The sequence below is a fragment of the Crotalus tigris genome, unplaced genomic scaffold, assembly GCF_016545835.1.
Source record: "Crotalus tigris isolate CLP2741 ecotype Arizona unplaced genomic scaffold, ASM1654583v1 scf7180000024420.512544, whole genome shotgun sequence".
Classification (NCBI taxonomy): Eukaryota; Metazoa; Chordata; class Lepidosauria; order Squamata; family Viperidae; genus Crotalus; species Crotalus tigris.
In genome coordinates, this window is record NW_024100586.1 from 217,304 (window position 1) to 345,000 (window position 127,697).

General features: G+C 41.0%; 2 protein-coding genes across 7 annotated transcripts in view; one reads left to right on the forward strand and one right to left on the reverse strand.

Moving 5' to 3' along the window:
* Positions 1-16,604: 16,604 nt before the first annotated feature.
* TBC1D19 (TBC1 domain family member 19) lies at positions 16,605-70,644 on the reverse strand. Of its 6 annotated transcripts, none has more exons than XM_039329867.1 (21): positions 70,416-70,644; positions 65,145-65,217; positions 64,679-64,724; positions 62,133-62,208; positions 60,403-60,477; positions 60,227-60,290; positions 59,735-59,781; positions 59,311-59,421; positions 57,653-57,722; positions 57,489-57,527; positions 54,584-54,696; positions 49,807-49,881; positions 46,626-46,688; positions 37,735-37,819; positions 33,460-33,504; positions 31,576-31,608; positions 28,878-28,987; positions 25,429-25,520; positions 22,904-23,019; positions 20,976-21,046; positions 16,605-17,421 (listed from the first exon to the last, which is right to left on the reverse strand). In XM_039329867.1, exons 1-21 carry the CDS (start codon positions 70,515-70,517, stop codon positions 17,254-17,256), a joined length of 1,674 nt encoding a protein of 557 aa, XP_039185801.1. In that variant the 5' UTR covers positions 70,518-70,644; the 3' UTR covers positions 16,605-17,253. The 6 variants fall into 6 exon arrangements, with proteins under 6 accessions (XP_039185801.1, XP_039185800.1, XP_039185802.1 ...); XM_039329866.1 differs by having other exon boundaries at positions 57,653-57,725; positions 70,416-70,643; XM_039329868.1 differs by having other exon boundaries at positions 57,653-57,725; positions 64,605-64,724; positions 65,145-65,212; positions 70,416-70,478.
* Positions 70,645-103,554: 32,910 nt separating this feature from the next.
* Positions 103,555-127,697, forward strand: part of CCKAR (cholecystokinin A receptor) — a 27,671-nt gene continuing 3,528 nt past the window's right edge. The window contains exons 1-3 of the mRNA XM_039329873.1: positions 103,555-103,939; positions 106,741-106,992; positions 121,734-121,992. Of these exons, the coding sequence (XP_039185807.1) occupies positions 103,819-103,939; positions 106,741-106,992; positions 121,734-121,992 (632 nt within the window). The 5' untranslated portion in view covers positions 103,555-103,818. The remainder of the gene's footprint in view (positions 103,940-106,740; positions 106,993-121,733; positions 121,993-127,697) is intronic.

Here is a 127,697-nt window from a genome sequence, read left to right on the forward strand (position 1 = left end):
CCCTCCTCACCAGCAGCCCTCCTGGAGAAGAGTCACCCCCGAGCGTGGCCCACGTGGAGCAGTGCAGCCAAGGACATGGCAGCCAGGCAGCGTAGACAAGACTCTGCCCTCATGCCCTATCGTGCATAGTTGATGCTGTGGGGCGTGGGCAGAGGACGTGGCTGCCATGGCGCTGCTGGGCAATCTGCAGAGGCCCCTGGAGGCAGTGAGTGGCCCTGCAGGCAGGTGGGGTAGGGGCGGGGTGGGGGTGGGGCAGGAGGTGGAGCAGGGGCAGTTTTTGGACACTCAGTCTCTAAAAGGTTCGCCATCACTGACCTATTTTGTTCAATCCACTTTTGCAGCTTTTAAGGACACTGAGTTCACATACTTTTCTAATTGCTTTTGGAAAATTGCTTGTTAACTTTCAATTGGCAGGGTTTTGCACTTGGCGAGCTTCCTTCAGGCCTTAGCAAAAGAAGTTTGAAATACAACTTTAAGGACTTAATTTTTTTTTTCTGAAACAAACGACCCAAGGGTGATTAAAACCTTGATTTTAGAAAGTCACAAATTAACTTAAGCATCCAGGTAAATCACGTTATCCAATTAGTGTGAAGGTCAAAGGTTTCCTTCCTCTCTCTTTCCCGGGCTTTTCCCTCCACCCTCTTCTGCTCTGCATTAACTCTAAAAATACCAGACAGTTCTGCATATTGTCAAAGCAAGAATTTGCAGCATTGACACTAAGTGTAAAGGTGTCTACCTCTCTAGATAAGGCTTTGTTTAAAATAAGTTTTGGAAGGACACTGAGACTGATCTGAAAGTAAACTTAAAAAATGACAAGCTACAAGAATGATGTGGAAAAAGATGATACACTGGACATAAAAACAGAAATTGGCTGATATCTTAATAATTGACAGGGGTATACCAATAACAAACCAAGAGAGTGAATTGGATAATTTCCCAGATTGGATTTACACAAAGAGGGTTGTTAAACCTTTGAAGAAGTTTGTGAGTGTAGTAATTTACTACTGAAACGAAAACCAACCCAGAGATTGAAAGGAGCAGGAAATTGATCCGCCCTTCTGAATTATTTTCCAATAAAACCAGGTAGAAGGTAACTGAGCTCAGATGACATCAGTCTGGATACTCGTCACAGCTCAAGTATTAGTGGAATGTCCTTACATCTCATAAAATCTAAAGTTCAGGGGAAAAAATATATATAAGGAAACAAGACAACACCAAGCTGGCAGGAATAGCCAACACTCCAGAAGACAGGCTTAAGATATAGAAGGATCTGGACAGACTTGCACACTGGGCGCTATCTAACAAAATGAAATTCAATGGAGAAAAAAGCAAGGTTCTACATTTAGGCAAGAAAAATCAAATGCACAGGTATAGTATAGGGGGTACCTTGCTCAATAGTAGTAACTGTGAGAGGGACCTCGGAGTCCTAGTGGACAATCACCTAAATATGAGCCAGCCGAGTGCTGCAGCTGCCAAAAAGGTCAACACAGTGCTAGGCTGCATTAACAGAGGGATAGAATCAAGATCATGTGAAGTGTTAATACCACTTTACAATGGCTTGGTAAGGCCACACTTGGAATACTGCATCCAGTTTTGGTCACTACGATGTAAAAAAGATGTTGAGACTCTAGAAAGAGTGCAGAGAAGAGCAACAAAGATGATTAGGGGACTGGAAGCTAAAACATACAAGCAACGGTTGCTGGAATTGGGTGTGTCTAGTTTAATGAAGAGAAGGACGAGGGGGGACATGATAGCAGTATTCCAATATCTCAGGGGCTGCCATAAAGAAGAGGGAATTAAGCTATTCTCCAAACCTCCTGAAGGCAGGACAAGAAGCAACGGGTGGAAACTAACCAAGAGAAGCAACCTAGAACTAAGGAGTAATTTCCTGACAGTTAGAACAATTAACCAGTGGAACAACCTGCCTCCAGAAGCGGTGAATGCTCCAACACTGGAAGTTGTTGAGACTGGACAGTCATTTTTGTCCGAAATGGTATAAGGTTTCCTGCCTGAGCAGGGTGTTGGACTAGATGACCTCCAAGGTCCCTTCCAACTTTACTATTATTATTATTACTATTATTATTACTATTATTATTATTATCATCATCTAAGGAATATTGAAAACAGGGGTGTGGCTTGCATCATGTCAAGATTATCTCCTGCATTGAGAAAGACAGGCATACAATATCTTCCAACGCACATCTCCCCATAGGCCAGGGAGATAAATTATGAAGTGAAAGAGCCAGTATTTTGCAGTATGCAGAACTGTGGGATAGAACATAGAATAATAAATAAATAAATAAATAAATAAATAAATAAATAAATAAATAAATAAATAATTGGAGAAGATAGCAAAATACAAAGGCCTACAAATAGAAATAGAAAGACTGAGGCAAAAGCAAGCAAGGGTAGTACCAATAGTAATAGCTCCTTGGGCGCAATCCCAAAACAACTGGAGCACCACTTGAACACCATTGGCATTGACAAATTCACCATTAGTCAATTGCAAAAGGCAGCCTTACTAGGAACTGCTTCCATCCTGCGACGATATCTGTAATACCATCAAACATCCACATCTGCCTATCCCAGGTCCTGGCTAAGGACTCGATAGGTAGACAAAATGCCAAATCCAGTCTGAACATCTGGCTGACTGTGCGATGAACCATAATAATAATAATAATAATAATAATAATAATAATAATAATAATAATAATAAATAGGTGGGCGTGGAATGCTACAAGTACATCAGATGGTTGAAGAAGAAAAAATGACTTTGGAAGAATATCTGAAGAACAATGATGAAGATGCACTGAAATTAGTATATCAGGAAGGCTTACTAACTACTGGAGAGACCAAACTGGCCTACAAGAAAGACCAAATGAAGAACAGAATAGAGGCATGGGAAGACAAAGAACTACATGGCCAATACATGAAAAAAATAGCTGGGAAAGCAGATAATAATAAAACCTGGCAATGGCTAAGAGCAGGAAAATTGAAGAAAGAGACCAAGGGACTAATTCTGGCTGCACAAGACAAAGCCTTAAGGACAAATGCATACAAAGTCAAAATTGAGAAGACAGCAAAAGACAGTAAGTGCCGCCTATGCAAAGAAGCTGAAGAAACAGTGGACCACTTGGTAAGCTGTTGCAAGAAGATTGCACAGACTGATTACAAGCAGCGCATGACAAAGTAGCAACAATGGTGCATTGGAAGATCTGCAAAAAATATCATTTGCCTGTAAGCCAAAACTGGTGGGATCATAAAATAGAGAAAGTCATAGAAAATGATAAAATTAAACTGCTCTGGGACTTCAGAATTCAAACAGACAAGCACCTGCAACATAACACCCCAGACTTAACAATTGTCGGTAAGAAAGACAAAAAAGTCTGGATAGTGGACGTGGTAGTGCCTGGAGATAGCAGAATAGAAGAGAAAGAACTGGAGAAGATAACAAAATACAAAGACCTACAAATAGAAATAGAAAGACTGTGGCAAAAGCAAGCAAGGGTAGTACCAATAGTCATAGGCTCCTTGGGCGCAATACCAAAACAACTGGAGCACCACTTGAACACCATTGGCATTGACAAATTTGCTATTAGTCAATTGCAAAAGGCGGCATTATTAGGAACTGCTTCCATCCTGAGACGATACCTGTAATACCATCAAACATCCACATCTGCCTATCCCAGGTCCTGGGTAAGGACTCGATAGGTAGACAAAATGCCAAATCCAGTCTGAACATCTGGCTGACTGTGCGATGAATGATAATAATATAGTTGGAAGGGACCTTGGAGATCTTCCAATCTAACCCCTTTGCTCAGGCAAGGGACCCTATACCATTTCAGGGAAATGCTTATCCAGATCAATCTTGGGAGGGAAAGGCGTTCTTAAATAAATGCCTGAAGCCTTTGAATCTGCCCCCTCCCCCGCCCTCCAGCACACTATATTCCAGTGATGGTGAGTCTTTTAGAGACCGAGTGGCCAAAACTGCCCCACCCCTGCACTGCCTCTGCTCCACTCCTGCCCCGCCCCCACCCGCAGGGCCACCCACCACTTCCACGGCCCGCCGATCGCCCAGGCGGCCCAGCAGCACCATGGTGGCCACGCCCTCCATCCGTGCCCCGCAGCATCATCTGTTTGCGACTTGGGCACAAGGGCGGAGTCTTGTCCCCACTGCCCGGCTGCCATGTCCTTGGCTGCGCTGCTCCAGGCAGGCCGTGCCTTGGGGCTACTCTCCTCTGGGGGGGCTGCTGGTGTGGAGGGGGCTGTGGGGGGAGGCGGGGTTGGGGCGACGGCATGTATGCCCACAGAGAGGTCTCCGAGTGCCGTCTCTGGCACTCGTGCCATAGGTTCGCCACCACTGCTCTATTCTGTTTTGCAGACTTGACTGCCCCCAAATGAAATGTTTGCAACGTGAGTACAAAACACTGAACGAAGCTAAAACAAAAGATTTTGCACCCTGTACCCTTACTTTTTGTTATAATCTTGTTGTAGGCCAAAATCAGGAATAGTTATGCCCCGATTCCAGCAAAGTTACAATGTTCTTACATTGTTATCCGTCGAATTATTAGACAGCTCTGGAATTTCTTCCCCTTTTTTGGCATTAACAGTCTCCATCATGAGTCTTTTTTTTTTTTTTAAATGCTGGGATACTGAAAGTTTTGTTTCGTCAACAATAGATTTTAATTGTTTTATTTGGCCTAATTCCTGAGATTGCTTTAGTCAGTATTTTCCTTTTTTAAAAATAAGTGCAATATATATACATATCTGTCTCTGGCCCTCTCTCTCTCTTTTTATCTATCTATCTATCTATCTATCTATCTATCTATCTATCTATCTATCTACCTACCTACTCTCTATCATCTATCATCTATCTATGTATCTATCTACCTACCTACCTACTATCATTTATCATTTATCTACATATCTATCATCTATCTACCTACCTACTCTCTATCATCTATCATCTCTATCTACGTCTATCTATATCTACCTACCTACTATCTATCATCTACCTACCTATTCTCTATCATCTATTTACGTATCTATCTATCTACCTACCTACTCTATCTCTATCATCTCTATCATTTACCTACCTACCTACCTACCCTCTTATCTACCTACTTTATCTCTATCTTCTATCATCTATTTACCTACCTACTTACTATTTCTATCATCTATCATCTCTATCTACGTATCTATCACCTCTATCATCTATCATCTACCTACCTACCTATCTCTAGAGAGTATATATGTATGTTATTCAAATCTGGAATTGATTCAAAGATAGGGCTTGTATGCTGTTATTCCTTATTATTTGGTTCTGCCAGCATACTTTACATTCCATCAGCAGCAATGAGAGTTTAAAGTGACAAGTTACTTCCTGCAGTCTTGGATACTATCTGCTCAAATACTAACGGAATGCCCTTACAGAAATCCAGAATCTTAAAAGAAAATATGGAAACAATGCAACCCACTTCATTCCAAGGAACTTACAAAATATGGGAGAACTTGGTGGTTTTGCAAACGTCACCAGGCTGCTGCTTTTACACTTACCAAGTTGAACACAACAGATCATAGAGGGTCATTCCTTGTCAACTTTGCTTTAAAAGATACAGATCCTCGACTTACGATTGCAATTGAGCCCAACGTTTCTGTTGTAAAGTGAAGCCTTTAAGTGAGTTTTGCCCCATGTTACAGCCTTGCCAGTTGTTAAGATAATCTTTACAATCATCATCATCATCATCGGTAGACAAAAATGTCAAATCCAGTCTGAACATCTGGCTGACTGTGCGAAGATTAATAATAATAATAATAATAAAGTTGGAAGGGACTTGGAGGTCATCTAGTCCAATTCCCTGCTCAGGCTGGAAACCCTATACCATTTCAGACAAATGGCTGTCCAGTCTCTTCTTAAAAACTTCCAAGGTTGGACCATTCACCACTTCTGGAGGCAGGTGGTTCCACTGGTTAATTGTTCTGTCAGGAAATTCCTCCTTAGTTCTAGGTTGCTTCTCTCCTTGATTAGTTTCCATCCATTGCTTCTTATCCTGCCTTGAGGCGCTTTGGAGAATAGTTTGATTCCCTCTTCTTTGTGGCAGCCCGAGATATTGGAACACTGCTATCATGTCCCCCCTCGTCCTTCTCTTCATTAAACTATTAGACATACTCAATTCCAGCAACCGTTCCTTATATGTTTTAGCCTCCAGACCTCTAATCATCTTTGTTGCTCTTCTCTGCATCTTTTTTACATCGTGGTGACCAAAACTGGATGCAGTATTCCACGTGTGGCCTTACCAAGGCATTGTAAAGTGGTATTAATACTTCATGTTGATAAAATTAGTAACATGGTTGTTAAGTGAATTTGGCTTCCCCTTGATTTTGCTTATCAAAAGGTTGCAAAGAAGTGACCAACTGATCTTGGGACACAGCAACGGTCACACGTATGGACCAGTTGCCAAGCAATTGAATTTTGATCACATAATCATAGGCATACTACAAAGGTCGTTAAGTGTGAAGTGTGGTTGTAAGTCACTTTTTTCAGTGCCGTTGTAACTTTGAATAATGGTCACTAAATGAACTGTTGTAAGTTGAGCATTACCTGTACACTATCATTGCTTTAGATATTGACTGAAAGGAATTTCATCTGGATTTATAGCAGGTTAACGACACTTAAACACGTGAATCATGTCTTCTTCTATACTTTTCAAGTTTCTCTCATTAAAAAAAAAAAGACTCGTGATGGAGAACGTTGATGCCAAAAAAAGGGGGAAATGTGATTATTAGAAATTAACTTGACTCACTAAAAATGGGAAGGACTATTTGTTCCTTGAATTCTAATGTGATATTTAAAAAAATGGAGAAAGAGAAGAAGGGGAGACGAAGGAAGAGGAGGGAAATGCATTTGTAATCATCCGTTTGTATCTCCAACTGCAAGTACTGATCCAACTGAAAGCTCTTTTATCGTAGATTAAATTTGGAATATAGACAGATCGTCATTATATTTAGGAAACCAAAGATGCCAAATTTGTTCTAAAAATTCCCACATTTGTTTGTGCATAAGTGAGCTAGCTATTGCTTTTATCACCAGCATATTATAGAATCATAGAATTATATGGCTGGAAGGGACCTCGGAGGGCTTCTAGTCCAGGGCTTTTCAACCAGTGGTACAGGTACCACCAGTGGTACATTGGCACCTGGCAGGTGGTACGCGACCATCCTAGAAAAGTGATAGCAGGGGAGGGGAATGAGCTGAACCAAGGGCAGCACCGCACAAGCCTGAGCGAGAGATGACTGGAGCTGCAGGGCTGTCAGGGCTCAGCAGAAGCGCCAGGATCAGTGCTGCTTTCCAGCTGATCGGCGCTTCTTCGGGGCTGTCAGGGCTCAGTGGAAATGCCAGGATCAGTGCCAGGCTCCAGCTGGAGCTCGGCACTGATCCTGGTGCTTCTGCTGAGCCCTGAAGAAGCACCAATCAGCTGGAAAGCAGCACTGATCCTGGTGCTTCCGCTGAGCCCAGAAGAAGCGCCGATCAGGTGGAATGTTGCAGCATCTCCAAGGTCTTGTGATTTACATTCAGATGCTTGGCAACTGATTCATATTTATGATGGTCACAGTGCCCCAGGGTCATGTGAAGTGACCAAAACCTGCTGCAACCACCCAGCAGATGGGGGGAATAAAAACCAAACACCTCCCCACCCACCCCCTGCCAATCCTCAACAGAAATGCTCACAACAATGAAAACCTCAGACAGGAGGAAGAGCCCCGCCGAGTGGGCAGGCAGGTGTCTTGCTCGGCTGTGCCTTGGGGGGCCCTTTTTTCAGTGCCATTGTAACAGTCACTAAGCGAACTGTTGTAAGTCGAGGACTACCTGTACTTTATCACTTTTTTCCTTTTTTTGGGGGGGGGGTCATCAAGTTTTGACACCTTGCTAGGCGATGGTGGTATTCGGATGTTGCCATGCCCTAAAAGTGGTACAATGGGTGAAAAGGTTGAAAAGCCCTGTTCTAGTCCAACCCCGTGCTCAGGCCAGGAGACCTTATACCATCCTGGACACATGGTTGTTCAATCTTTTCTTGAAAACCTCCAGCGATGGAGCACCCACAACTCCAGCAGGCAAGTCGTTCCATTGGATTACTTGTTCTCACTCTTAGGAAATTTCTCCTTAGTTCTTAGTTTCTCCTTAGTTCTAGTTCCACCCATTACTTCTTCTTGTCTTAGCCTCTGATGCTTCAGAGAATAAGGCAATCTTCAAGTATTTCTCAAACACCAGAAGACGGCTATCACGTCACCTTTGATCTACGTGAGGGAAAATGCTTACGAGTACAAACGTTGTTCAACCTTGAAGAGAACAATGTATAAATTGGAACTGACCCAGCTATCTCAGCTTAGAAACAATGTAGGTAAATCAACAAGCTAATTAGATAAACACAAATGCAAAAAATAGTGTTGTCTGTTACTTTTTCCCAGAGTACCAGAGATAGAACTTCCAATAAAGGGGAAAAGGCGATATATTATTTCTTATGACATTGTCCGGTTATAATTATTTAGATGACCAATATGGGCGTGATTTATCCTGCGCAAAAAGCTTAGTTCTTACGAATCAAGGAGCATTTCTCTAAATTATTTATCCGATTAACAAATTTCTGTGCCTTATGGCCAGCATCTTGTAGAGCAGATGACCACAGCCAGAGATTGGACACACGCAAAAAGCTTCGTTAAGCAGAGACACTTGCAAGATATTTTTTTTATGGACTGCGAACAAATGAGTATATAATAGAGGAATGTCTCCAATTGTTTCGGATGGTCACACCGAGGCTAGGAAAACACGGAAAGGATGAAAGGGATAGTATGAATAACAAAAACAAAGTTCAATAGATGAGAACTCGAGATGTCAAGCCTTTTAAAAATATCAATAAACTGTGAGGTAAGGCCTGTCCTAAATGGCTCCCAATGTGAGCTCGTGAACAAGAAGAAACCAATCAAATGGGAGAGGAAGCCAGCATGAGGCCTTTGTCGGCAGATACCAACCTACGGGATGGGCAAAATAAACGAAGAACCACCTCAGAATGTAGTGAAAATAACAAAGACGGTAAAATGTAACAAGGTAGTAAGAATTCGTAACAACTCCTGACACGTCCATCTAACAATGAGGACAGAACACGGTATACCTTCCTAGCAAAGCAACCGAGATAGAAAAAGTCCTTCAAGTGTCCATGTGTATACAAGGCAAAAACCACAAGCATGTGTGAAAGGTGACTAACAAGAAAAGGACGTTGGAGATGCTATCAGAAGGTCCACCACCTTTTCCCTCAAAAGACCATCTTGGGTGCATTTGTCTGTCAAGACCCCGTTGATCTTTTAACAGTAAGCGTGAACAAGGAACATCTGGGTGACATTTCCGTAAATAAATGTTTCATATTAAGCAATTTTCTATTTACCTGGTAACAGTTAAACATATTTGCATTCTACTGGTTTGGCCCAATATTCTCAGAAAACCCAATTTGATCAACCTGCTTTTGTGTGTGTGTGTGTGTGTGTGTGTGTGTGTGTGTGTGTAGAATGAAGTCAGTTGTAGGCTTCTTCTTTGGGTTTATCTGAATCCGAATCATGACATTTGTAATTATCCAGCTGTTTACTCTTTTGTATCTCCAACTGCAAGTACTGCATCCAACTTAAAACTCTTTTATCGTGTTTAACTTGAATCTGGAATATAGACAGATCATCATTATATTTAGGAAACCAAGAAAATTTGTTCCAAAGATTCCCACAACAATTGATTGTACGTAAGTGACAGTCCATACTGAGCAAGTTATTGCTTTCGTATCTTTATAAATTGTGAAATTCGTAGTCATCCAAGTACAATTGCTAGGCATTCTGTGTTCAGATGTATCCAGGAAGTCATCTGTGCATTTCTAAAGAAAGACACGGGAACAAGGAACATGAAAGGATAGATGTGTATAATATACAGTTAGAAACAGACAAGGTTACTTGGGATGCTTGGCAACTGATTCATATTTATGACGGTTGCAGTGTCCCAGTCATATGATCACCGTCTGCGATCTTCTGACAAGCGAAGTCACTTAACAATCATGTTATTACTAACTTAACAATTTCAGTGATTCGTTTGACAACGGCGGCGTGAAATGTCATAAAGTGGGGCAAAAATTCACTTAACAACGGTCTCACTTAAGCAACAGAAATGTAGAAATGGTGGTCATACAGGACTACCTGTAAAGATCTTTTTAAAGAAAAGGGTTATAAAGTGGTTCCGAAATAAGCAGAAGGTTCTGACCCCGAAAATATGGACTAGGACTCAGAGGTAACATGTCAAGTGCTGGGAAAATCCAGAGACTCAGGCAGTTCAAATGAATATAAAGGTTTATTGCAAGATTAAGCTCTCTAGGAGAATCTGACCAATTAATGGTCAAGGGAAATGAGCGGGAAATAAGAAAAGCATTCAACATGGGCTGGATTTAGATCTCTTACAGACACGCAGGGACTTGTGACTTATGACGCATTTGACCCCTCCCTCGGGCTCAGCCTGGTCATCTCCTATACAACACCTTGGTAGAGTTAGAAAAAAATATGCAGAACCATCTTAAGAGACCAGGTTGGGTTCTGATCTGAACGAAGATTCATACATGTCCTGGATGCGCAAAGTGATGGGGGGAAAGAAAAGTATCACTGATGCTTACATTCAACAACAGCACCAGATTTTGGATTAATATAACAACCCTAGATTTTATTTAAGATGAAATTGATTTGGAAATCTATGATCAGATTCTGAGAGTTCTGATTAACACAACTGAATGAAAAGCAAGTAAACAAGGCAAAGCCCAAATAGGAAAGATAAGCAACTATCTCTGCACAAAAAAAAAAGGTTGTAAATTTGCTGATTGGTTCTAGCTGATCCCTAAGGCAAATTAGGAAAACAGCATATTAAGGAATCTTAGCTTAACAAAATCTATCTTTTCTTTTCAGAGCTATGAATAGGACAATTCACCAAGAACAAAGACTGAACGGCACACCATTCTAAAAATTCCACTATGTTGTCCTTCAGAAGTTTTCCCTCTTCATGTTTTTGTGAAACCATTCCCATTAATTTGGTCAGTGGAGTAAGAAATAGGCAGTTCTGTTTTAATATCACTGTTTATGAAATAAAGGAAACAAGCATCAAATGTTACTGCTCTTTATTCACTCAGACTCTCTTTTGACTGTATATATCAGGGGGACCCCCATTAATATTTTTGTTGTTGTTGTTAGTTGTGAAGTCGTGTCTGACCCATCGCGACCCCATGGACAAAGTTCCTCCAGGCCTAGTTATAGTAACACTAATAACATACAGTATTATATAATAGCAACAATACTTTATCATCATCCTTTTTTTTTAATTATACATAACTCAAGACATGATCATGCCTCTGCCTCATATTTTCCCACAACAATTCTGTGAGGTCAGTTGGGCTTGTTGTTGTTATTGTTAGTTGCGAAGTCGTGTCCGACCCATTGCAACCCCATGGACAACGTTCCTCCAGGCCTTCCTGTCCTCTACCATCTTCTGGAGTCCATTGAAGCTCACGCCTGCCGCTTCAGTGACTCCATCCAGCCACCTCATTCTCTGTCGTCCCATTCTTCTATTGCCCTCACTCTTTCCCAGCATTAGGCTCTTCTCCAGTGAGTCCTTCCTTCTCATTAGGTGGCCAAAGTACTTGAGTTTCCACTTCAGGATCTGGCCTTCTAAAGAGCAGTTGGGGTTGATCTCTAGGACTGACCGGTTTGATATATGGTGAAAAAAAATATACAAAACTTCAGAAAAATCTAAAAAGGGGTGACTATTTAAGGATCTACCTAGCCCCACAAAAGTCTCTTAAGTTCAGTGAAATTTGATTTTAAGCAGAAGTTCTACTTATCTACCCTATTCTATTGTTTTCACGGTATTTGCTTTCTCGTTGTTGAATGCTCTTTGATGCTGTCTTCTGCTTTGGTTTTGGCTGCGTGCAGTAATTCAGAGAAAAAAGGGGCAATCCACAAGACAGAAAGCATTTGAGGGTGCATTCCACTGTCCCCCAAAATCCATCTGGTAAGGGAGAACATTTTATGAGCATCCAGGAATCTGGGACCCATGAATTTCATTCCATCACCCCTCCCAAGCACGCACTCTAGAATTTCAGCCTCCATGAGTAAAAAATTGGCAAAATATTACGCACCGATTGCAAGGGGAAACTTAAAACTGCCAGAATCATAGCAAGCAATTAAGAGGATTGTTTCTCAAATTCTTTTCCTAGGAACCACAGCCCCCAGTGGACAAATTAATTCAATGGACAATGGAAAGCATCCAGAAATGAGCACAGTGATTTCACACAAGCAGCTGGGACTTCTTCTGACTACAATCCTTTCCTTCAAGCGGAATCAGTCTCTTCCTTTCCACACCCATGTAGAATGTCAACATTTCTTTGAAAAACTATTTGCAACCCCCCTTTTCTTTCTGGGTGCAACAGCCTCCAGTTTTTACTCTCTCTACCTTGTCTGTTTCAATAGCCTCCTGAGTTATCATCCTTCCAATCTTTTGAATCTTTTCCCCCTTCTAATTATGACTTTCAGATACACCGTTTGACTACGTTTCCCAAACTTGACAATTTTAAGGCATGTGGACTTCAACTCCCAGAATTCCACAGCCAGCAATGGAATTCTGGGAGTTGAAGTCCACATGCCTTAAAATTGTCAAGTTTGGGAAACACTGGACTACAAGATCCTTCTATTGCTACAGTCCTTACAAGATTCTTCTATTGCTACAGTATCGTAGTTGAGGGATCATTTTCACTACTGTAGTTGGTCTCTTCTGCATAGATATTAATACCACAATCCTCCCTTTCATGGATTTGGTCCCTCTAGTGCAGGGTTTCCATACTTGGCAAGTTTAAGACCCAAAGACAGGAGTCATCTACAACAGGGGTCCGTGGACCGGTACAGGGCCACAGCATGCCAGCAACCGGTCCACACAAACAAGCAGCCCCATCCGTGGGATGCAGGCAGCACACAAAACCACGCACTCTCCGGTCCGTGGATAAACATTACCCCACAGAACTGGTCCCTGGGGCCCAAAAGGTTGGGGACCTCTGATCTACAACATACAATGTAAGAACTGCAACAACCACTATGTAGGACAAACAGGCAGAAGACTGGCAGAACGCATCCATGAACATCAACTGGCAGTCAAAAGGCATGACCAAAATTCTTTAATTTCACAACATACAGACAGATTTAACCATAGTTTCAATAGGGAAAATGTGACCATCCCAGACCAGGGCAAATCCCAAAATGCCAGGGAATTTCTAGAAGCCTGGCACTCTGACAAATCAGCCATCGATGGACACATAGACTTTAACAACATCTATAGACTATGCAAAAGAGACAATCAACCAGCCTAAAAGAGGAAAAGACTCGACCAGGAATCAGCACTCAGATCAGCATAGATTAACTCCAAGGTCAATTTCAGACCAACAATCAAGTAAGAGATATCCCAATCAAGAAACCGCTAAAGAGCCATTAGTAAACAACCCAACCAAAGAATCCTTAAGACCATCCTACTCACACAGACAGGCAAGACACCAGAATATAAAGCGACAGCGAACAGCATTCCTCACTAGCACTGGTGATGTTACCTAGTTAGGGTAATGAAACGTCTTCAAGAAAACAAGCAAGCTCAGAGAACATCAAGGACCCCTCCATTTTAAGACTGTCTCCCAAATCCACAACCACCCCAAATCTTCTTTGGGAATTGGGAAAGGCTAGAGATATCTCTATCGAGGCCTTTGAACTCTGGTGCTGGAGAAGACTCCTGCGAGTCCCCTGGACTGCAAGGCGATCAAACCGGTCAGTCCTAGAGGAGATCAACCCTGGCTGCTCTTTAGAAGGACAGATCCTGAAGTGGAAACTCAAGTACTTTGGTCACCTAATGAGAAGGAAGGACTCACTGGAGAAGAACCTAATGCTGAGAAAGATTGAGGGCAATAGAAGAAGGGGACGACAGAGAATGAGGTGGCTGGATGGAGTCACTGAAGCAGTAGGCGTGAGCTTCAATGGACTCCAGAAGATGGTAGAGGACAGGAAGGCCTGGAGGAACATGGTCCATGGGGTCGCGATGGGTCGGACACGACTTCGCAACTAACAGCAACAACACTTCCAATATGATGTACTGAATGTTCACAGCAATGACAGCTATGTAGGTAGATTTCATTTTGCACAAGGTGATGCGAAAGATGTATTCCTATTTTCCTATATAAATCGTCCGCAAAAACAAAACATTAACAAAAATAAATCTTCCCTAACCATCTTTTAATAAAAGGAAAAAGAGTTTTGCTTTCCTTTTCTTACTATACCAGGGGTAGGCCATCTTGGCTCTTTAATTATTATTAATTAATAACTCCAGCTCCCAGTCAGCTTTGAAAGATCCAGTACACCAATGAACAAAGACATGACGCGGCCGGCTTAAATGACAAAATTGAAAAAAAAAATTAGCAAACTTCTATTATTTGTTTTGTCAAAAGATGTCTACCTAGAGCAGCCTACTATGATGAATATGGGAAACTATGAGGAAATGGTTCAGGCAGAGGATTTCTCTGGACGTCCTTCTATATATGCTTGAAATGTATTCTATGAATGACCGACATGGCGCACCTTGGTGTTACCAGGGTTGCCAGACATATGAACACAGAAGGACAATCTTGGCACAAGAGAAGCGAGCACTCCGCAAAGCCAGAGCTGAAAATGCTGAAGTCACAGTGTCTACATTTCTTTGTTCAGTATGTGGCAGAACATTCCGTGCTAACATTGGTCTTATTAGCCACCTACGGACACATCGTTGATGGCCCATAACCCACAAGATGTCAAGGTCTTCATTGAAAAATCGATGGATGAACAACCAAACCAACTCTATGAATGAAAGTTTATTGTGGTATCAAAGGACAGGTGTTTGTTCAGATAAGATTGTCCGTGAAAGGATTGCCAAAAGGATTATAGGTACCGTATATGCCGGCGTATAAGGCGACTTCCGCAAGTGCTAAAATCGGCGCCAAAGACAGGGGTCGTCTTATACACCGAGTCGTCTTATACGCTGGAAATACTGGTAGTTTCCGGCATATAAGACGACGTTCTAGGGATGCAGCCCGGCGACAAAGACGGGGGTCGTCTTATACGTCGGGTCGCCTTGTACGCTGGCATATACGGTAATCGTTTAAATGTAGGGGAAGCAGGGGAAGAACCTGGGGGCGGAGTTAAAAGAGGGATCAGCCTAGAATCCCTACGTGAAACCCAACCTCCCTTGAATTCCATTGACCCTTCTCCAACTCCTAGCAGGTGCGAACCCTTACGTGAGAAGATTCCTGTCCACAGGCACGAGTAGCAATAAATCGGTTTAATTGGACCTTTCACGCCTGACTTTGACAGATTTATAGCCAACAGGTTCACTGATGGTTGTTGACATTTTTATTTGAGATAATAGGAAGACGTAAACTCCAGTGTGAATTGCAAATTTAAACCAGCCATCTTCAGCGCAATAAATAAAACATGTTAAATTCCCCAATTGGATCGTCAGACATCTTTCACAAAACAGCTACTCCAAAGACCAGAATCCCCACTTATCTTCCACGTCGCGGAGAAACAAATAAATAAAGAAATAAATAAGTGATAAGACATTTGGATTCGAAACCATTTTTTGTTTGTTTGTTTGTTTTTTCTGACATCAGATCACCAAGTTATGTGTTGTACACAACAGGATCCTCTACACAAACTGTCGCTGCAAAGCTTGCATAAACGGTGTATTTTAGCGATCCCATCAAGAGCTGTGATTAAACGCTGTTTAATTTACACAACCTGTCCCTGCAAGTCTGTCTTTTAAAGGGCCCAATCAGGAGCTGCAATCAAAGCCTATTTAATTTTAATCGTATTTAATTTAAAAAAAATAAAAATAAAAGCGATTTGAATAGTATATTAAGAGACAAGAGAGAGTGGAAGGTGATTCTCCTCCCATCTTTAAAGCCCTCCGAATTGCTTCGATTCGAGGAATGCCAAGGACACAAAACTGGCTGAAAGTTAACATGCAAATCAATTAGGCATCTTTACCGGAAGCCATGTCTAGATATCCAATCTTGGCTGACAGCTGTTATGTGGTTAAGTCAGAATAATCTAGCCATCGATTTCAGCTTATAGGGAGGCTTACAGGAATCCCCTGAGAAAAGAGGGAAAACGACTCAGCGCCAGTGAAAGGCTATCCACCCCGAGAGCAGCACAACGCACATCGCTCAGGAATATGAGCTCGAACACAGCCAATTGATATACAGGATCTTGGACCGAGGGCCGCGGCAGCACATTCAGCTTCTCAAGACCTGCTTGGGGTGTGTGTGTGTGAGAGAGAAGGGGTGCTGCTGCAGGCAACTGTTTTTCAACAGATACTGGAGAAAGCATTTGCCCGGACACACGTGTCTTTTCCTGAAAGCGTGGGGAGAAAGTGTGAGAGAAGTAGCCTAAATTGCATTTAGTCCAATTGCATTTATGGAACGGAGAATATCTCACGCAGCATTCCCCGCCCCCCCCGCCCCCAAGTCTTTTTGCATTAATTTCATTTCCCAAAATAAAACGGGTTTTGCTGATGTTTTAAGCTTGCCAAAAAAATAATAAAAATCTACAAACCTCTTGATCCGTGATCTTAACTCTGCGCGTCGTGTGTGTGTGTGTGTGTGTGTGTGTGTGTCCCTTTATCACCCAGTTTGAAGTTCTCTATAACGGTATGAGCCTCCACTTGACTACAACGAACAGCTCAGTTTACCGGAAATAATCCAGAGGAGAGAAGTATGGCTACCGTTTTTCACAAATCGTTCAATTTGGAAAAAATTAAAATATTGTAAATACTTTTCTTCCAAGTGCTGCAGGACGAACTATAAGGTGAAATATTCTTTGACTGGATGGCAGGTTATAATTTACGGGGGGGCGGGGGGGGGAGAAAAACCTTTCCACCTTTATGGCAGAAAGGAAGCACTGAGACCTAGAGTTAATGGGTTTTCCCCGTCTTCCTGCACTTAATACTGCATGCATCAAAAGAAAAAGATGCTTTTTTAAAAATTATTTGCACTGCATCCAGGTATCGCAGCTTGGTTAAAATACAACAGCAAACAGCAGTGAAAAGGCGATGCGCGACAGCCTTTGGCGAGGTGGCCAGGTTAAGATCTGCCGGCTCAACTCTCTGCAAAACCATAATTGTTAACTTGTTAACTGGGTGGAAGTGTTGCATAGCTTAGTACTGGCACCGGTTGAGAAACCTAGCAGTGCAGCCCCTGTGCCTTTGGAGAGTGACGAAGAGTCGGTGGCAAAGAGGAATATCTGGAGAAGAGGCATCACTTTCAGAGTTGAAAGATCAGCAAGGACAGCCTGGAAAGAAAAGGGAAAAATGATAATATTTCACAGAAGGGAAGGTCATTGAGTAACGTCTTCATTAGCACAAATGCACGTAGTCATTTTCTGCTTTGACTCTGACTGAAAAGAGTCACTGATGGAGATTCACTTCTCATCCAACAAGCTTAATATAATAGTAGTAAAGTTGGAAGGGACCTTGGAGGTCATCTAGTCCAACCCCCTGCTCAGGCAGGAAACCCTACACCATTTCAGACAAATGGCTGTCCAGTTTCTTCTTAAAAACTTCCAGTGTTGGAGCATTCACTGCTTCTGGAGGCAGGTTGTTCCACTGGTTAATTGTTCTAACTGTCAGGAAGTTTCTCCTTAGTTCTAGGTTGCTTCTCTCCTTGATTAGTTTCCACCCGTTGCTTCTTGTCCTGCCCTCAGGAGCTTTGGAGAATAGCTTGATTCTCTCTTCTTTATGGCAGCCCCTGAGATATTGGAACACTGCTATCATGTCCCCCCTTGTCCTTCTCTTCGTTAAACTAGACATACCCAATTCTAGCAACCTTATATATATACTGCTTCTTCAGTTCTGACTGAATGATGAAGGATGGAAGGATTTATATGCCTTGTAGCCAGGGTCACCTGAATGCCCACACCCTGAGGGCGCAGATGAACTTCCAAGTGGCCTCAACGCCTCGCCGAGAGAGGGGCTGGTGATCAGATGACTGCAAGGGACAGAAATCGTTCCATCCTCAACCGTTCAGTCAGAACTGAAGAAGCTTCTTGGATGAGAAGGCGAAACATTTTCAAGGAAATCAAAGCCCAGTTCCATCTGAGGGGACATCCTTGGGTTTATTGAAAAACCTTTCAGGCCTATTGGAAAAGCATACATATGTGGTTAGAAAAAATATTGGGCGAACGAGTGGATTTTAAACCTGAACTTTTTTTTACTAGGCATTATGCCTGAAAAGACTAAGAAGCAGAAATTATATTTAATTTTACACATCCCCACAGCAGCGAGAATAATTTTTGCACAAGGCTGGAAGAATGAAGGACTGCCACCAGAGGAAGAAATAATCACGAAAAGATTGGAATGTGCCGAGATGGACAGACTAACTAACTATGAGGATGAAAGACAAAGAAGATAACGGACTACTATCAAATTTGGAACTTATTTTATTCTTGCTTAGAGAAAAGAATGAAGGATTAGGAATTGAACATGTACTAGCTTAGCAAACGCCAGACAATTTGTTGATTGGAAAAATTAACATATGTTGATGGGAAAAAAAAATTAATAAAAAAGAGTGACAAAAAGGAAAAGAGAAGCCTTTCACTTTGATCAAGGTTAAACTCTCAAATTCATTGAAAAAAGAGCCAGAGCAGAGCTGGAAGGGACCTTGGAGGTCTTCTAGTCCAACCCCTTGCTCAAACAGGAGACCCTGTATCATTTCAGACAAGTGACTGTTCAGTCTCTTCAAGAGAAGAGGCTGAACACAAGCTGTGAACAAGCTCTTCTTAAAGTGGCTGAACAGAAGCCGGGAGTTAGAAAACCGGGTTTTTATTCTGAGATGTAGATCTCGTTCTAATATGTGTGGCCTCACTGGTGCCGAAGGGAGTCTAAAATTTCATCTTGTCTCTAAAAACAATTGTGTGTTAAGAATCTCTAGCCGGCTTGGGTTAAATTATAAGTCGGATAAATCTGTGATTTTAATTAAGTTATCAACTCATGCCCTTTCATTTTAAAAGTAACCTTTTTATTACTTCTTTTTTTTAAAAAAAAATCTTACTGGAAAATAATACTTTATCCCATCACTTGATGCTCCCAACTTAAGAGAATGCTGCAGTTGGAAGTATCACTGTTTCGGATAGGAAGGCTATGCAGAGAGCGATGAGGACAGCAGGAAAAATATTGGAAATTCACTTCCTTCTATCCAAGCCAGGGCATATAAGGGTTGCTTGAGCAGGGTCTGCAGGATTGAACAATTAACCAGTGGAACAACCTGCCTCCGGAAGCGATGAATGCTCCAAAACTGGAAGTTTTTAAGAAGGGACTGGACAGGCATTTGTCTGAAATGATATATGGTTTCCTGCCTGAGCAGGGGGTTGGACTAGATGACCCCCAAGGTCCCTTCCAACTTGATGATGATGATGATGAAGCTTCTTGGATGAAAAGTGAAATGTTTTCAATAAAAAAAAATGAGAAAGTCCAGTTGCCTTTTAAACAACATCTTCAGGACTACCATGACCTGGATGACTAAGAATCTCCACAGACATCAGGTCTCTTTTAAATTCCAGAAAACCTGGTTAAGACAGAAGCAAAATATATTGTCTGCTCAAATAGAACTTGGGTTTACAGCTGTCATATTCAAATTTCTTAGTCTGTTTTCGTCTATCAGTGGGAAAAGTTAGATTTAACACTCAGGCACGTATTCAGGCTAGTTATCAAAGCCATAAAGTACTCTGAGTTGAAAGGAATATTTTCTGTGTAATGACGGGATGTGAGACGGAAAGATATATTAACCTGCCATCTCTATACAGCAGTGGTTCTCAACCAGTGGGTCAGGACCCCATTTGGGGTCGAACGACCATTTCACGGGGGTCGCCAAACAACGCAGTCCGCCATTTTTTCCCCTTTTCCTTAGCTGTGCTACTCCATTTTATTCTATTGGCTTTTGAAAGCCAATAGAAGAGACTCTCTTGAATAGAGTCTAATTCTATTGGCTTTCAAAAGCCAATAGGAATTGTCCAGGCTGTCTCTGCCCTGCTGAGCCCGCCAAAAGTCCCATTCTGCAAACGGTGTTCCACCAGTTGAGTAGTCCTCGACTCACGACCACTTGAGTAGTCCTCGACTTACAACCGGTTGGGGGGGAGTCGCAGCATTAAAAAGGTTGAGAACCACTGCTATTCAGTGAAACGAACTGCCTGTTCCCATTTTGCTGGCAGAAATGAACATTTATCTCTAAAATGCCCCCCCCCCAAAAGCCATCCATTTCATAGCTGTTGACACTGACCTGCCTAAGAATTGTGCGAAAATTCACATTAAGGATGGAGGTGAAAGACATGTAAAATAAATTTAACTTATAATAAAATCACAATTCTAAGCGCAACGCAGCTGGGAAGACTCCTTGAATGCTTTATATGGAAAGCGACAGGCATTTCAGAAAACAAGACGGAACAAAATATTGCTGAAAACAAAAATAGCCACAGTGCGCTTATTGGTGGCACTCTCTTTTTAGCTACATTTGACTGTTCTCTGCACGACTCGGCAGATTTGATTAAAGGGGACAGCAATCGGAGGAAAACTCCAACCAGAACTGGGGGGGGGGGGAGGAAAACAAAAAAACACTGAAGGTTCACAACCCAAATTATTATTATTATTTCCTTTAAAACAGTTGAAGAGTTCTTACGAATTGCAATACAAATTTTCACAACATCTCCTGAACTTCTTCTAGGGTTAAAAAAAAAAAAAAAAACCAGCCGAGAGCCCGACATTGCAAGCTATGTGCCCATGAAGCTCAAATTACTCGGCTTGGCAACACGTCAAAAATTATTTCCATATTTCTACAACTGAAACTTATCCTTACTTCAGCTGCGGCTAGTGATGTCACCTCCATCAGATTCCCTGCTCGGAAAGCAAACACAGCAGCTGCCAGCACTGAAAAAGAAAAAAAAAAGAATGTGCAGCATTTAGACCGGTGGCTGTACTAATTAGTTGTTAACGATACTTTTGGTCTAGTTATTCTTGAGTTCCGTTTAATATTCTCCTGGCTTGGTAAGGGATCGTCAGTTTGTGAGAGCAACGGGCACGTATTTAAAGAGACCTTCCACATCCACCGGGTGCATATAAATCGAGTTTTCTCTAAAGCGCATTGTAGCATTTGGCTTACAAGTTCGCATCTGCCTACTCGTTTATTTGGTGAGGACCACTCACATGGACTGCCTTGATGACCGATATCCCACTGCCCCTATTTTGAGGCTAAAGAGAATGGGGAGGGGGGGAGATAGCAGCTGCAATCCCACCCCTCACTATAAAAAAGGAGTTTGCAACAGAAGGATTTACTGGCTCACAATTCAATTTAAGTGTGATTTACTCAAAGTAGTATCTACTGGGTTGATAATCAAGGGCTTACTTAACCTTCCTACGGAAGAACAGCAGAATGAAGAATAAATAAGAATCAATTTCTGAATGGATTGTGGTCCTATCTCTCTAAACCAGTGGTTCTCAACCTGTGGGTCGGGACCCCATTTGGGGTCCAATGATCATTTCACGGGGGTCGCCAAACCATGCTGTCCGCCATTTTTTTCCCTTTTCCCTAGCTGTCCTACTCCCTCTTATTGCTGGCCACACCCACTTGGGGGTCACCACAACATGGGGAACTGTATTATGGGGTCACGGCATTAGAAAGGTTGAGAATCACTGCTCTAAACCAGGGGTAGGCAACCTTGGCTCTTTTATGACTCGTGGACTTCAACTCCCAGAATTCCTGAGCCAGCACGGCTCAGCTTGGCAACCTCTCCCTTTCCCCTCAGCATGGCTGGCTCAGGAAATCTGAGAATTGAAGACCACGAGTCATAAAAGAGCCAAAGTTGCCTACCCCTGCTCTAAACGAACAATAAACAAATAAAATGGGAAAGTGAGAACATTTATCTCAATTGTTAATGTACAGAATATTTACCTATCTATTTATCTATCTATCTATACACACATAAACACAGTGGTGGGATTCAGCCAGTTTGCACCACTTGGGTAGAACGGTAGCTAATTTTTTTGTTGCCCAGGCCCAGAACGGACTTCCGGAAGCGGCATCCACACAGAGAACCGGTTGTTCACATATTTGAATCCCACCACTGCATTTCAGACATACACTAAATTAGCAAAAATGAACCACCGACTATGGGAAGGAAGGAAGGAAGGAAGGAAGGAAGGAAGGAAGGAAGGAAGGAAGGAAGGAAGGAAGGAAGGTCAAACCAGTGGTTCATTAATGCTGATTTGGTATGAAGCCGTGCAATAATTTTATCTTTGGCGAAAGCAGCGGAGATAGTGGAAGTACGTTAATCGACAGACGGCTCATTTTGACTCTGCTGAAATTACAGAGTTCCTGCACACCAAGCCATTGTGGTTTTAACTGCAGAAAGTCTGCTTAATCACAACTGATATACTCCCGGATTCAACAAAGCAGTGATTACCAGATTTCTGCGGGGCTAACGAAAATCTGCCCTCTCAATAAAACAACTTCTCACAGGAGAAGACCTTTTGCCTTTTTCTGATGAAAATGGCAGGAAAAAATGTATTCAAAAGGATCTCTCTCTTACTTTTGCTTCCACTTTTCCAGAGAGACAACAGAGTTTTGCTACTGCCTACCAAGGGACCAATGCAGTTTTAATTCTTACAAAGTAATCACTTACTTTCTGCTCATTCTGTACCCACCACAAGCCTCGACAAACTTTTTTTTTTAAAAAAATTGGAATTTCCTTCTACGAGCAGTGAGAACTCCCATCCCCTAAACATTACCAGCCAAAATTTCCAGAGTGTTGTATCCCAAAATTCTGTCCCACAAAAACAGCAGCTGATCGGTAGCCAAGTATCCAGAGAACGCTCGTACCATCCATTTAAATGATATTCTTAGACTGCAAAACAGCGAAAAACACACACAAAAATTATACTCTTCTCAAATGCACTGTCTCTATAGCTTGGCAAGCTTCGGCTTGCATATCTTTATATAGATTTCTCCACCCTACATTGAAATGTTTAACTCTCCCCTAATTGTTATAAAAGGCTCTTCTTCGAACACTAGAGTTAACTTGATGTATTTGAGTTCCAGTTGGCTAATTCACAATGTATCTCATCACAGCTTCTTAAACTGACTGTATTAACTCATGCCAAACTAAAGAATTCTAAGCAAAAAAAAAAAAATCAGTTCTAAAGGTAGAACATGGGCCAGAAATAGAAGTAAACATTGTTGTTGTTAGTTGCGAAGTCGTCTCCCACCCATCGTGACCTCATGGACAATGTTCCTCTAGGCCTTCCTGTCCTCTACCATCTTCTGGAGTCCATTTAAGCTCACGCCTACTGCTTCAGTGACTCCATCCAGCCACCTCATTCTCTGTCGTCCCCTTCTTCTATTGCCCTTCATCTTTCCCAGCATTATTAGGCTCTTCTCCAGTGAGTCCTTCCTTCTCATTAGGTGGCCAAAGTACTTGAGTTTCAACTTCAGGATCTGGCCTTCTAAAGAGCAGTCGGGGTTGATCTCCTCTAGGACTGACCGGTTTGATCGCCTTGCAGTCCAGGAGTCTTTTCCAGCACCATAGTTCAAAGGCTTCAATTCTTTTGCGCTCAGCCTTTCTTTTTTTTTAGGATGTTTTTTTTTTATTGAAAAGTTTTATACAGTATACAATATCAGCCTTTCTTGTGGTCCAACTTTCACAAACATATATGTGGGTATTTGGGACATCACTGAACATAGAATTAGAAGGGACATTGGAGGTCTTTTAGTTCAACCACGCAGATCAAACAGGTTCCAGACAAATGATTGTCCAATGTCTTCTTAAAAACCTCCAGTGTAGGAGCATCCACAACTTTTGGAGCCAACTCATTCCACTGATTGTTTTCACTCTCAAGAAATTTCTCCTTAGTAATTTATTTATTTATTTATGAGACTTATATACCGCTTTAAGTGCAAGCACTCTCTAAGCGGTGTACACCAGTAAGCAATGTATATATATATTTACATTGCCCCCAACAATCTGGGTCCTCATTTTACCTACCTCGGAAGGATGGAAGGCTGAGTCAACCTTGAGCCGGTGAGATTTGAACCGGTGACCTGCTGAATACAGTCAGCTAATTCTAGATTCTTTAATGGTCTTCCACCTATTGCTTCTTGTATTTAGATAAGCTTTATTTTATACCTTTGGACAGATGCCTTAAAGCAGGAATCTTCAGCTTTTTCGGAGGTAAGACCTACCTGGCATTCAAAAATGCATTTTAAAGGCCCCTTCTTGAACAATACATCCCATATAATACTTTTTCTTTTGCAGCCCATCCTTAGACGGGAGAATTTGATCTATCAGCTGAAAGACCAGCACGTTAAAGACCACAAAAACTGCATTGTTTTTGAGCAGGATGATTGTGTTAACACACCACCTCGAAAATGTAAACATTTTGTATTGAATAAATCCAGTATTGGAGCCAGTGATACTCTTATAAAATCATCACTTGGAAAAAAGAGGGTATGCTTGACAGAAATTACAATCCCCCCCCCCCAAAAAAAATCAAAGATTACAATTTTTATATTCTCCTCATATGGATTTCCAGACACACTTCAATCAATATTCAGGTTTCCCCCCCCCCCAGTTGCTTTTTCAATCCATTTCCATTGTTAATATAATAATCAATCTGTTTATTGCCCAAACCAGGGGTAGGCAACCTTGGCCCCTTCATGACTCGTGGACTTCAACTCCCAGAATTCCTGAGCCAGCATGGCTCAGCATGGAAACCTCTCCCTTTTCCCTCAGCATGGCTGGCTCAGGAATTCTGGGAGTTGAAGTCCATGAGTCATAAAAGAGCCAAGGTTGCCTACCCCTGGTCCAAACGGTGTATTTTGGCGCATTATTTAAAGCTGTTTTCTACATGAAAACAACCAGTTATTTATAAGACTGAAAATGGCTAAGGGAGCACCTTCCAATAAGATCAACCAACCGTCACAAATATCCTCCTCATTATGATAAAAATATGTGTTGCGTGCGCCTGTTCCGGAAAAGTGCCCCTATGGGGCAAAATCTAAACTTTTGGGGTGGGGGGTAGGTATTTAGCGACTTCTTTCTTTTAAAATCAAAGGAAATGATATCGTTGCAACTACGTGGCGTGGAGGAAGTTGGCCAACGTGCCTTTACAAAACTAGAACCCAGGTCTTCTTCTGCGTTGGGTGCAAGCAGAACATGGGATCTTTTTAAAGGTTAAAAGGAGGGAAAGAAGTCAAGCCACCTCTGTGTGCCTCAAATGAATCTATTTGTGTTTTCACTTGAAAGAGCAATACTTACGGCTGGGCTCCAATTTCTCGTAGGTGGTAAAACAGCTGTGGGAGGCAGCTCTGAAGAAGATTCTCAAACAGCAGACACAGCGAGACAATCCCCTTTTAAACAAGGATTTAAAAAAAGGAAAAAAAAGCAACTGACCTCCTTGAAAGTCCATCTCTTGCACGGATTTTAAAACACTAAAAATATTCAAATGCAGACAACAGCTTGTTAACGCTTTTCGAGCCATGATAAGCCAAGATTGTATTGGCCTGTAACAAGAAAACCAATTTGCAAGTCTGTAACATTAATAGTTTTGCCTGAAGGCCTAAACCTGTTCTGGCAGGACCTGCTTTAAGGACAGGTAGTCCTAAATCTCATATTTTAAGAAATGCTTTATTACGTGTCTGGAAGAAGTATTATTATAGGTTAAATTATAAAATTCCAATTTGGGGAATTCCTGGACACGCGATAGAGGGGGTATCTAGGGGAGTGAATCTGGATAGGATTTCTTATAAGGAATTACTTAGTTTGGTAGGGCAGGATTGGCAGTTAAAATCTTTAGCTGAGTTGAAGCAAGAAAATATTGTACACTCTTGGTTTCAGTATAATCAATTGTTAGTTAGGTGGAGTGTAGATCAAAAGGTTGGTATTACTGTAGAGCAGTGTTTCCCAAACTTGACAATTTTAAGGCATGAGGACTTCAATTCCCAGAATTCCACAGCCAGCAACGCTGGCTGTGGAATTCTGGGAGTTGAAGTCCACATGCCTTAAAATTGTCAAGTTTGGGAAACACTGCTGTAGAGGATGTGAATTTGGTAAAACAGATTAAAGATCAAACTCGAGCCCATATAACGAGAATTTATAATGTTTTAATAGAATTGGATTCTGAAACGGAGTTAGTTAAAGATTGTATGGTAAAATGGGCTCAAAATATTCATGAGCCGATTTTATTGGACACATGGGAGATAATTTGGGTTAGAAATGTAAAATTTACTTAAGCTCAAAATTTAAGAGAAAATTTTCATAAAATGTTTTATAGGTGGCATTTGGATCCTCAAAAGTTGTCTTGTATGTATCCTAATTTGCAGCCCAAATGTTGGAGATGTGGAAGCTTAGACGCAACTTTTCATATTTGGTGGACTTGTAGAGATATAAAAGCTTTTTGGATTAAGATTTGGTGGAATATTCAAAAGATTTTTTAAGAGAAAGATAAAGTTTACGCCGCAATTATTTTTGTTAGGTATTATTGTAGATTTTGATGTTAAAAAAATTAATTTGATGTTGAATCTTATAACAGCTGCAAGATTATTGGTGGGGCAATATTGGAAGAAAAATTCTTTGCCTACTATGGAAGAATGGATACTAATGTGTCTAATTTAGCAGAAATGGCAAAAATCTCCGCTTATTTGAATGCCTATTCACAAGAAAAATACATTTTGGTTTAGAGAAGATGGATTGATTATATTCAGAATAAATATGAGACTGAAAAGTATTATTTAGCTTATGAGTAAATTTTAGATTATGATTAATAGTTTAATATATTATTTTTAGTATTATGGTTTAATTATATTATTATTGTTGTTTTTAATTTGTTAGTATTTATCTTGAAAAGGAGTTAAAGTATATTATGGATTTGATTGTTAATATAGTTGGGTAATGTTAGTTAGATTATGATTGTTTATTTTGAACCCTGTAATCAGCTTTGGGAAGTAGGGGAGGGGGGGAGGGATTTGGGATATATATTGTGTAAAATCTTTAAAACTTTTAATAATAATATAAAAAGGACAGGTAGTCCTCAGCTCTACTCATTCGGTGACTGAAGTTACAGGAGCACTGAAAAAAGTTGACTTTTGAACCAGTTTTCACATGACCATCGCAGCACCTCAAAACTCAGGGGGGCTCGGTATGCATTTACGACAGTTGCCCTGTTCCAGGGTCACGAGACCACCACTGCTGACCAGCAAGATCAAGGGGAGGAGCTAGATTTTCCTTACAGCCACATGATTCATTTAAGAACAGCATTGATTCACTTAAAAGTAGTGGCAAGAATGGCTGTAAAATAGGGAGGGGGGAGTCACTCAACAACCATCTCACTTAGCAATGGAAATCTCAGGCTTAATTGTAGTCGGAAGGCGAGGACTGCCTCTATTGCTCTGTGTTAGACGCCAAAACTAAAACTCCAGGCTACCCTTGGTTTTTGTTTGTTTTTTTCCCCTTGCATTCCTTCCCAAGCCATATGCTTGGCAAGAGGCAAGAACAGCGAGGAGAAGGTGGCACACCAAAGGCGAACCAAAGGAAGATTCTCCATAAAGCTTTTAGAGGGTTAATAGCCAAGGACACTTCCATCAGGCGAATAGGAATAGGAATAGGAATAGGAATAGGATAGGATAGGATAGGATAGGATAGAATAGAATAATGGAATGTAGAATAGAATAGAATAGAATAGAATAGAATAGAATAGAATAGAATAGAATAGAATAGAATAGAATAGAATAGAATAAGAGCAGAATCAGAATGAACAGAATAGAATAGAATAGAATAGAACAGAATAGAATAAGAGCAGAATTAGAATGGATAGGATAGGATAGGATAGGATAGGATAGGATAGGATAGGATAGGATAGGATAGGATAGGATAGGATAGGATAGGATAGTTGGAAAGGACCTTGGAGGTCTTCTAGTCTACCCCCTGCTTATGGGTCATGAATGCCCAAGGACACTTCCATCAGATGAATGGAATGGGATGAGACGGGACAGGACGGGATGGGATAGGATAGGATAAGATAGGAATAGCAGAGTAGGAAGGGACCTTGGAAGTCATCTAGTCTAACCCCCTGCTCAGGCAGGAAGCCCTGTACCGTTTCAGACAAATGGTTCTCCAATCTCTTCTTTAAAGCTTCCAGTGTTGGAGCATCCACAACCTCTAGAGGCAAGTCATTCCACTGGTTAATTGTTCTGTCAGGAAATTTCTCCTTAGTTCTAGGTTGCTTCTCTCTTTAGTTAGTTTCCCTTCGTTGCTTCCTGTCCTGCCTTGAGATGCTTTGGAGAATAGCTTGACTCCCTCTTCTTTGGGGCAGCCCCTGAGATATTGGAACACTGCTATCATGTCCCCCCTCGTCCTTCTCTTCATTAAACTAGACACACCCAATTCCAGAAGCCTTTTCTTATATGTTTTAGCCTCCAGTCCCCTAATCATCTTTGTTGCTCTTCTCTGTACTCTTTCTAGAGTCTCTACATCTTTTTTTACATCGTGGTGACCAAAACTGGATGCAGTATTCCAAGTGTGGCCTTACCAAGGCATTGTAAAGTGGTATTAACACTTCACTGGATCTTGATTCTATCCCTCTGTTAATGATTCTGTCTCTCTGTTAATGGGGTATTCTAATTTTTACACACACACACACGCACACACACACACACATTATTGGGCCTTATTCAAAGGACATTGCAATTAGGCATTACCAACCAACTTACAGAAGAGTGAGAAGAAATGGAGTGAAGCCTGAAGAAGTAACGCACATATATTTCACGAAATATCTGATACAGCTTGGAAGGCTCGTTGTACAGAAAACAAAGCGGAGCAACTGAAAACATTAAAAAAAAAAATACCAGTTAGCAATGGGAAAATAAAAACGTGTCTTGTATAATAATAATTTTTTTTAAAAAAAATTCAGGAACGATGAATGTTAATAGAAACGATATGCTGATATAGTTGTGGAATAATTCATTTCCTGTTTTCCCTTCATTCGGATATGGGTTACCAACACTTGGAAGAATTAAGCAGCACCACGTATAAAGCCCCTCTGGATTACGGTTACCAATATCAAGAATTGCTGGAAGGCATAATTTGGGTGAACGGAGATCACCACATCGGTTGTGGCGTAAATCATACTGCTTTCAAAAGCAGCTGTGTTTTTTTTTTTTTGTGAGCTGGCAACTACTAATAAAATTGGCAGGTGCATAAACGCTGCTAAGAATAGTGCCTCTATGCAAATGTGGTCTTTTTTTTTTTCCTTCAAGCTGAGTAAAAGCCATCCAAGCAGCACCAGGACTAGAGATTCTGGAGGCTATTATGAGAGGCAAGCGTAATATAGAGGGGGACTTTCTTAACGAGCGTGATAATCTCCAGCCGCTAAACAACCACCACAAACCATCAACTGGACGGTTTAACATCAGAGACCCTTCTTACTGCCCTCAAAACATCCAGGGACACTCATTTTCCTGAAGAAGAAATGCATGGGTCACAAGAGGACCTCAGACTCATGTTTCGTGTAACTGTGCTTTGAATTCTTCAGTGGACATTATTCTGACACTTTGATTCAAGTACCCATTTTGCCCCAAAGCAGCCAAGCAAGCTAGGAACTGCTTCCACCCTGCAACGATATCTGTAATACCATCAAACATCCACATCTGCCTATCCCAGGTCCTGGGTAAGGACTCGATAGGTAGACAAAATGCCAAATCCAGTCTGAACATATGGCTGACTGTGCGATGATCCATAATAATAATAATAATAGTAATAATAATAATACAAAACTTGGAAGGGACCTTGGAGGTCATCTAGTCCAACCTCCTGCTCAGGCAGGAAACCCTATACCATTTTGGACAAATGGCTGTCCAGTCTCTTCTTAAAGACTTCCAGTGTTGGAGCATTCACCGCTTTTGGAGGCAGGTTGTTCCACTGGTTAATTGTTCTCACTGTCAGGAAGTTTCTCCTTAGTTCTAGGTTGCTTCTCTCCTGGATTCGTTTCCATCCGTTGCTTCTTGTCCTGCCTTCAGGCGCTTTGGAGAATAGCTTGACTCCCTCTTCTTTGGGACAGCCCCTGAGATACTGGAACACTGCTATCATGTCCCCCCTCGTCCTTCTCTTCATTAAACTAGACACACCCAATTCCAGCAACCGTTCCTTATATGTTTTAGCCTCCAGTCCCCTAATCATCTTTGTTGCTCTTCTCTGTACTCTTTTTAGAGTCTCAACATCTTGTTTACATCATGGTGACCAAAACTGGATGCAGTATTCCAAGTGTGGCCTTACCAAGGCATTGTAAAGTGGTATTAACACTTCACGTGATCTTGATTCTATCCCTCTGTTAATGCAGCCTAGCACTGTGTTGGCTTTTTTGGCAGCTGCAGCACACGGCTGGCTTATATCTAAGTGATTGTCCACTAGGACAAGTGATTGTCTAGTCTTTTCTTAAAAATCTCCAGTGATGGCGCGCCCATGATTTCTGGGGGTAAACTGTTCCACTGGTTGATTGTCCTCACTGTCAGGAAGTTTCTCCTTAATTCCAGGTTGCTTCTCTCTTTCATCAGTTTCCAACTGTTGTTTCTTGTCCTTTCCTCTGGTGCTCTGATGAACAACTTGACCCTCTCTTCCTTGTGGCAGCCCCTCAGATACTGGAACACTGCTATCATATCTCCCCTTTTTCTTCTTTTCTTTAGACTGGCCAAACCCAAGTCCTGCAGCCGTTCTTCGTATGTTTTAGCCTCCAGCCTTTGATCGTTTTAGTTGCTCTTCTCTTGAATTTTTTTCCAAACTCTCAAGAGATAAGAGATAAATAAGAGATAAAAGTCTTATTCATGCAAAAACCGGGGGCACAAAAATGGACCACCATGCTGCAAGGCACAGGGCACCACAATGTTGATGTGGCCCTGGCACTTTGCAATAAATAAGTGGGTTTGGGGTTGCGGTTTGGGCACTCGGTCTCTAAAAGGTTCGCCATCACTGTCCTAATGTGTGATCCAGTGAAGCAAAAGCACTTTTAAATATCTTGACATTTGCTCTAAATCAGTGTTTCTCAACCTTGACAATTTTAAGGCATGTGGACCAACTCCCAGAATTCCACAGCCAGCAATGCTGGCTGTGGAATTCTGGGAGTTGAAGTCCACATGCCTTAAAATTGTCAAGGTTGAGAAACACTGCTCTAAATCAATTATAGTTAGGCCTCTGTTCAGTCTCCCTTTGTGGATGTTGAACCTGTTCCATTCACACAGCTCTTCTAGTACAAGGTTATTCCTGAAGCTTAACATTTGGGAACTCCTGTTCCGACCGAAACCGCCAAGATACCAAATAAAGGTCAGCTTCCTCTGGAGCTGACCTCCCTCAGTGACCTTCTAGGCAACGGTCACCCACCCTTTTTAATTTTAGGGACAGCAATGACAGGTTACTTACCATACATTGAAAAGCCATGGAAAGGAATGACACCTAAAGGGGAGAGAAAAAAAAACACACATTCCATTTATTGTCAAAATATGTATGCAGTTTTCAGAAATAGGAAACTTGGAAAGAAAATTCCAACTTTCTGCCACAATGAAAGATTAGAAGGACAGGCTCAGACGCTACCTGTGGCGCTTTTGCTATACATGATGGGATAACCTCAGGGCATTTATTGTGAATTATGTTGGTAGCAAATACTGGATGTTTTTAAGAAGAGATTGGACAACCATATTGCTGAAATGGTATAGGGTTTCCTGCCTGAGCAGGGGGTTCGACTAGAAGACCTTCAAGGTCCCTTCTATTCTATTCTATTCTATTCTATTCTATTCTATTCTATTCTATTCTATTCTATTCTATTCCAATCTAATCTAATCTAATCTTCATTCCATTATTCTATTCTATTCTATTCTATTCTATTCTATTCTATTCCATTTTCTATTGTATCCTATTCTATTCTATATTCTATATTCTATTCTATTCTATTCTATTCTATTCTATTCTATTCTATTCTATTCTATTCTACATTCTATTCTATTCTATTCTATTCTATTCTAATTCTATTCTATTTTTCATTCCATTATTCTATTCTATTCTATTCTATTTTTCATTCCATTATTCTATTCTATTCTGTTCTATTCTATTCTATTCTATTCTATTCTATTCTAATTCTATTCTTCATTCCATTATCCTATCCTATCCTATCCTATCCTATTCTAATTCTATTCTATTTTTCATTCCATTATTCTATTCTATTGTAATTATATTCTATTCTTCATTTCATTATTCTATTCTATTCTATTTTCATTCCATTATTCTATTCTATTCTATTCTATTCTATTCTATTCTATTCTATTCTATTCTATTCTATTCTTATTCTATTCTAATTCTATTCTTCATTCCATTATTCTATTCTATTCTTCATTCCATTATTCTATCCTATCCTATCCTATTCTAATTCTATTCTATTTTTCATTCCATTATTCTATTCTATTCTATTCTATTCTATTCTATTCTAATTATATTCTATTCTTCATTCCATTATTCTATTCTATTCTATTCTATTCTATTCTATTCTATTCTATTCTATTCTATTCTATTCTATTCTATTCTATTCTATTCTATTCTTTATAATGTACTTTCCCTGGATGGATTAGAGGGGATTCACTACGCATAGCCTAAAGAACTGACCAAATTCAAGAATGTGTGCACTTGATCCTTGTTCTTCCTTGGCTAATTAAAGTAGCCACAAATTGCCTTATGACAAAATACTTCGTCAACAGGCTGAAGGGTGCAGCATGTGCTGCTTTAGAGGAAGATCTATTTCTAGTCACCCTTTAGGGAGGCTGTACTATGGCAAGATCTTTCTTTCTTGAGACCCCCCCCCACCATAACCAGTGTCAAGTTTGCTATTTCTCAGCAAATTACTTCAACATGTAGTCATCCTAGCAGCAAGAATTTTTGGATGAAAGGGATTATCTAGATCTATTTCAGCTTGGCTTGAAGCCTGGTTTAGAACAGCTTACATAATAATGATAATAATTTTTTTTTAAAAAAAGCAGTTGCTCCTTTGTGACTTACACTTTTTTAAAAAAAACCAAAATGGGGAAGAAAATCAAATAATCCAGCATGGGTTCTTTAATCTTCTGAGCCTGCTTCTGCATGGCCAAAAACCCTTGGAATGCTTCAAAGCAAAAAAAAAAAAAAAGCTCTGCCTACTTTTTGAACGATTATTTCTTTTCACCCAAAGTACAAAAACACGATTCAAAAGAACCCACTTTTAAAAAATGGGTGCAGTTCCCCCTGTTCCCATTAGAGGGGGCAACAGTATAACTTCTTTACCATTTGGCGGATAAAACACAGCATATTGTTCCATTCCAAGTTTTCCTGCAAGAAAAAAAAACAGAAATAACAAACCGAGAATCAGATAAGCAGCAAGAGAACTGCATGGTTTTCCATATGAAAAATGTAGACCTGTCACAATAACCAGAGTGACAAATTGGAATGAAATTCAAAGGGCAGGAAAAGAAGAACAAAAATCACAAATCCTATAAAGCTGTTCAAATGCAAGTAGTCAACCTTTCAAAATTTATGTTATTAAGGGAGAAATTTGTTCAGTGAGTTTTGCCCCATTTTATGACTTGTCTTGCCATGTTTATTAAGTGAATTACTGCAGTTGTTAAATTAGTAACACGGTGGTTAAGTTGAAATCTGGATTCCCCATTGACTTGGCTAGTCAGAAAGTCGCCAAAGGGGATCCCATGAACCCGGGACACTGCGACGGTCATAAATGTGGGTCAGTCACCAAGCGTCTGAATGTAAATCACATGATCATGGAGATTCTACAATGGTCTTAAGTGTGAAAAATGGTCATAAATCACTTTTTAAAGTGCTGCTGTAACATTGAACAGTCATTAAACAAACTAAGTCGAGAACTACCTCAAAGTAATGATCTAAAACAGTGGTTCTCAACCTGTGGGTTGGGACCCCATTTGGAGTCGAACGACCATTTCACGGGGGTTGCCAAACAACGCAGTCTGCCATTTTTTCCCCCCTTTTCCTTAGCTGTGCTTCTCCCTTTTATTCTATTGGCTTTTGAAAGCCAATAGAATAGACTATAGACACCATGGTTTCTATAGACTATAGCCACTAAAGACACTATAGACACCATGGTTTCCTTTTACTGCTCACTCTTCCCTACAGAATTGCATTCTGATTGCCAACAGCCTGAGGTCTGTACCTGGAATGCTCAAAAGGTAGATGCTTGCTGGATAAAATCCTTTTTTATTTTTATTTTTTTCATTTACTTGCAAAACAAAGAAAATCAACTAGAATAAATTGACCAGCCATCCGATTTTGTTAAATCCACAAGTCCAGGGATGTGCGGTATTTGTCCCAATTGCCAAAGTCTAAACCAGTGGTTCTCAACCTGTGGGTCGGGACCCCATTTGGGGTCGAACGACCATTTCACGGGGGTCGCCAAACAACGCAGTCCGCCATTTCTTTCCCCTTTTCCTTAGCTGTGCTTCTCCCTTTTATTCTATTGGCTTTTGAAAGCCAATAGAATAGACTCTCTTGAATAGAGTCTAATTCTATTGGCTTTCAAAAGCCAATAGGAATTGTCCAGGCTGTCTCTGCCCTGCTGAGCCCGCCAAAAGTCCCATTCTGCAAACGGTGCTGCACCAGTTGAATAGTCCTCGACTTATGACCGGTTGAGTAGTCCTCGACTTACGACCGGTTGGGGGGTCACGGCATAAAAAAGGTTGAGAACCACTGATCTAAAACGAGGCGCAATAATTAATCAACTTTATTTCAGCTATCATGCAACGGGCGTTAAACTTTAATAGTAACCAATGCAATATCTTAAAAAGTTTATTTCAAGCAATGATCCTCCCGGAAGAATACGGGAATGTATTCAATTTATTATCCTGCAGACAGATAAATAAAGAACCACATCTATTGCACAGTTCATCGAAGGCACATTTTTGCTCTTGTTTTCCTACTCTGTTTTGAAAGAAACGGACGTTTGTGTATTTTGTTAATTTTAAAATGATAGACACGGTGCTAAATATTGCAGGTAAGTAAAAGAGCTCGTTTCAGGGAAGAACAACTGAAAGCAGGAAAATGAGAAATGCACAGATAAGCTATTGCAGAAAGCGGGCTGAAATATACAGGTCGTCCTCGACTTATCACAGTTAGTTTAGTGACTTGTGATTGTTTTTCACACTTACAATTGTAAGCATTCCCCCCCCCCTGGTCTTATGATCAGAATTGGGATTGCTTGGCAACTGGTTCATATTTCTTTTTTTTTTTAATAATTCTTTATTTTTCCAAACTCTCCCCCATACATACACCGTAATACTTATCAGATGTTAACATACATTCCCTCCACACTCACATACAAGATACTTTTAACAAAATGAAATACCGTAAATGCCGGCGTATAAGGCGACTTCCGCGAGCGCTGAAATCGGCGCCAAAGACGGGGGTCGTCTTATACGCCGAGTCGTCTTATACGCCGGAAATACTGGTAGTTTCCGGCGTATAAGACGACATTCTAGGAATGCGGCCCGGCTATAAAGACGGGGGTCGTCTTATACGCCAGGTCGCCTTGTACGCCGGCATTTACGGTAAATACACACACATGACTTTTGGTGTTGCTCGCCCATTTCCCCTTTCACCGTATCCACACTCCTTCTTCTCTACCTTTCCTCTTTCTCCTTTTCTCTTTCTCCTCCCCTTTCCTCTTCTCCGCCAACCTTCCTACTTCCTTCTCCCCTCCTTTACTCTTTTCTCTCTCCTCTCCTTTCTTCCCTCTCATCCCTCTTCAGATACAATTCAGGGGTAATGTCCGAGCAACTCCTCTCTCCAAATTTCCCTATCTGTATTATATACAATAAGATTAATACTTCTATTTATCTAACCTTCTCGGTATATACTTCTATAAACATTTATACAACCTCCAGTTATTCAATACTGTGTCGCCTGGGTCTCCCTCCTTATCTGCTCCTTCTTCTTCCATCTAAATTGACGTTAACTATCTTTTAAACTGGTTCATATTTCTAACAGCTACAACTGGGGTCATGTGATCAGTTTTTGGCGACCTTCTGATGAGCAAACTCCACGGGGAAGCCAGATTCACTTAACAACCAAGTTCCAAACTGAACAACTGCAGTGAGTCGCTTAACGGCTGGCAAGAAAGGGCAAAAAAAAAAAAAACCGTCTCGTTTAGCTGCAGAAACTTTGGGCTCAAATGTCGTAAGTCAAGGACCGCCTACCGACATTTTGGTAGACTTAAATAATTTAGCAAGGCGTTGATTTTAGCTGTTTTCATTTAAAAAAAAAAAGAAATACAAGTAAATATTTTACTTCAGTTGTAGCTTCAGCGGCTGGATTACACAGAAGGGGGGAGGGGAAAGACTACATACTCCACCCTGCCAAAGATAGCAAGCGTTCATCATATTTTGTAGACTATGACAGGGGTCTCCAACCGTGACGACTTTTACCACTGGTGGACTTCAACTCCCAGAATTCCTCAGCCAGCTGTTCTTTGCAGCTATGCTGGCTGAGGAATTCTGGGAGTTGAAGTCCACCAGTCGTAAAGTTGTCACGGTTGGAGACCCCCTGGACTATGAGAGGCAAAGAAAGTGGTAATTTATTTTTTATATATATATAACTACCACTTTCTTTGCCTCTCATAATCCAGGTGTATTTAAATGAAAAGTCTGGATATTTAAAGGTCTGGATATTTAAATTTTGAGAAAAGTATGACTGATACGAGTGGTCTGAATACCGAGGGGAAACTCAGCTTTAAGAAAAAGTTTGAACAGGACATATAATGACTTTAAAATGATTTTATAAATACAATGGAAACATAAGCTGATTAGAAAATATGTTATATGTTGATGTTATCATGTGCACAAATACAAAAAAAATGTTAATATTCAACTTGATATGTACTGAAAATATGAAGAACTATATCTGTTTCATGTAGACAAAAAAAAATTATTATTGGAAGAAGAGAGGATCAAGAAATATATTACCAACTAACATATTGATTAATTGTAGAAATTAATTGCTATTGATTGTTTTGAATATATGAACCCAGACAACACACTGTTCACGAAGCATTAAAGATTGTTATTATAAAAAAAAATAATAAAATATATTTTAAAAAAAGAAAGTGGTAATTAAAAGAATTTGTCTATAAAATGTATAATAATAATAATATGAATTATTCTTAGTAAGAAGTAGAATATGAAGGAAGAAAAATGTAAATAAGAAACAACGGGGCAATAAGGACAAATATTCTAAAGAAGAATAAGGGGGGAAATGTAAATAATAGAAGATTAACGTTACATAATCGCTGTTAAAGGAGTATCTACTGTGTGTGTATGTGTGTTATGTTTTGCTTTGTTTTGTTTTGTTGGTTAAAAATAAAAATTAAAAAACAATAAAAATAAAAATAAAAGAATTTGTCATCATGGACCAGAGATGTCAAGCTTTTAACGTTTCCCAATCCTTGTTCGGTGAAGGTGATCAAGTAACATTTATAAAATATTCTGTCTCTTCAGCGTCTCTGTACGGCTTGTGCATGTCAAATAAACGTTTCTTTACCTCGAATGAATGATCTGGGTGGGGTAGCACTATTGTACGCGAAGTGTTCCAACACTGAAGTGTCTCGAGAGAAACAAAGCAACACCTGCAGAAAACACAAATTTAATCAGAAAGTTCTCTGTGAATAAGCTCATTTTTAACGGAACATCGAAAAATGCATTTCCTGCAAAGGGGAAATTTTACCACAATGGAAGGACAAGCAAAATGTTTAGACTGGCCTCTTCAAACTGAATGATGGTTTTTGTGTTCCTGCAAAAGCAACAGGTACTTCTTCCTATTTGGACTTCTTCTATGGAGTTTTGTAAAAAAAAATAACTTCCAGTTTCCTAATTTTCTAAAGGCAGCAGTAGTAAAAACTCAAACTGGATTTCCGGGCAAAGAATTAAACTCCCAGACAATTTTTCTACGTATAAACTCAGAAACCTACAAACACGACTGCTCCTTTTAGTCTGCTGCAAAACACACACACACACACACACACACAAAAGTCTACAGCAAATTTATTTCCACAAGAGATCATTCTAATGTAGGACGTACAGCTTATCTTTTTTTTTATTTTATTTTAAACAGAATTTTTCTAACTCCATGACAATGTTTCACAATGTAGGGCTGGTGCAGACGGTACCTTTCTGTTTAATATTTGTATAAACAAAATCCTCTGAAAATTGTATTTGTCAAAGAAAAGCAGAAACGTCTTGAAAAACCGTCTGGGCTTCTGACAGAGGAGAGAATAATTTTCTCTCAGAGATATGAGCTCACCTTTATCTTGAACAACTTACTACTTTGCTGGTTAACATTTTTTTCGGATGATAAAGTACCTTTATCTTAAATACACACTTTCAGCCTTATTTATCAGCCTCTGCTCCTATCCAAATGTACCCCAGCCAGCAAAGTAGTAATAAACAGGAAAAATTAAAAACTAGTTTATAAAAACCCACGTCAGCAGAAAGAGGAAAGAATGGGTTCAGACAGGCATTTTCCTGACTGCCACACAGATTGGGGGTGAAGGTAGAGATAATTTCCTATTTATTATTATTTTTTTCTTCCGTCCAATCATCTTCAGTCCTTGGAGACTGGCTGGAAATGTCTCCAGTATTCCTGGCAAGGTTTTCCAGAGGTGGTTTGCCATTGCCTGCTTCCTAGGGCTGAGAGAAGGGGACTGGCCCAAGCTCACCCAGAGGCTTTGTGCTTAAGGCCGGCCTAAAACTTGTGGGTCTCCTGGTTTCTAGGCCATAACCCACTACACCAACCTGGTTTTCCAATTTCCCACCACAGGGGGTCCTCAACGTACGACGACAATGGAGCCCATCATTAACTTCCCCACCTCAGAATTCTGAAACTACTTTTAACTATTTGCTCTAATAACGGAAAGAAGCTCGCCATGCTCCATGCCCCTTCCTGTCTTTTTATGTTTCCATTTTCATTCTGGTTTGTTACACGGGAACACTAATTGAACTGTTACACAAAGTAGTAAGATTTGCCAGCAAACTGGCAGTGTAAAAACGCGCTATTCAAAATTCCAGCTATGGATTTTTCAAGAACTTGCTTCCTCCCTCTCTCCCTTCCTTTCCTCTCTCCCTCCCTCTCTCCCTTCCTCCCTTCCTCCCTCCCCCTTTTCCTTCCTTCCTCCCTCCCTTCCCTCCTGTTCCTCCCTCCCTCTCTTCCTTCCATCCTTCCTTCCTCTCTCCCTCCCTCCTCCCTTTTCTTCCTTCCTTCCATCCTCCCTTTCCCTTCCCTCTCTCCCTCCCTCCCACTTTACTTCCTTACTTCCTTCCTTTCTTCCTCCCTCTCCCTTCCTTCCCTCTTTCCTTTCTTCCTCCCTCCCTCCCTTCCTTCCGTCCTTCCTTCCCTCCCTTTCCCTTCCTCCCTCCCTTCCTCTTCCTTCCTTCCATCCCTCCTTCCCTCCCTTCCTTCCTTCTGTTCCTATCTCACTATCCTCCTTCCTTCCACCCTCCCTTTCCCTTCCCTTTCTCCCTCCCTCCCTTTACTTCCTTACTTCCTTCCTTTCTTCCTCCCTCTCTCCCTTCCTTCCCTCTCCCTTCCTCCCTCCCTTTCATCCTTCCTTCCCTCCCTTTCCCTTCCTTCCTCTCTCCCTACCTCCCTTCCTCTTCCTTCCTTCCATCCCTCTCTCCCTCCCTTCCTTCCTTCTGTCCCTATCTCACTATCCTCCTTCCTTCCTTCCTTCCTTCCTTCCTTCCTTCCTTCCTTCCTTCCTTCCTTCCTTCCTTCCTTCCTTCTTTCCTTCCTTCCTCCCTCCCTCCCTCCCTCATATATTTCAACAGTAAGTAAATATTACATAATCAATTAGCCCACTTGGATCTCCTTTGCTTGTTTGTAAGCTTTTCTTTGGAAAAAATCTATTCGCCAAAATCCTGTTCAGGTAATCCTCAACTTGCAACAGTTCATTTAGTGACCATTCAAAGTTACAATGCCACTGAAAAGAAGTGATTTATGGGCATTTTTCACCCTGAAAACCACTGCAGCATCCCCACAGTCACACACGCTTGGCAACTGGCATGTATTTGACGGTTGCAGGATGCCAAGGTCACGCAAATCAATGGGGAAGCCAGATTCACTTAATGACTATGTTACTAACTTAACAATTGGAGTGAATCACTTAACAAATTAGGGGATTGGAGGCTAAAACATATAAGGAACGGTTGCTGGAATTGGGTATGTCTAGGAAGGACGAGGGGGCGACATGATAGCAGTCTTCCAGTATCTCAGGGGCTGCCCCAAAGAAGAGGGAGTCAAGCTATTCTCCAAAGCACCTGAAGGCAGGACAAGAAGCAACAGATGGAAACTAACCAAGGAGAGAAGCAACCTAGAACTGAGGAGAAACTTCCTGACAGTTAGAACAATTAACCAACTTGCCTCCAGAAGCGGTGAATGCTCCAACACTGGAAGCTTTTAAGAAGAGACTGGATAGCCATTTCTCTGAAATGGTATAGGACAGGGGTAGGCAACCTCAGCTCTTTTATGACTCGTGGACTTCAACTCCCAGAATTCCTGAGCCAGCCATGCTGAGGGGAAAGGGAGAGGTTTCCAAGCTGAGCCATGCTGTCTCAGGAATTCTGGGAGTTGAAGTCCACGTGTCATAAAAGAGCCAAGGTTGCCTACCCCTGACCTAGAGGAACATATGAAAGCATAATTAATGTTAATTAATGTAGACTTTATTAGTTTAGATCAGGGCTAGGCAACCTTGGCTCTTTTATGACTCGTGGACTTCAACTCCCAGAATTCCTGAGCCAGCCCTGCTGAAGGGAAGGAGAGGTTTCCAAGCTGAGCCATACTGGCTCAGGAATTCTGGGAGTTGAAGTCCTCGAGTCATAAAAGAGCCAAGGTTGCCTACCTCTGGTATAGGGTCCTTGCCTGAGCAGGGGTTGGACTAGAAGACCTCCAAGGTCCCTTCCAACTCTATTATTATTGTTGTTGTTGTAGTTGTTGTTGTTATTAAACTGTGGCAAGTAAGGTCATAAAATGGGGCAAAACTCACTTAACAAATGCCTCGCTTAGCAATGGAAATTTTGGGCTGAACTGTGGTCTGCCTGTATAGCCTTAGTTTGTCAAGATTATATCCACTAATTGTAGGCAAATAAAAGGCTGGAGAACAACTGCCTTTCATTGTGTCTCTGGCCTTGAGCCTGACACATGCAGACGCAGAGCAGACTTCATGAAATTATACACAAATGGAAACATTCTGTCCTCTTGGTGCGTATCCAACAGCTATTGATATATATATATCCAAATAAGTCCATTATAAATAGTCCCAAAGAAATGAACATCTGACAGCATATCCTTATCGCTCGGAAGCAGAATTTGGCAATTAGGTAAGGAACCTGAGGATCTGTGTCCGCTGTAAGTAACTCTGTTTGACCAGACAATTCTTTTTCAGAAATGGTTGAAATAGCTTTTGCCTCTGCGATTAAAAAAAAAACACACACACAAGACAAAACAGAACACAGGAAAGAATGTTCCACCTCCAGTTCTGCTTGAACTGCACGGTTATGAACTCTGGGATAATGAGATTTTTACTAAATCCACCCTCCACGACTTCGGAAGGTAGAACATTAAAGCAAGTTCACAAAAAAGGGAGCTTGTGAATCTTCTAGTCCAGAGGTTCCCCAATCTTTTGGGCGCCAGAGACTGGTTCTGTGGAGAGAAGTTTTCCCATGGACCGGAGGGATGGGGCTTTGCTTGTTTGTGCGGACCGGTTGCTGGCATGACAGGGTGTTGGGGACCCCTGTTCTAGTCCAACTGCCTGCTCAAGTAGATCCTGTACCATTCCAGACAAGTGACTTCTGAAGGCAAGCTAATCCATTGCTTTGTTGTTCTGTCAGGAAATTTCTCCTAGGTTGCTTCTCTCTTTGCTTAGTTTCCACCCGTTGCTTCTTGTCCTGCCTTCAGGTGCTTTTGTTCTGTTCCAGCCTATTGTCATCCTTGTTAACTTCACAAGGACAAAACCCCTGCTACTACAATAGGCTGGAGACTTGCAAACAAAAACCCCTTTTAATTCTGTTGACAAACCTGTCAAACTCCAGTCCAAAAGAACACAATGAAAAGCAGACACAAAGTTACAAGAGAAGTCACAAACCAAGATTCCAAGACGCAGTTTTCAAACGGTTGCCTTCAGCAACCAGCACCACCCACACCTCCTCCCTTTATTTAGCAGTCCTGAGGCGGTGCCTCTCCTTGCCGTTTCTTCTTACTTTGGAGGTGCCTCATTGACCTCTGTTGCCTTACTCTGGCTAATTGACGCCGCCTGCGTGCGTCAATTAGCAAGTCCATCTGTTGTGATTCCTCCAAGTCTGACTCATGCTCCTCACACAGCTCAGCTTCATCAGAAACACGACTGGAGGGCCCAGGCTCTGCATCCAACTGTGAGTCCCGTACTTCAGAGCCTCCCTCTGGCTCTGATGGCCCTTCAAATGCCTTCTCCACCTCCTCCTCAGATTCCTCCGACTCAGCTATGGGGAGCACAGGCTGGCACGGAATCACAACAGCTTTGGAGAATAGCTTGACTCCCTCTTCTTTGTGGCAACCCTTGAGATATTGGAATGCTATTGCTATCCTGTTGCCCCTCGTCCTTCTCTTCATTAGACTAGACCAGGAGTAGGCAACCTTGGCTCTTTTCTGACTCGTGGACTTCAACTCCCAGAATTCCTGAGCCAGCCATGCTGAGGGGAAAGGGAGAGGTTTCCAAGCTGAGCCGTGCTGACTCAGGAATTCTGGGAGTCGAAGTCCACAAGTCATAAAAGAGCCAAGGTTGCCTACCCCTGGACTAAACAGCCTCAGTTCCCATTCTTCTTATGTTCTATTATCCAGTCCCCTAATCATCTTTATTGCTCCTCTCTGCACTCTGAGCCTCAACATCTTTTTTTGTATCATAGTCACCAAAACTAGAAACAGTACAGGTTGTCCTCAACTTACCACCACAACATAAACAAATTTATGTTTTACTTAAACTTGTCGCCACGTCCTACCATCGACTGTTTTCCATTCTCGGCTGATACTCATAGCCCTCCTTTCTCTCTATCTGCCATCGATTCAAAGTTACACAGAAAGCTAGACAGGTAATCCTTGACTTACAGCCACAAGTGCGCCCCAAATTTTGGTTGCAAAGTGAGACATTTGTTAAGTGAGTTTTACCCCATTTTAAACATTTCCTGCCTCCCCCTTTTTTTTTTCTGTTAGTATGTTTTGGTTTTGTTGCCCTTATCATGCCCTTCCTTCTTTTTCTATCATGTTTCATTCACAAAAAAAGTTTTACCCCATTTTCTTGCCACTGTTAAGGGATTCTCTGCGGGTTGTTAAGTGAGTGACACAGTTGTTAAGTGAATCAGGCTCCCCCTTGAGTTTGTTTGTCAGAAAATCGCCAAAGGGGATCACGTGACCCAAGGACACTGCAACCGTCATAAATATGAGTCGGTTGCCAAGTGTCCGAACGCAAATTACGTGACCATGGGGGGGATGCTGCAATGGGTCGTAAGTATGAAAAATGGCCACAAGCCAGCTTTGTAACTTCAAACGGTCACTAAGCGAACTGTTGTTAAGTGGAGAACTGCCTGTATTCCAAGTGTGGTCTCACCAGAGCAATATAAAGTGGCATCACAGCTGATTCTCTTAATTTCTCTTAAGGCAGGGGTGTCAAACTCAATTTCATTGAGGGCCGCATCAGCATTGCGGTTGCCCTCAGGGGGCTGGGTGGGTGTGGCCAGGGTAGCTGTGGCCTACTGGGTGGGTGTGGATGGAGTGGGTGTGGCCTACTGGGTGGGCATGGCAAGCTCTACATCGTTCGCATCAAGGGTGCCTGTAGGGTCCTGGGCAGGAGTGGGACAGATCTGAGGGTCTCTGGCAGAAGGGGCTGGGATCGGGGCAAGCGCCAAGGCATGGTCCATTTCTTCATTCCTCACAAAGGGTGACACCTCCCCAGCATGCATCCAGGGGGCAGGGCTGACACAGCAGGGGCTGGTTTCTCGCTGTTTCTAGACGGCCTTGTGGAGCTAAGACTGAATGCATTTCAGCATAGATGGCCACCACAAAATTGTACATTGGCTCCCGGCTGGCCTGGGCAGGGCCAAGGCTACGCGGGCCGTTCCCTCACTGTTTCCAGGATGGCTTCGCAGGCCACATGAAACCAGTTTGCGGGCCGCATCCGGCCCCCGGACCTTGTGTTTGACATGTCTGTCTTAAGGTGATTTGAAAGCTTCATTTGGTGTCACGGGCAACTAGCCAATCCCTCGCAGAGATTATCGAAGTGTCTAGTTATGAAGACCTAGGACTGTTTCACCTGAAAGCCCACCTACAAATATATAGATTTTATTAGTTTTTATAGGGTTAGGGATAAGGTGGGGTCAGGATTAGGGTTTAGGATTTGGGCTAGGGTTGAGGTTTTTCCAAATAACATTTTCAATATCTAGCAAACAGCATAATGTCTGCGTACATGTATTTAACTAACAATAATAGATATAGTTAATTATCATAAACAATATGTTGATTCATCACTCAATAGCCTTCTTCTTGCTAATATAGATTCAAAATTACATATCACGTTCATTTCTCACTAGTTCGTTTTCCTAACCATTGGTAAAAGTTATCCCATGTTCTAAAGTAGATAGACTGAGTCTTCTTTCTCTTTAATCTTTAAAGTCCATCTATCCATTTCTGCACACTCTAGAATTTTCTTAATTAGTTACTTCTTCGGCTGGTAAGTTTTCATCTTGCCAATGTTGGGCAACTACAATTCTTGCTGCCCACCTACAAATATAAAATACTGGCTAGAAACTAGGGCAGAAGAGAACACTGACTTCATTGCTGTAGAATTGCCTAGCCTGACACACGTACAAAAACGGTCGTCCTGGCGTTTTACAGCTTGGGTGATGCAGCTTTCTTTTATTTAAATAAATAGACGTTTCAGTCTATTATTCTTAGGGCTGTAGTTTGAAGTCAGATAGCATCTTCAACAGCTGCAAGCTTTTATTTTGCAAGCTTTCTTAATTGCCGAGGCAGTTAGGCAAATATCTTTAATGATGATTTAGAGCGCATTGGATTTTTTTTGCCTGTGCTTTATTCTCAGAATATACAGAATACTCTTATCAACTAAGCTAAGGAATGCTTGTCTGGTGCAGCTACAAAAAAAAAAAAAAAAATGAAAAAAAACCACTCCCAACAGCTTTGACTAATTGGGTTGAAAGTAACCTTGAAAATGAGATGCTAACCCCATGACACTTATACTGACATTATAATCAAATGTACTTAGCAAATTTGCAAATGTAATAACCTTTCATTAAAAGAGATTTAAAAGAAGCAACGTAGACAACTACAAGCACACACACACACAGCTTCCTTTTCAACGGAAGCAAAGGTAATATATTATGGATGCATAAATTATGGGTACTATTCCAAGAGTCACAGTAGTAAATTCTATTATATATTATAGGTTACTTCTTTTATATATGCCTAAGTCGGTTCCCTTTACCTTTAAATCATCTTTAAATGTTTAAAACTTGTATTTTTTTTTCCTGATGCCGTTTCCAGAAGAACACCTAAAAGGACCCAAATTTCTCCTTAAAGCCACCTCTTCTTCTAAACCCCTAGCTACCGCTCATTAATCTTCACTGCAAACAAAGGCAATGCTTAGAACAACTGTAGGCCTCGGCCGCCATGTGCAAAAAGAAAAAAAGTTTCAATCAATCAATCTTGCAAAGTTGGAATTGATTGATTGAACTTTTTAGTCCCACCCAGTCTGCCGTTACCAGCACAGCCACGACCACCCAATGGGCCACACCCACCCGGCACTCAACGATGCATAAGTGGGTTTTGGGTTGCAGTTTGGGCACGCGGTCTCTAAAAGGTTCGCCATCACTGAACTACTGCAAGGAACAGCAGAAATTAAGAAATAGTACTGAAATTGCTTTGATCCAGTTGCAAAGTTCTAGGTCTCTATGATTCAGAGATTAGCTAGTGAAATCAATCAACCAAACTGCACGGGCTGCCACAATTTACCAGAAGTTTGCAAGAGATTCAACAATGGTTTGAACTTATCCAACAGATACATTATCTTTATTTAACTTTATCGATTCAGAGCTGTCTACGGTTGATGTTAACAATCCACAGGCAACAACTGAATGATTTCTTAATGGGTAATGATTTATACAGTCACTCAGGAGGCCAGTTCTGTACAGATTTACTTAAAGATAAGCCCCACAAAACACAGTGGAATTTACTCTTGTGTAGATCCACATAGCAATGCACTGGAGCTCGACTTACAGCAGCTGTTGCACTGCAAGTTTTATTTGATCTACAAAGTAAACAGAACAAACTATATTCTGCCCCAGGTGTCCTTCTTCCAGGGACATGTGATTTGCCATTTGGTCTACGTAAATACTTACTTGATATAAGTAATCCTCAAACACGAAGTAATAGTCATCATTGCTAGCTGTCAGTTTCACATCCTGAAATCAAAAAATGTAACTTTCTGAAGCTGAGCAACATTTTTTCCACCTGGGCATCTCTCACACTGTACACAATATAACAAGACCCAGCACTATACTATACTATACTATACTATACTATACTCTACTCTACTCTACTCTACTCTACTCTACACTACACTACACTACACTACACTACACATACTACTCTACTCTACACTACTCTACCCTACCCTACTCTTATTCCATTCCAGTTCTATTCTATTCTATTCTATTCTATTCTATTCTATTCTATTCCATTCCAGTTCTATTCTATTCTATTCTATTCTATTCTATTCTATTATCTGGCATTAACAATAGTTATGGCACTAATCATATATAAACTTGGTGTTTCGTCAACTTCTAATTTTCAAATACAATGAAAAGTTCCATCAGAATCATTGATCTATAATGAAAAAACAACAACAACAGAATGACAGAGTTGGAAGGGACCTTGGAGGTCTTCTAGTCCAACCTCCTGCTCAGGCAGGAAACCCTATACCATTTCAAACAAATGCTTGTCCAATCTCGTCTTTAAAACCTCCAGTGATGGAGCGCCCACAACTTGTAAAAGCAAGCCATTCCACTGGTTAATTGTTCTCACTGTCAAGAAGTTTCTCCTTAGTTCTAGGTTGCTTCTCTCCTTGATTAATTTCCACCCGTCTTGCTTTCTGGTGCTTTAGAAACTAGGTTGATTTCCTTCTTCTTTGTGGCAGCCCTTTAGATATATCACCCCTCGTCCTTTTTTTCATTAAACTTTACATACCCAATTCCTGCAACTATTCTTGATAGGTTTTAGCCTCCAGTCCCTAATCGTCTTTGTTGCTCTGCACAGATATGCTTGATTTGATTCTATCACTTCTAATTAGTTTTCCTCATTGCAAGTTTTCCATTGTATCACTTTCTGTTTTTTTTTTTTAGCATGAGAGGAATGATTATCTTAGAAATAACAGCCCTGAAATAGTATTGTCCACCTATCATGAATAGCTTCCAAAGAGCCACTCCAGAAAAAAAAACAGTTGCAGTAACAAATTAGGACTGGTAATGCAAAGTTCATGGGAAAGGCTGGATTTGCTTAACAACTGTGTGATATGCTTAATGATTGAGCAACAAAGAGTAACAAAGATGATTAGGGGACTGGAGGCTAAAACATATAAGGAACAGTTGCTAGAATTGGGTATGTCTAGTTTAATGAAGAGAAGGACGAGGGGGGACAGGATAGCAGTGTTCCAATATCTCAGGGGCTGCCACAAAGAAGAGGGAGCCAAGCTATTCTCCAAAGTGCCTGAAGGCAGGACAAGAAGCATCGGATGGAAACTAATCAAGGAGAGAAGCAACCTAGAACTAAGGAGAAACTTCTTGACAAAACAATTAACCAGTGGAACAGCCTGCCTCCAGAAGCAGTAAATGCTCCAACACTGGGAGTTTTTAAGAAGAGACTGGATAGCCATTTGTCCGAAATGGTGTAGGGTTTCCTGCCTGAGCAGGGGGTTGGACTAGATGACTTCCAAGGTCCCTTCCAACTTTACTACTATTACTACTACTACTACTACTACTACTACTACTACTACTACTACTACTACTATTATTATTATTATTGTAAAACCAGGCATGATTTGTTTAACAACCACATCACTTAGCAAAGAGGTTTCAGTCCCAATTGTGGTCATACATTAAGGAGTGCCTGTATAACATAAAGCAGAATTCCAGAAGTTCTTGTAGTGTCCATTTCCTGGGCTGCCCTGCACTGAAGGGGTGTCCTTCGTATCATGCCAATATATGAAGAATTCATAAAAGAATTTCAAGAAAGCAAACAAATGGATCATCAAACAAACCAACTCTTGCTTTTAAATATAAAACAACCACTGTCGGTGTGAAGAATCAGGATCACACGTTAAGTTCCAGTTAAACTGATTTATTGCTCATGCCTATACATAAAAATCTAGTCAACTAATGGTTAGCATCAAATTGGCGCTAGATAAGCGTTAATGGAAGTCAAGGGAGGGGGCTGGACTTGGAAATTTGTGGACATGCAACGATTCTAGGCTGAGTCCTCTCTTGACTCCACCCCAGGCTGTGCTTCTCCTTCTTCTACAAGCGCTGAAGTATTTACATTATTTGTCAGTTCCAAAATATTAATCTGGAACCCTCAAAAAGCAAAGCAAAAGCAACACAAGAACCCAAAATGTTCACTGTACTCCATAAATTAGATCCGCTTCTTATTGTTTCCCAACTTCGCAATATTTAGTTATACTGTATCTTTAAAAAAAATCCCAGCACAAAATATTGTGGAATCCAGCAACTGACATGCCTCAAATCTCCATTTATTCTTGTGCTTATTATTTAACTAGTTAGCAGTCCAAACTATGAGGGCTTTTCCCCCCCATTTATTCAGGAAATGAAATGGCTTCTGATCAAGTTTTCGAATGCCCAAGATTGTGTTTGGCTAAACTGAGATATTTTACATTCCAAAGGACTCTAAAAAGGTGCAGAAGTCGGAATTCTTGTAACAAGAGTCATGCTGATTTTGATTCAACTGTTCGTACTTCTACCTTAACACCACATTCAAAAGTTATATTATGGTGATCATAGCAGAACCATATGTATTTCCACTCCTTCATATTAGCCAGAAATTCAAGGTCCTTGAATTAGTGTGCTACCCAGTGGTGGGATTCAAATCCCTGAACAACTGGTTCTCTGCGTGGATGCAGGCCTGGGCCTTTGAGGCCTAGAACGGACTTCCGGAAGTGGCATCCCTGCACTTCCGGTGGGCTGTTCTAGGCCTGGGAGGTCTCCTCCAGGCCTCTGAAGCCTAGAACAGACTTCTGGAAGTGGTATGCATTCAACCGGTTCTCCAAACTCAACAAAATTTAGCTACCAGTTCTGCCGAACTGGTGCGAACCGGCTGAATCCCATCACTGGTGCTACCTGCTATCTTGCAAGCAGAACACAATCAGTAAGATTAATCATTATAAAAGGCCATTAATTAAGCACAGGTTTTAATTTCACAGCAAATGTTCTTTTTCACTACACAGAGCCTAAAGGCTGAGTAACACATTAATTACTGACGACAGAAATATGCAAATCAAAAATTACTCACTTTATAAATCAGACTGTCCACCAAAAGATTGTACTGGATGACATTAGACTTCAGTTGTTCATAATACAGGATATCCTAAAATGAAATAGTTAATAATAGTAATTACATTGGAACTAACACAATCAAGGCCAGAATTGGGGTGGGGAAAAGCATCAAATGTTTCAAAGTGGAGATTGTGCAAAGAGGCAGAAGAAACAACAGATTATATACTCAGCTCATGTGAGAAAACTGCACAAACTGACTACACACAAGAACATAACACCGTTGCCAAAACGATTCATTGGACCATCTGTAAAAATTATCATGTGCCAGTAATGAAAAACTGGTGGGAATACAGAATTGAAAAAATAGTAAAAATGGGCAGCTTAAATCAGGGATGTCAAACTTGCAACATCATGTGACGTGTCGCGACGTATTGTGACTTTTTTCCCATTGCCGGCAATGGGGTGGGCGCAGTTTCAGCATGATGCATCTAGCCTGCGAACCAGCAGTTTGACACCCCTGGCTTATAACATTGTGGGATATCCGAGTACAGATTGGTAGTCTTAGTTCATAATAAACAAGATTTAACTATGAAAAAGTTAACTATGAAAAGAATAATCTGTGGATAATTGATGCGGCAATACCAGAGGATAGTAGAGAATGAAGAATTGGCGAAGATCACAAACTATTAAGATCTGAAAATTGAAACTGAAAGATTATGGCATGAACCAGCCATAGTAATGCCATACCAAAAAATCTTGGATGGTACTTAGAAAAATCTGTGCGTTGACGAACTTTCTACCTGTCAATTGCAAAATATGGGTCCACACATATACTATGTTGATATATCACATCATCAAGAAATTTTTGCATATGAAGACCTGTACTAGCTAAACAACTGGCACCTGTAATTTCACACACACACACACACACCTGTGAACAGATAATTGTAAAAATCAATAAATGTTACTGAAAACCACACAATTTTAAAAACTGCTAGTTTTGTTCAGTTGTGAAACCGTCTTGATAAAAATATTTCATATTTACCCTTGCTGTGAATGAATTTAATTTATTGCCTGTTTGATATGGTAGATGAGAGTTTTTGGCTATAATAATGATGTCAGTGTTTTTAAATATTATTGTTCTAAAGCTCTTATATAACCAGCTCTGATTATAGTGGAAAGGCAGAACTGAATTTCTTACATAAATAAATGAGTTCCAAAAATAAAAAGTGGAATTAGGAAAAGGTTCCTCAAGGATATTTGAATATAATCTCAGAAACATTGTTAGACAGTTATCATCAAAATGAATGAAACATAACCAAGCAAGGAATAATAAACATTTTAAAACAAGGATACGTAAGATTCATTTCCATACGCATTTATATTCTATGATTAACACAGAAACTGTTATCAAGAATGGACTTGAAAGGTGATTAAGGGACATTTGTGGGATAGGATTTCATTTTTTTTTAATTTTTAAAACAAATACAAACAATGACAAAGAAATACAGTAGGAGTTAAATTTTAAAAAGTGTGATATTATAGTGATTAAAAAACTAAATGCAACAGAAGAGGAAAAAAAGAACTTTTTAAAAAAATCCACGGGCATTAATGAATTCGATTTTTCTCTTGACCCTATAACACAGTGGTTCTCAACCTGTGGGTTGGGACCCCATTTGGGGTCGAACAACCATTTCACAGGGGTCGCCAAACAAGGCTGTCCACCATTTTTTCCCCCTTTTCTTTGGCCACGCCCTTGGCACCTGGTGATCTATAAGTGATTGGGGGGTCACCACAACATGGGGAACTGTATTATGGGGTCGCGGCATTAGAAAGGTTGAGAACCACTGCTATAACACATATTGCTTCAACTTCTCATTTTCCAACCTTTATGCACAATAATCCATTTCTTCGTAGCAGGAGAATAACAAATCATGAAGTTCATCCTAGGTTTACCAATTGAATTGCTATGCCTTCTGAAAATACTGCATAAGGATTCAACAATCTTACAATTTCGGAGCATAAGTTAATTATCTGCTTGACTGAGTTACATCTGCAGACAATTCTTAGGTTAGATATAACATTGAGAATGACTTCCTTGTGGCATCTGGCTACTTGAGGACAGAAAACAGGTGGTTGACTTACCTCAGAGAACAGGTAGAAAGAAAGCAATTCCACTAGCTTAGGGGTCTTCAGACTTGGCCCTTTTATGACTCGTGGACTTCAACTCCCAGAATTCCTGAGTCATCTTGGCTCAGCTTGGAAACCTCTCCCTTTCCCCTCAGCATGGCTGGCTCAGGAATTCTGGGAGTTGAAGTCCACGAGTCATAAAAGAGCCAAGGTTGCCTACCCCTGCCCTATACCATTTCAGACAAATGGTTGTTCAGTCTCTTCTTAAAAACTTCCAGTGTTGGAGCATTCACAGCTTCTGGAGGCTGGTTGTGAACTACTACTAAGTCGAGGACTATCTGTATTTTATCTTGATGTCCACGAGTCATAAAAAAGCCAAGGTTGCCTACCCCTGGGCTAGAAAAACGAGGTAAAGAGAAAGGAATTTAACATGTATTAGTACAGTGGTTCTCAACCTGTGGGTCGGGACCGCATTTGGGGTCGAACGACCATTTCACGGGGGTCGCCAAACAACGCAGTCCGCCATTTTTTTCCCCTTTTCCTTAGCTGTGCTACTCCCTTTTATTCTATTGGCTTTTGAAAGCCAATAGAATAGACTCTCTTGAATCTATTAACAACTGTGGCAAGAAAAGCCATAAAATAGTTCAAAACTCACTTCACAATTGTCCCACTTAGCAAGAGAAATTTTGGGCTCAATTGTGGTTGTTAAGTCAAGGATTACTTATATAGAACAATAACACAAAAATTTCACAGTGACTAGTCAATTTCATTAGATTTCTAGAAACATTTTTTAAATTACTGATTTCCATGACAAGTTTTTTTTTATATACTTTCAATCATTTAAAGGATTCCAGGAAACTGAATTAAACCGTATCTTTTAAAGTGAATTTAATGTTTCCTTTGCTTGAATTCTGTTTTGCCCTGTAATTCCCAAACATATTGGTGGCATCATTTATTTTATGTATTAAACCAATTCGCAGGGCAGGCTATCTCTCCCAGAAACTCTGGCAGGAAACAAAATAAAAACAGACAACTGCATTAAAATAAAATTACTAACACTGTGTTGAGGCTCAACAAAACACAAAACCACTAGGTCAGGGGTCTTCAAACTTGGGCCTTTTATGACTTGCGGACTTCAACTCCCAGAATTCCTCAGTGGCAGAGGAATTCTGGGAGTTGAAGTCCGCAAGTCATAAAAGGGCCAGGTTTGAAGACCCCTGCACTAGATGATGCCAAAACTCCCACACTAACATTCCAATTGTGTTTGAGCCTGAGGGCTTTCTTTCTTTATTTAAATTCTCGGTTCTACTTTTGATTATCTTAATTGTTTGTGATTTTATTATTTTTGTTAGTTGCTCCAAGTTGTGTTCTAAGATGAATGACCATACAAATCTTTTTTTCATAAAATTAACCAGTGGAAACAGCTTGCGTTCAGAAATTGTGGGCGCTCCATCACTGGAGATTTTTAAGAAGAGGCTAGAGTAGACAGTCACTTGTCTGAAATGGTATAGGTTCTCCTGCTCGAGCAAGGGGCTGGACTAGAAGACCTCCAAGGTCCCTTCCAGCTCTATTCGATTCAACCCTTATGCCTGGGGGACAAGCCTGGAAGAATTTTTTTTAAAAGAATTATATAAAAATAATATATAGTCCCTCTATTTAAAAAATTCCCCCCCCCCAGAATAACTATGCATATTAATACTTTACAAATTAAATTAAGGATCAAACTTATTTTTTCATAAAGATGGAGTCCAAATCCACTTAAACTACAAAAACTCTAAGAGGTAATAGCTAAATTCATCCCATAATTGCTTTAAATTCTGTAATCTGTGTGAGAAAACAGTTATGCAATTACAATTAGCCATTTTTCCCCTTAATTCTGAAGAAACCAGAGGAGGAAAGATTGTCTAATGATAACATGCTTTAACTTTACTCCCTTACCTTAACACTTCAACTGATATTATTTCTAAAGTTAGCCATTCTTTCCCTGGCTAGAACCCCAAGGTTAATTTAATTTCCTTCTTAATGAAGAAGAGAATTGCAGAACAGAATTATTAGTGCTGGAATTTAGAGAGTCAGAGAGTTTGAAATCTATTTCTTTCTTGAAAGCAATCCTCTAAGCCTCTGACCTTGATACTTGAGAAGCTTAAAAAGAAAACCCTTATATGTGAAGGAACAGGAAATGGAATGCTATGGAAATTCCAAAGTTTTCTCCTTTTTCTGGTGACCATTTCCCAAAGGAAATTAAAATGTCTTTATATTTATTCTCCCTGTTTACATGTCAAATCCTTTGGGGGTTTAATTCAAAGGGGATGTTGTTGTTATGCTTACATTAACAGTCTATTTCAGGGGTCTTCAAACGTGGCCCTTTTATGACTTGTGGACTTCAACTCCCAGAATTCCTCAGCCAAGCACGCGTGCCTGGTTGAGGAATTCTGGGAGTTGAAGTCCACAAGTCATAAAAGGGCCACGTTTGAAGACCCCTGTGCTAAACAGTCAAAAGTCTGAGCAAAAATGTTCAGTGAAGTTAGCTGTCCCCCTAGAATCCTGCAAAGGAAGCCGGATTCCTAGAACGTTCAATTCTGGAACTAAAACATACATCTACTGCAGCTGCCACATGAACAGCAAACAGGCATCCATGTTTCCAATCTATTGTTCCTACTTACCTCTGGTTGACTTGAGATGTTCAGGATCAATGCCCACAGCTCTGCTCTTAATGAATTTGGGGAGCCCTGTCGCACATACTGCTGTGCGGCTGCGCTGTCCTGCTCCGTAAGAACTACAAGAAATGTACATGAAAATACACTTATGGTTGGAGAAAAGGACTAAAAAACAAATGGATTTTTAAGCCAGAATTATTTTTGTTGCGAATAATAGGAGGCAAATTATGAGAAAGACTGCATATATTTAATTTTACGTGTGCTAAGTGCAGCAAGAATTGTATTTGCCCAATATTGGAAAAATGAAAATTTACCAACTGAAGAAGAACTAATTAAGAACATTTTAGAGTGTGCAGAAATGGATAGATTGACTTTAAAGATAAAAGAGAAAGAAGATTCAGTGTATTTTAGAACATGGGATAATTTTTATCAATGGCTAAAAAAACGAGTTAGAGAGAAAGGAATGTGATATGTAACATTGAATATATACTAGTAAGAAGAAGACTATTGAGCGATTAATTAACATATTGTTTATGATAATTAATTATTATTCACTGTTTTTTTAAATACATGAACCCAGACAACATGCTGTTTGCTAAATATTAAGAAAGTTATTTTAAAAAATCCTAACCCTAACCCCAACTCTAACCCCGACCCCATCCTATTCCTAATCCTATAAAAATTATATATATATATATATATACATATATATGTATGTAGGTCTTTGGTTATTCGGGTTTTCTCCCACGTAAAATTGGAAGTGTCTTGGCGACGTTTCGACAAAGTCATCTTCAGGCTGGTGTTTTCGGCTTTGTGCTTCTAGGAGCAATGTTCTTAAGAAACAGCTACGATCACACATTGCTCCTAGAAGCACAAGCCGAAAACACCAGCCTGAAGATGACGAATGGAACTTCGTCGAAACGTCACCAAGACACTTCCAGTTTTACGCAGGAGAAAACACGAATAACCAAAGACCTAGATACAAACACCCACGAAAACCTCAGAAAACAAATATATATGTATATTGATATATATCACAAGACAGTAATTGGACTATGTAACTGTGACCAAAATTTCATTTGCTAAGCCAAACAGTTATTAAGTGAATTTTGCCACATTTTATGACCTTTCTTACCACAGTTTAAGTGAATTACTATGGATGTTAAATTAATAGCATGATTCTTAAGACAAAGGAAAAAAAAACCTCTCATCTTCCAACTGGTGTATTTCGTTATTATTTTAATGTACTTATATGCTACTGCTACTGCTACTTGTTAACTCCCAGTGGTTTACAACAGGACAAACATGTAATTCAAATATAAATATAAAAACAACAATCCTGTTGCTGGCTGATTTGGCTTCCAGAAATTCCAGGAAGGGTTTTTGGACTTGGCTTGGTCTAGGATAGTCAGTTTCCCAGTTGAAACTATGGCTAAGCCTGTCCATGTGTTGTGAAATTTAGGAGTTTTCATTATGTCTTCTGACTTTTAGTTGGTGTTCATGGATGCGTTGCGTTAGTTTTCTGCCTGTATGTTCTACATACTGACCATTGCAGTCCTTACACTGTATGCCAGGGGTCTTCAAACTTGGCCCTCTTATGACTGGTGGACTTCAACTCCCAGAATACCTCAGCCAGGCACACGTGCCTGGCTGAGGAATTCTGGGAGTTGAAGTCCACCAGTCATAAAAGGGCCAAGTTTGAAGACCCCTGCTGTATGCTGTCGATGACTCTGCTTTTTTTCTTCTGGGTCTGCTGGGCCTTTTGGTTTACTCAAGACTGTTTTGGAGGGCTTTAGTTGATGTGTGTGTTGTGGTATTGCCATGTGGTTGTACTGTAATAGTCCGTGGGTGATTTATGATATTTTTTATGTATGTTACCTTTTTATACCGTATGATAGTTGTGCTATATTGGGTTGCGTTTGATGAAGTTGTGTGGATATCCATATGATTGGAAGATGTGGTATAGAATTATAGATGATTTGTTTCCTTTTGGGGGGGGGATGCTCAGGGTTGCAGATCTATCCAGCTGTGCAGTAGTGACTAACCATCAAGCAGAATTAAGATTATTTTCTTTTCCGATGCACCGACATAACTCTATTAATACCAATTAAAGGATATTTTGTGCATAGAAGAGGAGAGAGGCTCTGGTGATTTTCCAGTGAAATTCAAATTAGGAATTCAGCTCTGACAAAGAGCTGTATGTAGGGACCCATTGTTTTAAATTGGCCACCTGTTAAATTCTTTCTGTAGCTAATGGTGATTGTAATGGCCTGGCTATTTGATCTTTTTTACACCTCAGATTGTTCACAACTGCAGCATAATCCTAAACTTGCTTACTTGGAAATCTTCAAGACACTTATCTCTAGGCCAGGGGTAGGCAACCTTGGCTCTTTTAGGACTTGTGGACTTCAACTCCCAGAATTCCTGGGCCAGCATGGGGGAACTATGGCCCCTTCATGACGCGTGGACTTCAACTCCCAGAATTCCTGAGCTGGCATGGCTCAGCTTGGAAACCTCTCCCTTTCCCCTCAGCACGGCTGGCTCAGGAATTCTGGGAGTTGAGGTCCACGAGTCATAAAAGAGCCAAGGTTGCTTACCTCTGGCCTAGGCCTAGGCCGCTTTATGACTCGTGGACTTCAACTCCCAGAATTCCTGAGCCAGCATGGCTCAGCTTGGAAACCTCTCCCTTTCGCCTCAGCATGGCTGGCTCAGGAATTCTGGGAGTTGAAGTCCACAAGTCATAAAAGAGCCAAGGTTGCCCACCCTTGGCTCTAGGACAATGTGATTATTGCAGCATGACTGCTCCTTATGTAGCATAAAATAGAAACGAATGGCAATGGTATTTAAAAAAAACAAAACAAAACAAAAAAACCCCAGTAAGTTAAAAGCGATTAATGTATCCAACTCTTACCTTTTTGACCAAGCCGTACGTGCTCACTTTCAAAAAGCTCTAAAATGTTAATAAGAATAAAGTAAAAGTATTAGTTCTATGAGAATATTTGAGTTTATATATCAGAATTGCTTATTTGAATGTAATGTTCTAGCCATGTACAAAGATTAAACAACAAGACCCACCTGCAGGTACATGTGCAGAATCATCAATATCCATCTGACCAGTGTTCAGGTCTAATTCACTAAAGTATTCCTTCTTGGGGAAGGGGGAATAAAAAGACATTTTTTGAGAGGACAAGGTATGCCACCATACACCATTTGTGAAATCAACATTAAATATCAATATATTGCTTTAATTGGCAAGCTGAACACAGAGCCTAAGACTCATGAGAGCCTCGCACCGTGTAATAAATTCCTTCCCTCAGAAGACTAAAATCCCCAGCATTTTAGCTGAAGACTCAATACAGAAAGTCCTCGGCTTACAAAAGTTCATTTAGTGACCGTTCAAAGTTACAACACCACTGAAAAAAAAATGTGACTCATGACTATTTTTCACTCTTGCAGCATCCCCATGGTGTTGTGATTGAAATATGGATGTTCGGCAACGGGTTCATATTTACGACCGTCGCAGTGACCCGGGGTCATGTGATCCCTTTTTGCGATCTCCTGACAAGCAGTGGGGAAGCCAGAATCACTTAATAACCAGGCTGCCAACTTAACAACTGCAGTGATTCATTTAGCAGCTGTGGCAAAATAGGCCACAAAATGGGGCACAAACGTCTCACTTAGCAACAGAAAATTTGGGCGCAATTGCAGTTGTTAAATCAAGGACCACCTGTATAGTAAAGTGATACTGCACTGCAGTATAACAACTGCCAGAAATGATTTAGTTATTTAAAAGCAGAGACATCACCTTGCCAACAAAAGTGCGTATAGTCAAGGCCATGGTTTTCCCAGTTGCAATGTATGGCTGTGAAGGTTGGACCATAAGAAAGGCTGAGCGCCAAAGAATTGAGGCCTTTGAACTATGGTGCTGGAGAAGACTCCTGCGAGTCCCCTGGACTGCAAGGCGATCAAACCGGTCAGTCCTAGAAGAGATCAACCCTGACTGCTCTTCAGAAGGCCAGATCCTGAAGTTGAAACTCAAATACTTTGGCCACCTAATGAGAAGAAAGGACTCACTGGAGAAGAGCCTAATGCTGCTGGGAAAGATGGAGGGCAAGAGAAGAAGGGGACGACAGAGAATGAGATGGCTGGATGGAGTCACTGAAGCAGGAGGCGTGAGCTTCAATGGACTCAAGAAGTTGGTAGAGGACAGGAAGGCCTGGAGGAAGGTTGTCCATGATGTTGCAATGGGTCGGACACAACTTCGCAACTAACAACAACAATAACAAATAGACTAGAATTTTCTTTACTATCACTTGCCTAAACCCTGAAAAATATTCTTTTGCAGTGGGGGATTTAAAATTCATGTATCAGGAATATTCAGCAATTCTCATATATTCCGATTCAAGGTTTACATGTGCCCCATATGTAGGATGTAGACCACCACTTTTTTACACTAATCCATTCACCCCAGCCCTGCCCCCATTTTTTTCATTCCCTGCAACAGGAAACAAAAAAATTGTTTTCTCCATATACCAAAAGCGCTAGAAGGAGATGATTACCTTTCTTCACCCTTCGTACATATTCATCTTCTAACATTCTGAAGGTCTTCTGCGCTTTAGAAAAATGCTAACCATTTTTTATACATATCTATTCAGGAGAAAGTCCACAGGGCACAGCACCGTACGGTTAAATTAAAATGTTAAATTTTCAAAGAAGCTGCAATGGATGCTTACCAGTTCATGTATATCTCTCACGTTCAGTGGGACCTGAATGAGTCCCAAGTGATTTCTAAAATTAGACAGCTCGCTGGTGTCATAATTTGGATTGCGAAGGTTCATCAGCACCTTTAAAAAGAAGACTAGAATTGACCATGCGTGTGTAAGAACTAAATAAAATATTTTAAAATATCTACTTTATACCAAAAGGACAATTTGTGCCGGCCACATTTTTGTGCCCACTTATCCGCGGGGCCCCCGCCACAGCCAACCCACCACCGGTGTTTATGTTTGGCAAACTCTCCGCAAACATGCTTTCCCACTAATGCTTATTTGTGAATCTAATGACTCAGAAGATCCATTCTCAGGAACTACAAGATTTTGAGTAAAAAAAATGCATATTCAAAACTAAAACCTGATCCATTTTTTTGCAAAAACTTACCTCAAGAAAATCTTTAGGTGCATAAACTGGCCTGAAGAGACTTAGATCTGAAATAAAAAAAAGTTATACAACCCTCAATATTTTGTAGCTCTTTGGACTACACATTCCATTAATAATAATTATCAACTTTTGTTATTTCAGCCTCATTCTAATATCTAACATCCAAGAATATTTCCAGACCAGTAAAACTCATGCAGAATAATTGAAAGCACTAATTGAGAACAACTCTTAGAAAGGTGTTTTTTTTTAATGAAGAAAAAAAGAATGAACAAAAATATCAATAAATAATTGAGGCTGGTCTATTTTAACTTGTTTAACATTAAAGGATAAGGTACATTGGAATAATCAAAGTATCTGTGCACTCTTTGAGAGATGGGAGGGAGATGTTTCCTGTCTTTCTCTTATATATTCTTTTTAAAGCAGTAAAAGTAAGTTTGCACGTGCACATCTCCTGGGTCCGATTTTAATTTTCATAATGAAGGCGTGCTGTACCTGGTTCATCCGTTCCCATTTCGTTCCATTTGTTCAAAAGTTCTTTTTGCTCACTCAGTGGTCTCTGTAGAGCACACACACACACAAAAAACAGGATGTAGTGAAATCTAATAGGGACACATACCTAAAATATACACAAGACTATAAATAAATTTTACATTTAATAATAACGGTACCTTCTGTGATAGTGGAATGCCAAGTTCTATACACATGCTGTTCAGGCTCTTCAGAATACGTTTTTCCCAGTTTGCCTGGAGAAGAGAACATATATCAATAGAATCAATTCATCTTCCTCCTAATTATAATTTCTGATTGGAAGGTATTCTCCCATTTACTCTTTCAATTTAAATTTTAAATACCGGTATAGATTATATGCGTACGTACATTTCCATCTAATCTGCCTGTTCCGAGCAGGGCAATGTCAAGTCCACACTTCTCAATTGTGTTTACTATGCACAGCTGCAGAAGTAGTTTTTAAGTATTGGCAGAGAAACCCTGCAAATGTTATCTTGTTCAGAAACAGGACAGGACAATTGGTGGCATATTACTGTTTTAATATCCATAGCCAGTGAGCACGGAGCAAATATTGTACCACACAATCCAGTGCACTGGTCATTCCACTTTTGAACAAAAAGACTGAAATATGTGCTATTTAACTTTGCAGTCTCCGGTCATTTTCCCTATCAAAACTTTTGTTTTGATCAGGATTTGATTTTTTTCCAACAACAAAAGATAGATAGATAGATAGATAGATAGATAGATAGATAGATAGATAGATAGATAGATACAGACAGAGAGAGAGAGAGAGGTATAGATATATATAGATAGATAGATATAGATAGATATACACACATACATACACATACACATACACACAGATATATATATATATATAATATAGATAGATAAATAGATATAGATACATATATACATACACATACACACAGATAGATATAGATATAGATAGATAGATATATACACACATACATACACATACACACACACACACACACACACACACACACACACACACACATATAAATAAATAAATATATGTTTTCTGAGGTTTTCGCGGGTGTTTGTATGTAGATCTTTGGTTGTTCAGGTTTTCTCCCATGTAAAATTGGAAGTGTCTTGGCGACGTTTTGACGAAGTCCCATTCGTCATCTGCTCCTCGAAGCACGAAGCTGAAAGCACCAGCCTGAAGATAACAAATGGGACTTCGTCGAAACGTCGCCAAGACACTTCCAATTTTACGCGGGAGAAAACCCGAACAACCAAAGACCTACAAATAAATATATATATATATATATTCAATAATGTGAGTAAAAATGCGACTCCCGGGCATAGTTATAAATAAAATAAATACGACAGGAATGAACGCCATCAAAAGAGAGGGAGATATAAGATTACTAATGAATCCAAAAATCAACAACAGAAGGATAGATAAGGGAACCCGAAGGAACGATAAGAAAGAACATAACGTCAGAGATGTATTCCGAACACCGGCTGATCAGCTGGGGCCAGTTACCCGGTCAAAGAGCCGTGTGCAAACGTCGACCAAACCCATTTAAACCATCTTTCCTAGAATGGCCTTTTAGCCCTGATGATGTTGGGGAGTTTCCCCAATGAAAGCTTGGCAACCTTTTTATTAAAGTATTTTTAGTAAATTATTTTTACTTATAATTCTCCCGGTGATCGTGTATTATTTTATTTATTTATATGTATGTATGTATGTATGTATGTGTCATTTAGGGAAGAGCGGGATGTACGATTTCCTCTTAATTCATCAACCCCCTCCGGTGTGATATTCCCCCAAGCCAACTGGCCGAACCAGGTCAAACGCTTAGCATATACATATATATCCATATTTGAGCATGTGCAGTAAAATTTAATCAAATCAAACCTGAGCTTTTCTCATGTAAGCTAAAGGTTCCTTGATATGTTCGGGAGGCACTGATGGAGAACAAGGTAAAGGAAACCTAAAAGGAAAAAAATAGATATATTTTAGCGCAAGTACTATTCAGACCCACATTTCTGGATAAATCTTTATAGATCAGATGTTTCTTAGAGACAAGTACATTTTCAGGCACAATATATAGCACTAGCACTAAGACTTATACCATTTCATCGTGCTTTATAGCAGGGGTCCCCAACTCCTGGGCCGTGGACCAGTACCGGACCGTGGCGTGCCAGCAACCGGGCCGCACAAACAAGCAAAGCCCCATCCAAGGGATGCAGGCAGCACACAAAACCACATACCCTCCAGTCCACGGAAAATCCTCTCTCCAAGGAACTGGTCCCTGGTGCCCAAAAGGTTGGGGACCTTTGCTTTATAGCACTTCACAGTGCTTTACAGCCCACCGCACCACCACGGCTCTCAATATATGGTGTCATGATCAGTCCATGGCCTTGTGAAATATTGCTAGAGGCAATTATGTTTCACTATTTATCCTGGCAATACGGTAGGATGAAATTGAAGAGAAATGTGAGGAATTGATCATTGCTTCGAAGACTTAACCTCCGACAATTCATTCTTTGTTCCCTGCTAACTTCCCACAAGGTCAGTGGGGAAGCCTGCAAGAAGTCAGAAGAAGTCAGCAAAAAGTCAAAAATCACAGCCACGTTAAGTCCTCGCTTAATGACCCAAACGATCCTCTCAGGAGGCTCCAATGCAGTGGTTCTCAACCTTTTTAATGCCGCGACCCCCAACCGGTCGTAAGTCGAGGACTACTCAACCGGTCGTAAGTCGAGGACTACTCAACTGGTGCAGCACCGTTTGCAGAATGGGACTTTTGGCGGGCTCAGCAGGGCAGAGACAGCCTGGACAATTCCTATTGGCTTTTGAAAGCCAATAGAATTAGACTCTATTCAAGAGAGTCTATTCTATTGGCTTTCAAAAGCCAATAGAATAAAAGGGAGTAGCACAGCTAAGGAAAAAGGGGAAAAAATGGCGGACTGCGTTGTTTGGCAACCCCTGTGAAATGGTCGTTCGACCCCAAATGGGGTCCCGACCCACAGGTTGAGAACCACTGCTCTAATGTGTTCAACCAAGAATGAGTTGCAATGGAAACAAATGTCATACAGGTAGTCCTTGACGTACAACCATTCTCCTTAATGATCATTCAGAGTTGTTGTTGCCGTTGTCCACCCTGTGGACCCAGGACCGTTGCGCTAGGCTTGCCACCAATCTTATTGTGAAGCATGCAGAGGATATAACAGTGGTGGGCCTTATTCAGAATGACAATGAAGCTGCTTACTACAAGGCAGAGGATTTGGTGAACAAAACCAGCCTCATTTTAAACACAGGAAAAACTAAACAGATCATTGTTGGCTTCAGAAAAGGCAGACACAACCACACACCTCTGTGTATTAATAATTCATCTGTGGAGGTGGTTTCTGGGGGTGCAGGTAACAAGTAGGCTAGTTTGGTCGCTCAACAGGGAGACACTGGTGAAGTGGGCATAGCAGCACCTGCATTTCCTACGTCACATGAGAAAAGCACATCTTCCTTCCCCTGTCCTTATCACTTTCTACAGAGGGGCGACCGAGAGCATCCTGTCATACTGCATTACTGTCTGATTTGGAAGTATTACTGCTTCAGACACGAAGGCGATGCAGAGAGTGGTGAGGACAGCAGAAAATATTACTGGCAGTTCACTTCCTTCTATCCATGGCACATAAGCGTTGCTTGAGCAGGGTCCGCAGGATTGCCTGGGATGCGACACGTCCTTTTCACAACCTGTTTTCCTTGTTACCTTCTGGGAGGAGGCTTCATGTGATCCGAAGCAGAACATCCAGATTCAGTCACAGCTTTGTTCCATACAGCATCGACCTTGTGAACTCTCAAGCTTCCTCAAGTTACAACAGCACTGGTAAAAGTAATTTGTGGCCAGTTTTCACACTTATGACTGTTGCAGCATCCCTATGGTCACACGATCAAGATTTGGGCTCTTGGCAACTGGCAGGTACTTATGTCAGTTGCATGATCCCAAGGTCACGGGATCACGATTTGTAACCTTCCCAACTGGCGTCCGACAAGCAAAATCAACGGGGAAGCCTGATTCACTTAGCAACTGCAGCTATTTGCTTAACAACTGTGGCATAAAAGGTCATAGCGTGGGGCAAAACTCACTTAACAATGGGAATTTGGGGGTCAATTGTGGCTGTAAGTCGAGGACCACCTGCAAACATTAAGTTAGGGGTTTCCCAGCAGAATCCAGGGGAGAAGTGAAGAATTTCTTTTACTCACACTTCGTTACAAGAAAATCCATCTTTCCCACAGTTTTACTGTATTGTTTTGGGTGTTTGGATTTGTAGGGAATGTTGCACATTAGGATTACACTAAAGAAAAGGGTGATGGCAAAATTTTACGAACCTCCGAGGTAAGAAACACTGCATGCAAACATGACGCCAAAGTTACACCAGCACTGAGACAAAAACAAAACTCACATACTGATTTCTCTATAAACAGCATTGTGCAGCTTCTTTTCCCAACCTGGCAAAATAAGTTAAAAAAAACAAACAAACCTGAAGATTAGAAAAACTCATAATTCGGATGTTAAAAACTTGAGAATAATTAGATGGGGTAAGAAAGAGAATTTTTAGCATTAAAAACACATGAAAGCACAGAACTGGACAGATTTCAGCCTGTGAAATCTCAGGTATAGGGGTCAGCAGTTCAGTTAGCAAGCTTCTTAAAGCAAGGAAGAGGTATCAAAAAGATTGCATAGAAAATTGGAGCAATATCAGCTTGGACTCCATGGTTGTTAGCGGAGAATAAAGATACATTTTTATAAGCTGTTTCGGTGAAGGTATTTATTAGTCTGTTGAAAATTAGCCTCGAATAGATGGATGTAAAATTCAGCACTTATTCAAACCCAAAATCTTAAAATATAATGAATAAAAAATCACAAACCTGAGGCCTTCAGGAATTCCTTAATATCTTCCTTTAGGGACTGTAGCTTAATCTCTGGATTATGTAAACTGAGCTAACAAGAAAGATAAACATAACAAAAGGGTCAACATTCTTCAAACGTCATGGGAAGATGGACATGCTGCAATAGGGTTGTGACTGTGAGGACGGCTTGTAAGCCACTTTTTTCAATGCCGTCGTAACTTGGAACAGTTGCTAAATGGATGGCTGTTAAGTCAACAACTATCTCTATGTACGTGATAGACGTCACTTAACTAAATTTTAGTTACTTTAATCCGGTGCTTCCTGACTGTATTAGCATTTGTGCTATTCCAGTTTGAACCTCACATCTATTCTAAAATAGAGGGGGTTGTATGTTTTTAGATCCTTTATGCTTTTTTTAATGATTGTACCCTACTCTCCTTAATCTTAGAATGTGAAGGATGTGTGTATAGAATGTATGTTCTTATCTGTGGTTTTTACTTGTGTGTATAGTGTGCACTGTGGGCAGCACTTAATTTTGTTGTGAGTTACACAATGACAATAGTTCTATTCTACTCCGGTCTATAAAGATCTAATTAACTCATATTAAATGTGTAATTATCAACTTCAAATAGACTAATCTACTTACACATCTTAAAAAATGAAATACGGTAAAATTAACACTAAGAAAAAATAAATGTTTCTTTGCTTTATACTTTCAAAAATAAATACCGAAAATGACAATCAATTGGATGAAATTTGAAGTTTCTGTAATGAATTGAAGTGAATTAACATTATTTTTTAATTCAGATAGCTATTGTGTAATGGAAGAAGAAATAAATGAGATTGGTGATAAGAGGAAGGATGAGAGAAATTAAGAACTAGAATATATCTGGAAGGGATACCTGAACTGATAACTTGTTGAGTTAAAGTGAAATTTGATTTTGGTAATTGTAAACTGATAACATTTTAAAACGGGTTTAGTAGTAATAGAAATTTAATTTAGAAATGGAATATTTTAAACGTATTATGTTATTTGAGGGAAATAGAGAGGAGACAGTGAATGTATTGAGTTGAGTTGTTTATTTATGTTTTTACTTTGGAATGTCTGATTACCCAAACACCACAGTGTGTCCTGAGTACTTTTTCTTAAAAATTAAAAAAACAATAAAATATTTCCAAAAAAATAAATAAATAAATACCAAACGAAGCTGATTTTTGAGAAACCTTTGCTCTTATTTGTTTTCAGCATAATCTTGAAGATATACAGTAAACAGCTTGAAGCTTTGTAAGAATAAACAGACCCTGCTTGATGCCTTTCCTAACAATTTGCATCAATGCACTGACACGGTACTGCCAAGTAACAAGTCTTAATTCAGATGGTAAGTGACAGCAGATTTCTGCACGTCAGACTTTCTGAACACAGAATCTGGAAACAAATGAATGCTCAGGATTATTGTACATTAAAAGCATTTAAGGGGCTATTTCAAAATATTCCACAGAATATTAATATTTATATATTCTATAAAATATTTAGAAATCTGAGCAATCCGTAAGACTCAGGCACAGTGCAAGCTGGTAAATAATATTTCAGCCCTTTTCATACAAAAAAAAAAAAAAATACTGCAGCCTAAGCTTTTCTACGTTTACTCAGAAAGTATTATTCCCATGGTAATTCTAGGAAATATAGTATCATAATGCATCTTATAAAAATATGGACCTACACCAATTATTCTAATTTTGATGCCATCCTGAACCTTCCATCTTATAGATAACCAGATGGAAATAGTAAAGTAGAAAAGAAAAACAGAAGTATATTAACTTGACAATACTAATTATAGGTAACCTTGACTTACGACAACTGAGCCAAAATTTCCATTACCAAGTAAGATCATTGTTAAGTGAGTTTTGCCCCATTTTATGACCTTGCCACAGTTCTTAAGTGAATCACTGCAGATGTTAAGTTAGTAATACAGTTCTTAACTGTTAAGTCTCGTTTATTAGGTGGCAGGCCTCTGTCTGTTTAAATTCCAAAATCCCAGAACACTTCCGTTTCTTCATTTTTTTTATTACTATTTTTTGATTCCACCAATTAATATTATTACTGCAGTGCATCAGGAAAAGCAATACTTTTATCAATGTACTGGAAGAAAAGGACACTGTTTTTTATTCTGGTTTGAATACAGTGAGAGAGAAAAGATACTACAATGTTGGTATTGGCAAGAAAAAATATTATTATTATTATTATTGAAATAGACTACAAGTAAAAGTGATTAATACATCAGAGAAAAATATTATTGTTATAATGCATTTGTAAAAAGGGTATTATTATGAATGTATTGGGAAGAAATAGTGATATGTGTGTGTAATCTATAGTTAGATTCATAGTTTAAATCTGGTGGAAACTGAATAAGTCAAGTCCTAACCACAGATTATTGCTATTATTATCATAACACAGTATGAAAGAGAAATAGATAGTATAATGTATGCATTGGCAACAAAAAAAACTGATACTATTCTTCTTGTTGCCATTATTATTATTATTATTATTGATCATCGCACAGTCAGCCCGATGTTCAGACTGGATTTGGCATTTTTGTCGACCTATCAAGTCCTTCCCAAGGACCTGGGATAGGCAGATGTGGATGTTTGATGGTATTACAGGTATCGTCGCAGGATGGAAGCAGTTCCTAGTAAGGCCGCCTTTTGCAATTGACTAATAGCGAATTTGTCAATGCCAATGGTGTTCAAGTGGTGCTCCAGTTATTTTGGGATTGCACCCAAGGAGCCTATGACTATTGGTACTACCTTTGCTTGCCTTTGCCACGGTCTTTCTATTTCTATTTGTAGGTCTTTGTATTTTGTTATCTTCTCCAGTTCTTTCTCGTCTATTCTGCCATCTCCAGGCACTGCCACGTCCACTATCCACACTATTATTATTATTATTATTATTATTATTATTATTATTATTATTATTATTATTGGAAAGCACTAGGAGGAAGAATATGTTATTAGAGGTAGTCCTCGAATTATGACCTCAATTGAGCCCAAAATTTCTGTTGCTAAATGAGACATTTGTTAAGTGAGTTTTGCCCAATTTTATGATCTTTTTTGCCACAGTTGTTAAATGAATCACTGCAGTTGTTCAGTTAGTAACATGGTTGTTAGGTGAATCTGGCTTCCCCCAGTGACTTTGCTTCTCAGGTCACAAAAGGTGACCACATGACCCAGGGACACTGCAACCTCATAAATAGGGATCAGTTATCAAGCCTCTGATACAACAGTTGTAAATGTGAAAAACGGTCATAAGTCACGTTGTAACTTTGAACAGTCACTAAATAAAGTATTGTAAGTCCAGGACTACCTGTACTGCAATGGATGTTTTGGGAGAAAGTGATATTATTGTTATCATTAACAATGTTATCACTGACAATCTTATCATTGTCAGCCAGATGTTTGAACTGGGTTTGGCAGTTTTATATACTATTGAGTCATAATTGGGATAGACTGATGTTATTTACTAATATTAAAGATATAGCCACAGGATATGTTCCAAGTCAAATGCTTTTTGTAATTGACTGATGGTGATTTTGTCAATGCCGATGATGTTCAAGAGATGCTCCAGGTGACTTGGAACTACAGCCAAGGCTTCTGTTATTATTAATACTATCTGGATGATATCTGGATTATTACAAACACCCAAGCATCCTTCAAGCTGACAACATCAAGTACACTAAAATCAAGAAGACATTAGAAAGTGAATACATCAAGAGAGGGAAGAACATCTTAAGGTCCAAACTTTAAGAGTGCAGGAAATGCCATCGAGGCAATTAACACCTGGGCAATTCCAGTTATTAGATACACAGTTGGAATAGTGGACTGGATTCAAGAAAGCCTTGACCAAAAGGCCTGGGTAGGAAGGCCAGAAAAATAATGAATCATATCCTTCCTCCATGTGGCATAAAACTTAATTTTTAATGTTAACCGCTGCAGGATCTAAACTGTTCCAAGCAAAGCTGCCTTTTGCAATTGACTGATGGTAATTATTGTAATGAATCTGGATGAAGAAAAGTAATTATGAATGCATTGGGAGGAAATATTATTGCAATGAATTAGGAGAGAACAGAGTATGAATACATTAGGAGGCAAAAGATATTTAGCAGTAGTATATTGCTATGAATGGGAGAGAACAGAGTATGAATGCATTGGGACAGAAAAGATATTTATTATCATCATCATCATCATCATCATTGATCATTGCACAATCAACCAGATGTTCAGATTGAGTTTGGCATTTTTGTCTACCTGTCAACTCCTTACCAAAGACCTGAGATAGGCAGATGTGGATGTTTGATGGTGTTACGGATATCATCACAGGATGGAAACTGTTCCCAGTAAAGTTCCCGCCTTTTGCTGCTGCTATTATTATTGTTGTTTTTGTTTTTAATTATTATTCAGTCTGGGACTGGTAAAAATTTAACAGTTCAAGTCCTAACCAAGGACCTAAGAGCTGTTAAGGTAACATCTGAGTATATACCGTATTTTCCAGCGTATAAGACAACTGGGCATATAACACGACCCCTGACTTTTGAGAAGATTTTCATGGTTTAGAAAATCGTCTTATATGCCGGAAAATACGATAGGCAGTTGTAAGTAGGGTGATTTTTTGCAAAGTCAGGATGATATTATAATGATGATGAATTGAGAGGGAACAGATTATGAGTGCTTTAGCATCCAAAGGATATTATTAGTATTAGTATTAGTATTATTAACAGTCTGAGATTGGTAAAAACTTAACAGTTCAAGTCCTAACCAAATAACTGTTAAGGTAGCATCTGAGTATATAGACAGTTCCAAGTTGGATATTTTTTTTGCAAAGTCAGGATATTATTATTATTGTATTATTATTAATAATATTAATATTGTTTTATTATTATTACTATTATTATTATTGTGATTATTATTGCAATGAATTGGGAGGGAACAGATTATGAATATTTTAGGAGAAAAAACATATTTAGTATTCTAATTACTATTGCAATGACTTGTGAGGAAATGATACTGTTGTCGTTATCGTTATCATTATTTTTGCAATGCAGCGAGATTTTAAAAAAAAAGATACTACAATTGCATGCATGTACTGGCAGCAAGCAACAAAAGATTTCTGTCTGTTATTATTAGAGGGGAGCCGAGCGCAGTGCCGGGTAAGAAGCAAGGAGGAGAGGCGGGGCAGGGCAGAAAAAAGGCTGCGGCGGGGAGGAGGAACCCAAAGCGCGGCTCAAGCCGCCTCACCCGAGCCTGTCGCTCCAGCTGGGCGTGAAGTCCGGAGCTTTTCAGCCTCTCCACGATCTGGGCGATGGTCAGGGAGAGGCCGTCATCCGGCGCGGCTAGCATGGCGCCCACGGACCAAGGAGGGCTTGTGATTTTTCGGTGTTGCGGCACGGGGGACCGAATTCAGCGACACTCCCGCTAGACAAGGTTCGGCTCAACGGGCCGAGTTGCCTGGCGTTGCCGGGCAACGGTGCGGGGCGGGGGCCGCGGGGAGGCGTTCCCCAGGAAACGCCGCCTGGGGAAGCCGCGTTCCGACCGCTTGTAGCGCCCTAGCGAGCAAAGCGCCCGAGATTTTTTTTTTAAAAAAAAAGTCTTTTGTAGAGGCAGAAACTGTGCAAATCATTTCACGCATACACACAAGCATACACACGTGTCCTCGTCTCGGAGTCCACATAAAACCAACCTCGGACAAAAAAGGGGTTTACAACTTGGCAGGACCGGGACTCAAGATGGGTTCATGCCATCTGCCCGGTCTTTTTGGAATACATTCAGAATAACAGTTGGAAAGGATCTTTGAGGTAGAATAGAATAGAGCTGGAAGGGACTTTGAAGGTCTTCTAGTCCAGCCCCCCACACACACTCAAGCAGGAGGACCATCTCAGACAAGTGACTGTATAATCTCTTCTTTAAAATCTCCAGTGATGGAGCACCCACGATTTCTGGAGGCAAGCTGTTCCACTGGTTAATTGTGGAATTAATCCACTTGTCAGGAAGTTTCTCCTTAATTCCAGTTTGCTTCTCTCTTTGATCAGTTTCCAAGCATTGTTTCTTGTCTTGCCTTCTGGTGCTTTGGAGAATAACGCGACCTCCCTCTTCTTTGTGGCAGCCCCTCAGATACTGGGACACTGCTATCATGTCTCCCCTACTTCTTCTTTTCTTTAGACTAGCCAAATCCAAGTCCTGCAGCCGTTCTTTGTATATTTTAGTCTCCGGGCCTTTGATCCTCTTAGTTGCTCCTCTCTGAATTTTTCCCAAACTCTCAACATCTTTTTTGTGATATGGTGACCAAAACTGGCTGCAGTATGCCAGGTGTGGTCTCAGTAGGGTTTTATAAAGCGGTACTAATAGTTCGTGGGATCTTGATTCTATGCAGTGATGGGATTCAGCCGGTTCACACCACCTCGGCAGAACCGGTAGCTAATTTTTTGTTACCCAGGTGCAGAATGGACTTCCGGAAGTGGCATCAACACAGAGAACCGGTTGTTCACATAGTTGAATTCCCACCACTCAGTGCATTTTTTGTAAAAAAAAAAAAAAAAAAGTGCCGGAACTTACACATGTCATACAACCCGCCTTGCCTACCCTACAAGATTCCATCCAAAAAAGTTGCCGGAACTCCGTTCTGGGCGTTCTATGAGAAAAAAAAGCCCTGACACCACTGATTCTATACCTGTGTTTTTAAGGTGACCAACTGTCCTCCTTTAGGGAGGACAGTCCTCCTTTTGTAAGTTCTGTCCTCCCTTGAAAAGTGTCCTCCTACATGTCCTCCTTTTCGATATTTGAAGACTAATCTGCAGGAGTTTTTTTTTTTCTCAGAACGCTCAGAACAGTGTTCTGGCACCTTTTTTGATGGTTTTTTTTTTCAACTTTTGCATGAGTTGTGCTACTCCCGCTGTTGGCTTTTGAAAGCCAATAGGAATTGCTGCTGAGCGCACCAAAACACCCGGCTGGCAAACTTTGCTCATGCAAGTTGTCTGTATTATTGTTGCAATGAATAAAATGTTTCTTTTATTTACAATATTTTTTTCTTCAATTTATTTGTGTCCTTTTCATTGTAAAAAAGTTGGTCACCTTACTGTTTATACAACCGAGGATTGCATTAGCTTGTATTAGTAGGTCTTCTACTTCAATGGTCTCTATCCATTCTGGACAAATGGCTGTCTTATCTCTTCTAAAAACATTATCTTCTTAAATTAAAACAAAAAAAGATTCAATGGAGGTGAAGGGAAGCTTTTCTCTACCCAAGTTTTGCAAACAAGGGAAAATACAAATTGGGGCAAGCAACCAAATCGGGGGTTAATCCAAGACAGAGAAATTGTATTCGTTCATCAATTCCATAGATTTTTATATGCAACCTATCTTGCAGGAACTCAGATTGCAGCTGCTTTATGAATAGGATTTGGTGGCTTTCCCTGTTCAAAAAGAGAGGAAGTGATGCACATATCCTCTAAATATACCTATTAATAGTTAATTATTAATATGTTTTTTTAAAAAAATCAAAACAGTATAAATGGGGAAAAATGTATACTCAAGAAAGACTAAGACATGTTAAAAGAAAAAAGAAAATAAGATACAATTGTTCCTATTGAACTGAAAATACAGTTCTAATGAATCAAATACAGTCATAAATAGCAAATAAATATGCTAGGCTAGGTCAATGTTGAAAACCATAGACAAAATCAATTCAGTAAGTAAGAGAACCCAACTTCCAGGTTTGGCATGAACCTATATTAGAATTAGAATCCAAGAATGGTGTCCTAACTGCATCGCATTCACTTTTTATGGAGGAAATCATTCTTGACATCAGGGCATATTTCCACAATTTCATTAGCGATTCTTCTCAAAAGGAAGATCAGAGTTCCTCTCAATACAAAATTCCTGCAGCAGAAAGTATATTGAGCACCAACTCAGTGAACTTTGAAGAAATAACAAGAACATTCTCACAGCTGAAAATTATTAATATAGTTCTGATTATGTGCTATCGACCACATAGAATAACTCTCTCCAAAACCCCTCTAAGACATAGGCATAATTGAAAAGGAAATGCAATGCAAAATGAAACAATTACTGTATTTATGACACTATAGGTAAGAATGAACCCTGATAATACTTTCAGAAAGAACTACTTTGACTGCTTGAAACCTGAAAAACCTAAGAGAAAACAAAGGTCTTTTAGCTATGTGTGGAGCAAGCAGTTGATAATGTTGCAGTTTTCATGTTAGATAAATAGCAGTGCTACTTTGGTTTACCTTCGACATAAAACTCAAGTAACTGGAAAAAATGTATTAGTCAGACACTTAAAATGGAGTATTTTAAAGGTTAATCTGTTTTCCTTATAAAGGTGACAGAGAAGAAAACGAATCTCTGTGCATATTATGTCTGAACTCCAGGGCTCCTGTGTCCTAATGTGGAATTTTATGATTAAATACAGTAACGCAGATGCAACTGGTTATTATAAATCTTCCTTGAAAAAAATGGCATTACATTTAAAACACAAAATTTAATAATACGATAAATTTCTTATTGTTGTAATAGACCCCTATTGTTAATAGATTAAAATGTTTTCTCCTTTAGTATTTTAGTATTCCTCAATCTTTTCTCATATACATTTACAGGTAGTCTTTGATATATAGCAGTTCATTTAGTGACTATGCAAAGTTACAATGGTACTGAAAAAAGTGACTTATGACCGTTTTTCACAGATACGACAGTTGCAGCATCCCCATGATAATTGTGATCAAAATTCAGACGCTTGGCAAATGGCTCAGATTTATGATGCATCAAATTTACGATGCAGTGTCCCAGGATCATGTGATCACCCTTTGCAGCCTTCAGACTAGCAAAGTCAATGGGGAAGCCAGCTTCACCTTACAACTGTGGGAAGTCAGCTCCCCAGAGAAGGAAATATTAAAAGGGCAGGATACATTTCCCTAAAGGATTTAAAAAGCAGAAACCAACCCTGCCCCGAAGTCTCTGTGTCCCAAGCAGAAACCAAGTCTGCAGAATTGCAGATGATAATCTTGTCAGAAAGACTTCCTTCCTTCTTTCCTTTCTTTTCCTTCCTTCCTTCCTTCCTTCCTTCCTTCCTTCCTTCCTTCCTTCCTTCCTTCTTCCTTCCTTCCTTCCTTCCTTCTTTCTTCTTTCTTTCCTTCTTTCTTCTTCCTTTCTTTTTCTTCCTTTCTTCTTTCTTCTTTCTTCTTCCTTTCTTTTTCTTCTTTCTTTCTTTTTCTTCTTTCTTTCTTTCTTTCTTTCTTTCTTTCTTTCCATTGCAAGTTGGTTCAACTTATTTTTATTTGGGAGTGAGGCTACCATCACAGTTCTTCTTCCTACAATCCTTGTATGTGTGCATGCTCACAGAGAGAGGGAGGGAAGGAGAGAGGGAGAGAGAGAGAGAGAGAGAGAGAGAGAGAGAGAGAGAGAGAGAGAGAGAACACAATACATTTTTATTTTCTTGAGGGTCTTTGTAAAGTTAAAGTTTTGAGGGGTGTATGTTGGCTATAATGAGGAGGAAAGGATAAGATACATTCCCATGTGCTAAGAATTGCCTCTCACACACTGTTTGATACAGCCCATTTTAATTAAATTGCCAATTTCTTAGCAGAATTAACAGTATAGGGCAAGACAGAAGGCGAAAAACAGAGCAGCAAAATCAAGAAGGATCTGAAAGAAAGTTCACTTATACATCTCATTCCCTTCGTAGACCACTTGCCTCTTTACTGCAATGCAGTCTTATCATCCTTGACTCAGTAAATCTTTCAAATAATCTCTAGACAATAGTAGAAGCTACGTTAATAAATATAGCAAAGAGATTGGTGTATGCTCAAAACTGGAGGAATAAAGGAATTCCAACAGAAGAAGAGATTATATATAAAATTTTATTGTGTGCTGAAATGGCTAGGCTCACAATGGAAATGAAGGATAAGACAGAATCAGACTGTTTCGAGATCTGGGACAAATTTTTTTACTGGTGTGAATCAAGGGGAACTGCTCGGGTTTTAAATTAGCGTTAAGACAGACATATATAACTGTATATATAACTGTATTGTATAGAAGAATATGTTTATATAGAGATCAAGAATTATGTATTAATTATATGTATTAAGAGGAACAAAATGTTAGGAATATTTATTTTGGAATGTCACATTATGTCCATCCTTGTTTTTAACTGTATTATAAATAAAAAAATTTAAAAAATAAAAATAAATATAGCAAAGAAGGTGCTGCTACTTGGAAAAACATAATGGAGTGAATTGGGGCAACAAACAGAATGAAAAGAGTATTTGTTGTTAGTTGCGAAGTCATGTCCGACCCATCGCGACCCCATGGACAACGTTCCTCCAGGCCTTCCTGTCCTCTACCATCTTCTGGAGTCCATTTAAGCTCACGCCTACTGCTTCGGTGACTCCATCCAGCCACCTCGTTCTCTGTCGTCTCGTTCTTCTCTTGCCCTCAATCTTTCCCAGCATTAGGCTCTTCTCCAGGGAGTCCTTCCTTCTCTTTAGGTGGTCAAAGTATTTGAGTTTCAGTTTCAGGATCTGGTCTTCTAAAGAGCAGTCAGGGTTGATCTCCTCTAGGACTGACCGGTTTGATCGCCTTGCAGTCCAGGGGACTCACAGGAGTCTTCTCCAGCACCATAGTTCAAGGGCCTCAATTCTTTGGCACTCAGCCTTTCTTATGGTCCAACCTTCATAGCCATACATTGCAACTGGGAAAACCATGGCCTTGAGTATATGCACTTTTGTTGGCAGGGTGATGTCTCTGCTTTTTAGGATGCTGTCTAGATTTGCCAGAGCTGAAAAGAGTATATAGAAGAGAAAGACTAAAAATAATGAATGGGGATATATGTGAGGGAACACAATCAAAGTGGGGGAGTCCCTCCAGGTTCCACTTATCTCATTTGATAGGAATCCCATGGATAGGTATTCCCTGACTTACGACCACAATTGAGTCAACATTTCCATTGCGAAGTGAGACAGAAGTTGTGGGTGCTCCACTACTGGAGGTTTTTAAGAAGAGACTGGACAGCCATTTGTCTGAAATGGTATAGGGTTTCCTGCCTGAGGAGGGGGTTGGACTAGATGACCTGCAAGGTCCCTTCCAACTTTATTATTGTTGTTGTTGTTGTTATGTGATATTTTGACATGGGAAGCTGCACCTATCCATTTTATCTATAAGAGTTTGATCTAATAAAGGTATATTTTTGCAGATTAACTGTTTAATTCCTATTTACAATTATTTACACCTTCTAAACCAAAAACATGTTTAAAACAATTTCTAATTATATTCTAACCATCTAATGTGATGTTTTAATTAAATATAGGTGGTGGAAGAGAAAAATTCTTAATTACTTGATTGGGTAGCCAGGCAACAGGTTGTTGCTTTTTGCTCACTTAAAAAATTGTGCTTGTTTACGGTACATTCATTCTTGTTTCTTTTCAGAGATTGCTGAATTGGAAAATAGTCCTAGAATATGATACTGGAGTTGGGGTGGGTGGGATGGAATGAGGAGGAACGTAAAACTAAATGATGATGATTGTACCGTTATGTTAACATATTTTGAGGCCTTCCAACAACAGCATCTTGAAGAATCAGATGTGAAACAGAGAACACAGAATCACAGAGTTGAAAGGGACCTTGGAGGTCATCTAGTCCAACCCCCTGCTCAGGCAGGAAACCCTAAACCATTTCGGACAAGTGGCTGTCCAGTCTCTTCTTAAAAACTTCCAGTGTTGAAGCATTTACTGCTTCTGGAGGCAGGTTGTTCCACTGACCAATTGTTCTCACAGTCAGGAATTTTCTCTTTATAGTTCTAAGTTGCTTCTCTCTTTAATGATCTTCTACCTGTTCCTTCTTGTTCATTCACGATAATGAACCAGAACGTACTCAGGTCAGGAGTTTCAACCACATGTTTGTCAGAACTTTCTTTAATTTTAAAATAATTTGGGAGAGTTTTTAATATACAGAATACCTACCTAATATACAGAACAACCTGCCTCCAGAAGTTGTGAATGCTCCAACACTGGAGGTTTTTAAGAAGAGACTGGACAACCATTTGTCTGAAATGGTATGGGGTTTCCTGCCTGAGCAGGGGGTTGGATTAGATGACCTTCAAGGTCCCTTCCAACTTTATTATTATTATTATTATTATTATTATTATTATTATTATTATTATTACTACTACTACTACTACTACTACTACTACTACTACTACTACTATACAATGGAGCGGTTTTCTATCTCAAACATCAATTGAGATATGTAAGTGGAAACAAAACCGTTGAATACATCAATGGGACCATGTTGTTTTCCTGGTGAAAATGCAATACACATTGAAGGTACCATGCTCATTGTCCAAGCTATATTTTACTTCCCAGACAAACCTACAGATTCTCCAACTTGGTACTAAGCAAATTCAAACTTTTTTTTGCTTTCAGCCTGATCAAGACCATCCAGATGGGAGACAGTATTAAACACTGGAAGAATTCTTGAGTTTTCCAGATGAAATCAGTCAGATTTCATTTTTAATAGCACAATGGGTTTTTTATTCAGTTCTATAAACAGAAAAAAAAATGGTGGAGGAAAGTCAAGAAGCATTCCAATCCATTCACACTACCAGTGCTTTTCTCTTTAGAATAGAATAGAATAGAAAGGGACCTTGGAGGTCTTCTAGTCCAGCCCCCTGCTCAAGCAGGAGAACCTATACCATCTCAGACAAGTGACTGTCTAGCCCCTTCTTAAAAACCTCCAGTGATAGAGCGCCCACAATTTGTGAATGCAAGCTGTTCCACTGGTTAATTGTCCTCACTGTAAGGAAGTTTCTCCTTAGTTCCAGGTTGCTTCTCTGTTTGATTAGTTTCCAACCCTTGTTTCTTGTTTTGCCCGCTGGTGGTTTGGAGAATAATTTGACTCCCTCTTCTTTGTGGCAGCCCCTCAAAAGATGGAACACTGCTATCATGTCACCTGTTTCTTCTTTTCTTTAGACTAGCCAAACTGAAGTCCTGTAGCCGTTCTCTGTAATGCAGCCAACCTACATTGCTTTTCAGTCAAGAAAATAGAAAATAGATCCCTTTGGGAAATCAGCATAGACTCCATGTCACAGTCCTTACCAAAAGAACAGTAGATGTCAAGGTATGAGCAAGCTGAGTGATTTCAAAATAGCCAAGGGCTCAGAACCTTTCAACTAACAACACTTTTCTCAAGAATTATATACCAACTGCACTCTAAAGAATAGCTGGATTGATGGATCTTGCTTTGTAAATCATGGGCAAGATGCTGAGAAGTTGTGTAAGAGCCACAGTGGTTGGAAGCCGGCATCTTAAATTTTGCCCTGACCTGCTGTGGCTTTGTCTGATTATGCAACATATTTATTTTCCTTAGGTATTTTACATTATATAATTAATACCTGTTTGGTTACATCATATTAAGTTCACTATCTCTCTTTTGGCGTGGTTAGAAACAGAGGGGCAGGGAGAAAAAAAAAATAGAGAGTAGGCATGCAGTTTCAATCTGATAAAATAACCACCGTTTTTGTTCACTGCTGGTATTTCAGTTAAATGCTGGTATTTATCCAAAAGTGCTTTTTCAAAAGGCAACTGGACTTTGTTTTTCCTTAATTTCGCTTCTCTTCCAAGAAGCTTCTTCAGCAAAGGTGCTTCTTTAGTTTTGAAGAAGCTTCTGAGAACGGAAGAAACTTCTTGAATGTGTGGGAAGTCACCACCCCGCCAGAGAAGGAAATATTAAAAGGGCAGAAAAATATATTTCCTCAAAGGATCTTAAAGAGGCAGAAAAGCATGCCCAGTTTTTCTTAATAGCCCCAAGTCTCCCTCCCCCCCCCCCGAGCAGAAACCAGCTCTGTAGAAATGCAGATGTAAATAATCCATTCAGGAAGGTTGGAGGCCCCCAGCTAGAAGATTAAGAAGAGAAAGACACGTAAAATCTACATACTCCACCCAAACTCTAAGACAGGACATAATAAGATTAACCCACAGATGCCAAAGGGACACAGGTCAGAATACATGACACAGGAAATACAAAGCCTCAAACAGGAACAGGAAACAACCTCAAGAGCTCCAGAGGTATAAAAACCCACTCCCTACATGTGCTCGCTCTCTTTTCTTGCAGAGTCATCTTCCTGTCTGGCTCTCCTCTTCTGAAGGCTAGGGCTTCAGCCGGTTCACCGAAGTCAACAAAAAATTAGCTACCAATTCTGTCGAAGCGGTGCAAACCGGCTGAATCCCACCACTGTTTATATATATTTGTATGCAAGGGTGTACGTATATACATATGTTGTATATAGCATGTTTATATGTGTGTTATATATGTGTACACCTTTGAGAGCAGGCAACAGAATTTCGTTTTTAATGTGTACCAGTGTGCCCACGGTTAAAAAAAAAATGACAACAAAGGTTATCTAATTGCCTGAATCTCCTGAATTCCCCTCCACTTGACAGAACCTAGATTTAAGGATAAATTTCCTGTTGGTGAAAACAATCAGTGGAACAACTTGCTGCAGAAGCTGAGGGTGTTTTCTATCACTGGAGGTTTCCAAGAAGAGATTGAACAGCCATATGTCTGGAATGGTAAAAGGTCTCCTACTCAAGTCCCTTCTCACCCTGTTATTCTACGTTCTTTGTCAGGGGTCTTCAAACTTGGCCCTTTTATGACTTGTGGACTTCAACTCCCAGAATTCCTCAGCCAGCGTGTCTGGCTGAGGAATTCTGGGAGTTGAAGTCCACAAGTCATAAAAGGACCAAGTTTGAAGATCCCTGTTCTATGACTTTTGCAGGTTCCTTCCTCACAAAATATCAGCTTCATGACACCAGCCTAATGTCCTGAAATTGTTGCTTTTAGTCCCAACCTTTGCAACCTAAGCTAATTAAATAATGCTTCCTTTTCGAGGGAGATCTACAAGACCACACACAATGTCACAGAAGGAAGGTTACTGAAGGAATCTGTTTAGAAAACAGGAATTAAAGTCTTGGGAAACAGTGCCTTAACTTTTCTCACAACTGGTTACACAACTGGGCATGGATCAGAGACAGGGCCATTGTTATTTTCATTGGTTTTATCCACAAAATAAACATATCCAACAACTTAATAACAACTCTGAAACCAATAAAAAAAAACCCAAAATACAGATGGCCAACAATAGTTTTCAAAGGAAACCCATAGGAATGTAAATTATCTCACACTAATTGAGCTAGCCCAGGGGTAGGCAACGTTGGCTCTTTTATGACTCGTGGACTTCAACTCCCAGAATTCCTGAGCCAGCCATGTTGAGGGGAAAGGGAGAGTTTCCAAGCTGAGCCATGCTGGCTCAGGAATTCTGGGAGTTGAAGTCCACGAGTCATAAAAGAGCCAAGGTTGCTTATCCCTGAGCTAGCCCAAATGTAACACAGCAAAACTCATTTTGCGTAGACCCATATGTGAAAATATATATGAATTTTTTAAAAAAAAAAATGCTTTGCCAAATTGACATTGAATCCTCACATTTATCAGTCTGGGTAAGATATGTTTTTGCTAAGGCCCATTTATTAATATAGTGTACATGGCTTCAAGCCTTCTATTAATTTCTCCAGTTCAGACATTAAACAATGTTACACAAATAAATTGTCCCATAATTTTACAGTTCCACTGACTTGAAGCCAATAGTTATGTTTTGAGCATTTATCTTTTTTATTTAATGTTTTGTTTATGACCATTATAAACCACTTCAGTCCCATCTGTCTCTAAGCATTAATACAAATGCAACAGCCTCAAGCCAGTGCAGAACCAGAAACTAAAAAAAAAAAAAAAAACCACCCCAGACTATAAAGTTCTAAATCTTGATATCAATTTCTTATTTAGGAATGTTCCAAAAAATCATCATCAAAGAAGCAGGATGGAAACACCCTTGCAGTCGCCACATATAAATGCAAATGAGGATTTTCGGATTACTTCCACCAAAAACTAAAATAGAAGGCGTATGCCATTTGTTTGCTTTAGCATTATATTTAAAAATCCATTTGAATTTGTCTACAGAATTTGTAGATTAAGCCAGAGAGCTTTTTGTTTAGAAAACTACTGTATTTTTTTTTTTTAAAAAAAAGGTAGCTTAGCATGTTGTTATCACAAATGTCTGACAGAAGCCACAATGGTGGGCTAAATGGCCAATGCTTGCATCATGACCTCCCTGCACTTGTGTGTGTGTTTGCAGTGATGTACACAAGAGTCTCTTCTTTTCTCTTGCTTCCCCTGGCTCTCTATGGACATGCATGATTGCAAAACAGAGCCTTGATGGTGCAGTGGTTAGAATGCAGTATTGCAGGCTGACTCTGCCAACTGCCAGGAGTTCAATCCTGAGTGCCTCAAGGTTGACTTAGCCTTCCCTCCTTCCGAGGTCAGTAAAATGAGGACCTAGACTATTGGGGGGCAATAGGCTGACTCTATAAACAGCTTAGAGGGGGCTGTAAATCACTAGGGAGCAGTATATAAGTGCTAGTGCAGCGGTTCTCAACCTATGGGTCGCGACCCCATTTGGGGTCGATCGACCATTTCATGGGGGTCGCCAAGCAAGGCTGTCCGCCATTTTTTTCCCCTTTTCCGGCGGGTGCCTTACCTCCCTTGGACTGGGCCAGCTGGTGGCCCAGCCGGTGGTCGGCCTGTTCCATCTCTGCCGCTTGCCAGCTACGCCTCGGCTGGCGCAGGGGGCGGTGGCACCACGCATGCTCAGCGCTACCAGGCAGGGAAAGTCCTTGACTTACGACCAGTTGGGTAGTCCTCGACTTACGACTGGTTTAGTCCTCGACTTACGACCGGTTTAGTCCTCAACTAACGACCGGTTGGGGGTCGCGGAATTAAAAAGGTTGAGAATCACTGTGCTAGTGCTATGGATAATCATTATTCTATTCCATGGCTTACTAAATGCTAAACAATTGTGAAGAGTTTTGTTTAAACATTTCCAGCCCATTTCAGGAGCAAGATGCCAAGGATCTGGGTTAACAAGTTATGATTTCAGAATTTTAATTGGCATTAATGTGCTGTTTACAGCTCTAGGACCTTTCATTAGTCAGCTCTTTTTATGTTTCTTTCCTTACAGACCAATCTACTGTCATTCTACCTATAGCATGCATACATTAGCATTTGTTTTACGGCACCATAGCATCACAATTTAGCTTTGTCAATTTCCACAGTGTAGCTTTATTCCTGTAACCCAGATTTACCACACATTCCCTGTCATAAATCTAACACTCGTTGACATTTCAGAGGGAATTAGAAGCAGCTGAAAGGTAAACTCAAAAATAGAAACACTTGAAGCACAAGATTGAACTAAACAGAGCTGTCTTCCCTTCTTGGGAATGATTGGGCTTCCATAAATATCTGATAGGTCATAGTCTTTGTTTGACTATCCCTGTGCAGATTTGCACACGTGTTTTAAAACTCTTAATGGCTAGGGCCAAAATGATCTAAGAAACTAACCAGCTTCTTCGGCTTAGTTTTTGGGAACTAGGTATGTCTAGTCCAGGGGTCTTCAAATTTGGCCCTTTTATGACTTGTGGACTTCAGTTCCCAGAATTCCTCATCCCTCATAAAGGACATGGCACCTAACACTATTTGGAAATCACTAGTTTAAAGAACACCTCAGAAAAAGCCTACACAATAGTTCAAAAGGAAAACCTGAACTGGAAACTTGAACAAACTGGAAATATTATGGCCACTATGCACAGATGGGCAATAGAAGAAGGGGACGACAGAGAATGAGATGGCTGGATGGAGTCACTGAAGCAGTAGGTGTGAATTTGAATGGACTCCAGAAGATGGTAGAGGACAGGAAGACCTGGAGGAACGTTGTCCATGGGGTGGCGATGGGTCGGACACGACTTCGAAATTAACAACAACAACAATGCACAGATGGTCCTCAACTTTATTTAGTGACCATTTGAACTTACCACAGCGCTGAAAAATGTGACGGAAGACCTTTTTCCACACTTACAATAACAGTTGCAGCATCCCCATGGTCACGTGATCAAAATTCAGAGACTTAGCAACTGGCTCATATTTATGACAGCTGCAGTGTCCTGTGGTCCCAAGTGATCACCTTTTGCGACCTTCTGACAAGTAAAATCAGGAGGAAAGCCAGATTCACTTAACTATGTTACTAACTTAACAACTGACTTAGTAACTGCAGCAAGAAAGATCATAAAATGGGGCAAAATTCATTTAACAGAAATCTTGTTTCGCAACAGAAGTTTGGGATTCATTTGTGGTTATACGCCGAGGATGACCTGTGTTTCCAGGATGAGTTGAGGCTGTTTTCATGAAGACAACTTGGCCATCATGAAATAAAGATGAAGCCACCACCATTTGGGCCATAGCCATATTCCGTGTGGCGCGGGGGAGAGTGACAGTATGTGGATGAGAGGAACCATCGATCAATAGCAGTGGTTCTCCACCTGTTGGTCGGGACCCCATTTGGGGTCGAACGACCATTTCACGGGGGTCGCCAAACAACGCAGTCCGCCATTTTTTCCTCCTTTTCCTTAGCTGTGCTACTCCCTTTTATTCTATTGGCTTTTGAAAGCCAATAAATAGACTCTCTTGAATAGAGTCTAATTCTATTGGCTTTCAAAAGCCAATAGGAATTGTCCAGGCTGTCTCTGCCCTGCTGAGCCCGCCAAAAGTCCCATTCTGCAAACGGTGCTGCACCAGTTGAGTAGTCCTCAACTTACGACCGGTTGGGGGTCGCAGCATTAAAAAGGTTGAGAACCACTGATCAATAGTGTCCCCATCTTCTCAAGAATAAATTTCAGTGTGGACCATAATTGCATCCATTCCTGTTTTCAAGACAGTTCTTCTGCTTCATTTGATTCTCCTGCAAACGTCTGACAGATATGGATGCTGTTGGAATATTGAAACAACACGTTATCTTTCCCAGAGGCAGCAGTGCATCCCATAAATGAATCAGGGATGACACTGAATAGATCTTCTGTAAATTCCTGCCCTTCTCCTCTTGCTCTTTCTCCTGGTACCTATCAGGGCTGGGTGAAAGGCAGGTGTCTCAGAGAAAGGAAGGGCGAGAATGTAAACCCCACACACACACACTGGTTCCATCAAATGATTGGAGAGAATCTGGGAATCTTTTGACACCAGAGAAAGTTGTAGAAACATTTATGGAAGATTTCAAGCAGCCTTGCCTATCGATTCAGTCCCATCTTTCCTGCCTGCTCAGAGGCTGTCAACGGGTTATAAAATCTTCCTGTTCAGACTTGCAATAACTATTATCTTTCTAAGTCTCTGGAGAGTTTTCAGCTTGCATCCTTGCCCCAATCAGAGCAGCGTGACATAGCACATTCAGAATGCAGAACAACGGAAGGGATTTTGAAAGTCTTCTAGTCCAACACCCTGCTCAAGCAGGAGACCCTATATCATTTTAGGCAAATGACTGTCCAAATTTCTTCTTAAAAACCTTCAGTGATTCAGCATCCATTACTTCTGGAGCCAAGCCATTCCATTGATTGATTGTTCTCACCGTTAGGAGATTTTTCCTTAGTTCCATCCTTGATTAGTTGATTCTCTCCTTGATTAGTTTGCTTCTCTCCTTGATTAGTTTCCATCCGTTGCTTCTTGTCCTACCTTCAGGCGCTTTGGAGAATAGCTTGACTCCCTCTTCTTTGAGGCAGCTCCTGAGATATTGGAACACTGCTATCATGTACCTCCTTGTCCTTCTCTTCGTTAAACTAGACCAGGGGTAGGCAACCTTGGCTCTTTTATGACTTGTGGACTTCAACTCCCAGAATTCCTGAGCCAGCCGTGCTGAGGGGACAGGGAGAGGTTTCCAAGCTGAGCCATGCTGGCTCAGGAATTCTGGGAGTTGAAGTCCACGAGTCATAAAGCGGCCTAGGCCTAGGCCAGAAGTAGACAACCTTGGCTCTTTTATGACTCGAGGACTTCAACTCCCAGAACTCCTGAGCCAGCATGGCTCAGCTTGGAAACCTCTCCCTTTCTCCTCAGCATGGCTGGCTCAGGAATTCTGGGAGTTGAAGTCCACGAGTCATAAAAGAGCCAAGGTTGCCTATCCCTGAACTAGACATACCCAATTCCAGCAACTGTTCCTTATATGTTTTAGTCTCCAGTCCCCTAATCATCTTTGTTGCTCTACTCTGCATTCTTTCTAGAATCTGAACATCTTTTTTAAACCGTGGTGACCAAAACCAGATGCAGTATTCCAAGTATGGCCTTACCAAGGCAGTTTTTAGCGGTACTGAACTTCATGTGATCTTGATTTTGTCCTTTGGTTAATGCAGCCTAGAACCGTATTGCCTTCCTTCATTGTTATTTGGCTTTTTGCTTGACTTTCTAATCTTGCAGTAGGCTATCTACTGTATTTTGTTAATATTACTGGAAACTCTCTATCAGTATTTATGCCAGATTCTCTAAAGCCAAGACATCTTTGATGAACAGATAAAGAACAAAATCTTTTCATCTAATAGGTGCTGCGGTGGCGCAGTGGTTAGAATGCAGAATTGCTAATTCTGCAATTAGTTTGAGTCTCACCGACGCAAGGTTAACTCAGCCTTCCATCCTTCCGAGGTCAGTAAAATAAGAACCCAGATTGTTGGGGGCAATATGCTAACTCTGTAAACTGCTTAGAGAGGGCTGTAAAGGACTGTGAAGCAGTATATAACTCTAAGTCAGGGGTGTGAAACTTGGAATACTGCATCCAGTTTTGGTCACCACGATGTAAAAAAGATGCTGAGACTCTAGAAAGAGTACAGAGAAGAGCAACAAAGATGATTAGGGGATTGGAGGCTAAAACATATGAGGAACGGTTGCTAGAATTGGGTATGTCTAGTTTAACAAAGAGAAGGACGAGGGGGAACATGATAGCAGTGTTCCATTATCTCAGGGGCTGCCACAAAGAAGAGGAAGTCAAGCTATTCTCCAAAGCGCCTGAAGGCAGGACAAGAAGCAACGGATGAAAACTAATCAAGGAGAGAAGCAACCTAGAACTAAGGAGAAATTTCCTGACAGTTAGAACAATTAACCAATGGAACAACCTGCCTCCAGAAGCAGTGAATGCTCCAACGCTGAAAGTTTTTAAGAAGAGACTGGACAGCCATTTGTCCGAAATGGTGTAGGGCAGTGGTTCTCAACCTGTGGGTCGGGACCCCATTTGGGGTCAAATGACCATTTCATGGGGGTCACCAAACCATGCTGTCCGCCATTTTTTTCCCTTTTACCTAGCTGTCCTACTCCCTCTTATTGGTGGCCACACCCACTTGGGGGTCACCACAACATGGGGAACTGTATTATGGGGTCACGGCATTAGAAAGGTTGAGAATCACTGGTGTAGGGTTTCCTGCCTGAGCAGGGGGTTGGACTCGATGACCACCAAGGTCCCTTCCAACTTTATTATTACTATTATTATTATTACTATTATTATTATTATTAAGCTGTGCCCACCCCATTGCTGGCAATGGCAAAAGTGTCCCGATACATTGCGCGACATCACGTGACGTCACGAGTTTGACATGTCTGTTCTAAGTGCTATTGCTAGTTCTAATAACCATTTTGTAAAGGATCTCATGTGGGAAGTTGTGAAATATCTCCTTGATTCCTAACTCTGGTCCTTGATCAATGTGTGCATCACTTTTTTTTAAAAGTGATTTTCAAATGTAACTTTTAAAAACTGCGCTAATGTAAATGAAATCTGATAAACGAGAAGGAATAGAACATGTGTATCTTTCCAGTCCTGCTTACTCTCTGCAGGATATAATGATCTATAAACAGAGAACATTGTCCAGATTACTTTGCGCCATTCCCCTTCCAAATGCATTTTCTTAAGGATAATATAGACAAAGCATTATGGAGAAATCTGATAGCCTAATCTACAACATTCATTCTTAGCGAGACTGGAAAGTTTTGTTCTCGACAGCTGGCGGATAAGCCTCTTTGATGAAGTTATGTGGAAATAATTTAGTCTAATTTCATTTTTGTTTTATTCCTAATCATAGGAACATGCAAGCTTAGAACTAACAAGGTGTCCTGGAAATGGGGAAAAATGGGGGAAATAGCCAGATTTAGAACATAGAATAACCAGGGTGGAAAGGACCTTGGAGGTCTTCTAGTCCACCCCCTGCTCAAGCAGGAGACGCTATACCGTTCCAGACAAATGGCTGTCCAGATTCTTTGAAAATCTCCAGTGATGAGGATCCACAACTTCTAGACGCAAGCTGTTCTAGTGTTCTCCCTGCCAGAAAATTTCTCTTTATTTCTAGGTTAAGTCTCTCCTGATCAGTTTCCATCTATTATTCCTTGTCTCACCTTCAGGTGCTTTGGAGAATAAGTTGGCGCCATTTTTCTCTGTGACAGCCCCTCAAATTTTGGAAAACTGCTATCATGTCACCCCTGGTCCTTCTCTTTATTAGAACAACAACAACAATAAAGTTGGAAGGAACCTTGGAGGTCATCTAGTCCAACTCCCTGCTCAGGCAGGGAATCCTATTCAGACAAATGGCTATCTAGTCTCTTCTTAAAAACTTCCAATGTTGGAGCATTCACCGCTTCTGGAGGCAGGTTGTTCCACTGGTTAATTGTTCTAACTGTCAGGAAGTTTCTCCTTAGTTCTAGGTTGCTTCTCTCTTTGATTAGTTTCCATCCATTGCTTCTTGTCTTGTCTTCAGGTGCTTTGGAGAATAGCTTGACTCCCTCTTCTTTGGGGCAGCCCCTGAGATACTGGAACACTGCTATCATGTCCCCCCTCGTCCTTCTCTTCATTAAACTAGACATACCCAATTCCAGCAACCGTTCCTTGTATGTTTTAGCCTCCAGACCTCTAATCATCTTTGTTGCTCTTCTCTGCGCTCTTTCTAGAGTCTCAACATTTTTTTTACATCATGGAACCCAATTCCTGCTCATCATATGTTTTAGCTTCCAGTCCCCTAATCATGTTTGTTGCTCTTCCATGCACTCATTGGACTACCAAGAACACTCTCACCAACACTGACAGGACAAGCCACTTGCACATACGTAGGCAACAAGCCCCACTCCCTTCTAGCACTGATGACGTTACCTAGTTTGGTAATGAAATGTCTGCAAGAAAACAACCGGACTCAGAGAGCACCGGGGACCCCACGAAAGCATTTTTTTTAAAGTGCAAAACAAAGTAATATTCAAAACTGGCTCAGGCAGTTCACTGAACTATAAGAAAAAGTAGGTGGTGATGCAGCACAAATTCACTTGCAAGATTCTGTTATTAATTCTGGGGGGGGGGTTGCTTGTTATTCACCAATTAAAGTCATTTCAGTCTTCCTGAGGAGTTGATTTCCTGGTCTGGTCTTCCTGGTGGGGCTGATCATTATTGCCACGATTCCCCAACAAGAATCTTTTTAGGAAAATGGCATCTGGATCCTAAAAGGTTGTCCTGTATGTATCCTAATTTACAGCCCCAATGTTGGAGATCTGGTAGCTTGGATGCTACTTATTTTCATATCTGGTGGACTTGTAGAAATATAAAACCTTTTTGGATTAAGATTTGGTGGAACATTCCAAAGATTTTTAGGAGAAAGATAAAGTTTACTCCACAATTGTTTTTATTGGGTGTTATTGTAGATCAGTGGTTCTCAACCTGTGGGTCGGGACCCCATTTGGGGTCGAACGACCATTTCATGGGGGTCGCCAAACCATGCTGTCCGCCATTTTGTTCCCTTTTCCCTAGCTGTCCTACTCTCTCTTATTGGTGGCCACACCCACTTGGGGATCACCACAACATGGGGAACTGTATTATGGGGTCACGGCATTAGAAAGGTTGAGAACCACTGTTGTAGATTGTGATGTTAAAGAAATTAACTTGATGTTGAATTTGATAACAGCTGCAAGGTTATTGGTAGGGCGATATTGGAAGAAGGATTGTTTGCCTACTATAGAAGAATGGACGCTTAAAGTGTCAAATTTAGCAGAAATGGCGAAAATTTCTGCTTACTTGAAGGATCATTCACAAGAAAGATACATTTCGGTCTGGAGAAGATGGATAGATTATATTCAGAATAAATATGGGACTAAAAAGTTCCATCTAGTTTATGAGTAAATTTTAGAGTATTATTATTAATAGTTTATTATAGTAGAATTTTTATTAGTTTTATTATTTTTAGTATTAGTATTGTTAACAATTTGGATATTGTATTGTTTAATAATATTTACTTTTTTCTATTATTATTTTTATTTTTAATTTGTTTATACCTATGTTAAAGTGGAGTTAAAGCGCATTATGGATTTGGTTATTTATATAGTTGGTTAATGTTAGTTAGAGTTTGATTATTATATTTGTAACCCTGTACTCAGCTCTGGGAAGTGGGGGAGGGAGAGGGGGGGTTTAGGGTGGGTGGGTTTTGGGGTGTATACTGTAATTTTTATAAAACTTTTCAATAAAAAAAAGAATCTTTTTAGGAAACGATAGATAGATAGATAGATAGATAGATAGATAGATAGATAGATAGATAGATAGATAGATAGGCAGGCAGGCAGGCAGGCAGGCAGATTAATAAATGTATAACTGCTGTAATGGTTGAAATACTGAATGAGGAGCAAGGAATCCCAAATTCATGACAGTCCATTTTCTGCAATGGAAAATCCTAGTGTGACTTGGGGGCAGTCCGTTTCCTTGGATTGTTGTTAATGGAAGAAGAAAGGAATGGAAAGAGGAGTGCTTGGACATTGGCAAGACATTGACGTTGATAAGACATCAACATTAAGATGACACTGACATGACATTGATATCAACATTGACATGATGTTGACATTGATATTATATTGACACTACATTGATATTAGCATGGCATTGACATCAATATTGACTCAACATTAATGTGACATTGATGTGACTGTGACACTGACATTGGTATTACATTGATATTGACATAACATTAAAATCAACATTGATTTGACATTAACCAGACATTGACATGACATTGACATCAATACTGATATTACATTGACATTAACATGACATTGACATCAACATTGATTTGACATTAACCAGACACTGACATGACATTGACATCAACATCAATATTACATTGACGTGACATTGACATCAACATTGACTTGACATTAACATGACATTGACATCAACATAGACTTAACATTAACAAGACATTGACATCAACACTGCCTTGACATTAACGAGACATTGACATCAACATTCCTTGACCTTAACGAGACACTGACATCAGCATTGCCTTGACATTGACATCAACATTGCTTTGATATTAACATTGACATGACATTGACATTACATTGACATCAACATTGACTTGTGATTAATGTTACATTGACATCAACATTGACTTGTTATTAACATTGACATTAACATTGACTTGACATTGACATCAACATTGACTTGACATTAACATTGACCTGACAGTAACCTGCCGTTGACATGACATTGATCTTGTAAGATAGTAGACAGCTAGCAGACAGACAGACAGATATATAAATTGGATGTTGTTGAATTTCTGGAGGAGAGATAGGTCATCAATCTAAGAAATAAATGATAAATAATAATCATGGTGTCACCACTCTAGAACAGGAGAACTTTATGCCGCTAGGGAAAAAAAGTCACTGATGATGCAGTGTAAACACACAGAGGCAATTACATAAACTAATTTCAGATAATTTCTCACTCCACAATTAACCAGTAAAACGACTTGCCTCCAGAAGTTGTGGGCGCTCCATCAGTGGAGGTTTTTAAGAAGAGACTGGACAGCCACTTGTCTGAAACGGTATAGGGTTTCCTGCTTGAGCAGGGGGTTGGACTAGATGACCTCCAAGGTCCCTTCCAACTCTGTTATTCTGGGTATTCCAATGAGGTGGGATTGGAATAGGATTGGAACAGGTTCATCTACCTGTTGAGTTGCTTGGAACAGAGGTTGGGGCAATAGGATTAATTTAGGATTACAGCTGGGAATAATATGTCTCTCTCTCTCTCTCTCTCTCTCTCTTTTTTTTTTTTTTAAACTTGGCCTGTATTTCCCATGTTGTAGGCCAGGGGTCCCAGGCCGTGGCATGCTAGCAACCAGTCTGCACAAGCAAACAAAGCCCCATCTGTGGGATACAGGCAGCACACAAAACCACGCACTCTCCGGTCCGCAGAAAAACCTCTCTCCACGGAACCGGTCCCTGGTGCCCAAAAGGTTGGGGGCCTCTGTTGTAGGCTACCCAGAGTCTGCCGACTATCTAAATGTGATAAATAAAGAAAATAAAAATGAAAAACAAACAAGTGAAAGAGTGCCTACTTTCCCCCAATAATGGGTAAAAAAAAAAAAAAACACAGCCACCATAAACCCTCTTCAGCAGAAGCGGTGGGAAAACAGTAGTGCAATCATTAGAAACCAAATCTCCAGCAGACTCGGCAAATCCCACTTTTTTCTCTGTCTCCGTTTATAGTTTGCTGGTTCGCTTTTGCAAGAGAACTTGTAAGGACCCACCCCACTTTGCATCTTAAGAAGACAGAACTCTTGGAATAGTTCTTCCAACAGGAATCCTTTATTAAGAGAAAATGGTTGCAGGCATGCTAGACAGGACTTGGGGTCCAAGCTCTCCCATTCAAGGTTTTAAGGGGTTCCCCAGTAGTCCCACCCAATCAACCCCCCTTCCAGTGATAGTTTCAAGTATCACAATTCCACCTCCTTTCTTCTTTCTTCCGTCTGGATGGAGACTTCAGATACTACATGAAAGGCAATTACCCTTCTTTGATATGTTAACGCTTAGAGGTTACAATAAACACACATTCAGCTCTTTGAAGTGTAAAGAAGGAAGTGAGGGCCATAAAGCCCCTTTGCTCTCCCCCTTCTCTCCCTCTTATGGCAGAATCCAGAGAAGGCAGAATTGGGAGTTTCTATATTTGATAATTTAAAGATGAAATATAATTGGATTCTGACATCCGGCCCCTCTTAACAATAAGAGAGATCCACCTGAAAGAAAACGCAAGTAAAAATTTTAGTTAGGCTTGTTAGGATACTCTGTGTGAAACTTCTTCAATAGCTTCGGGGCTCTGACATGACGTTTATGGACCCACTCATTTTGTGAGGGAGGGAGGTGTTTCCAGGCAACTAGGTACTGAGTTGCTCCATGATATCTCCTAGAGTCAAGGACTTCCTTTATTTCGAAGTGTTGTTCACCCTCCACCATGATTGGAGGTGGTGGGGGGGGGATTTTTGGCCGTAGAGGTGACTGATGCTCTCTTTTCAGCAAGCTGCAATGAAAAATTGGGTGTATTTGCCTGAGATTTTTGGGTAATTCTAATTCTACTGTTACTGGATTTATGATTCTTTTAATTGGAAAAGGTCCTATATATTTTGGTCCAAGTTTTTTACAGGGCTGTAGGGACTTTAGGTATTTTGTAGATAAGTACACCATCTCTCCTATAATGAATGGTGTAGGCTCAACCCTTTTTTTATCGGCTTGTGTTTTGTAAGCCTGCCTAGCTTCATCTAGTGCTTTTCTGACTATTGGCCAGGTGTTTTGTAATTTTTCCATCCATTCTTTCAGCGAGGGGATCGTTGGTTCGTTTGGGGTTAATTCTGGCATGGGGTTGAAACTTTGACCGGTGGCTATTTGAAAAGGAGTGTAACCTGTGCTGGAGTGGACTGCATTATTGTAGGCAACTTCTGCAAAAGGAAGTAAGTCCGTCCAATCACTCTGTTGGAAATTTAAAAAACATCTCAAATATTGCTCAAGTACCGACTGGCAGCGTTCCGATTGTCCATCTGTCTGAGGGTGATGGCTAGATGTCAGTCCCTGAGTGGTCCCTAAGAGGGATAAAAATTCCTTCCAAAATGTAGACGTAAATTGCACTCCCCTATCAGAGATGATGCGTTGGGGTGCCCCGTGCAATCTGTAAAGGTGCTGGATAAAAAGTTTTGCTAAGGCCTTGGCAGTGGGAATTTTTTGGCAAGGGATAAAGTGCACCTGTTTGGAAAATAGGTCCGTGACTGTCCAGATAACAGTATTCCCATTGCTTTCAGGCAATTCCACTATAAAATCCATGGCTATTTCCCTCCAGGGGGCGGAGGGACTTGCCACTGGTTGTCACAGCCCTGGCGATTTCCCTTGCCAAACCTCTTTGCTGATTGCAAGGTATGGGCAGCTGGCAACATATATATTCTCTATGCATTTTAACTTTCTATGTCCTTTTTTATTGATGGCCACCAAAATTGCCGTTTAATTAAGTGTAAAGTTTTTACAAATCCAAAATGCCCTGCTGATTTGTGTCATGGCAAAGTTGCATGAAAGTTAGTCTTTGAGTTGTTGGTATATATAACTTTTCCCCTACCCAAGGCAATCCGTCTCTCATTGTGCACACATGTTTGTTTTTCTGGAAACAATCATCTGTTTCCAAACTTTTTCTGAATTCAATCCCAGTTTGGCTGTCCAGTTGTGGTTTTATTTTGGCTTGGTTCCTTGTGGTTACTGGTGTGCCAGTTGTGACTATCGCATATTGGTCTAGGAGTCTGTGGTTCGTGCGCTGCTTATAATGGGGCATGCGGAGATAGTGCATCTGCCAGGCAAAAGAAGTTCTTTCTTCCTGTGGAAATGTTTGAGCTGTAATGGGAATGGTGGAAAATGCTGGGACCAGCGGGCTTGTTTGGGATTGAGTTTTCTGGAAGTTTTCAGGGCTTCCAAAATTTTTTGTGATCAGTTCCACACCTGGAGGGGATTTTTGTTGCCTTTCAGGAAAACTGTCGCCATGGGAGTAATGCCCACGATCCCATAAGCCTCCTCTCCATACAGGCCAGAGCTGTTATGTTTGCAGGAGTTTCTTGGATGTATATGCACAGGGTGGCAATACTGCATCATCATTTTCTTGTAATAGCACAGCCCCCACTGCCACATCACTTGCATCTGCCTGTATTATGAAGGGCTTGTCCATATCTGGGTGCCTTAGTACTGGTTCGGCAGAAAAAAGTCTCTTTAGTCTCTCAAACGCGGCTTGGCACTCCATTGTCCATGTTAGTGGCTGGCTAGGTTTTACTGAGGATGTTCCCTTCGTTTTTAGTAAGTTGGTGAGGGGCAAGGCTATCTGTGCAAATGAGGGGATGAATTGGCGGTAAAAATTTGCAAAGCCCAGGAAAACCTTTTAGTTGCTTTCTTGTGCGGGGTGCGTGCCTATTCTACTACTGCTCTGCCTTCTCTGGGTCCATTTCAATCGCCTGTGGGATATGCGAAGCCTAGGTAGTCATCCTTTCTGTGGAATTCGCATTTTGGAGTTTGGCATTATAGGTGGGCGGCTGCAGTTCTTAAAACCGCTCTGACAAGTTTGACGTGTTCGTCTTTTGTTTCGGTAAAGATAAGAATGTCGTCCAAGTAAACAAGGACCCCCTTAAACAGGTGCTCCCTTAGAACGTCATTGATTAATTGCATAAAGACTGCAGGGCCCCCTTGTAATCCAAATGGCAAGACTTTGAATTGATAGCACCCCATGGGGCAGTTAAATGCAGTCTTCCATTCGTCCCCTTCCTTGATTCTCACGCGATAGTAAGCTTCCCTTAAGTCTAGTTTAGAAAAAATTTTCCCTTTCGATAGGTGTGACAGCATGTCTTTCATGAGGGGCAGCGGGTATAGGTTGCTTTCACTGATTGTATTCAGGGCCCTATAATCCACGCATAAACGTAAAGAGCCATCCTTCTTCTCTCTAAAAAGGACCGGGGCAGCCACTTTAGGCTTGGCTGGCTCAATGAAACCTCTCTCCAGGTTTTTTTTTATAAATCTTTCCATTTCCTCCTTCTCCTTTGGGCTCATGGAGTATAATCTGGGCTTCGGGAGTTTTGCCCCAGGCTTGAATTCAATGGTACAGTCTGTGGGTCGGTGGGGGGGAAGCTCATTCGCCCTCTCCTCACTGAAGACTTCAGCAAGGTCCCTATATTCCTCTGGTATTTCTGTTAATCTTTTTTCCTCTCCTATGGATGCTTTTTCTATTCTTGATTCTGGTAGCCTCTCTTGGGGTTTTAAGTCCATAGGGTCCCCCTTCGGGAATTTGATTTCTGTCGTCATCCAATTTACCCAGGGGTTCCATTTTTTCAACCATTCCATCCCTAGAATCATTGGGCATCATACCTGGGGTCACCCAAAACGTTAAGTCCTCTTCATGGTTGCCCAGGGAGAGGTGTATTGGCAGAGTCGGTAGCGGCTCATGAGTGGCACCCCCCATGCTATGCGATCCATCTAGCTGGCCAGTCCTGGATGGGATGCCCAGATTCCCCACTAGTGTTGGGCTAATGAGGCAGCGGGTGCAGCCAGAGTCTATTAAGGCTTTCACCTTCACAGCTTCGGGCATGGGGGGGATTAATATAGTCACTGTTTTGAAGATGGGTGTGATGCGTCCACTTACCAGGGGTTCGCCTTCCGAGCTGTCATCTGAGGCATCCACCGTCCCTGTGGTGTAGGCTGGAGTTCTTTCCCCTTGGTGAGCAGAGGTGGGGTTTTCTGCAATTTCCATCATTTTCATGGCTGTTTCTTTTGGCTTAGCTGAATACCCTCTGGGTTTGTTGATTGGGGATCTGTCTGGGTTGTGCTGGGGGGCCTTTGAGCGGCATTCTACAGCTCGATGCCCTTCTCTTCCGCACTTGAAACACCCCATCTGCTTCTTGGCTGTATCCGATGATTTCACCGGTTGGTGTGTCAGCTCAGGCGGGGGGCGGCTCCATTGTTTTCCTCGGCGATGCCTCTTCAATATGTCGATCTCTGCTTCCTCTGCCAAGACGTACCATTCCTCAAGTCGATGTGGGTCTCCTCGGGGCAGGCAAGCATCATATAGATCATAGTTTAGTCCGTCTTTGAAACGGCCAAGGAGGATGTCTTCTGGCCAATTCAGTTTGCTGGCAATGGCTCGGAATTCTTGTGTATACTCAGCCACTGGGCGTTTGCCCTGCCTCATCGTTGTTATTCTTTCACGGGCTTTGCGATCAGCCAGGGGGTCTTCAAATCGTCTTCTCAACGAGGACATGAAACGGTTGAAGTTACTGAGTTCTGGGGCATTGGAGTCATGCAAGTTCACCACCCAATCTGCAGCTGGTCCATCCAGGGCAGATTGCACGATCCGGATGCGGGCTTTGTCGCTGGGAATGTCCTGCCCATATTCCTCCATGTAGCTGAGGACTGGGTTAGGAAAAACCCCAAGCGTGTTGGCTCCCCTTTGAATTTCACTCCAACGGTGGACGTCTTGTCTTGGAATGGATCGGTGCCTCCATTGTGGGTGGTAGTGTCTTCCGTCCAGATGTCCATCTGTGGTCCGGTAGGGGGTGGGAGCTCCTGGATCAGTAAATGTCCCTGGGGTTGCAGGTTCCACGTCCCCCTCGGTGTCTCTCCCTTTGTGGCTCCAGGAACTGGGGCGGGCGTAGGGCTCAGGAATCTCCTCTCCTAGGGAGCTGAGAGTTCTCTTCATCAGGTCAATAGCTCTCTCTAGGATCCAGTCTGAGTACGGCATACAGCTTCCTCCCTCTTCACTTGCGTGCAGGGATTTCTCCATCTCCTGCTTCCATTCTGGTTGCTTGGTTCCCCGTCTCAGGGTCACTTTTCTTGATTCCTTTCCCCACTCGCTTTTCTTTCCAACGCCCATCGACCAGCGAGGCTTGTGGTCCTGTGTCTCCACCACTTCTTCTTCTGAGAAATCTGGCCTCTCGGATCCCAACATCTGGCAAGGTTCCAACTGGGTCAGCGGCTCTCTTTCCAGGGAGTTTTCTCCCTCTCTTGCTTCGTTGTCTGACATGGTAAATTTTTGCAAAATCCCCGGCAAGGGTCTACCTTCCAGGTGGATTAATTTTGCAAGTCCTGTCTAATGTAAGGACCCACCCCACTTTGCATCTTAAGAAGACAGAACTCTTGGAATAGTTCTTCCAACAGGAATCCTTTATTAAGAGAAAATGGTTGCAGGCATGCTAGACAGGACTTGGGGTCCAAGCTCTCCCATTCAAGGTTTTAAGGGGTTCCCCAGTAGTCCCACCCAATCAACCCCCCTTCCAGTGATGTTTCAAGTATCACAATTCCACCTCCTTTCTTCTTTCTTCCGTCTGGATGGAGACTTCAGATACTACATGAAAGGCAATTACCCTTCTTTGATATGTTAACGCTTAGAGGTTACAATAAACACACATTCAGCTCTTTGAAGTGTAAAGAAGGAAGTGAGGGCCATAAAGCCCCTTTGCTCTCCCCCTTCTCTCCCTCTTATGGCAGAATCCAGAGAAGGCAGAATTGGGAGTTTCTATATTTGATAATTTAAAGATGAAATATAATTGGATTCTGACAGAACTTTTTCGCAAGAGTCCTAGATATTTACATTGCCCCCCCAGATTGTTGGGGGGCAATGTAAGTATATATATATATATATATATATATATATATATATATATATATACACACATTGCTTACTGGTGTACACCGCTTAGAGAGTGCTTGTACTTAAAGCGGTATATAAGTCTCATAAATAAATAAATCCATGTTTAAGAAACAGCTAACAGCTAACTTTGGGAGCCACTGAGGAAGCCCTACTTTCTATAGCCAAGCCAAAATGTCCAGCAACTGAAAAGAAGATGATCTATCTCGGGATACTGCGGTGCCAATAAGGTGAATTTGGATTCTGTTTCCTCGCTGGCAATGAAGCATGTTAGATTATGACCGCAGCACGAAGGAAGGAGAAAAGAGAAAAGTATTTAAAAAAACACAAAACAAAAAAAGGTGAAGATGTCTTTAAGCTACTTTAGTGTGTGAGTTGGGATCGGAAGAAGACATTATGAGAGCACATTATGTAAACATTATACAGTAGTGGCCAAAAATGTGGAAACCTTTTGGGAAAAGTGTATTTTTGAGGTTTGATGGCTAATAACGTCACTTTTTTGGGGGGGCATTAGTACCATAAAATTATATATCAATGGAAAGATAATTTAATCAAGAATGTCATGCAACAAAGTTTGTTCAATTATCTGTACTGTGTTTTATGAAAAGTGATAGCCAAATAGCCAGAAAAAGGAAGCACAACTTGCTTAGGTTGATATCAGGGAGTTTTCCTTCATCTGATTGCAGCCAATGAGCGTGAGTGTTTAGAGAGCCAATCAGGTGTCATCTTGTTTTGGCAATGAGCCAATCAGATCACAGTAGGATTCAGTTATTGATGTCATGTATTGAAGCTGAGAGGAGGATGTTTGCCAGTGTGTTATGTGATCGCTATCAAGCTGGTTGGGGTTTTTTTTGTGTTCTTTCATTTAGTGAGCTTGTAAAACGTAATAAAATTAAAGTAATGGTGCAAAGAGTTAACTGGTTGCCCAGAAACCAATATAAAATAGTATTATTAAGTGAACAAGGCTACAGTTATACAGAAATTAGAAGAAAAATAGGTGGAAACTTAACCAAAGATGGCGATTCTACTGTACACTTTTCCCAAAAGGTTTCCACAATTTTGGCCATTACTGTATAAATATTACCAGGCCATATTTATGCCTGGTTAGGGAGTTATGAAAATGAATGCTAACACTGCTGTCTAAATGAAATTTTTGCTGTCACTTATGGGATGGTCTGGCCTGGATCAAATTACAGGTAGTTCTCAACTTACAACAGTTCATTCAGTGGCTGTTCAAAATTAGAACGGCACTAAAAAATGTGACTTATGACCATTTTTCACAGTTTTGACCTTTGCAGCATCCCCACATGGTCATGTGATCAAAATTTAGTTCTTTGGCAACTGGGATGTATTTATGATGGCTGCAGTGTCCCGGTGGCATGTGATCCCCTTTTGTGATCTTCTCACAAGCAATGGGGAAGCCAGATTCACTTAACAACCAAGTTACTAACTTATCAGCTGCAGCGATCCACTTAAGAACTGTGGCGAGAAAGGTCCTAAAATGGAGCAAAACTCACTTAACAAATATCTCACTGAACAACAGAAATTTTGGGCTCCATTGTGGTTGTAAGTTGAGGACTACCTGAACCTTCTCAAGAAGTTCTCCTCAGATCATCACTCACCATAGAACCCCTCAACAGCTGCTGCCCCTTTATAGTCTCTTCACCATCCCAACTTCCAGGTTACTTCAACACGACTTCTTGATACCTCGCTTAAGTGGAGTTACATCCGTGCAAAGGGGTGAAACTCAAGAGAAGTTGGGTTGCTGGTTGCAAACTGGCTTGTTTGCTTTCCTTCTTCTTTCTCTTATCCAGCAGTGAGAAACGGGAGTTGGGAGAAGACCATAACTGGTTGGTAGACCCGAATGATAGGGAAAACCTATCACTGGTTCTTCAAGAAGACTAATTCAGGTTTTGTAGCTTGTTCCTACTGGGAGTCAGAAGGTAAATAGAGTCAGATTTGCTTAAAACGCAGCGAGACAACTAAAAAAAGTCCCAAAGCTGTAGGAAAAATTTCAGAAAGCAACAGGGCCAAATCAATTCCATACAGTTTCCGAGGAGGTGTCTATGAAATTTCTGGGAATCAAGATCGACTTGAAGGAAAAGATTTTCCTTCGCCTACTAGTAACCATGGGACAGATATGCATTCAATGCAAACTCTTGCAAGTTTAGATTGCTGTAAAACATAACAAGATAAAAGAGTCATTATTCATATGTAGTAATTCTCACTTATTTTATGTGTGGTGATTTTTGCCAAGCCAGTAGGATTTATTTCCTGGAGGTGGCAAACTTTCGTGGCATTACTCATAAAATTCAACCCACTTTCATTGCCTCAGGGCTCTATGTTTCTATTATATTACCTGAAACAGAAATGGTTCAATTACTTGGTTAACTTGCTGAATTCTGACCCGAGACCATAATAAAATACTACTACTACTATTACTAGTACTACTACTAGAATATTTAATGACTCTAAGTGTCAGGCTGAGCACAAAAGAATGGAGGCCTTTGAACTATGGTGCTGGAGAAGACTCCTGCGAGTCCTCTGGACTGCAAGGCGATCAGCCGGTCAGTCCTAGAGGAGATCAACCCTGACTGTTCTTTAGAAGGACAGATCCTGAAGTTGAAACTCAAGTACTTTGGCCACCTAATGAGAAGTAAGGACTCACTGGAGAAGAATCTCATGCTGGGAAAGACTGAGGGCAATAGAAGAAGTGGCTGGAGGGAGTCACTGAATGAGTGACTGGAGGGAGTCACTGAAGCAGTAGGCATGAGCTTCAATGGACTCCAGAAGATGGTAGAGGACAGGAAGGCCTGGAGGAACGTTGTCCATGGGGTCGCGATGGGTCAGACATGACTTCGCAACTAACAACAGCAAAGTGTTAGACAAGGACAGCCAGGTTCCAGGTCCCCCTCAGCTGGAGAAGTTGGTGGGAAGACTTTGGTCCATTCACCCTTTCTCAGTCCAACCTACTCAAAGGATGGTGGTGGGGGGAAATGGGTGGAACACTACCTAACCACCTCCTTGAATTCCCAAAGGAAAGGCTGACTCTTAATCAGATAAACGGAGCAGCTAGAATTCCAGAATTCCAGAATCCCATGGAAAGTTAAGATCATATCTTCAAGGGCTCCCAAGAAGATCCCTATTCAAGAAATGAATGCCATCAATGGGTGAGTCGATAGCAAGTGGCTCAGTTTTTCACGTGCAGAGAACTTTCTACAGAAAGAGACATCTACAAAAACCTAATTTCTTCCCTTGCCTAGCCTTTCAGCCTGAATAGGAAGGTCTTCTGGTCTGAATGAAGAGGATTTCCAAAGAATAAATTAGAGAGGAGGAGGAGGAGGAGGAGAGAAGAGGACGAGAATGAGGAGTGCGAGCGGGAGAGGAGGAGAGGAAGAAGAGGAGAAGGAGAGGAGGAGGAGGAGAGGAGGAGGAGGAGGAGGAGGAAGAGGAGAGGAGGAGAAGAAGGAGAAGGAGGAGGAGGAGTAAGGAGGAGGAGGAGGAGAGGAGGAGGAGGAAAAGAAGAAGAAGGAGAGGAGGAGGAGGAGGAGGAGAAAGAGGAGGAGGAGGAGAAGAAGAAGGAGGAGGAGGAGAGGAGGATGAGAAGAAGAAAAAGAAGGAGGAGGAAGAGGAGGAGAAAGAGGAGGAGAAAGAGGAGGAGAAAGAGGAGGAGGAGAGGAGGAGGAGAGGAGGAGGAGAAGAAGGAGGAGGAGAAAGAGGAGGAAGGAGGAGGAGAAGGAGGAGGAGAAGAAGGAGGAGAGGAGGAGGAGAAAGAGGAGGAGAAAGAGGAGGAGAAAGGAGGAGGAGAAGGAGGAGGAGGAGAGGAGGAGGAGAAGGAGGAGGAGAGAAGGAGAGGAGGAGGAGAAAGAGGAGGAAGGAGGAGGAGAAGGAGGAGGAGGAGAAGGAGGAGGAGAGGAGGAGGAGAAGAAGGAGGAGGAGAAAGAGGAGGAAGGAGGAGAGAGAAGGAGGAGGAGAAGAAGGAGGAGGAGAGGGGAGGAGAAAGAGGAGGAAGGAGGAGGAGGAGAAGGAGGAGGAGAGGAGGAGGAGAAGAAGGAGGAGGAGAAAGAGAGGAGGAAGGAGGAGGAGAAGGAGGAGGAGAAGAAGGAGGAGGAGAGGAGGAGGAGGAAGAGGAGGAAGAGGAGGAGAGAGAGGAGGAGGGAGGAGGAGAGAAGGAGGAGGAGAAAGAGAAGGAAGGAGGAGGAGAAGGAGGAGGAGAAGAAGGAGGAGGAGAGGAGGAGGAGAAAGAGGAGGAAGGAGGAGGAGGAGAAGGAGGAGGAGAGGAGGAGGAGAAGAAGGAGGAGGAGAAAGAGGAGGAAGGAGGAGGAGAAGGAGGAGGAGGAGGAAGGAAGGAGAAGGAGGAGGAGAAGGAGGAGGAGGAGGAGGAGAAGGAGGAGGAGGAGAGAGAGAGGAGGAGGAGAAAGAGGAGGAAGGAGGAGGAGAAGGAGGAGGAGGAGAAGGAGGAGGAGAGGAGGAGGAGAAGAAGCAGGAGGAGAAAGAGGAGGAAGGAGGAGGAGAAGGAGGAGGAGAAGAAGGAGAGGAGGAGGAGAAAGAGGAGGAAGGAGGAGGAGAAGGAGGAGGAGGAGAAGGAGGAGGAGAGGAGGAGGAGAAGAAGCAGGAGGAGAAAGAGGAGGAAGGAGGAGGAGAAGGAGGAGGAGGAGAAGAAGGAGGAGGAGAGGAGGAGGAGAAAGAGGAGGAAGGAGGAGGAGGAGAAGGAGGAGGAGGAGAAGGAGGAGGAGAGGAGGAGGAGAAGAAGGAGGAGGAGAAAGAGGAGGAAGGAGGAGGAGAAGGAGGAGGAGAAGAAGGAGGAGGAGAGGAGGAGGAGAAAGAGGAAGAAGGAGGAGAAGGAGGAGGAGAAGAAGGAGGAGGAGGAGGAGAAGGAGGAGGAGGAGGAGAAGGAGGAGGAGAGGATGAGGAGGAGAAAGAGGAGGAGGAGAAGAAAGAGGAGGAGGGGGGAGGAGGAGGAAGAGTGGAAGAGGAGGAGGAGAGGAGGAGGAGCAAGAGGAGAAGGAGATTTCCTGTCTATGTTTTCGAGGTGCAGAAGAGAGAGTAGACTGATAGTGAGAAAAGGGTTTTCCCACCCACCAAGAACATACAAGAAGTTTGAGAAGGAAATGACAGGAAGGAGGGAAAAAAAAGATTCAACATGCATCCCATCTCCTTGCTTCAAATGAAAGCCTCCCTCACCTTGCCAGCTTCTACTCAGATCGCAGATCCAATGTTTTCAGTTGGATTAGTAGGATCCTTGCCTTAAGACTGCTGAAATTACTTCTCTATCAAAACCCCAGAGGGTAACTGAGGGCTCCCACAATGAATGTTTCAACATGTGTTATCATTTCTGGAACTGTTCTTCTTAACAGCTTGGACTAGGTATAACCCTACAGAGGGTTGTGGGATTGTTGTTTTTGCTGCAGCAGGCCTCAGTTCTGGGTGCTTTCTTTGAAAAGGCAGAGCTGGCCCTCATATTATATAGTCTTTCCAGTGTCAGGAATTTCTCTTAGTGCTGTCTTTTTACAAGGCTGACCTTGTCTCTGCCCACTTGCCATTCGCACAAAGAGCTGTGACAGTTACCGAAATCATGTCTATTGTATTTCCGCATCTATCGCACACTGCCTTTGGATAACAGCAGATTTGGACGTGTTTTGAAAGAAGAGACATTTACACCGTTGAGAAGCCTTTAAAAAAAGGCGTGTGTTCCTGAGTGTGTGAGAGAAACAGCAGATAAAAAGGCGCTCTTTTTTGTTTTTTCAGCCTCAGGAAACATCATGGCCTCAAGCTGTCTCTTAAAGTCCAGCTGAATTCCAGGGAGCAATTTTCAATTTTCCAGTCTCTGGAAATCTGACTTGTGTGGCAGTTCAACCTGCAGCTGACCGATCGCCTCGGAGATGGGAGAGGCTTGAGGAAAAAGCAAGGTTACCAAGAGGGATGGCCGAAGGGGTTAATTCTGTAATCATTCTCCAGGATGGCTGTGATCCTCACAGTGGCCACAGTCAATTACAGGGAAGGGGTGGGTCTAGCAGACAGAGGGAAAAAAAAAAAGATTTGTGTGGTGCACACATGCCTTTCTTTCTGCAGTACCCAGGTTTCTTGCTAGAAACCATCGTCCCTCATGCGCCTCAGACTACTTTGGATTTATCATTCCATACGGCTGGCTGTAGGGCAGCTGAGTTGGATAACTGACCGTCTGTTTGCCAAGTCTCGCTTCCCTTTGTCCAAGAATGGATGCTTAGCGGGCAAATTATGCAGCCGGCCGTAGAAAGCCACTTCAGGGGAAAATAAAGGATGGATCTCTTTAACGACAGCCTGATTGACCTCAGCTCCAATATCTCTGCCCTCCTCTGCGAACTGGACTTGGAGAATTACCCCATTTTCTGCATGAACCACCCTCCTCAGACTTTTAAAGGTGAGTGCTATTTTGGAAATCAGAAGGAATTTACTGGTAGCTACCGGTAATCTAAAGTAAACAGTTTGTGAAGGTTTTTCAAGTCAGGCTGTGTGAAAAATGACATTTGTGGATGAAGGAAAGAGGGAAAGCAGAAATAAGTCCCTTAATGTTCAGATTAAACTACCGTGGGGGGCAGAAATGTTAAAAGTTGCAGGGCAGGATGGAAAAGACGTAATAGAATAAAGTTAAAGGGGTTAAGTTAAAATGAAGTTAAAATATTCAGACGAGTGCTACTGTATGGGAGGAATTATCATGTTAAAACAGGCAATTATCTGTTAGTCTCCTGCTGTCTGATAGAATCACAGCACTAGAAAAACAGTAAAACTTTAAAGTTTAGCTGCATCACGGTGCAGTAAGCAGGAATAACGTTTTAGAACCCCTTAAAAAAAAACATTAGCGCATGTTACAAAGAAAATGAAAAGAAATCAAAGGAGCACATAGGCTGATAGCCTATATTTTAGAGGGTAATGAAAAAAGCCAGAGTTGGTCTGGAGGTTGCATCGGAATCTGTAAAGCAGAATAACAGAGATATTGGAAGGGGCCTTGGAGGTCATCTAGTCCAACTCCCTGCTCAAGCAGGAGACCCTATGCCATTTCAGACAAATGGTTGTCCAATCTCTTCTTTAAAACCTCCAGTGTTGGAGCACCCACAACTTCTGAAGGCAAGCCATTCCACTGATTGATTGTTCTGTCAGGAAATTTCTCCTTAGTTCTAGGTTGCTTCTCTCCTTGATTTTCCCTGCATTGCTTCATAGATAAGATAAGATAACATAACATAACCTTTATTGTCGTTTTTTTTACTGTGAGAACACTGCCCCACATTAAAAATGAAATTTTGTTGCCTGCTTTCAAAAGAAAGTATATATCTACCCATACCCATACATAACACACATATACGCATGCTATATGCATGCACACACACACACACACAGAGACATACATACATACATATAAATATTAATCACTGTTCATTTTGAATACATAGCAGAAAGAGGAAACTTGAGAGTTCAAAAGGTTGATGCTATATGGAACAAAACTATGACTGAATCTGGATGTTCTGCTTCAGATACCTGTCTTGCCTTCAGATGCTTTAGAGCAGTGGTTCTCAACCTTTCTAATGCCGTGACCCCATAATACAGTTCCCCATGTTGTGGTGACCCCCAACCACTTATACATCACCGGATGCCAGGGACGTGGCCAAAGAAAAGGGGGGGAAATGGCGGACAGCCTTGTTTGGCAACCCCCGTGAAATGGTCGTTTGACCCCAAATGGGGTCCCGACCCACAGGTTGAGAACCACTGCTTTAGAGAATAGGTTGACCCCCTCTTCTTTGTGGTGGCCCCCTGTATAAGATTACTGTCCCTTCTTTTGTTAACTTTACCAGTGTTAAACTATCCTCCAGTTCTACTCACTTAGAACGTCATAATTTTTCAATCCTTTGGTTAGAAACACAAAACACAATCCTTTGGTCGTAAATGTAGAAAATAGCCCTAAATCGCTTTTTTTCAATGCTGTTCTAATTTCAGTCATTAAACGAGTGGATGTAAGTGAAGGACTACCTGTATACACATGACCAAGAAGGACTAGACCAGGGGTAGGCAACCTTGGCTCTTTTATGACTCGTGGACTTCAACTCCCAGAATTCCTGAGCCAGCCACGCTGAGGGGAAAGGGAGAGGTTTCCAAGCTGAGCCATTGCTGGCTCAGGAATTCTGGGAGTTGAAGTCCACGAGTCATAAAAGAGCCAAGGTTGTCTACCCCTGGACTACTCAGTCCTTTGTCTAACTCTGTTGCCTTTCTAACAAATCCAGTGTGCACAGTTGCCGCTGAGTTACCTCCAGAACAACTAGGAGAAACAGCTACTTGAAAGAGAAATTTGTAGCTGATGTGGAATTTCAAGCTATGTATCTCCTAGCCTTGTCTAACCCAAAGACATCTTTCTGTGCTCCCTATATATTCATATAATTACAAATGGCAGAAAAGGATACCTCGGTGTCTTCACTGATCTCCTGAGGGTTTTCTGAAGAACTCCGAGATTCCCAGGAATAGGAGAGCCAATATAAAATTTCCAATCAGGCAGGCAAGCAGGCAGGAAGGAAAGAAGAAAGGAAGGACACTGTAGGAGAGAAGCATCAAGCAAGGGACATGATTAGCCCTTTCCTCTATTTATCACGCTTTCCTGTTTTGAGCTAACTAGCATACATTGCTCAGGATCTAATGGGAGAGAAATCAGTTGGAGCACAAGGCTACTTTGATCATCTGCGTATGACTTCTCCCCTCGAAATGTCATCGGTCCCTTTTGACATCGTTCCATTTTGAACCACTGGCAAAACTCATGCTTGGTACCCCATCATTGCTAACGATGATTTCCAGACGTAGTGTAGTGGAGGAGGACATAGCTCGTGGGCTTGGAAAGGAGAAGACCTCTGGCAGAGGATGCGTGGGGGCAAAAATGTGAAAAGACCCTTTCCTTCAAGTAATTGTAAGAGTCCCACGCTTATGGAGGACTAAGAACAAGCTACACATGGTGGAGGGATCGCTTGCCCCACTGGTTCCTTTCTAGCTTTCAAGTCTCAGTGAGAAAAACTTACCCTTTTTTTAGGGTAAAGCCCAGAAATCCTGGATCCGTATTTTCCATGCGTATCATCTCCCGTGTAGAAAGAAAGAGCTTTCCCCCCCCCCCCATCTTAGCATGACCACTTGTGATTTTTCCACACAATGCTTCTTTTGATTCTGACTATTGTTCACTTTACCTTGCAGAATTGGACCAGACAGTACGGATCTTCCTCTACTCGTTGATTTTTTTGCTCAGCATCCTGGGGAACACCCTGGTGATCACGGTGCTGATCAGAAACAAAAGGATAAGGACGGTCACCAACTTCTTCCTGCTGTCGCTGGCCATCAGCGACCTCATGCTGTGCTTCTTCTGCATGCCTTTCACCCTGATCCCCAACCTCTTACAGGATTTCATTTTTGGCAGCTCCCTCTGCAAAATTACCAGCTATTTCATGGGTGAGTCTGCAAAAATTGCTCTTGTTTCACCAGGAGTCACTGTCAATCCCGCAGTTATCCAATCTTGAATTGTTGGCTAAACGCACATGACATCTGGTAAGAGACTACAGGTAGTCCTCAACTTCACAACCGTGTTACTAACTTAATAGCTGCAGTGATTCATTTAACAACGGTGGCAAGAAAGGTCGTAAAATGGGGCAAAACTCATTTCACAAATGTCTCACTGAGCTACAGAAAATTTGGGGTCAGTTGTGATCATAAGCCAAAGACTACCTGTATTATTATTATAGTTGAAATGGCATGCTCTACATGAGGGTGAACCAAGCTGTTCCTACCTGTCACTTAGGAGTAAATCCCCTTTAACTCAGTGGATCATATTTACCGTATTTTCTGGTGTATAAGGCGACCCGGCGTATAAGACGACCCCCGACTTCGGCACCGAGTCGCATGCCTAGAAAGTTGTCTTATACGCTGGAAACTACCATTATTTCTGGCGTATAAGATGACTCGGCGTATAAGACGACCCCCGACTTTGGCGCCGATTTCAACACTTTCGAAATTCATCTTATACGTCGGAAAGTACGGTACAAGCATTCGTGTGTAAAATCAGGTTGCCTCTGTCTGCTCATTTGATGTTTTTTTCTTATTCTAAGCCTTGTACATAGCCTTAGGTAGAGTTGTCAACTGGGTAAAACGTAGAAAGGGAAAACTATAAACATTTCCAACTGACATCTTTCTTGCGCATTTGTGAGTATTCCAATACCGTTGCACCGAGGCAATTCTCTTCAGAAGAAAAAGCTGCTCTTCCTTAAGGCTACAAGATCTGGGCCACAAACACTGGATACTCATTAAAGTTAGCTTTCTGATTTTTTTCCCACCCAACTATCTAAGTCACAGGTGTCCAGTCTTGGCAACTTTAAGACCGGTGGACTTCAATTCCCAGAATTCCCCAGCTAGCTGTCCTATATCTTCTTGAAAACTCCAGTGATGAACTCTGAGAAAGAAGCAGTTCCATTGGTTAATTGCTCTCAGTGTCAGGACATTCTCCTTAATTCTAGGTTGGGTCTCTCTTTGATAAGCTTCCATCAATTGCTTCTTGTCCTGCCTTTGGGAACTTTGGAGAATAGGCTGACCTTCTCTTCTCTCTGGGACAGCACTTCAAATATTGCCACACTGCTGTCATGTCACCCCTAGTCCTTCTCTTCATTAGGCTAGACATGCCTAGTTCCAGTGGTGGGATTCAAATATGGGAACAACCGGTTCTCTGTGTGGATGCCGCTTCCGGACGTCCATTCTGGGCCTGGGCAACAAAAAATTAGCTACTGGTTCTGCCGAACTGGTGCGAACTGGCTGAATCCCACCACTGCCTAGTTCCCTCAACCATTCAACATATGCTTCCAGTTCCCTATCATCACCATATTGGATCATCTCCACATTGAACAACAAGAAGAAGATTACGCATCAGAGTACGGTTAAAAAAAAAAACAACTAGCTAACACTAGTTTTTAGTTTATTTTTTTTTTATTCTCATTACGTTAAGACTTTGGCCCCTCAGATTAATTGGTGGCCATTTTCAGGATGGACCTAAGGAAGTCTTCCCTTCCAGATCACACATCCATAATGAATATATGAAAACTGCAATAACAAATATAATGAAGGTCATTGAAAGCTTAGGTGATTTTAGGAGAAATAACACATTCAGAAAGTTTAAGACCTCCGACAGCTTTTTGATATGAAGATTTAATGACAGCCGAGGTTCAGAAACTAACTGTTTCTAGTCAATACAATATCAATTCAGAATAGTGCTGGAAGGGACCTTGGAGGTCTTCTAGTCCAACCCCCTGCTCAAGCAGGAGAGCCTATACCATTTTAGACAAAATGGCTGTCCAGTCACTTCTTTAAAATCTCCAGTGATGGAGCGCCCACGATTTCTGAAGGAAAGCTGTTTCATTGGTTAATTGTCCTCACTGTTAGGAAGTTTCTCCTTAATTCCAGGTTGCTTCTCTCCTTGATCAGTTTTTATCCATTGTTTCTTGTCTTGCCCTCTGGTGCTTTGGAAAATAAATTGATACCCTCCTCTTTGTGGCAGCCCCTCAAATATTGGAATATTCATGTCTCCCCGTGTCCTTCTTTTCTCTAGACTAGCCACACTCAAATCCCGCAACCGTTCTTCATATGTTTTAGTCTCCAGGCCTTTAATCATCTTAGTTCAGTGGTTCTCAACCTGTGGGTCGGGACCCCATTTGGGGTCGAACGACCATTTCACGGGGGTCGCCAAACAACGCAGTCCGCCATTTTTTCCCCCTTTTCCTTAGCTGTACTACTCCCTTTTATTCTATTGGCTTTTGAAAGCCAATAGAATAGACTCTCTTGAATAGAGTCTAATTCTATTGGCTTTCAAAAGCCAATAGGAATTGTCCAGGCTGCCTCTGCCCTGCTGAGCCCGCCAAAAGTCCCAGTCTGCAAACGGTGCTGCACCAGTTGAGTAGTCCTCAACTTACGACCGGTTGAGTAGTCCTCGACTTACGAACGGTTGGGGGGTCGTGGCATTAAAAAGGTTGAGAACCACTGATCTTAGTTGCTCTTCTGTGCACTTTTTCCAAAGTCTCAACATTTGTTTTGAATGTGGTGACCAAAACTGGAAGGTGCATTATTCCATGTGTGGTTAAATTTAAGTTACGTTCTGATGGAGAACAAAAGAAGGTCTATTTCTCTTATTACCTCCTTAGAACCTTTCCAGAAATTATTTCTAGACTGAGACTAACTGGACAATGAATCAGGAATGCAGAATCTGGGAATTCTTCAGCTGTTTCCACACTGGGCACTGTTCCTAGAGATGAAATTGAGTTAACTTGGAGCCTTGTTTGCACATAGTTTTGAGGGGCTAATTCATTTTTTTTAATACAATAGAGGAACTATTCCTGTGTCTGGATTGCCTATTTTATGAGAACTGGTTCAAAAGGGCCAGGAATTTGGGCCACACCCATGCAATCATCCCTTATTAATGTAAGTTGCACCTTATTTTTCCTGTCTTTGCAAAGTAAAGAGATTTTGAATGCTCCGTGTGTGATTCTCTCCCAACCTCACAATCACATTGAATGGCATTTTACGCTTCTCAGCAAAAGGGCACCAAATATATTGATCAAATAGCAGGCACAGACATTCTGTGAAGCACTACCCAGATTATTATTATTTTTTTAAAAAGGAAAAAAAATAGGCAGGAGGAACTGGCTACATATTGTGATACCTGCCAGTGAGAAAAGCAAAGGGATTTGCAGGAAGAATCATTTAATTAGAACGAGCAATCCACGGTGTTTTATCCTATCCATGACAGCCCCAAATTCAGCAGATATTTCTTCCAACTGTTCATTTCCTGGACTAAATTTAAATTGTTCTACTAGGCCAGTTGTGGCGAACCTATGGCACGCGTGCCAGAGGTGGCACTCAGAATCCTCTCTGTGGGCACGCGCGCCACCGTCCATTAGACCGCTGCCACTGCCCGGAGCGGCAGCCCCACCCAGCACAAAGGAGGCAAAGCGACCAGCTAGCAAGCTTGAGTAGAGGTGGTAGAGCACGCCCACACCCAGCAAGCCAAAAGCTACCCTGAGCAGGGAAAACCAGATCCCCATCAGTGCCATGGCCCCCCAGTCCCAGCTAAGACTGCGTGGCTCCCCCCATCTATGCTGGGCCTCCTGCCCACTGCCCCACTCACCAGAGATCCCCTGGATCTCCCCCAACCCTGCCTGCCCGCCACAGGCGTCCCCCCCATGAGCAACATCGAGGTGGCCATGCCCACCCCAGCCACGCCCACCCAGTCTGCTGTGACAACCGCAGCCATGCCCACCCAGTGGGCCACGCCCCCATGCCCCCCCCGAGGGCACCACAATGCTGATGCAGCACTTTGCGATAAATAAGTGGGTTTTGGGTTGTGGTTTGGGCACTCGGTCTCTAAAAGGTTCACCATCACTGTACTAGCCAAAGCAAAGTCCAGCTCTAAGCAAAGCTTTACCTGCTCCGGATTTTGACTTTTTCAAGCAGTAGGAGATTTTTCAGAGTCAGAGATTTTCAGAGATCAGGTTTTTGTGGCCAGAGATTTTATTCGCTTGTTTTTAACCATTTAGTCATGTCTGACTCTTGGTGACTTTATAAGCAAGTGATCTCCATGCAACCCTGTCAAGCACAGCTTCCTTCAGTTGTTGGAGACTCATCTTTGTATCACTTTGCTGGTATCCAGTCAACATGTTCTTTGCTTGCCCCTTCTTCTTGCTACACTAATCATCCCTAGCATCATCGCCTTCTCCAATGAATTCTCACATATAACATGGCCAAACTACTACTACTACTACTACTACTACTACTACTACTACTACTACTACTAATAATAATAATAATAATAATAATAATAATAATAATAATAATGTTGGAAGAGTCCTTGGAAGTCTTCTAGTCCAATCCCCTACTCAGGCAGGAAATCCTATACCATTTCAGACAAATGGCTGTCCAGTCTCTTCTTAAAAACTTCCAGTGTTGGAGCATTCACAGCTTCTGAAGGCAGGTTGTTCCACTGATTAATTGTTCTCACTGTCAGGAAGTTTCTCTTTAGTTACAGGTTGCTTCTCTCCTTGATTAGTTTCCATCCATTGCTTCTTGTCCTGCCTTCAGGCGCTTTGGAGAATAGCTTGACTCCCTCTTCTTTGTGGCAGCCCCTGAGATATTGGAACACTGCTACCATGTCCCCCCTCGTCCTTCTCTTCATTAAACTAGACATCCCCAATTCCAGCAACCTTTCCTTATATGTTTTAGCCTCCAATCCCCTAATCATCTTTGTTGCTCTTCTCTGTACTTTTTCTAGAGTCTCAACATCTTTTTTACACCGTGGTGACCAAAACTGGATGCAATATTCCAAGTATGGCCTTACCAAGGCATTGTAAAGTGGTATTAATACTTTACGTGATCTTGATTCTATCCCTCTGTTAATGCAGCCTAGCACTGTGTTGGCTTTTTTGGCAACACAGTAAAGTAAACGAGACATAGTCTTAAGATTTTAGCTTCCAGTGATGTGTTTGGTTTTATACGATTTTACACCTCTCTGTTAATTACTGTTAATTAATGTCCATGGTATATCTAGTAATTTACCTATGGAGAGATTTTATAATACGCTTATAATCTTTATAATATAGGCTTGATTATGAATCTACCAGCTGATGGGAGGAGAAACATTACAGGCAAGCTTCTCAAAAATTGCTGGAAATGTGGGGTTTCTTTCAAAAACAAATGGAGTGAGTTTTGTTTTATTTTTTAAAAAAGATAGTTACAAATCCTGAAATATCTCAGTTTCCTAGCTAGATTCTAGCCTAGATTCTAGAAATTCTAGCGTATCTCGGTTTAACTGGCCAGATGCTAGCCCAGCTTTCACACCAAGACAAGAAGCTTTGTGAGGCTTCCTTTAAAATTTGGTGTATCTCACTAACCTAGTTTTCTAATAATGGTCAAGCAGAAACTACAGGGAGCCTGGAAAAACAAGGTGCAATTTTCTTATTGGTGCATTATGTTGGAAGTAGATTACATCTGAAAAGGGTCTCTTTCTGTTTTCCAATGTTTCTTAAAAATCAATGCCTTTGAAAAGAAGCAGGATCTTTGCTGCAACAGCAGCAACAGATGCGGAAAAGATCACATCTTCACGCTCAATCAACCCACTTTCTTTGTTGTTGTTAGTTGCAAAGTCGTGTCCGACCCATCGCGACTCCATGGACAATGTTCCTCCAGGTCTTCCTGTCCTCTACCATCTTCTGGAGTCCATTTAAGCTCAGGCCTACTGCTTCAGTGACTCCATCCAGCCATCTCATTCTTTGTCGTCCCGTTCTTCTCTTGTCCTCAATCTTTCCCAGCATTAGGCTCTTCTCCAGTGAGTCCTTCCTTCTCATTAGGTGGCCAAAGTACTTGAGTTTCAACTTCAGGATCTGGCCTTCTAAAGAGCAGTCAGGGTTGATCTCCTCTAGAACTGACCGGTTGGATCGCCTTGCAGTCCAGGGGACTCGCAGGAGTCTTCTCCAGCACCATAGTTCAAAGGCCTCCATTCTTTGGCGCTCAGCCTTTCTTATAGTCCAACTTTCACAGCCATACATTGCAACTGGGAAAACCATGGCCTTGATTATACGTACTTTTGTTGGCAGGGTGATGTCTCTGCTTTTTAGGCCACCGAGAATTCAGTTATCTCTTAAAAAAGGCCGAAGATACGTTTTATGCTAAACTATAACCCTCAACATTAAAGCTGTTAAATTCTCACCTATTCACCCAACCTTTTGGGGAATCAGCAAAATATTTTGCATTGTAACCTAAGAGCGTCTGGTTGTGCAACACTGCGGTGCCAGCACGGCAAAGGATTTCAGCAAACATTTCGCTTGGAAGAATCTACGCAGAAGAAAGTTTGAATGATGACAAACAAGAAACCTTATTTAAGCCGCGGAGGACTTATCCAGACTGAACATGCATTTTATTTCTTCCATTAACAAAATTTATGCAATTCAATTGCATTTTTTCCCTTACTGGATTTATGTTTGTAGGATTGCAATGGTTGTCATAGACTTGAAGATATTTTAATTTCACGTGATTGGGACATGAGATTAAAGACAACAGAGTAATATAAATAACAACCTTATATTTTAAGGCTTCTGCAGATCTTGGTAGTCGTCTCCTTACGACCACAATGGAGCCCATTTCTGTTAAGTGAGACATTTGTTAAGTGAGTGTTGCCCCATTTTACAACTTTTCTTGCCATCGTTGTTAAGTGAATCGCCGCAGTTGATAAGTTAGTAACCCAGTTGTTAAGTGAATCTGGCTTCCCCATTGACTTTGCTTGCCAAAAGGTTGCAAAAGGGGATCACGTGACCTTGGGTCATAAGTACGAATCAGTTGCCAAGCATTTGAATTTTGATCACCTGACCTTGGAGATGCTACAAAGGTCGTAAGTGTGAAAAGGGATCACAAATCACATTTTTCAGCACCGTTGTAACTTTGAACGGTCCCTAAATGAACTGTTGTGAGTCAAGGACTACCTATATTAAACAAATATTTCACGGTATGTCTGTGTAGTTATAGCCGACTTATTAAGGTTCCTGTTTAATTTTTAACCTCTCCCAGTTGAAAGTGGGAGAGGTTAAAAGGAAGGAACAGCGATTTTCTTTTGAAATGCAGCCACACTCGCTTTTATAAAAAAAACCACATTTATCCAGTTGCAGACCCGTGGAATTCAAAATAAGAAAGATCACCGCTATTAACATCTACACACTGTTCTACACACTGTTCAGCATCAGGAAATGGAATAGAAAAAAAAAAGTACTCTCCTGAGCTAATGTTAGACAGATAGTCCTCGACTTAACGATCATAATTTAGCCCAAAACTTCCCTTGCTAAGGGAGACAGTTGCTAAGTGAGTATTTGCCCCCATTTTACAACCTGGTTAAGTGAATCCCTGCAGTTAGTAACCTGGTTGTTAAGTCAATCTTGCTTCCCCATTGACTTTGCTTGTCAGAAGTTTCAATGATCAAAAGTGATCACATGACCCCAGGACACTGCAACCGTCGTAAGTACGAGTCAGTTGCCAAGCATCTGAATTTTGATTCCATAGCTACGGGGATGCTGAAACAGTTGTCAGTGTAAAAAACGGTCATAATTCACTTTTTTCAGTGCCATACTATAACTTCAAACGGTCACTAAATCAACTATTGTAAGTCCACCACTGCCTGTAGTCTACAATATAAAGCTGACTGTGGCATTCACTTGTAGACTTCAACTCCCAGAATTCTTCAGCCAGCATGCCTGGCTGAGGAATTCTGGAAGTTGAAGTCCACAAGTCATAAAAGGGCCAAATTTGAAGACCCCTGCTATAAAAAGTATATGTTTCCTCAATGTAAGAAAAAAATATAGGTGAAATAACTTTCCGTTGTAGCTGAAGTTACAGTAAAAACGTTCCTGAAAAAGTGTAATAAATGTTCCTGAAAAAGTGTAATAAAAACCCCAAAGGCAAAGTCCATTTTCAGGAAAAAAAAGGAAATACTTTTTATGACACAATAAATGAATCAGTAAGGAATAAAAACGACAGTCAACAACTTAGAGGTAATTGCAGATATAAAATCCTTAAAAGAAGAAAAGAATTTTTTTCCCTCAGAGATTGCCATCATAAAGGCATTTTGAGGAAATATATCGATATGACATTTACAGCAGCAACAAAACTTTGGGGAATTTATAATATAGGAGAAGACATACAATTTGTAAGGGTTATAGTCACAAATGACTTGTTCTCTGCCTCAACAGTTTGGCTGTGATTTAAATTTTATGTCTTCAAAATGTGGTATATCCACATGGAAAATTACACTTGCTAAACAATACTGGTTTTCTTTAATAAATGATGTTGGAAAGAAAAAAAATGGTATCTCTTATGACAGTAAATGTCATAAACCAAATTCTTCTTGTTAATCAAAACATACATTAGGACAGATTTTTATAAACTTTTCTCACACTTTTGCCTGTAAGAAAAATGGCTAACGTCAATATGTTTTAGGCAATTGTCATTGGAAACTGGGCATCTGGATTGTGTAATATTTAATTTGGTTATGGCTGTCTAATTTTGTGAAGCTTTTGAATAAACATGACTCTCCTCCTGTTGATTAATTTGCTAGATAACTCATTTCAGGAGATCCCTGCATAGACAAAAAATGTGGTATTATACAGAGATGTTGTCTTAACCTCAAAGAGAAGGAAGTGTTGTTTTTTTTAAAAAAAGGTTCTGAAATATATCAGTCTGTCACAGAGTCCTTTCAGGGGCAATTGCTGGTTATAAACCTGGAATGATCCTAATGAATTATCTCTGCAAGATTCTGTCTTTAAAGGGCATGCTAATGATCTGCTAGATTCAGAATTTTGCAAAAATGCCTCAGAAAGTGACAATGGGCAACTGGGCACCCTGTTACAGGCGTCGGCAGGCAGCAAAAGTGATGTCACACTTATCGTCATGTCAACCCCACACAACATCTGCATGATGAATAACAGAGTTGGAAGGTCCTTCTAGTCCAGGGGTACAGGCAACCTTGGCTCTTTTATGTCTCGTGGACTTCAACTCCCAGAATTTATTTATTTATTTATTTATTTATGAGACTTATATACCGCTTTAAGTGCAAGCACTCTCTAAGCGGTGTACACCAGTAAGCAATGTATGTATGTATGTATGTATGTATGTATGTGTGTATATATATATATATATATATATATATATATATATATATATATATATATATATATATATATATGATATATATATATATGTATATATATATATATATATATACATTGCCCCCAACAATCTGGATCCTCATTTTACCTACCCCAGAAGGATGGAAGGCTGAGTCAACCTTGAGCCGGTGAGATTTGAACCGCTGACCTGCTGAACACAGTCAGCTAAAGTGGCCTGCAGTACTGCACTCTAACTGCTGCGCCACCTCGGCTTCCTGAGCCAGCCATGCTGAGGGGAAAGGGAGAGGTTTCCAAGCCGAGCCATGCTGGCTCAGGAATTCTGGGAGTTGAAATCCACCAGTCATAAAAGGGCCAAGGTTGCCTACCCCTGTTCTAGTCCAACCTCCTGCACAAGTAGAAGACCCGGTATTCTGGACCAATGACCTATCCAATTACGCATTTCATGATGTACTTTTTTTCTTATTAAAAAAGGAGGAAAAGTTCATTGGACATGGAAGGTCATTTATGAACTTTTCTAGAGCATTCTTATGAAAGAGTGTTATTTTCTACATTGTAAATCAGGAATGTCACCTTTAATGAAGCAGATGATCAGAAACTTTAGTAATGCATTTGTTGTTTGCCATTCTCTCTCACACATACACACAAACACACATCTTTCTAAATCTATCATCTATCCATATCTATCTATCTATCTATCTATCTATCTATCTATCTATCTATCTATCTATATCCATATCTATATCTATCTATCTATCTATCTATCTATCTATCTATCTATCTATCTATCTATCTATCTATTTATCTATTTATCTCCACATCTATATCTATATCTATACCTATCTATCTATCTATATATCTATCTATCTATCTATCTATCTATCTCTATCTATCTATCTATCTATCTATCTATCTATCTATCTCTACCTCTATATCTATCTATCTATCTATCTATCTATCTATCTATCTATCTATCTATCTATCTGTCAGCCTATTTCTCTTGATTTATCCTTTCCTTGTTCCAATTCAGCATAGGCAGGTACAATCAATGGGCTTCTGAACATTGTGTAACCAATATTGTGTAAAAAGATAAATTATAAACTACATGGGCAGTAATCCTATTAACTGCATTTAGTTAATTTTAATTAAAGCAAATTTGGCTTTTGTCATGGCTGTTACTACTTTTTAGAGTATGATCCGGTCCATGGTACTCCCTTCTTCCAAAAAGTTAAGCATCCTTGTCATATAACAATCCTACATCCCTAGCACGTCAGTAATCCACTAAAGGTTTGGTTTAGTTCCATATCTTATGGAATTTATAATTGCCTCTGTCAGTCTAAAGATCTCAGCCCCATAAATTAGTTGGGGAGAGACTTTCCAAAGATAAAAGTGGGGAAATCAAATTTCCTCTGTTGTTTGGGACAAAACGAATATGTTTAAAGATCTCAAAAATTCCGCTTGGTTAAGCTTAGAGGTCAATTCTTCCGATATTGTAGGAAAAAGAGTGTCAGAACATAGGGGCAGAGTGAAAAGAAGGATCAGCCTAGAATCCCTATGTGGCCACAAAGTCCTAACCCCTTTGAGTGCTGTTGACCCTTATCTAACTCCTACCAGGTGCCCACCATTAGTTGAGAAGATTCTTCTGCATGAGTAGCAATAAATCAGTTTAATTGGACCTTCACACGTGGACCTCATCTTTTGCACCTGACAGATCTCAAGGAACTGAACGGATTTCTTTGTTCAATATGCTACTCATCAAATGATAGATAGTTCCTGAAAACAGACAGATGAGTCTTAATAGGCTTGAAATCATAGCTCTCTCTAACCCAGGGGTGTCAAACTCTCAATATCATGTGACATGTTGCGACAGATCACGACTTTTTTCCCATTGCCGGCAATGGGGTGGGTGCGGCTTTGGCATGACGCATCCGGCCCGTGGGCTGGCAGTTTGACACCCCTACTCTAACCCATCAGTCAGAGAGGACCATAATTAGTCATAATCATAATCAGTCATAATCTCCCAATGGCTTAGTGGTCCTTGCAGCACATTATCTTCCCATAATCATATATTCAAAGTATTAGACCAAAAGATTACATGGAAAATGAATTATGATGCTGAATTCACCACCTTGATTGAAGGAGCAGGTCTTCTATTTTGCCTCAGATTTTTAATCTGTCTATACCACCTTTTAACAAGGATAAACCTAATTATCATTGTCTATGATCCATAACTGCAGTCCTAAATTAATCTGGCCAATATTATCCAACTGACATCTTTCTGACTGATTTGGGGTGTTTAAGTAAAGCATACATTATTCTGTTCATTCCTTTGAGATGATATTACTTGAAAAAAAATAATTCCACATCATGAAATATGAAACAAGTTAAAACATCTAAGTGATATATGAATTTGACTGAGGCAATAGTAAAATATACAGTCTGGTTTAGTTTAGTTTAGTCTTAGTTTCCTGTTTAACTTGGAGCCTTCTTTCTTAATCTGTGTTTCTGTAAGAATCTTTCCTGTCATGTAGGGAATGTAAGAATTGCAGTTATTGAAAGCATTATAAAAATGTAAGAATGTAATTATGTAAGAATACATATCAATCATCTCCACAAATAGCTTTTTTTTCTGTTCTTTGCTTATTTGTTTCAGGGAAGAGATTTGCTGGAATAGTTTTTGCATTAACCTTTTACTTCCAAAGAAAGACATTACAGCTTTCTTTGACTTTTGAATTACTTTCCACAAATTCTGGAAATGTTAATTTGGCATTAACTGCCAAACAGCTGAACTGCCTTACTCTGAAAGACCTGCTGAAAATTCACTCTCTGCTTTCCCCAGATCTGCATAGAAGCATTGCTTTGAAGCAGAGTTTGGATCCGAAGGAAGTTATATTGCTTTATTGAGATTTTGTTTCAGTCTTATTTTCACTGAGTGATTAAAAAAAAATTACTTGATTGGAGAGGGAGAAAAGGAATTGCATAGTGTTGTAAATTGGACTTTGAATCCAACTCACTACTTCTGAACTGTGTGCCGTGCAGTGCCAATTTTTTAAATACTGATGGAAGTGTTAATCCAATACACCAAGTTTCCCACCTCTGTTTCAGTTCTTTCTTGTCAGGTGTGAAGAATAAGGACCACATGTTAAGTTCCAGTTAAGATGATTTATTGCTCAAGCCTATACACAAGAACCTGGTCGACTAACAGATCAGCATAAAATTAGAGCTAGATAAGAGTTAATAGAATTAACTCGGATTGCTTATGGGAACGTAATGACTCCAGGCTAATTCCTCTCTTGACTCCACACCCAAGCTCTGCCTCTTCTCTCAAATTCCTCCACCAAATAGGTTGCCTATTCTTCCATTTCCTTGGAAGAATGCCTAATTTTAGATACGATTTCCTAATTTCATTTTCAACCTGTTTATGAAACTACCAAATCTCACACAATGGGTCAGCTGAAATTAATTATTTGGGGAAGGCCTTTTTGTTGGCAATTACAATTTCCAATTCTCTTTGTGTCCTAAAAACCTCCAGAATTGTAAGCTAACATTTATTCACCTCTCATTTCCTTCACCTCTATAACTAGTTGTGCCCAAACTTGGCAATAAAAATTTAATGCTTTAGGCACCAAGTTATACGAATCAGCATGATTGCTTTTCCTTGGAGAGAAATGTTTTTGTAGGAAAAGGGCTGTGAAGTTGTTAAAAAATGAAAAATGAATAAGGCTTCCGTTCTTAAAATAGATTAATGGTTCAGTTGCTGTTGATCACAGTCCATGAAATTAATTTTCAGGTGATCCATTTAGCATCCAAATTTTCCATGATGAAAGTTTGCTTCTGAATAATCAGAACATCTTTGGTGTCTCTAATGGGTTTCTTCACTTTTTTGTGCTACTTAAAACATACCAAACTTACTGAATAGACTGTCAAACTTCTCCAAAATGGGAAGATTGATGGGGAATATAATTTGGCTTCCATAGGTTTTACAGGTATAGAAAAAGCAAATAGAAAATATTTCTTATTGTGGCTTTATAGCCATACTGTTTCTCTCTGAAGGGGAAACATAAAGTCTTGAGATCTTCTCCCCTAAATTTCTATGATCACAAGGCAGTTTTCCACAACTACGGCTTGTTACTAAATCTCAAAATGTAAAACTTGTGTAGCATTCTATAGCTGCACACATAATCAACATACGTGGAGTCAACCTTTCTCCTATATTAGCAGACAGACCCATATTTTGTAGAATAAAAATTAATCATTGTCCACGCAGTGATGGAAAGACAAAGAGTTTGTGACATCACAATTATATGGATTTTTTTTAAAAAAAATGTATAATCTTGAACAACCTACTTTTTATTTGTCTCAGGAGGAATCAACTGACCAACCTTCAGAATGCTGTCAGATTAAACAAGGTCCATCCTGGTTAATACCTGGATGAAAAGCTACTAGGAAAACCAGGACTACAACATAGGTTACAGTATAGACCAGGGGTAGGCAACCTTGGCTCTTTTATGACTTTTGGACTTCAACTCCCAGAATTCCTGAGTCAGCATGGCTCAGCTTGGAAACCTCTCCCTTTTCCCTCAGCGTGGCTGGCTCAGGAATTCTGGGAATTGAAGTCCACAAGTCATAAAAGAGCCAAGGTTGCCTACCCCTGGTATAGACTATATTCAGCAATTGGCCGGGGGAGAAGCAGATTTTGGAAGGAAAAAAAGGGTTTCCACCACTTCCATTCTCTCCAGGACTCAAATATGACTGTATTATTACCTTTTATAATTGAAAATTCTGCATATATTTAAAATATGGAGAGCAAATTGACCTCGGTGATCTGTTCATATCTATATTGAAGGTTCTTTGCTAGGATGTATATTTCCTATTTCTTACAAAGAGACAAACCCACTGTGGTACATTGCAAGGATCAGAAAATTACAACTACCCTATATTTCCTTCTAAAATGTGTTTCAGGACAGAGGTTGCAAAGACCCTATCCTTGAGGAACATGGCAATGATACTGACATGACATCAGTGGTGGCTCTGAAGTCTATTACAACGAACAAATCCTACCACGGTCCAGATGTTGCTGAACAACAGCCACAGAACCAGCAGAGGAGAGGAGGTTGAGAAGTGTAGTGCAGCAGAATCTGGAGGTCCACCACAAGTTCCTTCCTATCTGTGATGTAAAACCAAAGTTAGAACTAACATTGGCTGTTACTAGATCAGGGGTAGGCCACCTTGGCTCTTTTATGACTCATGGACTTCAACTCCCAGAATTCCTGAGCGAGCCATGCTGAGGGGACAGGGAGAGGTTTCCAAGGTGAGCCATGCTGGCTCCGGAATTCTGAGAGTTGAAGTCCACGAGTCATAAAAGAGCCAAGGTTGCCTACCCCTGTAAACTAGACACATCAACTGCCGCAATGCCTTCTTCTGTCTTGGTTTTAAGATTGTAAAAATGAAGCCATTAATTTTCTTCTTCTGTTTCTGTTTTCCTACTCCACCTAGGTGTCTCAGTGAGCGTATCAACTTTTAGCCTAGTGGCAATCTCTCTTGAGAGATATAGTGCCATATGCAAACCCCTGCAGTCTCGGGTCTGGCAGACCAAAACCCATGCCTTGAAGGTAATTGCAGCCACATGGTGTCTGTCTTTTGTCATCATGACGCCATACCCCATTTACAGCAACCTGATGCCTTCAGCGCTTCCTAACAGCACCGCATCCAAGTGTCGTATTAATTGGCCAAGCACAATGATTGAGCAGTCCTGGTAAGAGTGGACCATAGGTCCTTATTTTTTTCTTTTGAAGGCATTTGTCTTTATCAAATTATGGAAAGCGCAATGATTTGTGATTTCAGTGGAACCAAAATAAGTATATTAATACCATTGCAGCTAATTGCAGTAATGATTGATGTCTGGATTACAACGTTAACTGTATAATTATAGCACAATAAGTTGCACTTATGTAGTAAGCAACTTTTTCATTCTTCTATAGTTCTGGCAGTTTTTGCACTTATATCATGTTCTCTACCCACTATGGACAATGGACACATTCTTCTCATATGTCAACCCAACTATCTTCCCCAAGATCAAGTCATTATCCAGATGTGGTTGCCTCCTAAAAAATGGGGAGACATTCAATTCCCCCAAAGTTTCAGATACTAAAGCATTGATCAATCAAAACTAAACTGGTCCAGCTAGATACCCACATTGTCCAGGAAATAAAAATTCTGAGCAGTTAATTAGAAGTATATTTTCTCTTTTCTCTCAAGTGGATTTTTTTTTAAAGGATGGAGAACTTTTAAAACTTTGTTCTTTTGTCTTCCGTCTCAGGATTTTCCCCCCCAATCTTTTCCTCCTGTAAATAAGTGCAGAGAGGAATTTTGTTGCAAAAGAGGATTGGGGAAGCTATAGAAAGGGATCCCCCAGGAGTGTTTGGGAATAGGGAGAAGATACAACAGTCGGGTTCTATTACAAGGATCTAAGGACAGTGGTGGGATTTAGCTGGTTCACACCAGTTCAGCAGAACCAGAAGCTAAATTTTGCTGAGTTCGGAGAACCGGCTGAATGCACACTGCTTCCGGAAGTCCATTCTAGGCCTCAGAAGCCTGGAGGAGGTCTCCCCAGCCTAGAACGGCCCACCAGGAGTGCATGGATGCCACTTCCGGAAGTCCGTTCTAGGCCTTGGAGGCTTGGAGGAGGCCTCCCAGACCTAGAACGGCCCGCCGGAAGTGCATGGATGCCACTTCCGGAAGTCTGTTCCAGGCCTCGGAGGCCCAAGCCTGCATCCAATAAGAGAACCGGTTATTCAGGTATTTGAAGCCCATCAATGCCTAAGGACCTCCAATTGAGACAAGCAGGAAAAACACAATTGGGATACTACGTCCAGTTTTGGTCATCATGGTACAAAAAAAGATGCTGAGATCTTAGGAAAGTACAGAGAAGAGCAAAAAAGATGATAAAGGGTCTGGAGGCTAAATCTTACAATGAACGGCTAAGGCAGTGGTTCTCAACCTTTTTAATGCTGCGACCCCCAACCGGTCGTAAGTCGAGGACTACTCAACCGGTCGTTAAGTCGAGGACTACTCAACTGATGTAGCACCGTTTGCAGAATGGGACTTTTGGCGGGCTCAGCAGGGCAGAGACAGCCTGGACAATTCCTATTGGCTTTTGAAAGCCAATAGAATTAGACTCTATTCAAGAGAGTCTATTCTGTTGGCTTTCAAAAGCCAATAGAATAAAAGGGAGTAGCACAGCTAAGGAAAAGGGGAAAACAAAATGGCGGACTGCATTGTTTGGCGACCCCTGTGAAATGGTTGTTCGATCCCAAATGGGGTCCCGACCCACAGGTTGAGAACCACTGGGCTAAGGGAACTACTGGTAGGTGTGCTTAGCCTAATACATAGAAGACTTAGAAATGACATGATCATTGTCTTCCAATACCTGAAGGGCTGTCACAGAGAAAAGGAGATTGACTTATTCTCCAAAGCACCTGAGGGCAGGACAAGATTCAACGGGTGGAAGCTCATAACCGGAAGATGCAACCTGGAACTAAGGAGGGATTTCCTGTCAGTGAGAACAATTAATCAATGCAAAGACTTGCTTCTCAGAATTATGTGTGCTTCACCACTGGAAATTTTCAAGAAAAGATTGGATAGCCATTTGTCTGGGGTGGTACGAGGATCCCTGGGTAGGGGGTTGGACTAAAAGACCTCCAAGGTCCCTTCCAGCCCTATGATTTTATATACTGTAAGTCTCAGGGAAGGAGAGTTTCCTGAGTTATGGGTACAGATCGCGCATAGCAGACAATTGTATGACTATCTGCAAGCTTTGCAGAGAGAAAGATGCTGTAAAGGACTTAAATCATCATGAATTTAAGCAAATTCTTTTAAGAAAAGGAGATTTGAATGGATGGATATATGTGTGAGGTACATTCACTTTCTCTCTCTCTCTCTCTCTCTCTCACACACACACAGACACACACACACACACACACACGCATTCATTATCATATTCCTTATCAAATTAGACAGCCACTTATTGGGTGCACTAGCCTTCCTTTCAGATAAATAGGACTGGCTGTCACCAGTATGTTTCCAGATTTACAGCAAAGTTTACAGGCCTGCCTATTCACTGAAATCTTCAACAAATAAATAAATAAAACAGATAGACCCATATTTCTTCAGCAGTTCCTATAATAACAACTCAAATTATCATCTACCCTGTTTGGGGTTTTGTGTGATTTTAAATCAAGCCTGTGGCATGAACATTAGTCAAAAGTGGGTTTATTTGTTTGAGACCATATTATTTCGTACTTGGAACTGGCGTGCTAGCCAAAGATGCCAGATTAATCAGCTGTAATTGTAACTGAAGCTCAAGTGAGAGATGTTTTCTGTAATATACCTCCTTCAGATGATATCCTGATTGTTAATCATGACAGCCCAGGAAAGCAAAACAATTATGTTTAAATTATGCCTTCGTACACTCTACAATAATTTCATATTTCAAATCAGAAATAGCCCCGTAATAATAAACTTTCCAAAAGCTGCTCTGCTGATCTGCTTTAGAAAAACAGAAATAATTATAGCAAAGAAGGAGACATTTGTTCTGGAATAAATGTACATGGACTAAATCCTGTTTTTGTGGGGGTGGGGGTCCTGCTTTTAAAATAACAGGCGCTGACTGATGGATTCGTTTATTAAATTTACATGCCACCCTTCTCGCTGTGCAGAGCAGTTCTGGGTGGCTTACAATGCAATAAAAAAAGAAGTATAAAAACATTTATAAATATTGGAATAATTAAAATTACAAACATTAAATAGATTAAGAACCAAGGGCTTGTGCAGAGCAGGGGTGGTGCTTTCTGTCTCTGAATCAGGTATCCCCAGCCTGAAGTGTCTCCATTGGGGTCCCACGCCAATCTAGGTCTTAAGACCACTTTGGAAAAACCACAAGGATGTGGGTGGCTACCTCATCTGAGGTAGCAGGATGTTCCAAAGGACAGAGGTCACAGCAGATAAGGTTTTTCTCCTAGAACCTGTCAGTCAAAATTCCTTGGCTGATGGGATCCAGAAGTAGACCTATTTTTCTGGACTGTGTGGGGTGGGCCAGTCCTATTGGGACGAGATGGTTCTTCAGATAGCCTGGAGCCATGCCATAAAGGGCTTTAGAGGTGATGACCAACCTCCTGAATTGAACCCAGAAGCAAATCGGCAACCAGGGCAGTTCCCATAACAGTAGTGTTATACCTGAGGAGCCTCCAAAACTGTCCAACGTATTCTGAACCAATTGTAGCTTCCAAATAGTCTTCAAGGGCAGCTCCACGTAGAGTGCATTGTATTAAGACAAGAGATGACCAGGGCATGAGTGACTGAATGGAGGGCCTCACAATCCAGGAAAAGGTGCAGTTGGCACGTGTAGAAGGAAAAGTCTTCATCATGGTTCAGTCCAAGCCGGGAATAAACAACATGGTGACTGCTTTAGAAAGAAGGTTGCAGTTTATTGAAGAGGAGAGACAGACAGAAAGATGGCTCTGGAAGGAAAACATGTAGTAGGGAGTGGGTTTTATACCCTCTTGGGCTTTTGTTTAGAGTTGTTTCCTGTTCCTGTTTGAGGCTTTGTATTTCCTGTGTCATGTACTTTGACCTGAGTTTGAGTGTGCCCCTTTGGATCTGTGGGTTAATCCTATTATGTTCTGTCCTAGAGTTTGGGTGGGATATGTAGATTTTAGGTGTCTTTGTCTTCCCAAGCTTCTAGCTGGAGGGTTCCAACCTTCCTGAATGGATTATCACATCTGCATTTCTACAGAGCTGGTTTCTGCTTGGGAGAGGGAGACTTGGGGCTATTAAGAAAAACTGGGCATGCTTTTCTGCCTCTTTAAGATCTTTTGAGGAAATATAATATTCTACCCTTTTAATATTTCCTTCTCTGGGCGGGGCTGACTTCCCACACATGCAACATGAAATTACACATGCCAATCCATACAAGCATGCGCACCTCCTCATCCTTGTAACTTTCTCTTAAAATGCACAAAGCAAAGCAAAGTAAATTTTGTTCGTGCTCTGAGTAACACACTTCAGTCATTGGAAACCTTACGACAGACTTCAAGCCAAACGATGATGAAATTATATGTTTCCTCTCTTTTTTTGAGTGCTACGTTTTAGGCTTTGTCGCTAAAGAAGTCGACTCTTTCAAAGCAGACTTTTGAAACCGAGGACAGCAGTTGAACTTTATTGTTGCAATTGGCCACCGCAAAGTAGACAGATTCCGCCTCTGTGAATGTTGTGCTCATCATACTCAGCCCCATCACTGGTGCCCTAAAAATTAGGCATTGACGGTAGCCCCATCAGAGATACTTGGACAAGTAATCATTTCAATCAAAAAGGCCAACACAGTGCTAGGCTGCATTAACAGAGGGATAGAATCAAGATCACGTGAAGTATTAATACGACTCTTCAATGCCTTGGTAAGGCCACACTTGGAATACTGCATCCAGTTTTGGTCACCACGATGTAAAAAAGATATTGAGACTCTAGAAAGAGTACAGAGAAGAGCAACAAAGATGATTAGGGGACTGGAGGCTAAAACATATAAGGAACAGTTGCTAAAATTGGGTATGTCTAGTTTAACGAAGAGAAGGACAAGGGGGGACATGATAGCAGTATTCCAATATCTCAGGGGCTGCCATAAAGAAGAGGGAATTAAGCTATTTTCCAAAGCACCTGAAGGCAGGACAAGAAGCAACGGGTGGAAACTAATCAAGGAGAGAAGCAACCTAGAACTAAGGAAAAACTTCCTGACAGTGAGAACAATTAATCAGTGGAACAGCCTGCCTCCAGAAGCAGTAAATGCTCCAACACTGGAAGTTTTTAAGAAGAGACTGGACAACCACTTGTCCGAAATGGTGTAGGGTTTCCTGCCCGAGCAGGGGGTTGGACTAGATGACCTCCATTTATCCAGATACAACAAAATTCACTTATCAAAATAAAATAGATTCATAATCATAACCATAACCATAGGTGCCGCTTGCTCATTCCCCCCAAGCTGCATCCACCCTCTCTAATACCTTCCCTACTTCCCTCCTCTTTCTCTCCTCCCCTCACTACTCTCTTCCCCTCCCCTTCTCCTCTTACCATCCTACTTCCTCCCTTCACTTTCCTTCCCTCTCATCCCTCTCAAATACAGGAATACAGAGTAAGGGAAATGCCCAAGCATCACCTCTCCATAAATGACCATATCTATATTATCCTATTCTACTTATTTACCCACCCACCCACCCTCAACCCCCCTCACTTCCCAGAGCAGAGTACAGGGTTATTAATAACAAAATTATACAATACAAAAAGAAAAAAGGAAAAAAGAAAAGGAAAGAAAAAGAAAAAAAAATCATACTTAGTCTTTAACTCCCCTTAAATTACATCATCATAAACAAATCTCTTATACAACATTTACTATAAAATTTACTCATAAAATAA

Bases quoted from the DNA above. Each gene is read 5' to 3' on its own strand.
- TBC1D19 (XM_039329866.1), bottom strand. From the start codon at position 70,517: ATGCTAGCCGCGCCGGATGACGGCCTCTCCCTGACCATCGCCCAGATC. The intron at 57,528-57,652 runs GTGGGTCTTGTT...TTAACATTTTAG, and splicing joins TTCTGCACATGTACCTGCAG to AGCTTTTTGAAAGTGAGCAC. The intron at 37,820-46,625 runs GTAAGTATTTAC...TGTTTTCTGCAG, and splicing joins TTGAGGATTACTTATATCAA to GTGTTGCTTTGTTTCTCTCG.